The sequence below is a fragment of the Rousettus aegyptiacus genome, unplaced genomic scaffold (assembly GCF_014176215.1).
Source record: "Rousettus aegyptiacus isolate mRouAeg1 unplaced genomic scaffold, mRouAeg1.p scaffold_m13_p_13, whole genome shotgun sequence".
Taxonomy (NCBI): domain Eukaryota; kingdom Metazoa; phylum Chordata; class Mammalia; order Chiroptera; family Pteropodidae; genus Rousettus; species Rousettus aegyptiacus.
Window position 1 is genome coordinate 45,394,528 of NW_023416288.1, and position 141,329 is coordinate 45,535,856.

General features: G+C 52.9%; 3 protein-coding genes and 1 pseudogene across 5 annotated transcripts; 1 reads left to right on the top strand and 3 right to left on the bottom strand.

Annotated features, from left to right (window-relative positions):
* Nucleotides 1-624: 624 nt before the first annotated feature.
* Nucleotides 625-30,143, bottom strand: SPATA48 (spermatogenesis associated 48). The gene is made up of 9 exons (XM_016147825.2): nt 29,591-30,143; nt 26,015-26,112; nt 20,946-21,022; nt 19,617-19,737; nt 18,000-18,067; nt 13,918-13,959; nt 12,584-12,691; nt 4,515-4,622; nt 625-748 (listed from the first exon to the last, which is right to left on the bottom strand). Exons 1-9 carry the CDS (start codon nt 30,141-30,143, stop codon nt 625-627), a joined length of 1,299 nt encoding a protein of 432 aa, XP_016003311.2.
* On the bottom strand, nt 14,218-14,336 carry LOC118611035 (annotated as a pseudogene).
* A 1,549-nt stretch (nt 30,144-31,692) lies between the features above and the next one.
* LOC107512415 (zona pellucida binding protein) lies at nt 31,693-65,866 on the top strand. 3 transcript variants are annotated; one of them, XR_001597276.2, is made up of 8 exons: nt 31,693-32,448; nt 40,113-40,238; nt 45,091-45,240; nt 47,737-47,955; nt 48,410-48,486; nt 50,931-51,108; nt 58,543-58,657; nt 65,304-65,376. XR_001597276.2 is itself a non-coding variant. In XM_016147908.2 (7 exons), exons 1-7 carry the CDS (start codon nt 32,328-32,330, stop codon nt 65,396-65,398), a joined length of 966 nt encoding a protein of 321 aa, XP_016003394.1. In that variant the 5' UTR covers nt 31,693-32,327; the 3' UTR covers nt 65,399-65,866. The 3 variants fall into 3 exon arrangements, 2 of the variants coding, with proteins under 2 accessions (XP_016003394.1, XP_036086422.1); XM_016147908.2 differs by lacking the exon at nt 58,543-58,657 and having other exon boundaries at nt 65,304-65,866; XM_036230529.1 differs by lacking the exon at nt 65,304-65,376 and having other exon boundaries at nt 58,543-59,493.
* A 5,968-nt stretch (nt 65,867-71,834) lies between these two features.
* VWC2 (von Willebrand factor C domain containing 2) lies at nt 71,835-98,777 on the bottom strand. Its single transcript, XM_016147907.2, has 3 exons — nt 98,082-98,777; nt 81,643-81,772; nt 71,835-72,215 (listed from the first exon to the last, which is right to left on the bottom strand). Exons 1-3 carry the CDS (start codon nt 98,775-98,777, stop codon nt 72,064-72,066), a joined length of 978 nt encoding a protein of 325 aa, XP_016003393.2. The 3' UTR covers nt 71,835-72,063.
* Between the last annotated feature and the right edge of the window lie 42,552 nt (nt 98,778-141,329).

Here is a 141,329-nt window from a genome sequence, read left to right on the forward strand (position 1 = left end):
GCAAGCGGACGCTGAAACCCCACTGGCAGCCAGAAAGCCTCCCCGCCTCCCTGGAGCAGATTTTAAAAAATTAGTCCTGAAAATACTTGTTCAGAGAAACACGCCTGTCCCTTTTTGCAATTTCCTTTTTTACCCATCAGTTTCTACGTTTTCTCTCCTGCTCTATTGTCTCATGTGTCATGTTACTGTACTCATGTCATATTTTTAGGTGAGAGTGTGCCCCTTTTCTCTCTGTCACCGGGTTTCCCATTGGTGGCACGTGGGCTTTTGCCTGGGCGACCTGTGACACTCTACAGTTCTGATACCTGCATTACCTGGGTCAAGATGAGGCATTGCTAGGCAGCCCTGGCATCCAACTCTAAAGGACTCTTCTCAGATAAAGCCCTTGCTGCTGGTGGCTTCTGGAGAACCTTGGCTGCCGTCACGGATGGGCGGCCTGCCAGGGCCAGGGCCAGTGTGGGGCCGAAGCTGGGGCCCAGGAGGCTCTGCCTCAACCGGAGAGGAGCGTCAGACCTCAGGCGACTTCTGTGGGGACTCGGGGCGCACCCCGGCCTTTTATTTCCCCACTGCGCATGCGCAGCGCCTCCCCGAGGCTGAGCCTCAGAAGCCGCCCCGCGGCGCTCTTCAGTAGCCTACGGTTTCCTTTTCCTTCTTATTGAAGGGGTTGTAAGGTTTTACAGTCGTGACCATTTGGGACAGCGGCGCCTGGTGACGGAAGAGGTCAACTGCCATTTCTTCCCGTAAAACACTAAAATACAGAGAAGGAAAAAAAAAGAAAATGATACATAAAATAACATAAAAACACATGGCCTCATCTATTCTGCAACTAATGAAATGACACATGACTACCAGAGAAAATATAAAAGAGATTGTGAATGGTTAATCATTGTGTGCACTGTTTCATTTATTTTGTTTATTTGAATCCAGTTTCATTTATCACATTATATGCATTACATTGCAATCAGTTTCATTGACTAAGACCTACGCTGTGCCTGAAATCACAGCAGGTGCTAAGAAAACAGAAAATGCACCTCAGAGGAGATGAGGCTGCAGAGGGCCAGCTGAACCACCCAAGGGAACCACACAAAATCTCTGTGACGGTGGCCCAGGGGCACCAAGGGAGAGTCCCCTCTCTGGGCTGGGGAAGGACATCTATCTGCCTGGAGGCTACTCTGTCTCCGCGTGGACATGCAGCTCGAGCAATTTTGCTGTGAATTTACTGCTATTTGAATCACAGGCACAATGCGGTGCCCATATGTGGCAGAAGTCACAGTGCACACGCACCTGAATCCAACGTGGTTTTGTTTTTATGCTATGATTATCGTGAAGCAATATGTGTGTGTGTGTGCACGCGCACACGCATGTGTGTATATGTGTGTGTGTATTTTTTTAATTTCGTGTGCGCAGTGGCTGTTGACGCAGGAACTCAGGCCTGCGTGGAGGCTGCATGCTGATGTGATGTGATGAGAAGCCGTGGGGCGCGACGCGAGCCGGGTGGGGAGGAGCACTGCGCATGCGTCCCCTTGCTTTCGCGGTTGGAGACTCACAATACCGCTTCCGACCCGCCGCCTGCACCGCCGCCTCCTCCATCCAAATCCCTTCCAATAGTGTCTTTCTTGCTCTTCCGCCTCTCAGTGTCAATTCTCGGGCACTGCCCATGCCCCGTACACCTCGTTCAAAATGTGGTATGGGGACCGCATGGCCCTTACCCCCTGGCATTGACATTCAAGTACGCGGCCACTTAGCCCAAGCCACCACCGCAGCAGATCGGCCACAGAGGTCCCTGGCGAAGGCGCGCTGCCTGCCCTCCCCACGAGGGCTTTCAGCGGCCCCTCGTCTCCTGGTCATCTGTCTGCGCCCTGCAGGCAGGAGCCTGTCATTTGACGGGTGGCGTTAGCACGCAGAGAGACTGAGAAGCCAGCGGGCGGGGAGGACATGGAGGCCCCGAGGCCAGGGAGAGTGGCCATTTGCTTTCTAAAGACGTTCGGAAGTAAAGGGAAGGCGAGGACAGAAATGGGGTGGCAGCTCAGAAGCAGCGCAGGTGGCAGGTGGCAGGCAGGTGGCTTCTGCGGCAGGGGGGCCCGCGCTGTCTTCCTAAACAGGTGGGGAGGAGCAGGGCTGAAGAGCAAGGGGGCTCGGGAGGAAAGAGGAGCCTTTCAGGAAAGCAGAGCTCGTCCTTCTGGGGGAGAGGAAGTGGAAGGGCTGGGAGCAGAAGTTCTGGTGTGGGGGAGGGTCGGCTCGGCCCCGGCCAGGTGACGGAAGGTGAGCCCTCCGCTGAGATGGGCCGCAGGCACAGAGAGGTGAGTGGCCCCCGGAAGGAGTGGTGCTACCTTCACAGAGGGGCTGGGGGGCCCAGGGCATGTCCCACACAGACGGCTTCTTAGAAACAGCAGGAAAAAGCGCGTCAGATCAGGCAGACACCGGCAGGAGGAAGTTAGCTCACCGAGTTCCCACGGCACTCGGCGGAGAGACCCAGACACCCGCTTTACGGGAAATTTTTAGCAGAAAAACATTAAACAGAGTAAGACAAAGAACCAGAGGCCACACTTCACTGTGGAAGGGCCCAAAGGCGGGGTCCTCTGAGGACAGGGCCCGGGGGGACACGGACCACAGCCTCCCTGCTGCCGGGCGCTCCTGGGGGCCTTAGGAGAGTACCGGTGATATCTGCGGGCCCGGTGCGCTTCCCCCCGGGTGCATGGGAGCCACAGCTGGGACCACCCATGGGACTCTGTCGCCTGGCCGCAGGTGGCACTCGGGGTGCTGCCACTCTGCCTTTCCAGAGCCTGTGGGCATCCCAAGAATAAGAACCCCAGATCAGGTCCTCCCTGTGGCATAAAATACAGCAATCGTCTAACTCACTACTGGTCCTGCCTTGGGAAATAGATTTATGACATTTGAAAACGTGTTTTGAGAGACAACTGATCAAACGCAAAATGTTAGCCTAGAAAGCCAATGACCTCCTTTGAAGCATTTCTCATCAGATGGCCCAGAGAGTCCAGACGATTATCAATCCCCAGCGTAGATCAGTCGACAAAGCCCTCCGTTAGGAGGTGCCCTTCCTGTCCCTGTGTCACTGGCCTGAGAAGCAGGTCACGTGTGCGGGACCGCTGGAGTGACGTGGGTCCACCCAGGGCGCTGCCAGAGCCTGGCATGTCCAGACTCCCACCCCCGCCCCCCGCAGCCCACCCTCAACTGCCTGTGAGACCACGTCCCACTGCGCCAGGGTCCTGTGTGAACCACTTCCCCTGCAAAGTCTTTTTTGTGCCCTCAAAGGCCCGTGGCATCTCGCGCACAGCTCGGCGTCCTTCTCCGTGAAACGGGAAAGCGAGAGGCCCCCTCGCATGTCACCGAGGTGGGAAGTCGCGTTCGCACCCACAAGCTCTTGGCATGCCTGGTGCACAGCAAGCACTCGGCCAGGGTGAGTGACGGATACTCCGGCGACACCAGTCACCCTCTTCTGAAGCCACTTATTTCTTGCTCATTCTTGGACTGTGGGCTCCTCGCAAACAGGACCTGACTCCCGTGGCTTCCTGGAGCACAGTGAGTGCGTGCGGAGACCACGCAAGATCAGACGGGTCAACCAGCAAAGGCACCAGGTGCCCAGAGAAGGGGCAGGTGCAGGGACTGCCAATCGTCACCAGGGCTCTGCCTTTCGAAATGTCCCAAAGCCCAGTGGAGCAGGAGCTCGAACTCCGCCGAAAGGTCACCTCCTCAGAAAGCCCTCCTGGATTGCCCCGCCCCTGCCCGGGCACCTCTGCTGCACCAGTGTTTCCTCCCCCACGGCACACACTGGTCTCCAAAGTCCCTTTATTCCTTCAGTCCCTACGTGCGGCGAACCCAGAGCCCACGCCCAGTGCGCGCTTGGTGAAAGCACAGGTTCCCCACGGAAGGAGAAAAGCCACCTCGCAGACACGCCGGAGCTGCCGGGGACGGTGTCGCCGTTCGCACAGCGCCGGCCCCTGGACTTGGTGGAGCCTGTGTCTGCATTCTCAAAACCGCGCCATCTCGTTTGCGAGGCCATGCTGTCACAGCTGGGTTACGACGAACCTTCGCGGGCCGCCTGTCACCAGGGCCTCCGGGGAACCCCGGCTGCCAAGCCTTCCGCCTACCGTCTCCCGCGCTCGTTTGCAAAATGGTGTTGAAACACACATGTGACTCTCAACAAACGTCGTTTTCCATGAGGAACCAGGAGGTTCTTCACAAGAAGCAAACGCGCGTCTCGTGCGGCGCGGTGCCTGCCCCGTGCGTGCAGCGAGGGCGACGCCGAGGACGGCGCGTGTGCGAGGCCGCGGGTCCCGCACGCGAAGGCGCCGCGCACCTGCCGCGCCGGGAACGCCTCCGCGCTCCTCCCGGCGACCACGGAGGGAAACGAACTCGTCCATCTTTGTGGACCTGACACCCCATTTTTTAAACGATGTAAATTGGCTGTTAGTATCTAATCGTCCTTTAATGGAAGGACCGTAATTAGCAGCCCCTCCCGCGTGTAGCTGGGCACGGTGAGCGATGGGACTTACCGGTGCACCGCGGAGTCTGGCGCAGGGGTCGTCGCCGGAAGATCAGAATTTGCTGGGTGGGTGGCTGTGAAATGGACCTTAGCAGCGTATCCCGGAATGTTTGCAGAGCTAAAGAGTTAAAAGAGGGGGGAGACGGGAAATGAGAACAACGGCTTGGGAAATAGTCTCCGTCACCCATTTATGACAACAGAAAGGGGGGCGCGGTCCAAGGGTTCGTCCCGGGGCCGCGGCGGCTTCTCCGGGACCGGAGACCCAGCCGCAGGCCGCGCTCTCTTGCCGCGCGGGCCTCGCTCCGGGGCTCGCGGCCCCGGCCCCACGCACAGCCCACCCTGACCCCCACGCCGCGTCCGTGGGTGCAGCCGGGTCCTTAACAGCATGGCTTATTCCTCACCGTTAGTCACTGCGTTACTGATTTCACGTCACTTCCGGGCCCTGCGCAAATGAACAAGTCCCAGCCCACTCGCTCCTCTGCCTCGCGGTCCTTGTCCCAGCGGCCGGCGAGAGGAGAGAGAAACGCTCGCGGGGCGCATGGGAGGGGTCGCCGTGCAGAGCCCCTGCCCACCGAGGCCGATGGACCTTCGGGGGACCGTTCAGGAGGCGGTTCGGAGTGTCCGCCACATGCGCAGCCCGCGCCACGCTTTCCATGGGCGCGGGGACAGAAGGCGACGAGGCGGCCGGCAGAGGCTGGGGCCGGCGCCGCTGCGGGCCTCCTGGCTGCGTCTGCGCCCCCCCCCCCCACGCCCAGGCCGCGGGGAGAAGCCCCAGGACCCGCTGACTGAGGACTGATCCCTGCAGCAAGGCGCTTCAGGGAGGTCGCGCCTTCGCGTTGGTGACCGGGGGGCGGGGGGGGGGGGGCAGAGAGTGGACGCGGAGCGGCGCGCTCAGGCCGAGGGCTTGGCTCATACCTAGCCACCCGGCCTCCCGGCCGCCTGACCTGGACAGTCGGCTAGTCCTTCGGGTGTCACAATGCCTCCGCGACAAGGGGGGGCGGTGAGGATACGCACCCCAGGGACGGGGACTGGAGTGAAGCGTCCGGCGGGCACGGCCGCGGCGCGCGTGGCCCGCCTGGCGCCCTAGGGGCGGGGACCTCGCGCTGCCACCGGCGTTAGAGGCGGACTCGTGCGCCAGCGGGACGGGCACCCGCTACCCTCGCGCGCCTCTTCCGGGGGCCCGTTCTCGGACCCTGCAGGTGGCTCCCAAACTTCGCAGCACGCTGAAAACTCGCGGGGGGTTTCTAGGCCCCTAGGACCCCGCAGGGCTAACACGCCTCTAACGCCGCTGCCGCCCGCGAGAGCCGATGCGAGGTCAGAGGCGGCAGCGCGACACCTGCCGGTCGCGGGAGCGCTCGCTGCCGCACGCCCCGCGCGCAGAGCTGTGGCCGCCCCGTGGCGCGTGACGCCACGTATGGCAACGGCGACGGCGCTGCAGGATGCTCCGTCCTGGCCCGTGGTGACAAACCGCCAGCCAGAAGACTGAGCTGGAGGTGAGCCGCGGCGGCTGCGGACGTGCATTTGGCTGCACGACGAGCTGCCACATCTCTGAAAATGAGAGTCGCCACCCGCAGTGCTTCTAGATCTAACCGGTTAGCGCGTCTGCAGGACATCCACGGGCGCCTTCCTCCTATCCCGACAGCAGCGCGTTGGCCTTACAGCAACGAGAGGCTAGTGTCTGCGGGGCCTCGGCAGGCCCCGGGCTGACAGGCCACGCAATTTTTTCGATAAAGAAAACAAACGTATTAAAGTTACTGAAATACACAGGCTCTAAGATGGATTTGCAGATGAGCTGGTTGTTCGGAGCCTTCCCCCCCACCCCCCCACCCCCCATTGAGGAAAGCGGAGAGAAGCAGAAACCCGTTAGAAACTAGAGAACTTCATTTTTGTCTTTGCTGCACAACTTCTGGTTCTTTCAACATCCATTTTTTGTACTCCCGTTCCCAAAATCAGCCTGGATTTTGTTCTCTACTAGGAAAATTTGCATAAATTATTGCCTAAGTTTACGACTAATTGGTTTTGCTCAACAAAGCATTCAAATAGAAATTAAGTAACCAGAATATAAGGAAGTTTAGTAAATCAGTTGGAAAAGGGAGCCCAGAGGATGTGTAATTAAAAGCTAAACAGAAAGTAAAGAAAACAGAAAACCATGCTGTAGGTAGAATGCCGGCACTGCTCAGACGGGCCAGGACTTCGGTGTGCACACATCTCTGGCTACAGACACAGCCAGCGCTTGGGGGTGGCTTCTGTACCCCGGGCACTGTTTTAAGTGCTTCCATGAATTATGAATTAACTTATTTAATTCTCACGATAGCCTAGTCGTAAGTCCTAGCGTCATGCCCATGTAACAGACGCGGGCACTGAGGCTTTAGAGAAAGTCTGAGTGACACGCGCAGAGCTGACCACAGACCAGAAGGCCTGGATGGGAACCGCCCCCTGCCCTCTCACGGCCCCGACTTCCGGCCTAGCTGGGAGAGCTCTGCCAGGCCAGCGTGGGCGGCGTTGACCCGGGTGCGAGTGCACGTTCGAGTCAATTCCACCGTCCGTTACTGAGGCTCTTCTGTGTCAGGAACAGACCTGAGCAGAAGCCGAGCAGGCCGGGCCCCTGACGGCGTCCGTATTGACAGTCATTTTTAACTACACACCTGGATGTTTGAGGAACCCCATGAACCACTGAAGCGCAGGCAGAGCGGGGGCGTGAGAGACACACAGGAAGAGGCGCGGGGTCAGAGCCCAGAGGGCTGGCGTTTCCCCCCTGGGCTGTCCCTGCCGCCGGGCCACCTTAGACCAGAGCCGAAGCTTCCTGAGCCACGCGCTGCAGGGGGTCCAGCAATGTCTCCTGGGGACAGCCCTGGAATAGCGCAGGTTGGGGAGATGCGAAGGGGGGATGGGCAGGAGAAGGGAGAGGAGCGGGGCTCAGCCCAGCTAGGGAAGGTGGGGGAGGAGGGCCTGGCAAGCTGCGGGCTGCCCGCTCCTGCTGCGCTGTGAGCCGCGCACGCGAGGCCGGAGTCCTCGCGGCCCCTGGCTGCTGCTCCGGGTGTAACGGGACCGTCTGGCCGTGAGGCTCCTTCAGCAACTGCAGTTTTACTGCTATCATCACTGTCTGGTGGATGCATTTTTCTTCCTCTCTTCTCAGAGGCCTCGTCTCTCGCATCTGGAAGAGGCGTGGAAAGAGGCAGCGCTCCCCACCGGCGGAGGGGCCGAGGGCGAGTCTGCGGGCCCGGGGCACGAGTCCCCGGGCAGCTGGTGGCCGCTCGCGAGAGCAGCGGTCTGGGCCCCTTGCGTCCTGCACTCTGGCCTCGCCGCCTGTCTGTAGGATGGGGACGCAGCCTGTTCCTTCCCGCGCCGCCGGCCTCCACACACTGTTTTGCCAAACAAGCGCGACGGAGGCGGGCGTCCTCCGAGGGGCAGGCGAGTCCGGCCTCTGAAAGCAACTTCTGTTCGGAGCCTCATTCTCCAACGCGGGTTGTGGCAAGATTCTTTTTTAAAGGTGCAGCGCTCACATGACTGTCATGGAGTCCTCTTCTTCCCTCTCAGACCTCGGCCAGCATCTGTCCAGGGTCCATTTGGGCCAACTCCTCACTACGTGCAAATGCTCCATCACCGAGGTGACTGAGGTAGAGAGAGGAAACACGCAGCCGCGCGAGGCCCTGGAGTAACAGGTTCCGGGCTGCGGAGGGCGCACCTGGGCGCCCGGACCTGCCGAAGCGTGGTGTCGGCCGCGCAGGTGCGCGGTCGGCCTCACCTCCATCCGCTCTCTCACCTCTCTCTCCTGCGCGTGCGCCGGTTCCCTCCTTGGTAACAAGGCGCTGGACCAGGTGAGATGCACCTGCTCCCGTGCGCAGGTCCAGCTCCCGCCGGCCGCCCCCGCCTCTCCTTAGGGACGGGCAGAATGACAGGCTCCTGGGTGCGGGGTCTGCGCCGAGCTGCGTCACACGTCGATCCTGATAGGTGCTCTGTCCCCACGACTCACGAATGCTGAGCGTTTTGAAGCCACAGGGAGCTGCGGACCGATTACCGAAAGCAAACGCGCTCCCCGAGGCTGCGCGCGCCGAGCTAAGGAGGACAAAAAGTGTGACTGCTGCACTCGAGGGGGGGGGGGGAATCAGATTCGGAAAAATGGGGCGCGGGGGGGCGGGGAATCCGTATGTCGGTGTTAAGTTTTGCGCTTGACACGGATTGTGAGGATGACTCCATCGTTCCCTGCTCTGGGAAACAGTGCGCGCTTGTCCAAGGGAAGGAAAGAGCCGTTGACCCCGAGCGTCGGGATTTCCCGTTGAACGCGGGGTGTGCGGGCCCCTGAGCCAGTCGGAAGTTAGGTGCAGGCCGTTCACTGGAAAGTGCAGGAATAGTTTTGAGTTTCGTAATTTCAAATGTGTGTTTTGTTTGCTTTTTTGTTTTCTGATAATTGGGCACACCTCCTGCATTAGAAAACATTTTAATTTTACCGAGAAAACGCACGCGACGATCCCAGTTTTAGAGGTGTGCTCCTCTGACACGGTGCAGAGGTTGGCGTGGAGGTCGTTCAGCGCCGTGCTGTTTACAGCAGTGAGAGGGTGGAGTGGGGGGCGGTGGGGGGCAGAGGGGGGCAGTGAGCGCTTAGCTGAGATGATGGACAAACAGCCGTTTGTTCAGCAGAGGTCCAGATAGAGTTCCCATTGGGAAACAAAGGCCAGGGGGTTGGTAGGAAGGGGGATGGATTACACCCCAAGAAGGAAACCTTTACTATTGATGCAGATAACACAGCAGCGAGACGTTGACTCAAACAATGTTTTTAAGCTTTAGTCACGACATCTGCTTCCTTGTTACCTTTGCGAACAGTTCTCCGGACTCCATGCTGCTTTTGGCCCCGGGCAGAGGTTATTCTGCCATTTTAGCATCTGAGGGGTGGAGGCGGGAGGCGTGAAGGCAGCCCCTCCGGGCTGGCAGCCCCGTCTCCGTCCAGAGCGGCTCCATTCCTTATTTTTTTACATTGACTTTGTATCCCGCAGCTTTTCTGTATTTGTTTATTGTTTCCCATACTTTTTTAGTGGCGTCTTTAGGGTTTTCTCTGTAAAGGATCACGTTGTCTGCAGAAAGTGACAATTGGACTTCTTCATTCCCAGCCCGGATGCCTTTTATTTCTTTCTCTCGCCTGACCGCTCTAGCCAGGACTTTAATGCTGCATTGAATAAAGCGGTGAGAGCGAGCAGCTTCGTCTTGTTCTGATCTCAGAGGAAAAGGTTTCAGCGTTTTGCCGTTAAGTGTGATATTAGCTGAAGGTTTCTCGTATGCGGTCTTGATTACGTTGAGGTACTTTCCTTCTAGCCCCATTTTATGGAGTGTTTCGATCACAAGCGAATGCTGTGTCTTGTCAAATGCTTTTTCCGCATCTGTGGACATGATCACATGGCTTTTGTCATTTCATTTCTGTGGCGTATCACTTTGATGGATTTGTGCATGGCGAACCATCCTTGCGCCTCTGGAATGAACCCCACTTGGTCGTGATGTAGAATCTTTTCAAGGTATCGTCGTATTCGATTTGTTAATATTTTGTTGAGGATTTTTTGCATCTGCACCCATCAGATATTGGTCTGTAGTTTCCTTTGTGTGTGTTATTCTTACTAGGTTTTGTTATCAGGGTGTTTAGAGTAGGAAAAATGTTTAGTAAGTACTCGGCCCATGTCCTCTATGATATGGCCTTGTAGAGGAATATCATCCCAGCCATTAAAGATATTTCAATATCCCTGCAGGGAAATTTTCCATTACACACTTCAGCTCTACACCTCCCTCCCCACATATGCACACACGACGATATACATGCAGCTATACGTTACAGACATTCATGCATACTTGGGGAAAAGTCTAAAAAATATATCAAACTGTTAGGATTAAAACGTATCCAAAATATCAAACTGAAAATAAAAGAGATATTTTAGGTTTTACATTCTAAAAATATTTGAAGATATCTGGTGAGCTTCGCATGCTAGCTTTGAAGGGGACCATAAACACTGAACACAAACACTGGCTTTACGGTAAATTTATAATACTTCCAGAAAATGATTCAGCAGTATTCTTAAAACATTTAAATGTTTTGACTCCATAATCAATTTCAAGGAGTCTCCATTAAGTAAATAATTTCAAATTATAAAAAAGAGTCATATAAATTGTTTGACAGCATTATCATAACAAAAAATGGAAAGAATTTACGTATGTAACCTAAATGAACTAGTCAGTGACAGCACATCTAAACAAATAAAAATCATGATGAGTCCATAATGACATGTACACACGAAGATGTTGTAATGTTGAAATGGTAAACATACATGTAGCATGATCATAGCTGTATAAACATACAAGAGCCAGACTAAAAATGTATGTGATGGATGGGAGTATACCCAGATCTTAATAATGGTTATGTTTTTCTGTGAGAGTGTGGTTATAATTTTATTATTAATTTTTCTGTACTTTTTAAAATAATCAGATTCAGTTCTACAATATGTTTTTTTAAAAATTCTCTTGTAAACTATTAGTACAGTCACCACCAATTTAAAAAACACCGAGCATGTAGATGACTTGGTGACCAGAAAACAAAATCAGTTAATGAGGAGAATTTGAAAGACATTCGCCCGTTAGAGAAACTGGTGATTCCTTCGGTGGAAGCACCTGCATTTCAGAGTCGGTGGCCTTGACTGCCTGGACCGTGGCTTCTGATTAAGGTCGTGGATGGCATGGCACACCCATGGTGACTGAGTGTCATGAGTTATGAAAACAATGAAGATAATGCCGAAAAAGATATTTCTTTTTAAGAAAGATTAAGAGGAGAAAAGAAAGGAAGAGGCATATTTGCTTTTGAACAAGATGGCACCGCCCCCCCTCCGTTCTTGGCACAAGGCTGGTGAGTTTATGTGTTTCTGCGTTTTGGACTTTATGCAAATGACGGCGCACTGTGCTGCTTTCTAGCTCAGTCGGGGAGTGATAGAAACAACTAAGATTTTACGTAGAGAGTCATCTATGCGTAGGAAAACTGTAAAGGGAAGCAAGCCGGAGATGGACGCCATGTGTGACGGTGATGACTTCCGGTTTGGGGACCCAAGTGGTGAGGTCTGGAGGAGCACACAGGCAGCTTGAAGATGTTAGTGAAATATTATTTCTTTAGCTAGGTGGGGGACACGCGAGCATTTATTTGCTATTTTACTTTATGTGTTACATATGACACTACTTATTTTTGTACCTGTCTATATTTCATCATAAAATTGGAGGCATTTTGCTGCAGTAAAAGGTTAAGATTATGTTAAAAAGTGAAACCTAATCAAAAGAAATTTTGCAAACTTGGTCGCCCTCTAGTGCTAAAATTGGATAAGTGCAGTTAATGCCTTCAATTCATGATCCACTCGTATTTCACTTTCTTAAAAACAGAAATTAATAATAAATGAAGTAGAGTAGCATTTCCCCCAAATTTGTTAAAATTAAATAGAAAGTTTCATGTCAAATTTAAAAAGTGCTGCCAGACTGCCCTTCGCTCGTTGAACAACGACCCAAAAGAATGCGTCGTTTCTTAGCAAGCCCGTTGCATTGACTACGTGGAAGCACGCTGGCTGTTTCCGCGTCCCCGCCACCGCGAACAACGCCGCAGTGAACATCGGGGCGCATCTGTCTTTATAGAGCAATGTTTTCAAATTTGGGGGGTAGATACCCAGAAGGGGGACTGCTGGGTCATATGGTAATTCTGTTCTTAATGGAATATTACTCAGCCATAAGAACAAATGAAATACTGCCATTCGTGACAACGTGGATGGATCTCGAGATAATCATGCTAAGCAAAATCAGCCAGACAGAAAAAGTTGAGAACCACGTGATTTCACTCATATGTGGGATCTAAAACTGAAAGCAACAGATGAACAAGACAAACAAAAACTCATAGACGCAGACGACAGTTTAGTGGTGACCGGAGGGAAAAGGCGGCGGTGGGGGAGGAAGCTTAGGGTCAAGGGGTCAAATACACGGTGAGGGAAGGAGCTTTAACTTTGGGCAGTGAACACACAATGCGATATACATAGGGCGTCTTAGCGAATAACAATTCAATAATACTGAACTTACCGACTTGTGTTTGTGTAAAGAAGTTTAGAGCTCCGCGGTTTGGCCAGAGATGTGATGTCCCCAAAGGGGTTGTCAATGTCATCGGCGTTTGTGGACTGCACATAACCTCTGTCAGGGGGAAAAGAAAAGACAATGCGCGTTTCTTTATAAGAAATACAGAAGAAATAATAAACAGTGTCCTAACTGCCAGAACAAATCTTATTCGCTAAAATAGATCAAAAACTAAAAATGCAAGAAACAGAGAAATAAATAAATTATTAAAAGCATGATAATGGAACAATTAGGGGGGAAAAAAAAAAGGAAAAAAGAAAAAAGTTTTTTCCTTTTCCAGAATAGGAGTCACTGGGCTCACAGGCTATCAAGTTTGTGTTTCTGAGCAGAGGAACGGGCTCCTTCTGCAGCTCTGGGACCCCTCAGCTTGGCACCCTGGGCCAAGGCAGAGAGACTGGAGCCAGCCAGAGCCACGCGCCTTAGGGGCCTGAGAAAAGGCTGGATGCAGGGGAGAGTGACCCAGGCTACGGCTGAGGCAAGGCTGGGAGCCGGGTCAGCTCCGCTTGCGGGGTTGGGGAGCCGTGTGGGGGCGGGGCCGAGACCACAGGCCCAGCCCCTCGGCTTCCTCTTCCTCGATGTTGCTATCCTAACGTTTGTCCCCCAAATCCCCGCGTGGAAGTTCTAATGCCCAAGGTGACGGTGTCAGGAGGTGGGCGGTGCTGCGGGCGTGGGGGCGGAGCCCTCGGGAATGGGATCCCTGCCCCTGTGGAAGACACCCCGCAGGGCCCCCACGTGGGCCACAGAGCTGCGTGGCCCGGAAGAGGGGCCTTGCGGCCCTGCCGGTGTCCAGACTCCAGAAACGCGAGCGACCAGTGTCCGCTGGGGCAAGGCGCTCGGCCTGCGGCGTTTTGTTGTGACATCCCGCACAGATCAAGACAGAGACGCCGCGATGGCGCGCGTCACAGACGGCCAGAGTCCAGTGCAGACAGGACCGAGGCTGCCCCCCAGCGCCAGGGTGCCGCGGTGCGGCTTCCGCGCGAGGGTGAAAGTCCTTCTGGGCGACAGCACCTGCCTTAGCAGCGCCCAGCGGATTTTATTTCCTAAAACAACCAACTTGGGAAAACATGAAAACACCATCCCCCCTTTCTTTTCTTAAAATCTTTATCAAGTCTTCGATGAAAATCCTGACACGAAACAGACACCGTGCGAGGAAAACTTTAGAAATCCATTAGAAAGCACGCGTGTTCACAGGGCGTGTTGAACTGCGAAGTGAGTGGGTTGAGAGCGGCCGTGACCCAGAGGCCAATCTAGTCATTCCTGAAGCATTAACGAACGCGACTTACGTGTACAGAGGAGTGTATCTGCTTCTCGAGCTTGGGCTCACACTTGGAGAAAGAGAAAGTACAGGCAGTTACTGACGTCAACTTAATAACCATCACATTATCACAGTCTTTCTTAGTAAAATAAAAGCAAAGTCTTCGGAGACGTCTCATAGAAATTGGCCTCCAAAAGTTTGGAATTCTGAACAGGAATGATCTGAAGATGTAGCTTTTTATTTTAATTAATTACTTTTAGGTGAGGCAACCCTGGGTTGACCTTGTAGATTACAAGGCCCTTGTCAGCTCACAATCCCTTATTTCTCACGCCTACAGCACCAGGTTTTCCTAGGTAGTCTCCCACCCAGGTACTAACCAGGCCTGACCCTGCTTAGCTTCCGAGATCAGGCGGGATTGGGTGTGTTCAGGGTTGCGTGGCTAGAGACTAAAGACGGGGCCTTAAGCAAAGTCAGACCCAGACGCTGCATTCAGGTCGCCCGCATGGACCAGCTCACCGCCCGGCCACCGCCCAGCCGCTCCCCAGCCACCTGCCCCGTGTAGGGTCCCCCCTGGCGGCTCCCCCTCGCGGCAACCCCTCCGCGGTCAGCCTTGCACACTGTAGCTGGCTAAGCCGCACCGCCGGTTTACTCAGATGCATAGGCTTTTTCTGCTTGAGTGGGGTTTGCAGGCCATCAAGGCTTGTCCTCCGTGGTGCCAATGAACCGCCAGGCACGAAGTTCAGTGACTCACACGGGACGCCGGTGGCTCACGGCAGCGCAAGGAGCCCCACGCTGACTTTGCATTTTTCCGGCTCCAGCCCTAGAATCAGCCATTTCTCCAAGGACCTCAAAACTCCCGTATTGGAGAACAGTGTTTACAAACCAGCTGCTGGGAGCCAGATGTGCTTGTGGCTGCTGGGGCGTCCTACACCTGGGCTCTCAGGGGACAGGGGTAGGAATAGGTGGGAGCCTACAAGGCCACGGCACCCACACATCTGTACACGTTTTCCATCCTCTCATTCGCTGGCCGCGGGCTCGCAGGCTCCCTCTCATGTAACCAGCGCACGGGGCTTGGTTTGGCCTTTGTCCCTCACGCATTTGTAATGCCGTCGTTCTCTAACCCTATGACGCCCGCCTCCCATTACCTACCAAGTGCTTGCTTTTTCTTTTCTTTTTTGCTCAAACTAGTATACACGTAAGAACTTTCAGAATCGCCACCCCATCGCCCCGTGAGAAACACATTCACCACCTGCAGCGTAAAGGCTTCTACACACTCCTGTCTGTCTTTAGAGTTAGCGTTCAGTCTAAATACCGTTTGCAAATCCGTTTGGGTACACATTCACCTAGGACCGCTCCTTCGCTCCCATGCACTGAACGGTAGTGACGTCATTTACTGGTGTCACAGACTCGTTTGCCACCACCTGCACTCCACCCTGGATTCCCACGACTTCCTGCTAGTGAGTCATTCGTTAACATTTACTCTGCACGCAGCAACGTCTGTTACTCGTGGTGCCTAGTTCTGCGGGCTGACAATGCAGAGCCGCACGCAGCGGTTCCAGCTCCGCGAACGTCCCCCGCGTCACCTCTGCGGTCACCTCCTTCCCTGTCCGCCAGCCGCTGGCAGCCACCGAGCCGTTCCCATCCGTGCCGCTTCGCCTTTTCCAGAATGTCATGCGAATGAATCCTACAACGTGTGGCACTTTGGGTCTGGCTGATTTCACTGAGCAACATACACTTGAGGTTCATCCACGTCGCTGTGTCCCGTTTGTCCTTGGCACCGCGGGGCGGACTCCGCGGCATGGCGCACTCTCGTGTGTTTGTCCACCCGCCTGCGGAAAGCCATCTCGGTCGTTCGTGACTTTGGAGATTGTGAACAAAGCCGACAGCCGCACCTGCGTTCAGGTTTGCGCGTGGGCTCCTGGGAGCGACACCTGCACAGAAGGCCGCAGGGCGAGCGGTCCCCTCAGCGGCTCTGAGGTGTGGCCGTGCTCACGGAGACATACAGCTCTTAGTCCATCGGGTGATTTATCATTTAAAAAACGCAATATATCCATATCGACTGGACAACAATTTTATCATCGGGGCGAGCCATTTGCTACTTTAGATAAAAGGATGCTGAGAAAGGTCTCCATCGGCACTCACATAATCCGGTCAGCGATTGATATCTTCGTTCTTTGAAGAGACATTTGAATGGGATTATTAATAATTTCAGCTTGCTGTGTTCACAAGGATCTGACATTTTTGAATGTTTCAATATTTTATTTAAATGATTACAAATCAGTTTATACATTAGAATCTACTATTTATATTGGGATAGTTTACATATTTGGCAAAACCATCTTTTAAATAATTATTATTTAAAAATTGCACATTATTTTTAGAATGTCTCAATAAAATCTAAGTTTGCTGACAAGACCCAATATTTTTCCCAATATTGCCACCATTTGCAATTCCAGATTCGGCAGTTAAACTCAATTAGGATTTTGCATATTTCCACTCCATTATCCTTTTTTCTTCTGAAAACAAAAAAGTTATTTTTTTACAGGCGATTTATACTGGTTTTAACCAAGTGATATGATTTTTAAAGATTTGAAAAATGTTAGATTTGAAGGTTTTTTATAACTGAAATTTTACCCAAAACTCTCACTAATTTTGCTAAGGTTAAAAATCATTATTTTGTAATTACTTTGGATTAGGTAAATATAAAATTAAATATACAAAATTAACCATTACATTAAAGGGACGATCAAATTGACTACCATCAACTGGAAAACTGGATGGAACGCCAGAGACAAAAGATGGGGTGGTCTTATTCAGGAAAGCATGTATCTTTCTTACACATTTTCTGCCAGCTTCACACTATTCTCCGTAATTGACTATAATATTATTCGCAAAATATACAGATCTGTTTAAAGCCCCATGTGATTCATTCTTATATTTTCTATTTTATTTAATTTGCTGGTTGTGACTCCCCACTAACAAGTTGCAGCCAACAGGCTAAGAATAACTCATTAAAATCCTTAATAGGGTCCACTCTTTAAACTGGACTAAGATAAGCAAGAATCAATTTCAGCTCTTGGTGGAGCCACCGTGGACATGAGAATGTGTGTACGAAACCCACACGTGTTTTTTATGCCTGGGTGCATGGCGATGTGAGGTCGTTGCTTCCAACTGCAGTAAAAATCAGAAAAAACGTTAAACTGTGAGAGTGCATGAATAAATTGTGGTATGTCCAATCAATGAAAGACTACACAGCACGGAAAATGGACACCCGGAGACGCAGACGCCAGCCTGTATGGACCTCACACACACATGCTGGTCGCGTAAGCGTAGGTATGATTCCACTTATACCGAGTTTAAACCACATCTAGGCTAAGAATAACACACGTGGCGTGAAGGTCACAGGGACCCACGGAAACATGAGACAGTGAGTCCACGGCCGCGGCGCGCCCTGCGGAAGGGCCAAGTGCTCAGGGAGAAGCACACGGGACCTGCGCGGGGCTGCCACTGCCTCGCCTCTGAAGCTGGAAGAAGACACGCAAATCACATTCTCATTCACACGTTTCGTGTACATGAAATATTCAAGACCAAATTTAAACAATAAAAATAGAGACGATGACCTGGAATGGAGGTTGTAGTGAGAACACAAATAGTGACATTTTCAAATGCAGAGCTGCCAGTTTTTAGACTAAATGAACAAAATTGCTTATGTGGAAGGATCAGTAATTAAGCCATAGTTCTTAGCATTAGCGGAACTCGGAAGAACTACGTTCCTCAAAAGCCGAGGGAGAATGATTTGTAATTCCCTGAAGTCCATGGATTTCATGGCATGGTAATTCTTCATAAAGCATTCCTTGTCTTTAGACTGTGGTGGTATATTTAATGATCTAGATTTTTAAGGAGGTTAAGAGAAAACGAGAGGAAGCTGCACTAAACAATTGAACTGGGATGCGGGTCCTGTCACAGGGTGGCAGTCTGTGGGCGTTGGGCTGCTCTCCAGGGGGTGTGCCCCCCCACCCCCACCCCCACCGTGGCTGGATCAGCGGATCCTTAACCACAAATACGTGAGGGGGAAATCGGGTGATGAGAACGTGAGGAGATAAAACTTACAAAGTGACTGGTTTGACTGGTGCCAGGAAAGATCTTGTTTGAAATCTGTCCCAGAGTCCACCGACCATCTGAAATCATTGAAACGAAGGACAGGTGTTCAGTAAACAGTTACTGTAGCTCCCGGCATAGAAGCTCCAATCACTGTGCTTTCCAGTACGCTAGCCCCTGAGGGCCCAACAGTCCTGCCCGCGTCGGGGCGAGCCCCAGTCTCCCCGGGAGAAGCTCTCCCCAAACCCTTTAGCGACCGGGTTTGCTCCCAGGCGCCCCGTCCCCGCCCTGCGCTCAAACCCTGAACTTCGGTTTGCCTCCTCCCGCTGGGCTCGGCCTCGTTACCCGCATCTCTCCTTCGGAAAGAGGCCGGCATCGAAGGCCGGCGCTGGGTCCCCCGCAGAGGCCGGCGGCCGCCCTCTGCAGCCCCAGGCCAGCCCCGCTGCCAGCCCGACCTGTGTCCTGAGTTTTGGACCGTGGCCTGCCTGGAAGGACTTCAGAGCCAGTGTAACTCAGCGCCAAAGAATGTGCACTGAAAGGGTCCATTTTTTCAAGACGCGACACTTTCACGCACTCGAGAGAGCCTTAAACACAGCCATGAGTCCAGGCACCTTTCCGTTCTCTGGTTGATTTTAGTTTCGATGTGAAAATCCCATAGCGAAGCTTTGTATCAAAGCCGAGGACGTGCTCGGGACGACGCGGGCGGCGCGGGCCGTGGTCCCTGCCTCTCCGGGTCACCGCCCAGCCCCGCACCCAGTGCACCTGGCTCCCTTCCAGGTCCCTGGGTGCTGCGTGCGTGAACCGACGTCCTCAGAGTCGCAACGGCATGTCACGCTTCTGAGAAGGGAGCCGGGCAGCGGGCGTGGGGCGTCCGCGCTGGTGGCCGCAGGGTGCCGGGGCGTCTAGCCGGGTCTGAAGGGCCGCGGACGCGGTACGGGGACAGCGGGGAGGCGGCGCCACGCTGCTTGCGGGCGACAAGGCGCGGGGCTGCGCGGGGCGGCGGGCACGGGCGCCCAAGGGCAGCGCGGGGGTGCGGCGGCTGCGGAGGGCCGTGCCAGCCGCGCGGACCTGGGGCGCGCAGCCCCCTTTAGCGAGTGCTGGGTGCCCGCCAGCGGAGTGAGGCGGAGAGACCCACTCCCCAGGGACAACGCCCTGGCTGTCGCGGGATACAGTGATGCACGTGATGAATTCTTGACGGTCAGAGCGAAACGCATGGACAACGCTATGGACCAGCAGGAAGGCTTCGGTCACTGAGTCAGGCGGGCTGCGACTCACGGGCTCTCCCTGCCTCCAAAGGTACCTAGGAAAGTTCTAGATTCCCATTTAAAAGCCAGTCCCGCCTAGGGTCTCTGGCAGAATAGCAATCACTTATCTCTGTCTTCTTCATTTACTCCTTTTGTAATTTTTAAAGTAAACATAGTCAGTGCAAATGACTTTTAAGAAAGAGGTTTTAAATAAAAAAAAATTAATATAGCTAATATTAAGGTATCTGAGGTTAGGGGTGACTTTTGTGATCATGGCATGTTTGGCTCCATAAAGCACATGTTTGCTGTCCTTCCCGTAACTCCTAACAGTGAGCGGCGTAGAGCGGAGCTCCGGGCGACAGGCTGTGGCCAGGGGCGCGCTGACCTGCGTTAGTGCCGGGGCCAGTTCGTATCTTCTCGGCGTGAAGCGCCCCGGGTCCGCCCCGTCCGCCTCCGGCTCGCGTTTCGGAGGCAGCATCTTGTCCCAAGGAACGTGTTCATAAGCTCTACGAGATTATTAAGTGGCGACATTTCAGTTACTACGGTTCGCAGCGCCACGCACCGCGGCAGGCAGGGTTCTGAGCTGGGCCCCGGGAGCTCCCGCTCCCCCCGCCCCCCGGGGTGCGGAGCAGTCCGCCAGCCCGCGCTCCCCGAAACGCCCCCGGAACGCGCCCCGGGCGCGCGGTGCCCGCTCTGCCCTCCCCGTCCGCCGCGTCCCCGTCTCTTCCGCCGCCACTTCCTCCTCTCGGTTAGTTCGCGACAGTGAGATGCGCGGAGTCACGATCCGTCTCCACCTCCCCGAGTCACGCCTCCCTGGGCGCCCCCAACCGGGTGCGGTGGCTGTACCCAGCCACGACCCACGACCGCAGACTCATGTCTGCGGCCCGCACCCCCCTCCCACGCTCCGGATCGGTGCACCCCGTGGCCTCACTGACGGGGCCACCGGGCCGTCCGACGAACGCCTCTCCGCCCAGCATGTTCGCCCTGAGCTGACGTCTGGTCTTCCCCACCGGCGCCGCCCCATCTGCCTTGCTGTGTTACGTGATGGCATGTCCGGGGTGGCCAGCTGCGTAGCCCAAAGCCTGGGAATCACCCCCGGCTTCTCTTTCTTCAGACTCGTAATCTCTCGTCTGGAAGTCGCGCTGACTCTACTTTCAACACATACTCGGAAGCCGACCCAGCCCTCCCCCAGCCACCATTCTCTCTGACTCAGATGGCAGAATCTTTCATTTTTTCACAAACTCATCACCCTCTAAGATACGGTCTATTTACTTATTATATTTGTTGCTTACTGCCCATCTCCCTGTAGAATAAGAGCTCTTTGAGAGGAGAGATTTTGCCTGTTTTATTCACTGATGGATCCCACGGCCTAGGGCGTAGACACACAGTAGCTGCTCTATATATTTTTTGAGCAAATGAGTGAAATGTCCTTCTAGTTTCCCCTGCTCTTGTTTTATATGATGCTGCTTTCTTCTCTCCTCCTTTCTCTCTGACCGTTTCCTTCGTTTTAGTTTTATTCTTTTATTAAATAAAGGTTTTCTTTAAGACTCATTCTCGAGCTGTTTATTTTAGCAATCACCGCGAGTAACTAAATATCCGTATCTGATGTTCTCTGAGTTTCTAATAGGATGCAGGGTAATGTAGACACATAGGGGATGAATCATTAAAGATAAATATATTTTCACATCAAAATTCCATTGGGACAGATGCTTACTTTTGTGTAGAGGACTTATAAAATGAGTCCTTTGCACTGTATTTCTTGTCTCGTTGTAAAAGTGGTTCTCCATTATCCTAGAAGGCATGAACGACAAGTTAAAAGATCAGACGGAAATGGGAATTGCCACCGTTTTCTATTTACTATGCTTTCTTTTTTTTTCTCTTCACTTTACTTCTTTCATTAACAAGTAAATCAAGCGCAATGCTTCCCTACGTTCCTGTGTATTGTCCTGGAAATTGACATTCTGCTATATTCTAATGATTAAGTCAAATTTTACAAAATGTACATTAAAGTTCGTGGAAAGTCGGATTTCTATGAGAAAGCTCTTGAATTTTAAATGTTGGCAAATGGTTTTTAGTTCTCTGTAATTAAAACATTTAATAAGTCTTGTCTGTCTTGTTTTCTAATAATACAAGGACATCAGTCCTGAAATTTCCCTCTTCCTATCTTCCATCTTATTTTATTAAAGTCATTTAATTATCAGTATGACCATCGTTATTAGTGTCCTTCATGATTACTGTTTGTTTAGATTTCCCACCATATTTTACCATATTTTACCAGTCCTTTGCCTACCTTTGTTTCTCGCATCCTTGTTTTTTCCCCCTTGGTTCTTGGCTCTCTTCCCTTTTCACTGAGGTTCCGTTTTCAGTAATTCTCTCAAGAATTTGAACTTCTTGTCTGTTTTTGATTCACCTTTACTTTTGAATAATGTTCTAGATGGGTTTGTAACCCTGGTCAAACGGCTGTGATTATTTAATAGCGGGCGTATCTCACTGATTTGGGACTGTACTACTGTTTCGACTTTGGGACCGCACTTAGGTTAATAGCGGGCAGGTATTCTGCGCCCTCCACCCCGCCTTCTGGTTATGCTTAGGATGTTTGTCTTGGTTTTTCTACAGTTTCAATATATTTTGTTTAGGAGAGGGCATGTTTTTGTTCTTCAGGTTTAAGACTTGGGCTTCTTTAACCTGAGAATTCAAGACTTTCACCAATTGGGACAAATCTCCATTTTTATATTTTTATTTAAGGCAATGGATTCTCTTCATCCTCTTCTTATGAAGTTCCTATTAGACAAACACTGGACTTTCTCATCCTATCCTGCGAGTCTCTTAACTTTTGCCATCTCTTCATCCGTAACTTCCGCATCTACCTTCCATTCTGCCCCTACCGACTTCCCTGTTTGCCATTTTCTTCTTCACCTGTTTCATTAAATGAAACATCAAACATGTTCAGTAGATTTTTTGAAATTTTACTAAAGCTACATCTAGTGAAATAATGTAATATTTGTTAGTATGATACATTATATTAATTTTTCAATGTTAAGAATATATTTGCGTTCCTGAGATAATCCTCACTTCATCCTGTTATATTACCTTTTATAAATTACTATTTTTGATTTTCTAATACTTTTAAAAAAATTTTGTGTCTGTGTATGAGGAATATTAGTCTGTAATTTCCTCTTTTATTGTAATATCTTTGTTTTGGGGATGCTAGGTTAAGTTGGACTTCTAAAACTAGTTGGAAAATATTCTATTTTTTGAAATAACTTATACAAAGAATATTTGACAAAAGTCAGCAGTGAAACCATCTGATCCTGGAGTTTTCTGTGTGGAAAGCTTTTTGCTAATAAACAAATAAATTTCTTTAAGATAGAGGGAATTCATGTATTCTGCTTCACCTAACATCAATTTTGGTAAGTTGCACTTTTAAAGGAATTAATTTGTTCATTTAATGTAAGATGTCAAATCAACCGGCATATAGCAGTTTATAATACTCCCTTATTTTTCTTTTAGGATCTGTAGGAATAATTCCTCTTTAATGTCCTATATTGGTAATATGTTTTCTTTCTCTTTTTCTTTCTGAAGAAACAATTTTTGGCTTTTAAGTTTTTCTCGTGTATCTTTGGTTTTCATTGACTTCTACTCTTATCTTTGGTTAGCCATTTAATATATTCAGGTCCCAAAGATGTCCATGCACCTTATATGGGACAGGGGAATTTAGAGGACAGAGTACATGAAAGTTGCTAATCAGGAGACCTTAAAACAGGAAAATCATCCCGGACGTGCAGACGGGCACGGTTCAGTCCCAGGACAGGGCAGAAGGGGACAGGGGAGAAGCGCCCCGTCTGCCCTCCTCGTCTCGGGATAAGCCGGGGTGCAGGTGGTTCCAAGAAGCTACAAAAAGCAAGTCGATAGAGCCCACTCGTGAGCCTCTAGAGGAAACGCGGCCCTGTCAATGGATGCTGAGATTGCAGGCCTCTTAGACACTTTTTCCTTCTGACATTTAGCACTATAATGAGTTTGTATTGTTTAAGCTGTTCAATGTACGTTATCATGTTCTGGCAGTAATAGAAGACGAATGCAACCTTCGTCCGCGATGGATGGATATTCTAGATGTAGTATTCCTTCTTATGTCTAGATGCAGCGTGATGAGTTTTTTCGATCAGCATTTTATGTACATTATCCCACTGTGCCCTTGTCTTCTCATCTCAATAGTTTCCGACAAGAAGCCTTTGATAGTTTATTTGATAGTTCGATTGTTTCTCTGGTGGCTTTCAAAATTTTCTTTTTATCTTTAGTCTTCAGAAATTTGCCTAGGCTTTTTGAAAAAAAATTTTCAATGACCCTCTTGAAACTGTAAATTTATATCTTTCATCAAATTTGGGGGATTTTCAGTAACTATTAAATATTATTTTCTGCCGCATTTTCCTTCCGTATGTTTTATTGGACTCCGACTGGTGCATTGTCCCATGAGTCCCTGAGGCTCAGTCCACGATTTGAAGTTTTCTCGTTTATTCTGATGAACCCCGGCTGCGGCCTGTGCAGGCGTCTCCTGCTGTCAATCTGCCCAAACCCCCAAGGCGGGAGGCGCCCGGCATTCTGCCCAGAGACGCGGGTGCTTGTCAAACATTAATTGCGACTTTTGATGTTTACGCCCATGAGGGTGTGAAAAGGGTTCACTCACAGTTTAGCACCCCCTTCCAGAATAGAAAAGACAGTACGGCCACAGTGGCCCCAAGTTTCCATCCTCTCATCAGCCCAATAATTTCTACCTTATTAGCTCTTTGAGATATATATATACATATATATGTATATATGAAAAAACAACCAGATTAATATTTAAATATATATACATATATATAAGTATATATATACATATATAAGTATATATACACATATATATAAGTATATATGTGTGTATATATATACTTATAATACTTATATATATATAAGTATATATATATACATATATATAAGTATATATGTATAAGTATATATATACACATATATATGTGTATATATATACTTATATGTATATATACACACATATATAAGTATATATATACACATATACTTATATATACTTATATATATGTGTATATATATACTTATATACTTACATATATACTTATATATATGTATATATATATTTAAATATTAATCTGGCTGTTTTTTCATTGGAAGTATTGTCCCATGTTACTTAGTTAGCTTCTACTACTAGTAGTAAAATATACAGATTTATTTTGTCATTAAAAAGTCTAAACTTGTTTTCAATTTTAAAAAGCATGCTAATAAGCATTTGGATGACAAGCTCCTGCTTCATAATTCTAATTTAAGACAGAGACGGCTCCGCCAGCATGGAGCCAATGCCCGCGGTTTCCGACACCGCCCCCCTTTGATTCGCTCTGACGAGCCGCGGCAGCAGCCTGCGGGAGCAGCGCGTTCTTTGAAAAGAGACTGGGAATGGAATAAGTTAAACGAATAAATACAAAATTTCTTTACTCTTGCAACCAAATCCTACATTTTATCTGAATTTAGAGTAGCTCAAAACAAGCCGAATTACCCCCCATGTCTCCTGTCACGATTTGCTTATAAGAGAAAAATGCAGCAAGGCATGAAGTCGTTTCGTGGTGGGTGGCATCTTGGTAAAGGAGGCACTGGTGACGTGTGCTTTAAATGGCCTTCTTGTTCCACATTCATGCACCGCAGAACAATCGATGGCTTGTGGGAGGCGTGCCCCGGCCACCTGGGTGGTGATTAGAAAGGGCTCTTGTGAAGGCAGAAGTGGGAAAGGAAGAAATCAGCCTGAGCCCCGGCTGCAGGCAGAGTCCCAGGCCGATCGGTCTCAGGCAGGAGTTCGTATGGTGGTTACAGACACGGAAGCTTATTCTTTAAAAGCATTTGTATCGATGCTTTGAATGGTTATGGGTTTCTTTTTGGGTGATGAAAATGTTCTAAATTAGATTGTGGTGATGGTAGCATGATACTATAATTATCCTAAAAAACTATGAATCAAACACTTTAAATCAATGAATTTTATGGTGTGCAAAATCTACATCAATGAAGCTATTTAAAAAATACCCTTTCCATATCTGTGTTTCCCTTGGGAAGTCTTCAAATAATTTAAGCGTCTATGGTCCAGAGACTGTAAAATTCACAGAGGGAAATGATTGATAACATAAACCTTAACTTCAGAAGGGTATCTAAGTTTAAACCTTGATTTTACATTTCCTACCCTTGTGGTCAGAGGTCAGTTACTTGCCATAACTGGGCTTCGGCTTTCTCAGATAAAAGAGGGCAACACTGCCCCATCCAGAGCAGAGACAGAACTGAGACTTTTGCCCTGTAAGCCACAGTGGGGGTGCTCTGGGCGAGGGGTGGGCTAGGGTGGGAGCAGATACTCGTGAGAATGTGGTCTCAGCTGGCCACGGTGCTAGTTTGTTCCCTCGAGTCAGCCCGTCGTTGGCTGACGTCTGGGGAGACGCTGCGGGAGGGTGCAGTCCTCAGGCTGGGGGCTGTTCGCCATGCTGGCCACCACTCACTGCCACTGGAGGAGGGTGCACTTGGCAGTAATGGGGGCCCGGGTGGGGCTCTACCAGCTTCTACTGCTGTCGGGATGGCAGAGGACGGACAATTTACAATGACGGTGAAGACACAGCGCCTGGCACTGGAGACGTCATTTCATAAATGGCAGTTATTTCACGAGGCTCAAAACGTCAGATACACAGACGGTGAAACCAGCTCATCACGAACGTGGCGTTTCACTGTCCGGCGAGAAAACCTTACCGCGCACGTTGCTTCCTCATCGAATGTGAATGTGTCGTTTACCGAGCGACCTTCACGACGAGGTTTCGAAGGGGTAACTCTCTGTGGGCTCGTCCAACCTGGAAACAAAAACGTATGTGCTTTCGGTTAAAAACACAATAAATATTTTTTCATCTGCCAGAAATATTTTTTATTAGAAAGCTAAAATGTGTGCTGTTAATTGAATTTTCAATGCGTTACCTAACGATTTTTTTTACAGGTGAGTTCTCTCACACTTTCTGCTGTTGTTGTCGTTATTATTATTATTATTATTAAAAATGTTTAACAATTATCCTCATTGGTGAGAACAGAATAGCTTGGGGATTTACTTGTTAGGATTACTATAATAGTGTAGAATTATTTGTTGCTTATTACTCATTATTGGAAGAGACCCTCTGGTCTGTGACTCTGTGTGTTTGTGTGCAGATGTGTCGGGGATGCTGGTGACACACAGGAGTCTGGTTACTATGTCATGTGTTCATGGAAGACCTGAGAATCTGGCAAATACAAAAGCAGCATTCAACAAATGTGTTCTGTGCCATAAATGGAAGCGGAACAGCTAAAGATGAAAAATGGGGTTCCTGGTTTTGGGGTGCTCATGAACGACTAGGCGAGGCCGACGCATATGTAGGCAATGGCGACATCATGCGGCCACTGTGCTCACGGCAGAGGAGGGGGCAGCTGGCTCAGCCAGACCGTGCGGAGCTGGGAGCACCTTCCTGACTACGGCACCTGGTCCTGGCAATGAGCAGGACTTGGCCCGCATCGTGGAGGTGGAGGAAGGACAGTCATTCCGGGCAGGGAACAGCACGGGCAGCGGTGGGCCTGCCCTGTGAGAGCATCACAACTCCCATAGGAAATTATAAGAGGTCAGGTACAGCGACATCGTCAGACGGCAGCCAGGGAACGGTGAGAGGTGGACAGGGAGGGGAGCCAGTCAGGACATGAAGGCCGGGGCTCAGCCTCAGTCAGCTTTCCCCTGCAGATGGAGATGGACAGGGCACTCATGCAGGTGAAGACCACAGTCACACCACTGGTGGTTTCCATAAGAGGAAAACCACGGAGGTCACAGGAGGCGACCTCTGTGTTCTCTGCGATAAGGAAGACTGTGTCATCTGTTGCAATGAGAGGCAGAGAGACCAATCAATAAAAGGTTTGAACATAATCAGGATACGTTTGGAATAGTTTATTAGTATATGAGAAAGCAAGCTAATTCTGAACAGCTAAAACACTGCATCCAGTTAAATGTCTAGACAAGGTCAGAACTGGGCAAGAAGTCAGCGATCTAATCTTTGATGACCTGGCTTTGATATTTATGAAAGCCCCCTGAAAAGCATACTGGGCTCTGATATAATTAATTCTGAGAACATAGCCTTCTCTATTAGAATGTATTAGAAATCATGAGTATTTAGGTTTACTAAAAACTGAGAGTATTTATTATTCATGATTATTTCCAGGATCTACAAAGTCATTAAAAGCCTAGGGCAAACTATATTGAAACCCATCCTTGAACTACTGGTATTACTCTTTGAAAATGTGATAGCTAATAATAATACCTACTATTAATTGAATGCTTTGCCAGCTTCCAGGAATTCTGATAAGTATTTCACGTCTTAATTCACTGCTTTTTAAAAACTTTATGAGACATACTATGACTTCCAATTTAAGTATAGAGAAATTGAAAACTCTCAACTTTGCTTAACTTTATATCTACATTGGTTTACTCCTTCATGTCAGGTATTTTTACATGAATTATGCTAAATGGCCCTATTATCTCATGTGAATTTTACAAATGAGGACACTCAGGCCTACAGGGAGTAGCAGCTCGTCCTGGGTCATAGTGCAAGGAAGTTTCCCCTGGATCTGAGGCCGGAACTTCGCTGTCCAGTCTCTTTTGAATTGTGATGGGCTGATTCCGGCAGAGCAAGGCAGCGGCTGGACGAGCTCTGTCCTTGGTGCTGAACTGTGGGTGCAACGTCTGTTAACTCCGCTTTAGTCAGAAGTTAGCTTTAATAAACGATTTCTTCCACCTGTAATTTGTTGGAATAATGTTTTGAGATTCTACTCTTAGAAAAACTTACAAAAACAGCCCAACACGAGGCTGCAGTTTTGTGCTGACGAGTGCCATACTTACCTAAAATGGGACTACCGTGAAAAATGAATTCGGCTTCGTTAAGGAAGTTTTGACGATGAAGGCTATATTATGCACCGAAACGTTGGCTCCTTTGTTGACGGATTTGAAATGTAGTCATTAGTTCAGAATCAGTGACATGTGCTGTATGAGATGGACCTGAACTCAGCGACGGTCCCCTCAATGCAAATGCTTAAAACACTTTTTGCACCTTAGACAATATTGATTTTAGAGACAAGTGCATTGATTCTTAGTGATACGGAATTTTCCTAGGTAGTATTTCCAGTGGATTGTAATTATTTCCTAAAAATAGGATGTCGAACTTCATTTATTCTGTTTATACGAAAACTCCAAACCAAGGAATTTCCTCCCCTCAGCCCACCTGCTAAGTCCACGACTGGCGTGCCCATTAAAAGCATTTCTCTTATCCTACTCTTCTCTCTCTCAAAAGTGGGGGCCTGGAGGGAGGATGGGCTGGGAAGTGTTCTGTTTGGGGTGTTTCCTTTCTACCACCTTTTCCTTACCCCCTTCCCAGTCTCGAGGGCCTCTGGCCTCCCTCCGTGGAGCGGCAGGGAGCATGGCCCCCCGCTGCTGCACCGTACAGTGGGGCCGCTGTTGCTCCCCGTGTCTGCTCAGGCTTCTGCTCTCGGGCTGCGTGCTGCGCGGAGCTGTGGAAGCCGGGGCGGCCTCTGGCACCAGAGTAAGCGCAGCAGCTCTCGGGGCGACTGCAGCCTTGCCTCTGCGCGTGCTCAGAGTGGTGCTCTCCGCTCGCTCGCACCTGCCTGGCCCACCTCCTCACGGGAACAGGCCCCGCAGCTCTTTGGGAGCGTCGCTCGCGTCTGAGCGTCTGAGCCGGGCCCGAGGGGCTCTGGGAGCGCCTGCAGCGACATCATCCCGGGGCGTAGCCGTCTGTGCGCATCGCCACCTGAGCCTGCGGCGGGGGCGGAGCTATTTCTGCAGGGGTCGCTTCTCCTCCGCTCCTGTTCTTACCAGGCCCCAAATTTACTTTCGACTACTTTCCCATTTCATTTCAGCCCCTGTAACAAACTCTATCATAACCATCAATTTTATTTTTTTCAAGGGAGAATGATCAAGAGGCATGCTACGCAATGATCAAAGTGCAATTAATTTCCTTTTCAGGTAAAAGTAGGTTACTTATACGTCTAGGATAAATTGTCTGAAATATACTTTCTGTTGATCACTTCCGCTGAGTGCACTTTTAAAAAATCAAATATTATTTTACCAATAGGATTATAAAAGGCTTATCATTATTACTACTTTTCCTCACCATCTGTAAGTTAAATATAAGAATTCCTTATTCGGTTGTTTAAAACTTTGTTAAATTAACAGCTAAATACTAAACCTTATATCCATGCTCTTCTCCCTTGTTTGAATACTTAAATATTCTAAAGCTCATGTCACTTTACCTCCAAGTCTCGCTCTGATGGAAATGTCTGGTATTGCCCTGGAATTCCACTTCCTGTCTTGCTTTAGTTCTTCTGGTACATAGTTTTGCCTTTTTAGGATCCTTGGCAATCCTGCGTCTGGCCTAGGAACTCGATGTTGAGGTTTCACATCACTAAAATCCGCCAGGCTTGGTATGGTTCTGCCAACACCGGGTTTTAAATCAGCATCGCCACCGGGGCTCAAAAACCCTGAGCAGGGGTCACCCAAGGGCACATCATCACGAAGCGGGAATAACGGGTAAAGTGGCCCGTAAGGCGGGGGATAAGGGTAGTGTAAATGATAGTCTGGCGTAGACGAAGGTGGATAAGGGTGAAATTTAAGAAAAGTAGGGTTGCATTTCTTCTCAATTCTACCATAGTCATGTCTGTCCTCGATTCCTTTCACGAAAGGCATGTTGATTTTTCTTAAGAGATCGCAGTAGTGTGGGTATTCCATATTGCGGACGGCCTTTGTTCCTGAAAGAATAGACCGCTCCGAGATCCTTATCTTTCCCGGTGTGAGCTGTGAATCCATATCTGTGGCCTTCAGAACTTTCGACGACGGTAAATCAAGTGCTTCCGATGACTCCTTCAACTACGGAACGCCTATAAATCTGCAATAGTTGAGAATCGGTTAATTTAACATGTCAATTTGGCTTTCTTAAAGTCGACAGAGTAGTTTTTTCCTTGTTCTTTGTAAGATGTCTCTTTTCTCCACCAAAGGGAGCATACGGCCATAACAGACCGGGGCACAAAAGCACGAAACAGAACAGAGCTCGTTGCTTAGCAACAGCTGGACCCGTAACACATTGGATCGCTCATTCCTTCCTGCTGACGCTGTTGTTAGCCGTTGTCTTCAGTTGCTGAAAACTTCATTCTTCGATGTCTTTGCAGCACCTGGATAAGATGTATTTCTACTGTAGCTGCTCCCGCTCAGCAAAGCCTTCCGGCTGCAGAAAAGCAGACGCGATTCCCTTTAACATGCTTGGCTATATAAACGCTAGGTGGTTTTACGTAGTTTTCTAAGTTTAGGCGATAAAAGATGATCCTCCAGGACGAGTGTCTGCATGAAAATCAGTTTTATCGAGGGCTGTCTCTTCCTCTTCTCGGGCGTGCGCTGCACTGATCTCCCACGCAGGCTGCCCCGGGAGATGCTGGCGACGCTCTGCGGCCACGCGCGCGCCCCCCACGCCACCCCACTCCCCGCCGCCCAGGGCTGGCCCCCAGGCCGACAGCCAGTCTACGGCCCCTAACGAAAAGGTCTTCCCCGGCCCGGTAACCCGCGCACGCCAAGGAAAGGGTCGTCTGCTCCAGAATCTTCCGCGGTCTCTGATGGTCTCCACGAGGCCGTGGTCAGCGGCGGGCGGCGCGGCCCCAAAGGCGCAGGGGTTGCGCCCCGGGGCGGCCAGCCTGCCCCGCGGGCGGCCCACCCGGCAGATGCCCAGCCACACAACGCCGCGGCCCGCCGGCCCCGCCCCCGGAAGTGGCGGCCCGCCCTTGCTCCCGCCCCTTCCGGTCGGCTGCCCGCCAACTTCCGGCGGGCGGAGGGCGCGCGCCGCCTAACGACCTTCTGCGCCTACGGTCGGCCGGTGGCGGCGGCGTGTGGATGGAGGCCTCGGCCCCCGGCCGGGCGCGGCGGGGCGGGCAGCGGGCCCGGGCCGCGGGCTCCCCGCTCTCCCGGGCCGCCGTCGTCCTCCTGCTGTCCGCCTTCGCGGCGCGGGCGCCCCCGTCGGGTGAGGCGCCGCCGCCGGGGCTCCGCGGGGCCGCGGCTCCTAGGTGGGGTTTCTGGGTCACGTGTCCCCGGCGCCGCGGCTCCGCGACGGGTCTGGGTCACGTGTCCCCGGCGCGACGGGACCTGCGTCTGGTCACGTGGCCGCAGCGCCGGGGCTCGGTTTACCGGAGGCCGCGCGGGCACCTGCCTGTGGCAGGGGAGCAGGTGGCCGCGGAGGTGGACGATGCGCGGTCAGAGGAGCGGAAAAGCCCGCGGCTCGGTGTCCGAGCGCAGCGGGCTGTCGGGCCGTACGCGACGTGTGGCGCCCGGTACTGGGTGTGTTTCAGCGCGAGCGGGCCCCGCCCGTTTGTCATTGTCCGCGATCCTCGGGCTCCCGCGTGTTGGTTGTATCTGTAAATACCGGGAAGACAGGGATTTTGAAGTTTGACTTTTTGTGGCCATTTGTTTGCTCATTCGTATCCGGAGAATCAAAATACTTGTCTGTCTCTTTGTCAAAGTGTATTTAAAATGCTGATGAACAAGAAGAAAAGAAAATTCAATCGAACTGTTGACATTTAATGAGAAAGGTTTTGGCTGCATGTTTTTGTGTTCAGATTTTAAGCTCTAAAATAATAAAGTGCAAGAATTGAATAATAAGCACAAAGGATTTGTTTAGGATGCCAAGTATTGTTCAAAGAAAGGCGAGTGTGAAAAGGAGATCAGAAATGCTAAGAATGGACAGATTTTAAAGGCTTTAGATCTGGCTCTTGAAGGGTGGTGGGTTTTGGCCTTACAAATGAAGAGAGTATTCCAAGTGAATGAAGAAAAAGCCTGAGGCAAGATACACTAGGGAAAGCAGAGGATAGATTAATTTCATTGGCGCATATAAGGGGAGTGGAGTTGGAACAGGGATCCCGGGTGTCAGGGGAGATTGAATTATGGCTCGCCCCTTAAACCAAGATTAAATATATTATGATTCTGTACTTGTTAAATATCTCGTAATTTCTTATGAGACAAATTGTTACTCATTTCTTTTTCTTTTTGATAGTTGGATATTTGATTCGAGTACCAAGAGGTTTTTACTTGACCCAAGATGGGCTGAAAATAGTGGGGTCACCAAATTCTCCAGGTATTAATAGATAGATTTTCAATAATTTTAAGAAAATTATTAGTATTTGTTTAAATTTTAGCAATCGTGCCAAAAAACTAACATTTCCAAGTTATCCTAGTCTGCTAAAGTCATTCTTTTTATGACTATGGATTAAGTTGTTTCCATATAGATTCATTCAAGTCTGATTTTGTAACTGTTAAGTGTGCAAAAAATAGTTATTTCTGAAAATTACATAAAGTTGCCTAGAGTGTTTGCTTGCTATTATATAATAATATGTTGTTAAATGTATGCAGTTCAGATTTGCTAAAACTTTTCTCAACTGAGAGCTATATATCAAAGATTTTGAATTTCATAAGATTTTGCAGTAGTCTCAAGAGGCATTGCAAGTACAATTTTTGTGCATACTTTTTATCGAGGTGAATTCACATGCCTTAAATTTCCTCTCAATGCATACAATACAGTAGTTTATTAGTATATTTAGTATAGTAACAAGTTTGGGTGACCATCGACTCTATGTAATTTCATAACATTTCATCACTCTAAAAGGAAATGCCAGTACCCAATACGCAGTCACTGTCCAGCCCCTGGAAACCACTAATCACTTTCTGTCTCTGGATTTGCTTGTTCTAAACATTTCATATAAGTGCAGTTAGACACCATGTGGCATTTTGCGTCTGGCTTCTTTAACGTAGAATAATGTTTGAGAGGTCCATTCACATCATAGGATGTATCAGTGCATCATTCCTTTTTATGGCTGGGTAATATACCATTGCATGGACATACTGCATTTTGTGTATCAGTCAATTGATGGATATCTGGGTAGTTTCCATGTATTGGCTGTTATGAATAATGATGTTGCGAGCATTCATGGACAAGTTTCTGGGTCCCTTGCAGTTTCATACCAATTATAGAATTGGCTCGTTAACTTTCTCTGTGAACAAATGTTTTCAGTTCTCTTAGGTATAAGAGAGAGAGAGAGAGCGCGCGCGCGCGCGCGCGTGTGTGTGTGTGTGTGAAATTGCTAGGACATATAGTAACTATGTTTATTTTGAGGAACTGCCAAACTATTTTTCAAAGAATCTTCACTATTTTACTTTCACATCAACAGTGTATAAAAATTTAAATTTCTTGATATACTTGTCAACATCTGTCATTGTCCATTTATTTATTGTAGTCATTCTCGTGGGAAGTGGATTCTCACTGTAGTTTTGATTTGCATTTTCCTCGTGACGAGTGATGTCGAACCTGTTCTCATGTGTTTATTGGTCATTTGGAAACCTTCTTTGTGGAAATGCTTATTCAAGTCCTTTACCTGTTTTTTAATTGGGTTAGGATTTTTATTATTGAATTGGAAGTTTTTTAAAAATACATTCTGGACACTAGACTCTTATCAGATATTTGACCTGCAAATATTTTCTCTTATTCTATAGATTGAGTTTTTAGTTTTTAAAGTGTCATTTAAAGCACATTTTAAACTTTGATAAAATCTAATTTCTAATTTTAATTTGGCACTGGCGCTTCAAGTGTCACATCTTAGAAATGATTGCATAACCAACAGTTACAAAGTTTAAATAAGCATTTTATAGTTTTAGCTCTTACAATTACGTCTTTATGTATTTCGAATTAATTTATGCATATGGTGTGAGGTAGGGATCAGACTTTTTTTCGTTGTTATATTTTAAGATTGTTCTGTTATTTTTTGTTATAAGATTGTTTTGACTACTCTGGGTCCCGTACAATTTCATGTCAATTCTAGAATTAGCTTGTCAACTTATGCACACACTCAATAAAAGCCCTGGGATTTTAATAGAGATTGCATTGAATCTGTAGATCAATTCTGTGATTATTACCACCTTAATATTAAGTCTTTTAATTCATGAACATAGAGTGTCTTTCTATTTATTTAGGTTTTCTTTAATTTCTCTCAGTGATGTTCCGTAGTTGTCAGTGTACAAGTCTTGTACTTTTATTAATAGTTTATGTTTTCTGATGCCATTATAAATGAAATGGTTTTCTTAATTTAGTTTTGGAGTGCTCGTTTCTACTGTACGTAAATACAGTCGAGTTTTGCAAATTAACATGTATCCCGTCACCTCACCACCTTGTCGAATTATTTATTAGCTCTATTTTTTTAGTGCGTAGTGGGGAATTATTCCTTAGGATTTTTTATATACAGTGTCATGTCATTTGCAAATAGAGATAGATGTCTTTCTTCCTTCCCAACGCGGATGCTTTTTTCCCTTGCCATTTGCTCCGTCTAGTGTTGATGACAGCAGGCATCTTGATCTTGATCCTGATCGCGGGGGGCGGGAAAGGCTTGAATCCTTCTCTATCAAGTATAGTGTTAGCTGCCTTTTGTAGATGCCTTTTATCAGACTGGGGGAGTTTCCTTCTCTCCTAATTTGTTGACTGTTTTTATTGTGAAAGGGTGTGAAAGGATTTTGTCAAATACTTTTTTTACGTGTATCGAGACAATCATGTGGTTTTTGTCCTTTGTTGATATGATAGGCATTACATTGATTGGTTTTTGTGTTTCAAACTAGCCTTGCATTTCTGGGGTAAATAGCAGTAGATTGTGATGTTTAATTCTTTTCCATGCTGCTGGATTTGGTGCTAGTATTTTAAGGATTTTATGTCCATATTCATAAGGTAAATTTGTAGTTTTCTTGGGTTGTCTTTGTCTGATTTTAATCCTAGAATAATAGTGTCTTCATAAAATGAGTTGGAACGTGTTACCTCCTCTTGTCGTTTTTGCAAGAGTTTCTGAACTGTTAATTCTGCTTTACTTGTTTGGTAAAATTCACAGTGGATTTATCAGGGGCTGGACTTTGTGGGAAGTTTTTGATTCTAGTACAGTCTCATTACTTGCTTTATTTCTATTCAGACTTTCCTTTTCATTATGGTTTTAGGTAAGGAAGAAGCTACCAGTTTTGTTGAGGATCGCATGTATGTAACAAGTTGCTTATCTCTTGCTGTTCGCAAGATCTTGCCTTTGTTTTGAATTTTTACGATTAATTCTGATGTATCTTGGTGTGGATGTCTTTGAATTCATCCTAGTTTGAGTTTAAGTGACTTCGATGAATAGATTCGTGCTATTTATTTATTTATTTATTTATATCAGTTTTGGGAAGTTTTTGCCATTGTTTCTTCAAATACTCTTTTTGTCCCCTTCTCTCCAGTTTTTAATGGGATTTTCATAATCTAAGTATGGCATGCTTGATGGTTTCCCATAGGTCTGTGAGTACTGTTCATTTGTATTTATTTACTTTTTTTCCATTTGTTAGATTGGCTAACCCACAATCGCCCTGTCTTTACGTGCACTGATTCTTTTTTGCCTGCTCAGAATCGACGTTGACACCTTACAGTGAAGTTTCCAATTCGGTGGTACTTTTTAATCTATACTTTCTTTTTGATTTTTTTAAAATTTAATTTCTCTCTTTTCGTTGATAGTCTCCATTTGGAGAGACATTCTTTTCATACTTTTATTTAGTACTTTAGGCATGATGTTCTTTGATCATATTTAAAATAACTGATGTAAAACTGTGTACAGTAAATCCAAAATTTGGACTTCTCAGGGACAGTTTATATAGGTTGCTTTCTTGTTTTCCTGTCTATGACTACTTTCTTGTTTTTCCCATGTCTCGTATTTTCGGTTGAGAACTGGACTTTTTTAGTGATATAACGTAGCTGCTCTGGAAACCGGATTCTTCCCCTTCCCAGGTATTGGTGTTGCTGTTTGTTGTGATTGTTTCTGTGTTCAGTGACTTCACTCAGTCAACTTGCTCAGGCTAATGACTGGGCAGAGGTTTCATTAAACCCCTGCAGCCAGTTAGTCTAGTCTTTGCCGCGGGTCTGCGTGTGTTTCTTGGGGCCCACCTTGAACATTGAGCCAGTTCTGCCTTATCGTTCCCTTCCCGCCGCACAGAGCCTCAGTTTCAGCCAGAGGAAATCGCTTAAGGCCTCTCAGCCTTCAGTGAGCACCCCAGTTTGGGGCGTGCGCCCCGCCCTGTACAAGCCTGTGCCCTTCTATTTTCCCAGGGATAGGTCAGAACTTTTCAGAGCCCCTAAGGTTTTGGCTAGCGTTTGTTTACTGCAAGGGTTGGCCACCGCATCAGGCACTGCCGAAGTGGAATGATAGCTTCTGTCATTTTTGACGAATACTTTGGAGAAAGAGCTTTTCACAGTGGGTGCACTCCGGCTTGGGTCAAGGAAGGTGGCATCTTTTAGGAACCTGTCAGAAACGTCAAATAATGACAGTTCTCTGGGAAGGAGGCGTCGAAGACGGCCTGACCCATCTGTCCACTTTGTGGCTGCCGGGGTGCTGGTTGTCATGGTGATTGTGGAGTGTTGCTTTTCAAGGCTGCTGAAGAGCTGGAGGGAAATGAGCGTAGGGCAGCTTGGAATGCCACGAGCTCTCTGCCAGGGCCACTGTCACAGGGCCCCACAGGATGTATGGGTTAAACGACAGACATTGATTGTCTGGGTCCTGGAGGCTGGGCTGGAAGGGCATGTCCCTGGCTTGTACTTAGCCGCCTGCTCCCAGTGTCCCCTGCCATCCTCCCCCGACCCGTGTGTGTCTAAATGCCCCGCTTCAGTCAGGACGGCAGGACGCGGTCGGTTGTGTTGGCTTCGGGCCCGCCCTGTGTCGTTTGGGCTCGATGACTTCTGTGCGGACTCTGTCTCCAAGGAAGCTTGTAGTCTGAGGCCCTGGGGACTAGACGCAGCCACATGAGCTCGGGGGTGGGGGCGAGAGGCCTAACGAAACCCGTCACACGGAGATTCGGTTGTTTTCTCGAATATGTTTTTCCTGGGCTGCTGCACGTCTGACTAATTTCCGGAGTTCTGAAAATGTTGATTCTGACAATTCCCGCCACTTTTCTCATCACCTTTGAGAAGGAGACAATTTTTGGAGATCATTACTCTTCCGTTTTCACTGATATCACAACTTTTATTACAGCTTTTGTTTTAAAACTATAACTTTTAAACCTAAATTGTAAAATAGTTAACGTAAAGCTGATTTCCTTTTATTGCCACTTTGTTGTATTGAGTATGATTACATTTATTCATAAATTGGGTTCACATTTCAGTGTAGCGTGTACTTTCTGTATCCAAAACTGTGCTGTTACAGGATATTTTACTAGCTGTGCCTCCACGAAATCCCGACTGCCTTGTTTTTCTTGCCTAGAATTTCCTCCGTCTCTTCTGTCATGCAAGGCTCCAGCATCTGTTTGTGTTAGCCATTTTTCTATGGTTATCTTCTCTTTAACTAATTCACTTATTACTGATTCTTTGCTGTTCAGTCGTCTTTTATTTTTCTGCACTCATGTTTCCATCGATTCAGTAATCATTTATTTGCATCCTCGTTGCATTTTTAACTCGTCCCAGTTTGGGAGGCATGCATGGTGAGTACCGTTTTGGGAATGTCTTTTTGTGCGCGTTGGGTGGTGGTCGGGCTCTTTCGTACCCAGGACGAGACAGACGTTCATCACCCTAGGACCCGAGGGACCTCGATCCCAGCAGACCTGCCCCACATAGCGACTGCGCCATTGCCACTGCCACCAGCAGAGCGTGTCCCGTGTCCCCGCCAGCTCACGGTGGTGCCGAGTTTTTCAGATTTGCGAAACTGGGAGTCGGGTTACCTCTGCCCGTCGTTTTCATGATGTTCCAAAGGAGACACTTTCACGTTATTCGTAGTCCACTTACACGTCCGTTATTTGTTATTTTTGTCGGCAATATCTTCTTCGAGATGTCAAATCGGTCATGCTTTTTCTGTCCCAGATGTTAACTTTGTCTGCGTTTCATAGGATTGAATGGGAATTGGTGCTCCGGAGTTACTCGTGCTGGGTTTCTAAGCTGAGGGGCATTTGGACCCCGGCGGGGTGGTGAGTGCCAGGGGCATGTGTCTGGAGGCTTGAGTAGCTTAGTGCAGTCACACAGTCACGTGGCCAGGGTGAAGACTAGGAAGAGAGGAGCCGTGGGATGGGCACGGAGGACATCGTGGAGAGGGGGGCCCGCGTGTCATGCGCAGGGGGCACAGTTTTACACCTAGCTGTGAAAGGGGTCAGGACAGAAGACGGGCAGTTTTCCCTGAGGGTAACAGGGGAGAGATTCAGGGGGATGAGAGGGACCGAGGAGGAACGGGTCGGATGGAGCCCAAAGCCACCTTCGGAGCACTCAGTAGAGAAACTTTAGGTGAAAGTTCTGTGAGAGAATAATGCAAGCACGAAAGTATGTTTTGAATAAATGAAGATGGTAAAATTTAAATACAGTAACTTAATATTTTGGATAATTTTATACTAATAAACTTGAAATAAATAGTAAAATATAAATTTCTAAAACAGATTTTGCTATATTACTTCGTAAATGGTTGAGCAATTAAATTCCCCTGATTGGTAATTACAAATGTTGTTTTCCGACTTCCTTCCTCCTTGCCAAAATAAGTGCCAGGCTATAGAATTTTTCTAGGACAGAAACACTTGACACATTTTATTAGAGAAAATTTACAGAAGGAATCCGCCCAGCTCGTTTCACGTGCGCTCGCGGCCTCAGAGGCCTTGATGGTGCTGGATGCTGAGTGGCAGCTTCGCTTCTGGTGCTGGAAAAGACAGAGGCTAGAACAAGGCGGTCACACGCCATGTGTGTGTGCGTGCGTGTGGGGGGGGAGGGGGGAGAGAGAAACGTGACAGGTGCAGGTATCCTGGGAAAATAATTGCACACTGAATTCAACAGCATTTAAAAGAGCGTGGTCAATTAGAATGTTCAGAAAAGCGATCTAGTAATAGCAAACATTCCATTGGAGTGTTCGAGAAGAAAAAAACAAATGATCACCTCAATCAATGCAGAAAAAAATCATTTGTTAAAATTCAACAGCAATTTCTGCTAAAAACAGGTGACCTAGGACAGAGGGTGACCCCTTCACCAAGGAAGGAAATCTGTCGGAAGCCGCGCAGGCCCACGTCACGCCGTGTGGCAAAGCATCACGGTCCACGAGTGTTAAGAGGAATTTGATTCTCAGCAATTTTTATTTTAGGGGATCACGAAATTCCTTGTATGTGAAGCAGTGAAGAGTCGGAATGCAGTCGCTAAGGAGCTGTTGGGACCTTGTCTACAGCGTCCTTACAGAAAGCTCAAAACAGTCGACTCTGGGCGGGGTTCCTGTCATATCTCCTAAAGGACATGATTTTTGTTTGTTTAATGATGAGGTTCTGTTAAGCAAAGTGGGAAAAACAATAATTAAACTCAGTACATATTTGTTGATTTTTTAATCACATAATTTTTTAAATTCAGTGCATTGTGTTACATCATTGTGAATAATGTATACTTTCTTTAAACAAATTTATCAGTTCCTTTTAGGTGTGGTATCTTTGCAGAACAGATTAAGTACAGATCTAGAATTATCGTATTATTTTATAATTAAAATATTCTGAGAATAAACTAGTATATGTGAACTCTGAAAAAAGACTAATGTATTATGCTAAGGTTGAGATATACATGCACAAATAAAATATATGTGTATATTTTTGAATGTCATGTAGAATGTAATGAAATTTAGTTCTTATCAAGAAATAGCAATAATCCAAAGAAAACATGAAACCACGTAATCCAAAGTGCGATAATTTAAGGCATTGTGGACCTGAAAACACATAAAATGTTACTGGAACATTTTAACATTGTATTTTCAGTGAAAGTGTATGTTATGCTCCATCACAAGAGTCCGCACATACTGTGTGTCACCCAGCGACTGCGAAATTTAGAGCTGATAGACCCGTCATTCCAGTGGCATGGGCCAAAAGGAAAAATTATTTCAGGTAGGTTTTTGCTTCAATAATCATAATTAAGTGATGGATATATCTGAAATATACTAAGAACAGGAAGAACATTTGCATCCCACCTCCGTCCATCCGTTTCTTTTCGTCTGTCCCTCGCCATTTCCTTTCGGGGCTGCAGTCGGACAGTTTCCACCCATCTTAAGTGAGACGGAGACGGCCCCGGGGGACTGGACCGTGCGGGGCGTTCTTTCAGCATCTGAGTTCCAACGGGGGTTGCTTTTCTTCAAAGTTCATGAAATCATTTTGGTTACTTCGGTCAGGCTTTCGTTAGTAAAGTATATATGAAGAAGCAACTGCGATTCTGACTTTTGTTAAAAATGAGCACTTAGAGCCGTGGACTTTGTTTTCCGCAGCCCCGCACACGGACAATTTGCGACTTGATCAGTAGTTATAAATTTATATTTTTTAAACATCTTTTTCTGACCAAAATCCTAGCAATATGGCTTACATTTGAATTTAACTTAAATATTATTATCTGTTTTCGGGGAAAAATGACTAAATTTAACTTGGAGTGTTTTAGTATCAGAAAGCTGCTTTTAAAGCCACCGCGGGGGTTGACCGCGGCTGTCTTTTCCTGTTACTGATTCTGTGGCGAGGAAGTCGCAGCCTGGGGGCGGCGGTCCCCGGGGCGCTGGCCACACTGCGGAGCTGCGGCCCTGCCTTTTCACGCTCTTGACAGAACCAGAACTTCCTGTCACCAAGGTACTTTCCACACAGAGATTTCTGTCAGTGTGACGGATGGGATCAGCATTTCCTCCATTCAGATTCTTATTTTGTTATTTTGAAATGCAAATCTTGTTTTTACTCTTAATTTTTCATTTGCTAAAAGCCGATTTGTTTTTGCAGTGTTGTTTAAAAAATATAGGTTAGCTTAGCTGTTTGGTTTCCAGCCTCAGTAAAAAATTCAGATTAATGAATTTTCATTTTAAAGGTCTGTTCAGTGAAGCATTTAATCATTTTTCTTTACTGCTCTATTCACTATGCTTCCTTCCTTTCTATTTTAACCCTTGTTGGTATTTTGAGATAGTGCCCGTCGATGGAAATCTCCAGGTTTATTTTCTTTTCTTGAATAGAGGAAAGCGATATATTTGTACAAAGACTCGCTAAGGAAACATTTACGGGAAATATTCACCTTGTAATATGTTTTAGTTCATATTTTTATAGTTGAATCATCTCGGCTGTGCCTCACTGTATATCCTGTTTATGTTGATTCTAAAATAGTTTAGGGTTTAAAGTGGCTCCCCTGGTTGGTGACGTGGTGGCCCTATCGGGTTCGCTCAGCTCAGCGGGGCCTGCGCTGGGCGGTGCAGGGGCACGGGGGGCAGACGTGGCCTGTGCCCGGTGCAGGAGCGAGGTTGGGCTCATAGGCAGGTGCGGCAGGTGGCAGGGGGCCTGAGGACATGGGCGGGCGGAAGAGCCTCCGGCACCGGAAGTATAACCAGATTTTATTTTTTCTGCTCTCCGATGGTATAGCACGGAGTGTAATGCCAACGTGGTTTAATAATAGATTTAATAATCTAGTTTACATTTTATATTGAAACTGAGTTCTGCAGTAGAAGTGTCGAAGTATTGAATTGTTCTGCTGTAATTCTTTTCTCCACTGATGTACAGATTCTAATCTGAACCTTTTTTTCCTTCGAAGACGTCATGCCACGTCTTGCAGTTCAAATCGCAAAGTGTAGTTTAGAGTCGAATCTCGATGCCTCTCACTGGGAGCCTATTGTATTGTGTTCACTCTGAGAATAGAAAATAGGTTTAGAAATGGAGTTGTTTCCGGGCAAGGATAAGATCATAGTACTATATTTTATGTTTATAAAAACTATTCTCAGGAAATTTTGATATTCGGACATCATGATTTTATTTTAGTTTTGAGTGCAATTATTATTATTTCAGAAGTAACTGGAGAATGCCTGATTTTCTTAAAGCTTGAAAAATAGACAGCCTTTTTGGATTCTCAACTATGCGGTGGTCATCTTTATGAATGCTCCAAAGGTGGTTGCCCTAAAACGTGCACACTCCTTTGGAGAGCGGGCTGCAGAGCTGTTCAGATGGGGCCCAGCGGGAGGCGACGCCTCAGATTCGGTCTGGCTCCCTCCTTCCCTCTCCCTGCTCCCCCCCCCACCACTACTTTTTTATTCACGAAAGCAATGCATTTGTTTCAAGAAGGTCTGTACCTATTCCTCCAATCCCGATACCATTCAGGTGAGCTAACTCTTTGGTGTGGGCTTCCCCACTTTGCTGAGTGTTCACACCCATTTACACCCGCACACTTGCACACGCATGTGGTAAGGGCACCCTCACCACGTTTCTAAATGAAATCATGGATTCTATTTTACTCTGCCTTGATATTTTGATTATGAAGCATCTGATAGATACAAACGTGTATAGGATAGAAGCAAGCGATGAAGCACAGTAAGAAAATCCTTGAACCTACCGTGCGACCGAGGTATGCTGTTACCAAGACTCGACCCTCTTACCGAGCGGTTTAAAAACTCCATTCTTCCTCTCCCAACCCCTCGGGCAAGTAAACACTGCCCTGGACATTTACAATATTATGTCCTAGCTTTTTTTTATGCATTCCCCATGTATAAATGCATGCACACAACTACACACATATATATGTATAAATATATATGCATGTACTTGGCAAGATTATTTTTATTTTGAATTTTATAACACGTATGTCATATTTGTCAGATACAGCTCTAAGCAATTTAACATACTAATTTAATTTTTACAACAGCCATTTGCAGTAAGGGCAGCCATTTTCTCCATTACTGTCACCAAGGTACTTTCCACACAGAGATATCTATTGGTGTGACAGATGGGATCAGCATTTCCTCCATTCAGATTCTTATTTTGTTATTTTGAAATGCAAATCTTGTTTTTACTCTTAATTTTTCATTTGCTAAAAGCCGATTTGTTTATCATATGTGGGAAACAGGCATTGAGAGAATAAGACACTTTCCCGAAGTCGCGTGCCTTTGAAATCTGACTTCCGTGATCACAGATATAATCCAAATGAGGTAGGAATAGGAGTTTCCCTTCTCACCATTTTGGGAGTTTAGTAGTTTGTGCTTTTCAAGGCATTAGTCCAACTTAGAGTTTTTTCCCCCAACTTGTTGAATCTCCTGGTATTGGTTGTGTCTTTTCTTTTTCATTTTGGCTACTCCGACTACAGGTTTAACTATTTTATCCATCTTTTGAAAGGACCAGCTTTTGGTTTGGTTTCTGTTTCTCTGGTATTTTTCTGTTTTCGATTTCACTGGTTTCTGCTTTTATCTTTTTTTATTTTTTTCTTCTGTTTACTTTGGGATAAGGTTGCTTATCTTTTTCTTTTGCTGGTTGTAGAATTCTGGATTGGCAACTTTTCCCCAACATTCTAAATATGACACTGTATTCTTTTTGCATAAATAATGAGAATTTTGATACAATCTTATCCTTGTCCCTCTGTAGACAATGTGCCATTTTTTTTTCCCCTCTGATTGACTTCAAAATCTTCTCTTTGCCTTTCATTTCCAGTGATTTGAATATTATATGCATCTTTTTGTTTTCATTATGTATTTTTTTCTGGATGGTGTTCTCTAAGCCGCTTGGATTACAGTTTGGTGTTTATCATTCATTTTTGAAAATGCTCAGCCATTATGTCTTCAGATATTTCTTCTGCCCCATCCTGTTCCTCTTCTCCTTCTGAGGTTTCTGTCACACTATGTCACACTGTTTGGTATTGTTCCACAGCTATTGCATCCTTGTTGTTGCTGTTTGTTCTGTTTTGTTTTTTCTCTTTGTGATTCAGGTTGGGTAGTTTTTTTGACACACATTCAAGTTCATTGATACCTTTTTTAGCTGTGTGAAGGAATATTTAATTTGTGTTACTGTGTTTTTTTAAAAAAAAATTTTGTTCATTTTGCTTCGCTTTTCATCCTAGCATTTCCATTCGATCGTTAGTTTCAGTCTTCTCTGCCGAACTCACTTATCTGATCTTGTGTATTTACATTTGCCATAAATTCTTTAATACATTAATCATAGTTGTTTTTAATGAACTATCTGGCACTGCTGATATCTGTGTCATTTAAGAGTCTCGCCCTGAGCATTGTTTGGTGCTTTAGAAGTTTGTCATTTCTTGCCTTTCCGTGTGCCTATTTTTTTTTTTGTTGTTAAAAGTAGACATCTTGAATAAGACAGGCTACTGAGATAAACATTTTCATGTTTTGAGATAAACACTTAAAAATACTGCTAAGGCTTCAGTGTTAGGAGTTCGTTTGTGTTAATCTAGTCAGGAATTATCTGGGCTGGACACCGATTGTTGCCGTGGGTTTTAGAAGCTTTGGATGCCCTGGGAAAGGTCTGAGGTGTGGGCCGGTTCCTGAGTTCTGTTTCTTCAGTGTCTAACATTTCCTTGGGTGTGGTTTCCCGGGGAGAACCTCCTCCTTGCTGCTCCCCTGGCTTGATTCCGCCACAGTTCTACTAGACTCGCGTCCGTGATGGGCAGTTGCGAGGGAGGACTGCTTTCTGGTGGGCAGGTTAAGCTTTAGTCTCGCAGGTGTGGTGGCCCTGGATCTCGGGGCGTCGCCTGCATGAGTGCCCCCACCCCCTTCCAGCTTCGGAGCTGGCCTCGCACCCCTCGCTTACTCTTCCTGCCCCTGAGAAGGTCGGCCCGGCCCCCCTGCCAGCAGACGTCAGACACAGTGACCAGTCACGCCCCCAACTCCTTTGACTGATTCCGTAGGCAGATTTTGATGGTTTTACTATGTATAGAAAATATTTTGTTATTTTATCTCAACCTCACGTAGTTTAAGCCATGAATCACTGTATCTTGTCCCTTTATTAGAAAACAGCACTGCGCAGATAACATCCACGGGAAGCCTTGTGTTCCAGAACTTCGAGGAGCGTATGACTGGTGTTTACACGTGTTTCCTCGAGTATAAACCGACCGTGGAAGAAGTTGTTAAAAATCTCCAACTAAAATACGTCGTTTACGGTAAGAAGTGCATTGAGGTGTGTCTTAACATTTCTCAAGGTCTTCAAATATCTAAACATCTTAACATTTCTGTTAAAGACATTTTGTTAGTTTTACTCTTTTAATTAAAGGAAAACCCCGCCTGCCCGTATTTTACAAAGCCCTTCGTTGGCGGCTGGTGGTGAGGGGCGACCTTTTAGCTTTAGGGCACACGCGCACACAGGTGAACGGAAACGGGGTCTGGGGACACATTTTCAGACCATGACGGTGGCACCGTGCTCCGTACCTCTTTCACGTCCTGAGTGTCACAGTGACTGCACTACCGTCACGCCCGACAGAAGCAGGACAGGCCACTGTGGAGCCCTTTCCTGGACGCAGTTGGATGCGTGAGGTTTGGGACCGGGCGAGCCTAGCTGGCGGCGGGGTGGCCGGAGGGGTCTGGACAGAGGCTGCTCACGGCTTCTGTCTCCTTGGTGGGCCCAGGGGTGGCGTGTGGGGTGGCAGTCATCAGAGACGCCCGTGCCTCCCTGCGCTGGCCAGAGGCGCTTCGCCAGTATCGTTCAGTCGAGGATTCTGAGTTGGGGAGATTATCCTGAAGGATCCTGGCGGGCCCGGGATACTTAGGAGAGGGAGGCCGGAAGGTCGAAGACAGGAGGAGGGGATGTGGCGGCGAAAGGGAGGGCGGGAGAGATCTCTAAAGACGGGGCTAAGGAATCCCGGGGCCTTTAAAACCTGGGGGCGGCAGACGCTGGACCCCCCGAGCTTCGGAAGGATGCAGGTTGGTGCCCGCCTGTAACGTTTTGGGTGATCTCCAGAGCCGTTAAGATAATTAAGTCGTGTTATTTCATGTCTCTAAATTTGTGGTCATTTGCTATGTATGGTAACAAATAATTTGTTTAAACTTTTTAATCAGTCACACTTTACTTTTGTTACATAGTTTCTCCATTTTATTTCATATATATCTAGTTTGTAACAAATATACTTTGAAATCACTCAAGGGTGTGTTTACATAGGCTGAACAAATGTGACCACCTGAGTGAATACTGGTTTATAATGAAGAGAGAGGTAGCTGAGATTTAGTGAGCTTTCAATACGTTCCAGGCAGTTCTGTGTTTTACATGCAATTGTAATGACAAACCGCATTTAGTGCTCACTTACACAAGGCTCGGTTTGAAGTGCTTTATTTGTGTTCAGTTCAGTCCTCACCGTGAACCTGCGCGGTGGGCACCGCCGTGTCTGTCTCGCAGAGATCAGACCCCCAGGCAGAGGCTGGGGAAGTGACTTGCTGCCGGGCGCACAGGTGGGCTGTGGCGAGGTTCGGGGTCGAGGCTAGGAATTCTGGTTCTAGCGACTTCTCATCCTTCCTGACGTCCTGCCGCACACCGCTGCTTACCAGTGCTGGCAGCAGGAAGCTGCGTTTAATCGGCTGAGTTCTGGAAGCCTGCTGTTTTGATGCAGAGAGCGAATCCTGTGATGTATTCTGTTTCATTATAAAGGCACACTTTACTCTTTCTATTGGCTACCTAGTATTTCAGATTTTATTTGAGCTTTCCTCAGCTGCTCATTTAGTTTGTTTTCCCATACAATACTGCGCGGGGCATTTCAGTAAATCAGCATCTTAATGGGATCCTTTTTCTTCCCTCAAAGGGAGCAGATCTAGAATTAATTTTTTTTTGCCTTTTGACCGCTTTCACCCATTTCTCCCACTGTCCTCGCGCCTCTCCAACCACCAGTCAATTAGCTCCCTGTATGAGCTTTTTTTTCAGATTCCAAATATAAGAGATATAGTATTTTGTCTTTGACTTAATGCACTTAGCGTAATGTCTTCAAGGTCCATCCATGTTGTCGCAAATGGAAAAGTTGGATTTTTTATGTCTGAATAATATTTCATTATGGAATATTATATATGCCATGATATATGTACCATAAACATATATGCCACGATTTCTTTATCCATTCATCTGTGAAGGGATACTTCGTGTGTTTCTATATGTTGGCTATTGTAAATAGTGCCACAGTGGTCATGGGTGTGCATATAACTTTTCAGTGCAACTCAGTCACACTTGTAGGTTTGTTGGATACTTTTCTGCTTGGTGGTGGTGGTTGTGTGGCTCCCATTTCTTCGAAGATGAACATTGAAGCTAAGAGACGTTTCAGTGCCGAGGCCGAGGCGGCGTGACGCGGCGGGCAGCGCGCAGGCTCTGGGCTGGGCCCTGGCTTAGGATCGGGGGTGGCGGCGTGGGCGTGGGGCGCGGGGCGTGACCCCTGTGTTCCTCCAACTTCTCATGATGGATTTAAAAGTAGTAACCATCTGAAATGATGCTAGGAGATTTAAAGAAGTGCTGTATGTAAAATACCTATAATAGCATTTTTCACCTAGTAAATGTTAGGTGTTTGTTAAAAAATATATACATGTAATGAATTTATTTCGTATAGTGATTTCTCTTGAATAGCTGCAACTTATTCAGATTGCTCAGATAACCATTGTCGTGTTGTCCTGCGTCCCGTCTTTGACAGCTTATCGCGAGCCTCATTTTTACTACCAGTTCACAGCTCGGTACCACGCAGCGCCCTGCAACAGTATCTACAATATTTCTTTTGAGAAGAAACTTCTTCAGATCTTAAGCAAATTGGTTCTTGACCTTTCATGTGAAGTTTCCTTACTGAAGTCCGAATGCCATCATGTTAAAATGCAAAAAGCTGGTTTGCAAAATGAATTGTTTTTTACATTTTCAGGTAAGTGTATGCAGTTCTTTAAAGGAAACAGATTGTGGGCACAAAGCTAATTTTAAAGATGTGTAAGTTACCAGCAGCATTTTTGTTTTTGTTTGCTTGTTTGTTTGTTTTAAATTCATCAGGGTGACACTGGTTAAAATTATGTAGGTTTTGAGTGCACAATTCAGTGATACATCGCATGCGTATTGCATTGTGTGCTCACCGCCCGTAGTCAGAGCCCCTTTGCATGCTGGCGAGCACAGCCGCCCGCCAGCAGCGTGTGTCAAAAAACGTAGATGTTTTAAATCTGACTGTGTTTTACATTTCTCTACTTTGATTTAGTTCTAGCCCCTCAAATAAAGTTCTGCTGATTTCTTGCACTTACTGGAAAGTGTGTACTCTAAATAATGTAAACCTTGCTATGATAATTTACTGTAGAATGGAATTTAGTATAAAATATAATGTATTGTCTCAGTTTCGTCTCTAGACTTTGAAAAGGGACGTAAGCCGTGTGTAGGCCCCAGCTGTGACGCTACCAGAAGGCTGTCAAAGGTACGTCCTGCGAGGCTGGAGAAAAGGAGACGTGAGCGCGCTCCGTGCGTGAGGCGTGCAGAGGCGTCTGAACCGTGTATGAAACACGTCAACCTCCCACACGCATTTAGGAGCTTCAGTCATAAAAATAAAACTTCATAAAGTAATAAATGAGGTGAACTTAGCAGCTATTTTTATGAAATACTTAGGAATTAGCCTTTTGCAACTGACCGTATTAAGAAAGATGATTTTCCCTTTTGCCTAGGCGATGGGTCCGTTAGTGAACGTGCGGTATCGAAGTCGCATGCCGTCCCGATACCGTTGTCTGAGTCTCCCTTTACATCTGTAAATGTTTGCGTGATACACAGTGCTCCTACCTTAGGTCCATGCACGTTCACAATGCTACATCCTCCTGTTGCTTTGATTTCTTTATAATGCGATGGCCTCCTTTGTCCCGCATGACCCTTAAAGTCTGTTTTGTCTGTGCGAGTCCAGCTGCCCCCTGTTCTTCTGGCTCATTCCATCACTTTTCGTCTGAGTATTTTCTTAAACCTGAAGTGACTCTCATGTAGGTAGCATACATAGGTCTTTTTTAAAAAAATGTGTTTGGCCACTCCGTGTCTTTTGATTGGAAAATTTAGTCCATTTACATTTGAAGTAGTTAGGGATGGACTTACGTATTTATTGTTTTCTGACTGTTTTGTGATTCTTTTTTTTTTTTCTGTCTTGCTAGCTCCCTTTGTGATTTCGAGCATTTTGTATAGTGTGTGTATAAATCCCCTTGTCTTTATCTTGTGTTTATTTACTATAGATCATGTTGGCCACGAAGTAAAAAAATACAGAAAAACCCCTTGTACACTTTCCCCAGTCTGCCCCAGCGGGAACGCGTCGCAGAAATGCTGACGCACAGCGTGACAGGCATTGGCGTGGCCGCCGCTCTCCTCGGCGTGCTTGGTGTGCGTGTGTGTGGAGCTCTGTGCCGTGCCTCGTCTGTGCGGGTCACATGTCCACCACCACAGTCCAGGCGCGGGTGGCTCCAGTACCGCAGGGACCCCGCCCTTCCCTTTGGGACCAGACCCGCCTCCATCCCCCCTGCCCCTGATGCCCCTTCTCCCCGTCCTGCCCTCCATTTCTCAGGTTTCATCACCATCAGGGTGATCCGCGGAAGGGACCGCGGAGTGGCTTTTCCCCCCAGCACCGTGTCCTGAGACTCGGCCGGTCGCGTGGCAGCGCGCGTGCCCCTGGCGCCGGTGGCTTTGCCCCACGAGCCGGGGGCCCACGGGGCGCACGCTTCAGCTCGTCGGCCCTGGCCTGTTGCAGGAGTTGCATTTATCGGGGTGACAGCGGGTAGACAAGCTCATGTGAAGTATTGTGTACAGCTTCTGCGTGCAGATGGGTTCCCGTCCCGGGGGGCTGCGTCGTCAGCCTGTCGGCCTGGGGTCGTCCACTCTCCGGCGCGTTTGTCAGACACACGGCCCGCGCGCGGGCGGCTTTGGGGCCTCGGGCACACCGCGGCGGGCGTGTCCCGGCGGCCTGTCTCTGGGGTCTCGCTTTCCTTCCTGCTTTGCGTCTGCGCGTCTCCCCGTCCCCGCGTCTCCACTCCCGCAGCCTCGGTAACGGGCCGCGTTGCTGTCCCGCTGTGTCCTGTCCTGGCAGGACGGTCGCCATCACGGCGGGACCTGTCTCTCGTTTTAGAGTAAGCTCGCGCACGTCTGTCAGATCCTCTCTGAGATGTTGGTAGCGATTAGGTTGATCGATCCAGCACGTAAATCCGGGGAGACGTGCGCTGTCGCTGTGTTCTTCTGATCCACGAACGTGATGCTTTCCCACAGCTCCTTCGGTCTTCCGTGCTGTTTTCGTATCAGCATTTTGTCATTGCAGCGTAGTGACCCGTGCGTGTCGTAGTACGTTCACACGCACGTGCCCTCTGCGGCACGGCTGTGAAGTGCGTGGCCTTCTGACCCTGATCCCGGGGCCCACGGACCGTGCGCCGCGCGCGCCCCGCCCGCACTCCGCCCCCGCAGCGCTCGGCTTCGGGCCTCACTGGCGAGGCCCGCGCACTCCCTGGACCTGAAACGCCCTGCTCCGTGCCCGGGGAGGGGAGGAGCGGGTGCGCAGGACGTGCCCCTGCAGCGTGAGCGTGACTGCCCGCGGCTCCGTCATTGTCGCGCGCTGTCTGATTCCGGTGAGGTGCCCACCAGGTAAAATCCCGAGGACCAACAGCTCGGGTCTGTGTCCAAGAGGCTGCTCCGTGCCGTGCTTGGAAGTACGTTTGGAAACGTTTGACGCTGGTTGGTGACACCTTATAATTTTCATACGTGTTATTTATGTCCTGTGAATGCAAGAAAAAATAAGGATCTCAAGAATGTGTTTTTTCATGCTTCTAAATACATAAGCAACCTTATTTATGCTGAAATTATATTTGTTTGTGATAATAAGTTTTTCATATTGTATTTCTGTTTTAGGCTAAAAATCTTATAGAGAGATTTTTTATTCAGCAAGTGGAAGTTCTAGGCAGACGTGCAGAGCCATTGCCTGAAATATACTATATTGAAGGAACTCTCCAAATGGTGTGGATTAACCGCTGCTTCCCGGGGTATGGAATAAATACCCTGAAACATCCGAAATGTCCTGAGTGCTGTGGTATGTACTGAACTACAGTTCCGTGGTTTATACTTAGGAAAATTCACTGCTTTTCAGTGTGTCTAAGTGAACACCTGTCGGTCATTTTTCCCATCATTTAAATATTTCTTTAGTTTACTCAAAATAGTGTGTTTGAAAAGACCGCGTGAATCTGAAGACGTAAAAGGAAGAGAGCTGGCTTAATTTCAGTCTTGGTCAAGGGGGGTTAGGAGCGTTAGGCAGGTGTCTGGGGAGATACCCCGGTCATAGTGACAAGTCAAGAGTTACCCTAAAAAGTGCCAAATTGTCTTTGAGAATCAGTTATTGGTGAGTTTACGCTCGTGTCTGGATTAGGTATCTTAAGTGAGCATGTAGGATGTTTGGTTGCCGGTGGATTTTGAGCCCAGCGCGGGGGGACCTGGCCCTGTTGGCGCTGGCCCGGCCCTGTCCTGCGGAGGCGTGTTCGTGGCGTCGGGCGAGCCCGCAGGGTCGGGGGCTGCGACTCTGTCCCGGGGGTGGAGCGAGCCGAGTAATCGTCAGCGTTAAGACCTTCACCACTTCCGTTCGGTCTTCTCCGCTCGTCCCCCTCTCTGCTGCCTTAAATTAGATTAAAGGTCTTTTGGTAGAGCACGTCACTAAGTAGTCGTTTTGCTTTGCTTTAATTTGGTTAGATTTTACTTTAATTTTTTTCTCACTGTTTTTGTTTAAGGATGTGAAATTTGACAAAAAGGATGTAAATTTAGCAAAGCACTTACAGGCGCCTGGTCCCGACTGTCGTGGTGAGCTGTGATTCCGCCGTCAGTCCGGAGCATGGGCAAGGGCGAAGCCTGGAAATACCAGAGAACCCAGAGCCCAGTATTTAGCCGTCTGTTAAATGCATTTATTTTCACTCGGTGAAGACTTAAGATAAACTAAAGATTTTAAATACATGCATCTCATTGATTCCAAGAATTTTGAAATAGTTAAATATAGCTCTTTCAAGTAAAATGATAGATTTGAGTCTCTGAGGAGTACAAATAATGTTAACCTTTTTTTTTTTTTTGCATTTAGAAGAGTTTAGGTAATAACACACTTGTCAGGTTTTCTCATTTACCATGTAATTATAACATTCAAGTTATTATGCGCTGTACTGTTTTATCAACTTCAATAAGCAGTTATTTTATTCCTGATAATAGACCTCATAGGAAGTATATAATAAGACATATGGAAAGTTCAAATTTTCTGCCTTTAAAATACCATTTTACTTTCCCAAATACATAGTCCTGCCCACGGAGTTTAGCGACGCAGGAGACGTACCCATGAAACACGAGGGAACAAGAGTCCGCTAACCCCCAGGGACGAGGGTGTCAGGGGGTTGTGGGACGCAGACTGAGCTAGAGGCGGATCAGTCAGAAAAGACTTCTGTAGCCGGGCTGAGGCTCTCCGGGTGATCCGAGGCCCGAGGGAGGCCTCTGAGAACACGGGGCTGGCAGGTGCCATCAGACAGCCCCGTGGGTGCCTTTGCAGGGGGCAGGTGGCGGGGTTGCTTGGCCGTGGCTGGAGGCTTCGGGAGAGCCATGCGGCATGGCTGGCTTCGGAACCAAAGTCAGAGAGCTCAGCTTTAACAGGGGTAGGCGTTACCTCTGAGTAGAGGAGGGAAATAGAATTTACTTTTTGAATTTTGTGGGATTATCGTCACTGCTCAGTATATACACTAGTGATTTGCTAAATTTCGTTTTGTGTCGTCCTTCGGTAAATGAAAATTTTAATTTAGAGCTGCCTTTATGCTGTCATCGTCTCTGCTAGACTGACTAAGCAGGACCAAGCTCCTGGTTTTGAACAGAACAAGTGCAAAATAACCGACCTTCGGGACCCCACACCTACCGCGATTTCTGTCTGTGTCACAGGGGAGCATAGACAAAATTTTAGAGAGCACGTGCTACTGAAAAAGACATGTAAGTCATTCTCCGAATTGGAAGGCGGTGTACAATCCAGCCTAGTCATAAGACAAATGTAACGTACTAAATGAACTTAAGCTCCATTCGGGTGTGAAATGGAAGATGCGATGGGAGCTCGTAAGACGCATGAGGTGCTTTGTGAAATGCCTGGCTTCCAGCACGAGGGCCCGCCGGGCTCCCGTGCAGCGGAGAGGGGGCGCGTTGCCTTCTCAGAAGCCAGCTCGGTGGATAGTGGGCGTTTTCCTCTCTGGGTTGTCTTGCTTTACTCATTTATTTTTAACTTGTGTGTGACAGATAAAGATCATTTGCTGATAAACTAGTGGCAACAATATTTCTGCCTGTATTTTTCTCATTTCTAAATTGCTTAGCATTTTAAATTAATTTTCACTGTGAGATACCACACATCTTTCAATCGTTTTGACAGTGAAAACAGTTATAATAAAATTGGTAATTTATAGATATCTCTTTTTTATATATATATAAATTATATCATGAATATGCTACAGCCAAAGACAAGATATATCGTTTCGGATAGTATTTTCTTAAAACACAGATGCGGAAATGTTTTAGTATGTAATTTCTATAGGTTCTGTTGTTTCTGTAAAACTGTGTATCTTGTTTTCATCTATCTCTATTTTATTTCTATTTAATCACCTCAAAAAATAAAAACCCCTACTGTATGTTAAATAACAACACTTTTTGCTAGAATGGCTTACTCCGTCCCCTTTTTTTCCTTTTTAAATAATGGCAGTGGTTTTCAAACTCTGACGCATATTAAAATTACCTGAAGATTTTCTCAAAAATGTATTCAGGGCCAGGAACTGGGCGTCCGCGTTTGCAGTTCGCACCCTAGGTGCCTGACGCCCGGGAGGCCTGTGGCTCCTGGACATTGGCGTGACGTGGTGCCGCCCGCGCAGGCCGCCGGCCTTCCGCTGGCCACGGCTGTTTGTCGTGAGCTGTCGTGGGTTAAACGTGGAGCCCAGAGTAGTTCATGAGCGTTGTTGTTTTGTGTTGCTTTCTCTAAGTGCAGTCTGGCCTTTCACACTCAGCTCTGCAGTGTCCCAGGGAGTTGCAAGCCAGCGGCTCTTCCATGGTGACTTAGTGTCTTGTCGGTGGTCAGAAGTAATTAGGCTGCAGGTTGGAGTGTTTAAACACCCTGAGGTGATTTTTTAAATAAAGTATACTTTTTATTTTAAATAAATTATGCAGTTAAAGTGAACTGTTTACTAGATACAGTTGTGTTTAATAAGGCCTTTTAGACTCCAGAAACTCGTCCTGATCAGACAAGCCACCCTGAACCCTTGCTTTAATTTTACATCAAAGGACCAGGAAAACCTATGACCAATGAAAGCCGATGCTCAGAATAGCCTTCAAGGCAAGAAGCCTCACTGGGTACGCAGAGGGAGCACTGCGCGGTGGGGGGGGGGGTAGATACCTACAGTAACGCAGGTGTCCACACTCGCGAGCACCGAAGAACATGGCTTTAAAATACGTAAAACAGAAATCGTCTGAGGGGTAACACTAGTGTGCAAAGCCATGTAGGAAAAAACGAAATTGGACCCAGCCAAAAAGATCACCCCCAGATATATTTTAGAACGTAACATAGAAAAATATAATTATGACTTCAGTATTAGAAAATGATTTCCTAAAAAAGATACAAAAAGCACTAACTTTGATAAAAATCCTGATAATTTTGTCCACATAAAAATTAATTACTGCTGTTTATCAGAAAATACTGCAAAGAGAGAAAAGATAATCCGCAGAATGGGAAAATTATTTGCAATGGCAATAGCCAACAGAAGAACTATAAATAACCTATAGAAAACATTTTTGAAAAAGAAAGAGCAGTTTAAAAAATGGTAAAAGATTTGAACAAGTACTTCACAAAAGAGTAATTCCAAATGGTCAATAGATACATGAAAATACGTTCACACTTTTCGTAATCAAAGAAATGTGAATTAAAAGCAGAATGAGATCCTACTACACAGCTGGCAGGTTGGCAAAAAGTGAACAGTCTCAGCTCAGTGGTTCAGATACTGGTGGTGGCGGGGCCAGGGCGGGGACTCCGGAAGGGCCACCTGCCCATGTGGCTGTGCGTCCTGCCGCTTTGGAGATCAGCGAGCGTGCGGTTTGGCACCATGGTAGACGTGACGTGCTCTGTGACGTCACGTCTGACTCTTACGGAAGTTTGCTCGCAGCCCGTTTTCTGACAGTCCCAGTCCCAAACCAGAGACAACCCAAATGTCCATGCCCGGCGCAATGCGGGCGCCAGCAGTGGTGTGTCTGTGCGGTGGCACGCCGTCCAGACACGGCGGCGAACGGAGGGGAATTCTAACCGTGTGGGCACGTTTATGAACGAAACTTCTGGAAAAGAATCTAAACATAATTGAATCCACGTAATGTAGACGTAGCTGAACTCTGTTTTGTAGGTTTTGTTCATGAATGCTGAAACTAATGCAGTCCAAGAAAACTATTCCTGTAAAACCCTAAAGAATGGTGTCACCTTCGGGGGGAGTGGGGACGTGGCGCGGGGCAGCAGTCCTGAGGTGACGGTGGCTGCACCGTGGCCTGAATTCTGTGTTCACAGGTTTCCTGTGTGGACGTTCATTACGTTGTACATTTATGTCTCGTTTTTCCGTGTGTTACGTTTCATCATAAAAAGGTAAAAAAAATACATTTTTCCTTAAAGCAAGTGTCCTTTTCTCTAAAAATTCACACTTATTTTTATGCGGTGTTACCTGATCTTTGTCTTCATAAATTTATCATTTTAACAGAGCTATCGATGCTGTGTTTAACCGTTTTGTTTATGTTGGGCTCTAGATTTTCTATTTTTACTGTTATATTAAATGTGACTAATAATTGGAGTTCACCAGCTTTCATTTTTTGAGTTATTTCCTTAAGTTTACAGAAAGTGGAGTACTTATTTTAAAAATGCACACTTTTTTTTGACACTTTTGGTGAGTTATTTTATTACAGTTCAAAAATGTTCACATTCTCTCAGCCTCTCTCACAAAGTATGTATAACTAAAGACATTTTGAAATCTCTTCAGAGATGCTGAGCATCATTCTTCCAAAAAGTGAAAAGCAAACTTACAGCCGTGTAAAGGAAGGGCTGTGTCTCGCCCCGCGCTTTCTGCCTCGCCCCGTGGCGAAGCCTCGTCTGCAGGAACGGTCCGTGTCTGCCCCTCAAGGCTTGGTGCCTAGAAAACGTTCCTAGCATTTTCTCAGCTTTTCATTCCTGCCTTCCTCACTCCCAGCCTAGTTCGGTCCTTTTCTAGGTCTTTCTTACAGCTTTGTCGCGTCTCTCTTCCCACGATGATGCTTTCCGGCATTTTTGTGTCAGTTCGACCCACTACGGTCAGCCCCAGATTGTCCCTTTGCCCCCTCACGATCGCTCACAGCCGCTTATCAGTAAACCAGTCTTTATCCGTTATGTTGATAGGCATTTGGGTTGTTTCTAGTTTTGGGCTATTGTGAATAAAGCTCGTATGAGCATTTCCGTAAGCGTTTTTGTGTGGTCCCGTGATTTCATTTCTCTTGGGTAAATTCATAAGAGTTAAGTTGTAGGGCGAAGCTCCCAAACTTGTACAAAGCAGTTGTATGATTTTACACACTCATCAGCCACGTATGAGATTTCTAGCGGGTTCCCACTCCTGGCAAGTCCCCATATTGTCCACAAATGTTTTCTCATTTTCTTTGAGCACTCCTATATATTCTTTTGTGAACTGTTCAAATCTTTTCCTCTACCCTTTTATCAGGTTATTTTTCTTCTAAATATTAACTTATAAGATTTATTTATATATTGTGGAAACAAGTCCATTATTTTCTTAATGGTATATTTTAAACATCAGAAAATTTAATTTCGACGAAATTTTAATATATATTTCTAGTGATCCAAAGATGTGTCCATCCAAGAAATTTCTGCTTACCCTGAATTTTTGAAGAGAGTTTCCTGTTTTCTTCTAGAAATAAGGGCCTTCTATCATGTCCTTGTTACATTCAGTCATAGTTTTAAAAGTCTCAGGGTTTTTCTCACGCAGTCATTGTCACGTGGGAGTGAGGACGGATTCGCTTCTATTCGTAATGCGCTTGCCCTTTGTTTTTATTGCCCCATTAGCCCGGCTGGAGTGTTCGGCACAGTGCTCGACAGCCCGCTGCGGGGGTTGGTCGCACCTTGCCCTGCGCCCCGCCCAGGTCTTTCCCGGTCAGGGGTGAGGAGCGTTGGTTTTCGGAGATGCCACTAATTGGGTCAGTGAAGGAAATCGCCTCCCATTCCCTATTTTTGTTTTTCATCATGAATGAGGTTGAATTTTGCTGTGTGTCTTTTACACACCACTGAGATGGCCGCATTTTTTATCTTTAATGATGCACTGATTGATATGCAAATGTTAAACCAAATTTGCACAAACTTTCCTAATAAAAAACTACATGCATGGGATTATTATCTAAATTTCTATATGTCACTGAGTTTTATATGCTAACATTTAGTTACGGCCTTTTGTATCTCCGTTCATGGGAGACTTCGGCCTGTAGCTGTTTATGGTAAATATTCGTAAAATTTTGGCAATAGTGCATTAATGTTTAAAAAATGAATTTCAGTTGTTCCCTCTTCTTCTACATGGCTTATCTAAAATTTATATAATTTCTTCCTCAGATGTTTACTATCTCACTGAAGCTCTGCGCCTAGAGGTCGGTTTTGGTTTGGCAGATTTTAGTTTTCAGGAGACGGGGGTGTGTGTGTTGTGGCTCTTTGAAAACAAAGTCTTTCCTTACAGTGTTATGTTTAAACGCCTGGAAATAACGGAGATGATGGGAACAAGAGTACGTGTGTCACCTGTTCCAAACACATTTGATATTCTGCCATCTCCTCCGTGTCGTAAGATTTAAAGTGATTTACAGAGGACGCCCCCGAAGCCCACTGTCCACCTCCAGCAATCCAGTGTCTTCCCTTTCTGAACCGATACGTGATCATCAGAATGTGACATATTTTATTCCGATTCAGTATTTCACACTTTCAGCTTCGATCGAGGTAGTCATCAGTGACTAACAGTATCGGTTTGCATGACAATCACTAAATGAATGGTGTCTTACCTGATACCTTCTGCAGCTGGCTTTGCTGGGCTCAGTATGACCATATGGTTAACTGCGGATGTTGAGGTCATACCGTATGTACCCCTGAAACTCACCGCAGTCAAGGAAAAGACCTTCGCCATAACCCCGAATTGTGCTGATGCCCTTCTGTAATTGATCTGGCCTCGGCAGCCATCCCCAAGTGAAGAGTGATGTGCTGTGTCACTATATTTTTTCATGTGTTTTCATAAATTTCTGTAAATGGGGAGTCCCATGGTATATATATTTGTGTCTGAATTTGACACAGCATAATGATTTTGAGATTTGTCAGTGGTATTGCATGTATTAATAGTCTGTTTCTCTTTATTGCTGAGTAGTATTCCATTGTATGGATATACCACGTTTGTTTATCCATTCACCTGATGATGGACATTTGGGTTGTTTCCAGTTTTAGGCCATTACAAATAAAGCTGCTATGAACATTCGCGTTCAAGTCTTTGTGTGGACATATGTTTTCAGTTCTCCTGGGGAAATACCTATGACTGCGATTGCCGGGTCATACGGTAAGTGCCTGTTTAACTTTATTTTAAAAAGGGCCAGTGTATTCTCTCAATGGGCTGTGCAGCCAGGTTGGGGACGTCTAGTTGTTCTAAATCCTAGTCGTTCCAAAGCATAGCGTGGTCACTTTTTAACTTACAGCCATCCCAACGTGTGTGTAGTAGTGGTATCTCATTGTGGTTTTAATTTTCATTTTGGTGTTTAAAGATATTTTCGAATTCTTATTATTAGATACTGGTTTTCTTTTGCATAGGATCTGTACAGATATCTTTCCAATTTTAAGTTGCTGTTTGTCTTACCAACTTGTAAGAGTTCTTAATACGGTATGGACAAAATTTCTTTCTGATATGTTTCTTAATATAGTATTTTTTTTTTCTGAAGATACTCTCCCAAACCGTAGCTTGCATTTTTGTCTTCAAACAAAGAAGTCGAAGACGTCCAGTTCATTACTTCTGTGTTCTGTGTCCACGTTTCTGTGTGTCCTCAGAAGCCTTTTCCTGTGCTAAGGTCGCAAATGCTTTCTCCTGTGCTTTTTGCTGAGTACTTTTGGGTTGCACATGTGCGTCTGCGATCCATTTTGGGTTAATTTTTCTGTTCGATATGAGATAGGGTAGATGGTCACTTTTTACTACACAGATAAGCCTGTCTTGGCGATCCAGCACCATTTGTTGAAGAATTCTTTCCTTCTTGAAATTTCTGTGGTACCTTTGTCAGAAATTCTAATTGTATTCACGCAGGCTTAATTCTGCTCCATTCATCTACACACCTGTCATTTCACCAATACCAAAGTGTCTTTTAAAAATGTTTTTTGATTAGAGTCGACATTCAGTATTATTTTAGATTAGTTTCAGGTGTTCAGCATAATGATTAGACATTTATATAATTTATGAAGTGGCTTTTATAGTAATTTATATTTAAAAAATTGTTATGTTCTATGTTTTCTGAATTTCTATATACAGTTTAGAATTAGCGTATCAATTTCTACAAACAAACCTACCGTAATTTAAATAGATTTTATTGATTCCAGAAACAAAATTGATGATATTTGTTATCCGAGACATACTTTGTCTTCTAAGCAGTAAACATGGTAATTCTGCATTTATGTAAATACATTAAAATTTGTCTCAAGGATGTCTTACAGTTTTCATAGGGCAGTTCTAGCAAATCTTTACTTAGTTCATAAGAATGTTACTTTTTTTTTGTTCTACTATAAATGGAATTGTTTTAATGATTTAATTTCCCGTTAGCATATAAGAATACAACTGATTTTTAAATAATAACCTGGATCCTGTGACTCTGTTTAATCCATGTATTAGATTTCATAATTATTTTGTAGACTCTGTATTTTTTACATGAATAAACATATAATCTACAAATAATAGTTTTACTCTTTCACCTAATATTTGTTGTGCCTTTTATTTCTTTTTCTTGCTTCATTGCAATGGCTGGGTCCTCCACTACCATGTTAAATAGAAATAAAAGCAGGGTTTCTTGTCCTGTTCCCAATATGAGACATAAGTGACTTTTTCACTTGTAAGGATGAGACTAGCAGCATTGTTTTCTTGGATGCTCATCATCAGTTTGAAGCAGTCCCCTGCCATTCTTAGTTCGCTGAAGTCTTGATCATGAATAATTAGTGAATTTGGTCCCATACTTTTTCTCCATCTTTTGAAATAAGAGATAAAGAGAAAGGGAAAGAAGTGGGCTGTGTGCGTTTATTGGGCACACACAGATTTCAGTACTTATGTCTTCCTGATGAACCTTTCCTTTTATAATCACAGAATGTTCTTCTGCACCTCTGAATAGCTCTTTCGTTTGAATTTTATTTTATCTTACATTAGTATAGCAGTTCAGCATTCTCATAATTACTGTTTGCATGTTTGTTTTTTTGCCATTTGGTTTCATCTTATCTGTGTATCTGTTGTAGGCTGATGAGAGTTGAAGCATGTTTAATTTGTTTAAATCTAGTCTCTAAGTGTCCGCCTGACAATTAAAAGTGTTTACATCACTTTACTATTTTTCTCTGTGTCTCTTCCATTTTTTGATCCTTTCATGCTGCCTTGTAAATATTGTTTAAATATTTTAAGCATTATAGTTTAATATATTTAATTGCATTTTAGCTCTATTTAATTTATTTAATCTCCTGTGTGCTGTGCGTTTTCGTATGATTTTAGCAGTCTGAAGAGCACACGAGCGTGGGTGCATCGTCTGCTTAGAGGTCGTGTCGTGCCACTTCACAGGAAGTGCAGGAGCCCGACGACCTCTGCGATCCCTCTGTTTGGCCCCCCTCACTGCTCTTCATGTCATAGAACAGTCACGTGCACTGCGCGCACACGCGCACACACACGCGCACACACAAACGCGCACACGCGCACACACACGCGCGCACACGCGCGCACACTGAAAATTCCTCCAAACACTATTGTAATTTCAGCTTTTAAGAGCTTCACATGTTCTAAATAACTTACAAGGAAAAATAGTTCCTCATAGGTATCCAGATGTTTTGCATTGCTGATGCTCTTTCATTCCTGAAGATCCAGGGTTTCCTCTTTTATTTGATGTCATCTGAAATAGTTTCCTTTATCAGTTTTCATAGAGCAGATACACCAATGGCAAATTTTCTTACTTTTTCTGTATCCAAAGATGATGATTGTTTATCTATAGATGTCTGTTCTATGCTTACTGATGGATATTTTCTCTGAGTATGGAATTATGGGTTGGAAGCATTTTTAAGCCCTTAAACGTGTTCCTTGTTTTGTGACCTCCATGGATTCTGATTAGAAATCTGTGCTCATTTGAATTGTTCCTTCCGCACACATAATTTGTCACTTTTGTCTAGCTGCTTTCCAGAATTTTATCTTTCCCTGTCAACACTTTGATGATGATGTTTCTAGAGATGGTTTCATTTGAATTTGTCCTGTGTAGGGTTCTCTGGGGCTCGTGACTCTGTAAATCCGTGTCTGTCACCAGACGACCGAGCGCACCTGCGTACGCTGCCGGGCTCCCGTCGCCCTCTGCTGCGTTCGCACTCCCTCTGCACTCACACCGACGTCCTTCCCCGCCCGATGCTGCAATGCAGACGCCTGAGCCTTTGCTCCTTTTCTCCGTTTCTTCTTCTTTTCTCTCTGTTCTTCAGTGTGTTTAGTTTGATGATCTGTCTTACACTGTTGTCTGATCGTTTAAGCATATCATCTTGCAGTTAGCGTTGTTTGCATTTTCCTCGGGAGGTCTTTCCTGGATTTTTGCCTGTTGACTTAGTTTGTGCTGTACATCACAACTATGGGTGTTACATTGCGTATGCTCCGGATTCTGTTGTAATCATCTGGAGGTTAATGGTTTTTTGTTTGTTTGTTTGTTTGTTTTTTGCAGGAAATCCATTCAGTTAGATTCAAATACAGTTCAGTTTTCAAAGACTTGGCTATCCTGGTTTGGGTCTTTCCCATGTATGTATGCTGAGGAGTTCGGCTTCAACGTGCATGGTTCTGAATCTGTTTGGTTCTCTAAGCCTTTGTCCGTTAGCTTGGGTCCATCTGCTGTATATGTAATACAGGAGTTTTGCTGAGTCTTGTGCAGGCTCAGACATGGAATGAGGGGCACCCTCACTGTGCATCGGTCCCCTCTGAGACTTCCCGGTCACACTGTGGTCCCCCGGGCTTGATTCCGGGTTTCGTAGGTTAGAGGGATGGCAGGGTTTCTGTCAGAGTGCTGGCCCTCTGCACGGCGCTGCTCTGCAGGGCGGTCTGCGCTGCCGCCAAGGCAGAGGGAAGAGTAAAGCGAGCGGACAAGGCGGCGGGGTGCCCGTCCCCTGGGAGCTGCCGCTTGGACCTCGGGGTGCCCGTCCCCTGGGAGCTGCCGCTTTGACCTCGCTTCTGAGGTCACCTGATTCCTTTCGCTTTGCAGAGTCCTCAGGTAGCTATTTCAAATTAGTCCTAGCTTTCAGCCATAACCGGTGGGCCGAATGGGCATTGGAGGATGAGACCACTATAGCAGAACTGTGGTTCCCCATGGGAAGTATTTTAATTAATGTTAATTAAAAACATTTTAATTAAAATGTTTACTAGGAAGAGGATTTCTCAGGTTTATGAAGTACATTTTTATAATTTTTATGTTCAAGGCATTTGTCCATTTTCTCTAAATGGTCAAATATAGTCCACAAATTTATCACAGTTTTGTCTTATTTTACCTCTAATGTCACAGAACCTGTGGCGATGTGACCTCATTCATTCTTGATATTACTCATTTGTCTTCCTCTCTTTGTTAGTTTTATGAGCACTAGCTGAAAGTTTATCAATTTTATTAGCCTTTTCAAAGAGCCCGGTTTTAGTTTATTGATTTTCTTTCATTTGTCTGATTCCTATTTAATTAATTTCTGCTCTTACCTTTAACATCTTATGTTCTGTGCTTTCTTTCTAATCTGAAACCTAATGACCTCTTTTTTTAGTTTCTTAGGAGAACACCGTAGAGCATTGATTTCATAGTTTTCACTTTCCTATGTAACACTTCTTAACATCACTTTTCCTACATCACACTGATTTTAATTTTTAGTTTTTGATCAGTCTAAAACAGTTTCTAATTTTCTTTAGCTTTGGGTTTATTTAGTAGCATTTTTAGTAGCATTTTTAATTCCCGTGTATCTGATTGTTTCCAGTATATCTTTCTGTCGATTTCCAAGTAATTTTTTTTTGGTTAATTTATGAATTGCTGATTAAGTTCTTAATACTAAATGTGTCAAATTTTTTTTATCGTAGTCATTCTCTTTCTTAAGGAATTACAACCCATCCGAAACGTGGGGACATTTTCTTTTTCCTCGCTGGCCGCTTCCTCGCGCGTCCGCGCTGCTCGGGGAGGGCCGCCGCTCGCGGGACACGGGCGGGACAATGAGCTCGCGAGTTTTGTACTTGAGACAACCTTTTGGCATTTCCCCTCAAGTCTGCTTAAGAGACAGTGAACTATTTCAGGACTTGCGCTAGGCGAGGGGGCCGCGTTCGCAGCCGTAGCAGCTGTCACTGCGTGGTTTTGCGCTGGTATCGCTGTGGCATTCCGCGTGCTGTATCACGACGGTCTGTTCATTCTAAGGCCAGTTACCGAAGGTCACATTTATATAAACTTGTTGAGATGATTTGGTGCCGGTATCAGTTTCTGCGACAGTGGCAGTCTTTGTACAGACCGCGCGCAGATTTCTGCTCTCCGTGTGTAATGGTTCAGTGCTTTGCCCCGGTCCATATTTGTTCTTCGGGAAACATTAATCTGTGCTTTGAGAGAAAGTTGCGATGATCACACGGTTCAGCAAACGTCATGTTCCGTCATTGGAGTTTTGCCCTGTACACAGCCGCTGTCAAGGCTCTTGTTCTTACCGCAGCAAGTAAATCTTAGTTTAAACAGCATTTTTTCATTATTCCCCAAATATAATGTCTGTTAAGACTTGAGGAACTCTGTGGAACCTAGAATGGAAAATGCTTTCTCTGAGTAGCAGTTAAAATATTTTCCAATTTGAAAAAATATATTTAAAAAGGAATGCTATGAAATTAAATAGTATGATCTGACCCAGACCCAGAGAGTGACGAGTTATCGAATCGTGGTGCTAGAAAGAGAATCTTCTTTGCCGGCCCACAGTACCTGTGCCGCGCAGCGCCCTCAGCATCCTGTGGACCCTTGGCCACCTGTGTGAGCAAAGGCGGAGCGGGACCGCGAGACCCCAGCCCGGTGGGAGGGCTGGCGGCACCGGTGACCGCGGGCCCCGTGCCGAGGGCTGGCGTGCACGGAGCGCCCGTAACACTCTGGCTTCTTCGTTGCCGATGAGTCAGTTCACCCTCACAGTAGTGTGAGGACGTGGTCGTGACGATGCCCATCGCACAACCGGGGGGCCTGGGACTGCAGGGTCGACTCCTTTACCCGGTACCAGAGTTCAGCGTGGCCGCAAGTGTACTTGACCTTGGTTTCTGTCCTTTACCTTCTGTCATGTGGAGGGAGCCGTGGGCACAGGGTCACGGCACACAGAATCCTTACGTCAGGGATGAACGACCAAGTTGAGTTGAGTGAGTTTTCCAAAATCACAGATTCATGAAGTCAGAGGAACAGGCCCTAAAATTGGGGTATTATGAGAAATAAGCCGCGCCCCCCCCACGCCTGAGCTGCCCCTGCGCGCGTGAGGCGTGGTGGTCGTGCGCGGCGGCTCGGCCGCATGTGGCCCCCCGTGTGGTCTTGACCTCTGTGGCCCGTCCAGCTTTTAGACGCAACATCATGTGCTCAGTGAAACTTTTAGGCCTGAGCCAGGGGCAGAATGAACAGTCCATAGTGTTCACTCCCGGGGTATTAGAGTCGTTAAGTTTCTAGAAGCAGAGGGTAGAATGCGGCTGCGGGGGGCGGGGGGGGGGGGCGTCGGGGAGGGGAGTGGGGAGCATGCAGCGGGCACCGGGCTGCAGTGTCTCCCAGGCGACAAGAGCCCGACGACTGGCTGGGCTGCGCAGACACCGGACACCGCACTGAGCAGTGGTCACGGCGCGTAACCGTGTGTGACGTGTACTCCGCCATAACCGAAAGCAGGAAACGTCTTAGCTAGAACCCCCTTTGGAAATTTACCCCCGTGTAACGTGACAACGCAGCGCGGCATCTGCGGCGAGGGTCGCTGACCGGTGTGTCTTTTGTCCGCAGTGATCTGCAGCCCGGGCTCCTACAACCCCCGCGACGGGACGCACTGCCTGCCCTGCAACAGCAGCCTGGATTTCGGGGCGCGGGCATGCCTCTAGCCCCCGTGTGAGCTCCTGGGGCTTTGCCGACCGTGAAAGTATATTTTTGAAATATTAATATGTAGTAAATCACTATTATGCCGAAATTAAATGTGTCAGATTTTACAAAAAGCGGTGTCATCGTTTTACTCGAAACACTGCCCGGCGTGCTGCGGATGGGCCACCCCGCGCGCCTCTCGCGATCGCCGGACCGCCGTGCGACTTTACGAACAGCCCAAAGACTTCGCAGGATTTTCCACAGCAGCCCGTGCGGCCCGCGCCTCGTGCCGACTGGTCTCAGGCCCTCACGTTGTTCCACACTCGTTGTCACGCCTTCGATTTGGTTTCACGGGGTTTGTCTTTCTTTTTTGACCGTTCGTGGTTCAGAGTCACCTTTCCGAAGGCCCGCGAGGCCTGTGGCTGCAGTGCGGGCCGCGGCCGTGCGGCAGCCCAGCGGCACCACGGGCTCGAGCGTAGTTCCATGTGACACCTTGAGCTTCCACTTCAAAGCCCCGCAAATGATCCTTTGGGCCTTGGAGAGCGGAGGAATGTTCTGCGTGCCCGGATGACCGTTCCAACGTCCACAGCGTGGAGAGAGGGGGGAACTAAGCCATTTCTTCCGCAGGGAGCGTGCTGGGGGAGAGCGCCAGTCACCGCCACTTCAGCTCCTGCCCTGTGACGCGTCACGTGACGGATGCTGCTGCCCCCGCCTCGCACTCAGCCTCGCACGTTCTGCGGCTGTTCGTATCCGCCTCACGCCCCCGGGACGGCCCGCTTTTCCCTCTGGGTTTCCCGGAAACGTAAACGTGTGGAAAGGGCGGACGCGCTCGGGTCGGATGAGGCGCGGCTGTGCGCCACGCCGCCCGGGGACGAGCGTCTCCTGTCCCCAGCGCCCGTCGGGCCGTCCCAGGGGCTCTGCCTGGAAGGGAGTGGCGCGTCCTCCTGAGCGCGGCTGCGGTTCTCACCGAGCCCCTCTGGACCGTCGCCGCCGCGCGGCGGTTTCCATGGGGTTTTACGGGCTTCTCGGGAGCCTTGTGGCGCTGGACACGGCGGGTACCCCGCGTGGGGGGGCGGGGGCGGGGGCCCGGATCTGTTCCTGCGGCACGTGGCCTGTCGCTGGGAAGTGGCCTCCTACGTCTCCGTCTGCCCAGCGCCCCACGAAAGTTTCCCAGAGACGAAAAGCGTATGTTTTTCTTCGTCCTCCCCTAAGTTTGGGGACTCGCCTCCTGTTATTTTAAATGAGGGATTTGACTCCTGCTTCATTTCTGAGGCGTGAGCAGCATCGCTCGGCGTGCGGTCAGCGTGAGGAGGTGCTGGTCAAACAAACACGGGGCGTCGGGGTCGGCAGAGGCGCGGCGAGCTGGGGCGAGGGGACAGCACGGGACGTGGGCGCGAGCAAGGGGCGTGGCTTCAGCTTGTGCCCGGAACAGACCACGCTGGCTCGGAAGGGCGGGATGAGGGGAGATTTTCAAAGTCCAGGCAGAGACGGCAATTTGTAGAAATCAGGACAAAATAGACAAGATAGGAGAAGGAAGCGCCGGTTCCTGGTTTTCCTCGGTTCCCACAGCGAAACATTTCTGGTCGGTTTATCGCGCAGCGCCGTGTCTGAGAGGACTGTCCCCCGTGCCCCCGATTCGCACGGAACAGGCTGCTTCTAGTTCCCTCGTCTCCACAGCACCGGGCTAGGTGCCTCGGGTCTTCGGAAGTTAATCGGTAGGTCGCTGGGGTCTTGTGCGTGCGTGTACTTCAGCAACGAAGATAGAAGCTGCTTCTGTTAATTAAAATAGGACGTGTCGTGTCGGAAGCTGGCAGTGATGACGAATGAATGATAAACATTACGCATTGAGGGAGATTATCGTCACGAGGCCGTTTCTAGTGTTTATGATGTTTGTATCAAAATGATACCTTACATTTATATAATGCCTTAACTTTAACAAAACGTTTTTTTTAAGTGACATGCTGTGATGTTTACATGGACATATGATTTCCCTTTTGCAGTTTATAAATTAGATTTTTCGCTCATAAATGCAGAATATGTACTAATATGGCAGTATGTTGGAAGAGCCGTAGCAAGTTTGGTCCAGTAATTTCACTGGAAGGTAAAAGTCCTGAGAACGTAAATCAGAAATCAGCTGGACTACTACATCCAGTGGTGGGTGGGGGTGTGTGTCACAAAAACGGAAGGAACATGAATGTAAGAGCAGCAAATGGTCCACTAAATTACGCTGTTTCCATAGTGGTGTTTAGATCTTTAAAACGAGCCCAGCAGCGGTTGCCGTACGTGCTGCGGTCGCGTGCGAGGGTCCTGACGCCCTGTGTTCTCCACGTTGTCTGCAGGGAGATGAATCACTTTCAGAGTCTTGTGAGCGACAGGAAGCAGCAGGAGCTGGGAGGAGCGCCAGCCCCCGGCCCCCTCCGCCCGCCACGGGCAGTGCCGCTCGGCCGCGTGCGTGGCTTTTCCTGGCAGCTGCCCTGGTGAAAGCATGAGGCGCGCCAGCCCCAGGGCGAAGCCCACGCCGAGGACAGCGGGGAACCCCGGGGAGCCGGCCCCGGTGACGACGTGGGGTCGCTGCCCCCCGCCCCGCCCGGCCGGGCCGGCCCCACCTGCGGGCCGAGTCCTCCCGTGGCGTTGTCGGTGGCTTGCGGCGACAGGCGCCCTCGTTGGTTCCTTTCAGGAGATGTGTGAGGCGGGGCGTGGGGGGCGGGGCACACTCAGTCCCCTCGGTGTCGGCTCTGCGGACGGTCGGGCGGGCGTCGGCTTCCGCGCAGACTGTCCGTGCCGCGTGGGCCAGGCTGCGGCCGTTTTTCCTTGACAGCAGGCTGTGCGCACCTGCACAGCGTTCCCAGCCGTCAGGTGAGCAGGAAGGTGGCGGCCGGAGCCGCCTCTGTTTGCGCCCAGCAGGTGATGGACATCGTCTCACACACGTGCGCAGCCTGTGGCCACGCCGGCAGACGCGCCTGCAGGAGAGAACTCACAAAACACGTCACAGTCTCAGTCTAAAGGAAACCGCCTGTGATGGTAAATGAAGGAAACGCAATCTTTTCGTATGTTTTCCCTGCCACCGTCTGCTGAAAATGACAACAGAAGCTGTAATTTCACATTCATGCGGCACCTCGTACAGCACACACGTTTGTAAATCATGTCGTTTACAAGGATTTTATCAAATGCTGCGTCTATGGAATCAGCATTTAAAGTTCTTTTAAAAATCAGTGCAAGGACGTGTTAAGTGACTGCGCGCGCGCACACGCACGTGCTGAGAGCGGTGGCCGCGCACGGACCGCTGCGGGCGGACAGACGGCCGTCGCTGTGCCGCTCCTGGCCGCCCCCCGCCGCCTCCCGCGTCCGTCTGGCCGGCGGCGCTGCCTTTGTCGTCAGATCCTGCTCCCATTTGTGCTTCAGCTCCCGCGAGGCCAGAGGGGCCTGCCCGCCACCCGCGTGGATGCGGATGGCGCAGGCTCCTCGCGGGGACGTCTGGACCCTCCTGAGGAACGGCGGGAGAACCGTCCCCGCCAGACGCCCCTTTCATTTCATTGTTTTCTTTGTTTCCCTTTAGGAAAGGGGTTTGTTTTCTATTACAGTTTTGAGTCTTTAAGTCACATTTCTTGACGTTTTAAAGGGTTTCACCACCTTTTAAAATCTACATGGTCTAAATGTCAGCTGTCCGTCCCCCTGCGGCTCCATATCCAAATCGGTCGCCTCCTTCGTGCCGTGCCCCGCCTCCCGCATGACATCGCGCGTCCGTTCAGCGTAGGCATGCTGTCGGCTTGCCGCCTCTCATACCACAAACGTGCCCGCCGCGTTTCTTTTAAAAGCATTTAGTTTTGCGGCGTAGAGGATGCGTTTTGATTCGCACTTCCGCGTTGCTTTGTAAGCTCTGTGTCGTTGCTGCAGTGACTGGCCGTAATTCACCTTCCGCCCACGAGAAGACAGACAGGAAACGGTTCGTTGCGAGGATGAAATGGCTTCCTTGCACGAGGCCTCTTTTCAAGTGGGACAGTCTCTCCTGGAGACAGTGGCGAGGGCAGGTGGGGACGCTGGACCGGCCTGGCCACCGCTGCGCCCGCTGGTGACCGGGGAGGTCTGCCCACCCCTCTGGCCACCTCCCCGTGGCTGGGTTGTTTGCACTGCGGGCAGTTTTGTGGGCTTGGCCACTGGAGGGGGCAGCGTCCTGGCTTAGATCCCAAGTGTGCTAATGGCTTCCTGGCAGAAGGAGCCTGGCTGGAAACCCCGAAACTGCAGACCAGGTCGTTTCCAGAATCACTCTGCCACGTGAGTGGTTCAGATTTCCAGCTACCCATGAAGGCTGAATAATCTGAAATAAATTCATGCATTACATTTGAAAGCACGACTTCCTTTTTTCAAACTGGGTAAATCATTTAGCGACAATGACCAGGTACATTCGGAGCAGGCCACTCGAACTTGAGGAACGACAGCTTGCCAGCAGTCCCCGTGCCGGAGTTTCGGGGCTCCCTTTCCAGCACGTGGTCTAAAGGGTAACATTTGGAATGAGATAACTTGGACCCCCACTTTCTGCTTTTCCTAGTGACATTATTCAGGTGTTGCCTTGGAACAGAATGTCTTCACCATTAGCAAGTGTTCCATGGAGAAGCGAGGCGGAGAGGCAGACGCCCTGCATGCAGCCGGCCGGACGTGACCCCCAAACTAAGGGCGGAATGAGAGCCTGAGAACGAGTTTGTCTTGGACGAAGGTGCAAACGACCCCTTGGTGAGCAAGGCCGGGCGAGTGCTCCGTGGAGAGGCAGGCGGGCTGGGGCAGGGAGGGGGGCGTCCTTCCCTGTCATCGCCGCCACCGAGCTGCAGCCCCCAGGGTGCGTGGCGTGCGGCAGGCCACCCTCCTCGACACCATCTGGATGCAGCAGGGCACCAGGTGCCCCGCGGTCCTCGGCATGTCTGCAGCACCACTGTGGTCACCCCAGAGCTCGGCCACATCCTGGCAGGATCTCGTCACCAAGGGTGGCGGGAAGCCCAGGCCTCGTCCAGAGTCCTGCTAACCACAGCCCAGCGGGTGGGGAGAAGAGGCGGCCTGAACGCCCTAGAGATGCTACTGACCCACGTCCCCACGGGGGCCGCGGCCATGCTTTGCCAAAACCAAAACGTTATATAACCTCGTCTTAACAATGTGTACCCTTGGATAATGGGGAGGTGGCCGGTGCCGTTAACGCCAAAGTCAGTCACCGGCGAGCTGCCCACGCCGCACGCAGCTCGTACTTCCCGAGCGTCTCGTGAAAAGCCCCACGCCCGCGGCGCCTGCGGCCCGCGGTGCTGCCGGGAAGGACGGCACACGTTACATGCGGGCACCTGTGACCTTCCCGACGCCCACGGCGATTCCCCTGCCCGGCGGCAACCGCGTCAGGCCTTGGCCGGGACCAATGCTGATCGCTGTGTCACGCGCTGGGTGGTCTCTGTGGTCTCCGCTGTCCCCAGAGCCTCCCTAACCTCCCTGCCGCGTCTCGCTGAGCGCACCGCGAGGCCCCGGCATTCCTCACGTGCATCACGTCGGCGCCAGGAGCCCCGGCCCCTTCCGGGGGAACAGCGTGTACTTCACAGGTGCCAGCGCAAGGTTCAGGAATAAGTAAACGTATTTTTACTTCGAAGGCTTCGAACATCAACTCGCATCTGCTTCCTCACTCCACTCCTCCTAAGGCTCTGCCTTGGCCAGCGTGCCCCGTGCCACCGTGATGGGTGAGGACGGAGGTGTCCCCTAACGCGCACCGCTCAGACCGGCGGGGTCTGCGGTGGCTTCGCACACTCCCTGTCTGAGCACAGAGCAGTGGCTTGGCCGGGAGTTACCCCCAGGACAGGTGTGGCCTGCAGGTGGCCTTCGCCGTGGCTGCTCCAACATGCAGTGCAGAGCACAGCCTCGCTGCTCCTGAGGGCCAGCACGCAGCGCGGGACGGTGCCGGCGACCGAGGCCACAGAGGCGAGGGACGGTCCCTCCGACGAGGAGCACGCGTCCCTTGAGCGCAGAGCCACGCCCCGTCCGGCCTGCAGGCACAGGCTGGGCCGGGGTTCAGCTTTCTTCTCTCCTCCAGAGTCCGGCGGCCCCCCGCTTGACTGCGGCTTGTCCAGCCCACCTATTCCTCAGATCGGGGACCCTGCGAAGTCTTGTTGAGAAGAGTAAGTGACACAAGCGAGACGTGTACACGGCCACCCCGCGGGCGCGCTCCGGAGGGACAGGAAAGGCGCGTGGCGCTTGAGTGGGCCCCGCGTCCCCGGGGGCTGCACAGCGCGTGGCAGCTGCCGGCGGGAAGTGCGCCCCTGCGGACGGGGCGGGGCCCACTGAGGGCAGGGCTGGGGCGGCGTTTCAGGAGCCGGCGGCCCGTTCTCCCTGATCCACGCGCGGACCCACCGTTCTGAGCTGCCAGGGGGCTGAGCCCGCGGCGCCCTCCTGACGAGACCCGCCCTGAAACAGACGCAGGTCCACAGGCGGGACGGTTGAGCACACAGCGTTTTTAATCTGTAGCTATAGAAAACACGTATGTGCGCGCCTAACGGGGGTTATAGAAATACATTTAACATAGAACAGTGCACGTCCGTGTATTTACTGTGAAAATAGCACATTTATTTAGAGACTTTGATGCCCACAGTTCTTGATGCTTCGAAACACATCCCTTTCCTTCTCCTGCAGGAACCGCCAGCAGGGCAGGCGGGCGGGGCGGCCGCGCCTACGTCTGCCGGCACTCGTGCCGCGTGCACACCGCCTGCCGCTCGATGCGCCACGTGCCCTCCTCGTAGGTGCAGTGACACACGGTGCACTCGTCCGTCTTCACCTCCCGCCCGGCCGGGATGACCGCGGTCTCCGCGAAGCAGTTCGGACCTGGAATGCAGAAACGGGCTGCGTTAGGCGCGCGCGCGGGTGCGTGCCGCGTGCAGTCGGGCGACCTGGGCAGCCAGCGGGGCCGTGAGTGTCATCCGCTCCCTGCGGCGAGGGCCGGCGGAGGGCGAGCCTGCCCGAGGTCTGACACGCGCTCGCTTTAGCGTCTGAGCTGTCCTCGTCGTTTGGAAACTGAGTGACAGTACTGAGATTTTCATTAACAAGTCATCCCCCGGGGGGGCCTTACGCATAGGCCGACTCTGCGATCATTTGATTTAATTAATTCTAAGGGATCATAGGAAAAAAACATAATTAGCTGTGACTCTCAGAGAACTGGTCTTATTCTTCCTGGCACCTTTTTAGGAAAGAGACTTCAACAAGCATGCTATTTGGAAAACAGCCTACGCCCGGTTAGCCTGCCCTCCCGTTAGACCCACTTCTCACAGGTTGCCTGGCAGGCTCTGCAGACACGGTTGCTGGTCCCACCCTGGAGCGCCCGACTCGTGGGGATGAGGCTGGGGAGTCTGCCCTGGCATCGGGTTCCCAGGTGACGCTGATGCTGCCGGCAGGGGACCGCACCTGAGAAGCCCGGTCTCAGCTGGTCCCAGGGCTATGACCTGGACAGCTGTCTATGAGACCTGAGGACCCCTGTGGCTCTCCACCGACCAGCGACACCCACCGCAGGCCTCGGCCAGCACAGGTGCCGGGCCGCGTTTCATGGAGCGTCGGGCCACGGTCGGAGGCGGGGCTGCGGACAGGCGGGGTGCTTCCCGCAGCTGCGACTCCTCCAGCCCCCAGCACACGCCCTGGGGCCAGGCAGACGGCGCCCGGGTCGTCCCGGGTCATCGCACCTCGGTGCTCTGAAGTCGACAGAATTCACCACGTGCCACCCAGCGGCCATCACCATCGTCACCACCAGTCGTCAGAGAAAAGCAAAGCAAAACCTCAGTGAGACAACAGCTGCCCCTGCCCGACGACCTCTGCGGAAAGGCGGGAGCGCCAGTGCCGTCTGCAGCCCGGAGCTCGGCGGGACGAGAGCTCCGCAGAGCCAGGTCCCGAGGCGGTCCCCTCCCTGGGCACAGCACAGGGCCCGGGCACCCGGCCAGGGCCTCTGTGACCGGGAACGGTTCTGTCGGCACTCAGGGCGTACTTTGTTGGAGCGGTGCATTGCTTCCCGACCTTTCCCGCGACCTTGTCCGCCCCTGTGGCCTGGCGTCCCTCCCACGAGCATGCCCCCTCGTATGCCCTCTCGTATGCCCCCGTCTGGGCCAAGGACCAAATTCAGACACCGAATGAGTGATGAGAACGGCCCCGTCTCATTTCCTCATAATTCTCCCTTCCAGCAATCCTCAGGAGTGAAAAATCTTTAAAGATATATATTTAGTGATATTTTGGTCAATATCATCTCCCTGTGGAATTGTTAAAAGATGTAGACAAATTAAAGTCCAACTCTCTTCCCAGAAAGTTGGCTGGGAAGGGACTGTCCTCATGCACTGTGCTGTGCCAGGCTGTGCAGCGTCCCCCATCCGCGCCGGGGGCTGGGTCCCTGCCCTTGAGACAGGACTTGACCGTGAGACTGGCTTTGGCCAGGGCACCATTAGCACTTGCAAGGCCAGCGGAGATGCAATGGGCTGACCCGTGGGGACCTCTAGCTGCTCCCTGACCTGGGCCAGCGTGTGGCATTAGCCGTGGGAATGGGCAACAGGTAGAGGTCAGGGAAGTAAAAGGAAGGAAATGATAAAGATTAGAGCAAAGATAAACAAATAGAGACTAGGAAAACGAGAGAATAATCAAAACCTGAAGTCGGTTCTTTGTAAAGATTAACAATGTTAATTTTAGCCAGAGTGACAAAGAAATAGAAAAGACATGAATAACTAAACTCAGAAACGAAAGGAGGAACTTACAGAAATAAGAATTGTAAGGTTTTATTATGAATAAGTATACTCCACAGATTAGATAATCTGGATGCACTGGACAAATTCCTAAAAACACATTATCTAAGCTGACTCAAAAATAAGCAGAAAATCTCAAGAGACCTGTAACAAGTAAAGATGTTGGACCAGTAATCAAGAACCTCGCAAGGAAAGTTCAGGCCCAGATGGCTTCACAGGTGTGTCTAGCAAACTTTGAAAGCATAATTAGCACAATGCTTCACAAACTCTGCCATGAATGGAAAAGGGGGACCCCTTCCAAAGCCCTCAGAGGCCAGCAGCCCTCTGACGGCAAAGCCATAGAGTCACCACAAGAAAATAAAGTGCACGCAGACATCCCCAGTGAGCGCAGGTACGAACATCGCCGACAAGACACTGTCAAGCCACCAGTCGTCAGGGAAACGCAAGTCAAGACCACGGTGGGCCGGATGCTGTGGCTGGGAGTTTGAACGGAAAGGAGACGGTGACGCACGGCCCCTGAGACCCGGAGAGGCCCGTGGCGCGGGCACGGCGGCGAGTGGCAGGCGGAAGGGGGGGCGCACGTGGCGGCTCCTCGCACGGCTGCCCTCGGCCGGCTTCGCGGCGGGGCTGGTTCCCACGGCGCCTGCCTCCCCCGCCTTCTCAGACCATGGTGACGCCGGGGCCAGGTGCGGTGTGGGTGCGCGGTGCTGCCCAACGCCCTGCAGGGCCCGCGGCGCACAGCACACGGGCTGTGGGCTTCTGCCAAGGCCAAGGCCGGTTCGGCTTTCGAGCGTGTCCCCATGGGCCCCGGGGACAGCAAGGGCAGGTGCTGGTGACAAGCCACACGTCCTCGCAGTAGAGCCCGAGAAGCCTACAGGTACTCAGGGGAGCTGCTCTGCAGAGCCCGCGTCACCCCCTCTGTGCAGCCCTCCCGGCTTCAAATAGGAACGTCACCCAAGCAGGTCGGCGGCTGTAGTTCTGAAGCGGCACCAGCAGATGGCGCTGCCACCCAGGTCGGGACCGATTTGTCCCGGGTGGGAGTCAGCGGGCCAGGGAGCCGCCCCCATCCCAGAGGCCTGGGCTGGACAGCCAGGGAGGAAGCAATCCACAGGAGCATGGGCGATGGGGCCCCACCTGCAGGCGGGGACGGGACACCGCACCCTCGAGCCAGCCCCCTCGTCTCCCCAAATGGCAGCAACGAGCCATGGGAACTGCAACCACGACTCAGCGCCCCTGGCCCAGGTGCGCCCTCGGCTGGCCACGGCTCAGACGGCGGCCCTGCAGTGGGACGGGCCCCCCAGGTGCGGGTCGCCTGCGGCCGTCTCCACCAGCGGCCGACTCCCCGTCCGCAGGCCTCGCCCTTGGTAATGTCACACAGCCACACACTTCCCAGGAGGCGGCAGTGATGGCTCAAGCCTGACAGCCTCGGGCCGCGGCCGGCTCTGTGCCCAGGGCCGACGCGGACTCTCTGCGTGACCCTCACGGCGTCCCTGTGGCCCAGGGAGCCATGCGACGCCACGTTAACTACGAAAACCGAGGACTGCCGGCAACGTGGGACTTGTCACGGGGCTGAGCCAGCCGGCCTGGGCCTCGCGGCCCGATCAGTCATGACATCATCGGGGGCTGTCACTGCTCCCACTTCTGAACGTTACGGAAGGTTCCCACACCCGGCAAGGACCCTTCAACGCGCATCCTTCCTTTTTAATAACAAGCCCGTCTCTGCTGCTTGCTGTTCCTTTAAAGCACTTTGCAAATAACGAGCCAACGTCTTCAAAGGCAGCGGGTTCTGTGACAGGCCTCGTGCGCAGGGCGAGCCAGCTCCGCACACAGCCGCGCACCGAGTCGTGCACACATGCAGCCTGTCAAACCGCCAATTATTGCTTCGGGGAAACACAATCACACGTTTGTTTCATAACATTTTACCTCATCGAGACGAAACCGCCAGCGTGTTGGGGACAAGGAAACCCCGCTTCTGCCTGTCCCGCGATGCCAGGGTCCACGCGGGAATCGGTGGGGGGGTGGGGGGTATAGGCCTGCACTGCGGATCCGAGGTGCCCTCAGGAAGCGTGCAGTCGGGGCTCACGAGTCTAACGCTTCAGGCACCGAGGGGCGGCGAGACGGGCCGGCCGCAATCCCGGGTCTGCGCCGGGGAGAAGGCGCCGACGACACCGGGAAGGCAGCGTGGGGGGGGGGGGGCGCGCCGCGTCCGAGCCCCCCGAGAATGCACGTGCGCTGAGCGCAGCAAGGCTGTGGCCAGCTGGAGCCCGGGGGTCGGTGGGGGGGACCGTGGGCTCAGGGCAGGGCGGGTGCGGAGGAGTCAGGGACAATGCGTCCCACAGGCCCGGCGTGTGCCCTGGGGAGCAGCAAAGGCCGAGGTCAGCAGAGGCGGCCTCCCTGCAGTAGCCAGAGGCCACCGCCACTTCGGGTCCACTGCCGTGGCAAACAGGCCACCTCGTTAGGCTGTTCACTGAGCCAACATCCGCCACCTGAATGGCCCAGCGAGAGGGCCCGATGCAGGACAAGTCGAGTCCCTTCGCCATGAAACGTGCTCCCGTGTTACACTTCTCTCTCTCTCCTCCAGGGGAAACAATTATGCTCTAAAAACTCGACATTTGTCACAGCATGAAGTCCTGGTGCTCAGACAGCAGGGAATGGCCCTCCCTGTGACTTTTGCTGAAAATATTAAATATTCAAAATATCAACAATCTAAAACCAAAAGGCCCAGGGCGTCGAGTCGGTCGGTCAAACTCTCATCCAAAGCCTTTGCTGCGGCCCGGGCGGGATGTCCACGATGGGCCTCCCGTCCCTGACCCTCAGACAGCGGGCGGCGTCTAAGCTCTGTTCAAAGCGACTCAGACACGTGTTGTGCCTTGTAGGAGAAATGCCGCGGGAACAGGTTACAGGTTAGGGCTTCCCATTGGGCGAAGAGCGACGGGAGGTCCGCCAGCCTGTCGCGACTCCGGAGGCTCTGTAAACACGCGACACCCCTCGCGAAACGACATGGACACAGGTGTCGGAGCTACGACAGTGTTCCCAGCCTCCGACCTGCCGGGCGCCACCCACGGGGACGGGGACGCCGTCCGCACAGCCTCGGCCACAGCGCGAGGAGAGGGGCACGGCCCGTCTGCAGGCCACGGCCCCTCCAGTCCGAGCTCGGGCAGCGGGAGCCGCGAGCTCCGTTCCTCCGTGTATCCTCAGTGAAACAGCGAGCGCCTCAATGTACAGAAACGATACACGCATGCACGTGCACACGCATACACACATGCACGCACACAGACGCTCTCCAAAACTCCCAGCAAAAGAGCGTGTTTACCTACGGAGTCTCCACACCCCCCGGGGCGCCGCGCAGCGAGCCAGCTCACATGCCGTGTCGATTTTCTTAGCGATTGTGCCAAGAATTAAAATGCACATCTTACTTTATCACAGTCTGTTTCAGATTACTGCCACACTGATTTCACCAACACAGGAAATCCAGTTTTTTAATCTCATGTCTTTGCACCAAGAACAGACTCTGTCACGGTGACGGCCAGAGCCAAAGACTCAGAAGCAGTGGAACCGGGAGGACACCAAGGTCCACAGAGACTTGGGGACTCCGCTGCTCTCCGTTTCATCTCCCCCCTTCGTTGTGCTGTGCTGGAATTCCTTAGCCACTTGCCAGATCCATGGACTGTACATTTTTCCCACTATGCCGGCTGCTTCGCTCTGGCTAGTGTTGTTGGATGAGCAGAGGTTCTAAATTTTGGAAACATGATGGTGAAGCCACGTGCGAGTCAGTCTTTCCTTGTGAGAAGGACTTTGCTGGGAACCACACACGCGCGTAAGTGGACTCGCACACGTACAGCCCCCTGAGTTCTGTCCAGCTCACGGTGTGTGATTTAATCACGATCTCCTACGCTGTGAAACACACAGGAGGAAAAGGCAGCTACGTCTAATTCTCAGTCAGCGCGTCCCACGTATTTTCCATGAAATTGCTTCTCGTAATTTGAAGCCTCAGTGTGCAACTTAAAGATTTCATGCATTTTCATTTTCCTCCTGGAAGTAGAGCCATGAATCGCCGCTATCGAGCAGCGGCAAAGCCCGGGTGCGGCCTGCGGGCCTCGTCCCTGGGGCCTGTGCGCCTCTACAACCTCGCAGCCCTTGGGCGTGGCCGCCCCCTCGGGGGGGCCCTAGTGAACCCAGAAAGGCCCCTGGGTTTCGGCCGCAGCGTCTCAGTCCATCCGTCCTCTGCGTGCACGGGTACAAAGGCGGCCACGCGGGCTGAACGGAGGTCCCCTGATCGCTGGGGTTCACCAGGCGCCCTAAGATGGAGGGCCTGCCCTGGGACGGTGCGGTGGACCTCCCCTGACGTACACTCATTGCCAGAGAAAGCCTGAGATCGTGAACGTGACTCCGACACTCACTGTCCATATCACTGGGAAAAAAACAAAGACCTAAAACAGTGCCACACAAACGTCCATTTCATCCAAAGAAAATCCTCGGGGACCGAGCTACACCCATGGATAAAGCGAATATGTGAAGTTAAACTTCATTCGTGATCGTTCATTTACATTCCAGGCGTTCTGGGTTTCAGACTTTCGCTCGTTTGACGCAAGTGCCTTTGGCAGCTTGCAGTTGAAGGGCAATTTTTCTTCTGTCGAGAGAAAAAGCTTTTTAATGCTGCAGGTCAAGACATGAGTGTGTGAGGGCGGAGGCCGGTTTACGAGATCAACAGCCAAAGCCTCACGTCCCATTCTGCCTAAGTCTGTCCAGCCATTCAGTTTCATATAAGGCATCATTTTTGATGCCATGTAATCCGTGATCTATCAGAAATGTAATTGTTTTTTTATAAAACATCATTTCTTTTTCTGTGTGCGGCACAGATGGACTACTATAAATTACTAATCTCAGTCAATTATACAGAGCATTCATTTCTCATAGAAACTATTTTCATATTTTAAGCAAATATTTTACTAAGAATTCCAAGCACCATTTGCTCTTTCAAGGTCAGAAAACCACTTAACTAGAGACAGCTCGAATGCCAAATTCTACCTGTTGAATACATTGTAACAAAACTTAATAGTGCATTTGCGATTAGTCACGTTGATGTTTATTTTTGATACACTTGGATTGAAACTTTTAATACAAATCCCTGTGTAACCTGTAATCCTTCTTGAATCTATTTCAAAAAATCATATTCCTCTTCCTTATAAGAATTTCTAGTGGGCCCCAAATCCTGGTTTTCTTCACGCCCTGCTGCCTCTCAAAGTATAGAGACAATGGGAGAGGATCTAGAAGTTTGCTGTCAGGGCCTTGGCTGTCAACTCTCTCAGAAAAGCATCACTGTGATATTAAAACATCCTGTGAATTTCAGAGTGGACCTTATTTGTATGGATTTTACTCTCAAACACGTCTTGTTATTCAAAACAAAATTACGTCCTAATGACAAACATTGAGTATGAACAGAAATGACTTCAAATCCTTATAAAATTTTGACATACCCACACATGATGAAGAATTAATTCAAATAATTTCTAGACTTTGCTCTCCTACTCTGTACCCTAAGAGGTGTGTATCCAAGTGGCAGAAGTAAGTACAAAGGAACCTTGAGCTTTACTCAGTAGGTTTCGGGCTGGCGGCGGTATAAATAGCAGGTGTATCCTGTGTGCACCGTGGGGAAGAGCGAATATGTGAAAAGATGGTGTTGGGCCACACACAGAGAAGGGGAGCGATGGGGAGAGGACGGAGGCGGAAGGAGAGGGCGCGGACATGGCGGAACGTCGCGGTGGGGAGCGCAGCGAGGGCAGCGACCGCCGCTGTACAATTTTCCAGCCTCTCTGTAGGTTTGAGCCTCTCACAGTGTCAGGTGCTGAAACCATGATCTCGCGTCTTTCGTCAGCATCTGAACAAGGACTCCCCGAAAACTAACGCCAGGACCGCGTTTCTCGCCACAGCCGCCACGAGGCACACACACTGAGTCTCGGATCCCGAAACTGCCAAAGATTTGAACGCCCCGTGTTTACACTGGTCGCTAAGTTGCCCTTGACTCAAGGAGAGGCTACTTGTCCGCCCACCGTCACGTGCAGGGCACCGTGTCCTGGACATCTGCCCCCGCCCCCGGAGACCACGGGGACCACCGGCTCCTCGTCAGGCTCCACGGACCTCGCTCCGCAGGGAGACGCTGCCCCTGACCGGGTCTCTGTCCTGCCCCGCCCGGCTGACGCTAGCAAAGCACACCTCCCCCTCCCCCCCGCCCCCCAGGCCCCGTACCCCACCGCCAGAATGTGCGCGGTCTCTGGGATTAGACCCTGCGGTCTCCGATCGCCCCCGCAGCTCACATGGAAAGAGCAGAGCCCCGCCCTGACACCTCACACACTGACCTGCTCCCTCGGGGCGCCCCTTCCTCCTCGAAACTTCATTTCCTCTTCTGGGTATTTATGTAGAGGACTTTACAATCTGTAGGGTGACGTCTGGGCACCCATGTGTGCCTGGTGAAGGGTGTCAGGGACACCCATGTCCCGCTCGATTTTGGCAAGCTTGACTGCAGAACCTCAGAATCGTCCCAGACACGAACGATAGTGCCGTGTGACCACTAGCCGCTCCCGGAGCCCACAGCACACGCTCCAGAGCTTGGCCCGGCCGCCCTGCACCTGACGGGCTGATGACCGCACGGCTGGGGACCGCAAGGGCTGGCCCGCTCTGGCTCTGACATGATCCGCCCATGGAATCACTGCCACCCTTCTGGGCCGGTCTGTGGTTTCTGCCCCGAGTCCCGGCCCCTGGCCTTGGGCCGCACAGAACAGCCACCCTACACAGGGGGACACGCCTGCACTCGAGGACATGGTTATGTCCCCAAAGTTCTTTCCAAAGGTACACTCACCTGCTCCCTTGGACTGTCCCCTCAAGCTATCACCCTGAGGCCGTTCTCCCTAGGAATGTGCTCGTCACCTCGGACAGTGTGCCACCCAGCACGGCGCCCAGCAGTGAGCAGTGAGCCTTGTTATTCAGGGAGAGGAAACACTCTGCCTTTATAAATTAGGGTCAAGGACACCCTGCCATTTCTTTTTTATAAAGCACACAAAGCTTTGGATCTACTGGGGCTCTCGCTGGAAAAAACGTGAAGCTCTTTTCCTGCCCAATTTGCTTATAAAAAAAAATCTTGACTCAAGTGTCAAGTTCCAATCCACTTATGTAATGAAAGGCAATGTTTGCTTTATCTGGGAAAGAGGAACTGCTTTGCGAGAGCAAACAAAGCTAAATGGAAATAAGCGGGTCTCCTTGCTGGCGGCCACCAAATTTCTCCCCCAGAACCTCCAGTCGGCACAACACGGGCTGCACGCCAGCGCGGGGAGCACCTGCTCGACCACAGGACGGCTCCCGGCCGGCCCCTGAGGCCCGCGGTTAGAGACACACACACATGAGTCTGTGTGGACTCACGCACTCACGCTTATACACCCGCAGGCCCTTCCTCCACTGTGAAGCGGCAGCAAACTCGTGCGCGGGAGGTGGGGTGCAGGAAGGCGCGCGAAAGCGCACCCCACCTCCGCGGGCGTCTCACCTACCGTTTTTGCAGATGGGGCAGCACTGTTCGGGCTCGTACACGGGGTCCACACACTCCGTCTGGGGACACGCAGACACGGTGCACAGCACCTCCCCGTTGGCCTCGCAGCGGCACCTCTCGCACGGGGACACCTGGAACAGAAGCCCACGGTCAGGGTGCCTCCCCCGTCTCTATCATGCCCGTCGCGTCTCCCTTCCCCCGGGCGGGAAGCCGTCCGCCGTGCTGTAGGGTTGCGGCAAAAACGTTTCCGGCCCGGAGGTCTCTGGAGCGCGGACGCGGGGCTGCAGCCGGGCCTTGGCAGGGCCCGCAGGCGCGTCGATGCGCGGGGGGGCCACGGGTTCCTCTCCCCTCTCCCCTCCGAGCGCAGGGCTGCTTCGTAGTGGCCCTCCCGTTGAGCTGTTTGAGGAAAGGCTTTAGTTTCTTCCAATATTAAGTAAATAAAATGTCATATTGAATTCTTTTCCAACCACCCATCATGCAGGCGAATCCTTTCGCCGCAGCCCCGCAGAGTGCCACCCGACCTAGCCCGCAGCGCCCCACGTTTGAGTCAGGACCCTGTGTGCAGGAAAGGAGGGGGAGGGACGCAGGAGCTGACCGCTTCTCCGGCCGGGCTCCCGGCCAGGAGCTGTCTGTCACTGGCTCTCATGGCAACACTAAGCCATGCCCGCTGCCACCCAGGCTGTGCTGCTGCCGAGGAAACTGACCCAGAGGCGTCAGGCGCGGGCCACGGTCCTCCAAGGCTCCGCGTGGGCCCAGCCCATCGCCCCGCGGCCAGTGTTTCCCCGCACGGGCCCCCACGCTTCACCGTATCCTCCAGCCTCTGGCCCCAGGTCTACCTCCTGGGTCGTCCGATCAGGCCTGACAGCCGTTCCTGAGAAGTCTACACCGCCGAACCCCCACGGTGACCCCTGCGCGGCACGCGGTGGGCCCCCTTTTCGCGGAAACCACCCGAGGCATGCATTTCCATCAGGGCTTACCCGGGACAAAGCAGAAACAGCACATGGGGACCAGCAGCCAGAAGCAGAAACTGTGACACAGCAAGGTGCGTTTTAAAGGACAGTGGAGACGTGACGTGGCACTATGTGGGGCTGGGCTTCCGGCGGGCCGGGGCTGGGCTTCCGGTGGGCCGGGGTGAGTTTCCGGCGGGCCGGGGCTGGGCTTCCGGTGGGCCGGGGTGAGTTTCCGGCGGGCCGGGGCTGGGCTTCCCGTGGGCCGCCTCGGACTTGGGCGTGCTGCGTGAATGACACGAGCAGGCCCTGCACACCCGGGATCACACGCAGGGTGCGCGCGGCTCCTCCGTGTCCACAGCACAGCAAAGCCTGGAACCTCCACCGAATGGCCTGGTTATTTCACGTTTCAAAAGCTCCGTCTGCACTTGAAGGCACTGGAGCAGAGTCACCGCGGCTGGGAGTCCGGGCGCAGGCTGGCTGTTCCACGTCAGAGCCCCCCACCTGATCATGGGGTGCCCAGGACCCGAGTCCCGTAACAAAGCTCTCCAGTCTCCCGTCAGTGGCTCAGTTCCAGGGCGACCTCATGGGTGGCCCCAGTCCCAACCCGCATGCCCCCTCCCGGGCCCTTCAGCCGCCGACCCATGAGGCTTCTCCCAAGGAGCCGCCAGGTCTGCCCCGACCTGGAGGACAAAAGAAACGGCAGCTGCCCCCGCGGAGCTCGGCCTCCACGGCGGAGCCCAGCACGCTGCGCCCGCTGGGCCTGTTCACGCTGCCCTGGCCCCCCACCCCCTTGGTAGACTCCCACTTATCCAAGATCCAGCTCGACCGCCTCCTGCCCTGGGAAGCCAGCTTCAGCATTGACACAGGTGGAGCTGGTCATCCCCCGCCCCCCCCACAGAGCCACCACCTAGCTCCCACCTATACCCCACTCAGCAGTCACGTGGCGCAGCGAATGCTGCTAAATTAGAAACCTCCACCGCTAAAGCCATCTGCTCCTGTGAACTCAGCAGCTGGCCGTGGCGAGCGCAGCCACGCGGGCGCGGTGTCACGCGCTGTGGAGGAGAGCTGTGACGCGACCCATCTGCACGCAGCTGCGCCCACGCCGCCTCTGCTCGGGGGCCCCGGCGCCGGGGAAGCAGTGGGCATGTCGTGTGCTCCCGGCAGTGGCCTGTGCTCAGGCTCGTCTGTGACGGAGGTGCTGGGCCCCCCACTGCCCGAGACCGGGAGGCTGCGGCCCACACCCAGGCGTAGGCCAGGGCCCTGCAGAGGACCAGATCCCAGCCGTCAGGGCCCATCTGGGTCACAGTGACGCTCCTCCTGGCTCACGTCCGCCCCGCCTCCCGCAGGCATGGCTGCAGCCCCACCCACGTGGCGGCAGGCGCAGGCGCAGTGTCCAGCTCTGAAGACCGGCCTGAGCAGGTCGCAGGTGCTGCTCCCCCTGAGCAGGTTGCAGGTGCTGCTTCCCCTGCAGCCGGCAGGTCTGAGCGCCCCCAAGCGGGAGAGTCCTCACCTGCAGCTCAAGCTCTAGAAGGTCTCGTTGCTGTGACACCAAAGGTGAGCGTGCCCCGCGCACGCTGCAGGAGCCCCCGAGGACGCGGCGTCTGGGAAGTCAGACAGGACGACCCTTTCTCCTCTTCCAAACGTATCCCGCCCCGAAGAGCTTTAACTCGGGGCGGCCTGACTTAGCAAGCCGCGGCCACCATTTTGTGCAGCTTGCCTCATCACAGAAACGCCATTCTTTGCAACTTTCCGGCAACAAATCCAAGTGCTGTACCGCTAGAATTTAGACGCATAGCCTAGAGGGACATTGGGCATTTGAGGAAGAGCACCCAGTCTCGAGCACCCACACTGCCAGGAGTAGTCAGAGCCATGCTGGCTTCGAACGCGGTTTCTCAGACTCGCGAGTGAGGGCGAGCCGCGCTCTGTGCCACTGGCGGCCAGACCCGCGGCGCTCACTTCCCCCGGTTTTCAGGAAGGCGGGAACAGGGTAAACGCTGGGGGTGGTTGGGACACCAGGGGACCGGGCGAGCACGTGACCCAGCTCAGACTGAGGGTCCCTGAGCTCACGGAGCCGTTCTGTCTGCCACACTCGTCCCCCCTGCTTTTCTGGTCACCAGAGTGACTCCGTCTTATCGTGGACACTTTTCTTTTAAGTAGAAACGATGAACAGACGACTGAACAGGTTCTCAGTGAAGCGATGATGAATGTGTCATAAAGAAAGATATTGACTCGATAGTAATTAAAATGAGTGTATTCAAAAATAGTTAGACCCTTGAAACTCAGCAATTGTATGCACGTTATCGTGCAAGTACGTGTAAAGTAAATGTTAAATTTATTCTAAACAAGTCAGAATAGGCAATGCAACTCACATGTGAAACAATCCTCAGGTGTGACATGAGGGTATGGCTTAGATCGAGTGTCTCCTACATAAATTAAAGGTCTGTGTGGTAAGCAAACCCTCCTCCCATTTCTCTCTTTCACCAGCAGAAATGCTCCATTTTTTTAACCTCCAGACTGTCAGATTCTGCGGTGACGCGAACGAGGTCACGTGAGCACGAGGAGAAGCACTGTGAGGTGGCCGTTTCCTCCCCTCCCCGCCCCCCGCCCTGCTCCTCCCTCCAACCCTGCGCGTCCCGGGACCCCGCGATCCCTCCAGGCGCCCCGGCCTGGGGCACAGGGTCTTTGTCACTGGGAGGACTGCAGCGGGTGGCCGACCAGAGTCACCGCGACACAAGAGCCAGGCCGCGTCCGCATCGCACTGGGTGGTCCCAGCAGCTGAGCCAGTGCGAAATGCCGAACGGGCTCTCGATATCCAGCGCGTCAAGAGAGGAGTGGCCGGGAAGACACAAGGGCGAAAATGAACTCGGAGGGCGCGTTATGAAGAACAAGGAAAATAAATGGACCCCGGGCAGGGCCCCTGCCCAGCCCCGAGAGGCCGCTAGGGGGCGGCAGTGGACACCGCCGGAGGCGCGGGAAGGAGCTCGGTCCGGCCTCCCCGGCTGCCCCCGCAGGTGCCCCACCGGACCCTGTGTGCTCAAGGAGACACGGGGAGGCCCAGGCCTCCGTGCTCCGTGCTCCGTGCGGCTGTGGGGCCCAGATACGAATGTGCGGAGGACGCCGGGGCAGAGCGACGGGATGGTGCTCACGAGCTGGGAGGACTGAGGGGCTTTGAGGGCAGAGTGGTCGCTTTTGGTTGAATTGACAGGGAAAGGCTCAAACCACAATAAGGTGGGGAGGGTGGGGGCAGGTAAGGAAGGGACAGCCATCCCGACCGGCAGGGGCCTCACAGACAGGTCCCTCCTGGGGCGGAGAGCGGGTGGGGGTCCCTGGGCCTGTCAGGGCTGGGGAGCCAGTGGTCCTGGGGAGGGGGGGAACGGGCCAGCTGCGGAGAGCCGAGGCCCCAACACCGGACGCTGCAGAGAAGCACATGACTGCAGCCCTCGAAGGACACAGTGTCCCCATGGTTACCCGAGACCTGCCGCACCTCGGCGCAGGGGGCCCGCCCCCCACAGGGGACAGGGCGAGCCGCAGCGGATGGCATGGGGACACGGAGCCTTTCCCAGGGCCGTGAGGCCGCGTGGGCTCTTCTCAGCATCCTCATGGGAAGGATTGGAGAAGGGGGGACGCGGGGGCATGACACGTGGAGTAAACACGTGGGGGGGCCCGGGAGACACCGAGGCGTGCCAAAGCGACAGGAGCAAACGCGCCCCGCGTCAGAGCCGGGCTGCACCCCGCCGGCCGATCTCCAACCCGAGGTCCCGCCGGGCGCGCGCCCGCCGTCCTGTGCGCTCGCTTTACGCCCGCCGCGCTGTCGTTCCCGCCGCCTCGCGTCAGGAAACGGGTGGCCGGAGGCACCAACTACCAGCGCCCTGCGCCCTTCGGGGAAAGCGTCCCTGCTGGGCCCTGGGCGGCAAGCAGCCTCCCAAAGCCATTGTCACAGCTTGGCCACCAGATGGCGGAAGTGTGCCGTCCAGCCGCTGAGTCTGTCTTCGGAAAGGCCTGTGTCACCCTCAGCACACCACGAAGCCCCCTCCTACTCACACCAGGGGCCTGGGGGCCTCTGGTGCCCGGAGCTGTGCCCCCCCGGGGCAGGCGGGAGATGTAGGAGCTGCCCTCGGCTCCGCCTTCCGTGGCGTGAACCCCCATGGGCCTGGGGGTGCCTCAAGGTCCACATGGCAGTCTGGCCAGCAGCCTGCATGCGGGGTTCGGCCAGGCCACCTCCGGCGTGAGTGCGTCCCGGGCCCCCGACTTCCTGCAGCAGGCCGGGGGACGCCCACGGGTCCCGGCTTTCAACGGTCACCTCAAACCAACTCCACCGCAGGCCCACTTCAGCCTCCGACCTGCAGCCGCCTGTGAAGCCAGCGCACGGCACCCCGCGCTGTCTGCCCCCGGAAGGCAGCAGAGTCCCACTCGGACATGTCCTCGGGGCTCCGGGAGGGGTCAGCCCCATCCTCGCAGGGCCAGCACGGACGGCCCGGGCCCCTGCGTCCCCTCCGCCCTCGCCCTGGCTGCAGGCGACAGGCGCTCCGGCCGCCTCCGGCCGCCCCTGCCCCTCGCTCCAGCAGAAATGCCTCCTCTCGTCACCGCTGTGCCCGCTCTGTCCTTCCACGCTGTCACACAAAAGGACTTAATTAAGAACTGTCCCCAGAAGCCGTCAGCCTCCTCCCGGAAGACGAGCCCGCCCGGCGTGGCACAGATGAGCAGCACCGCAGCCTGACGGCCACGCGGCTTCCTCCGGGCACCGGGGGCAGCTCCCCCTGGTCCGCCTCGGGCGAGACCCCCAGTGGGATGGTGTCCTTCGGAACCGGGCGGTTCACGCAGACCGCGAGGACCTCACACAGGAGGGGCACTGGCCGGGTCTGCGGGCTGGTCTCGCGGGGACAAGCAGCTCAGCAGCTAGGGCGAGGAGGTGGAGGCCCCTCGGGGCCGGGGGACCAGGGGCTAGGGTACAGAGCCGGCTGACACCCTGCACCAGCCGACCGAGCCCGCGGCCAGCTGAATGCTGGCAACCCCCGCCCCCAGACTCCTGTGTGAAGCCCCACTCCCCGGTGATGATGTTGGAGGTGGGGCCCCCGGGAGGTGCCCAGAGTCGGGGGGCCGTGCAGGCAGGGCGCTCGTGGGACTGGTGGCCTCTTAAGGAGATGCAAGAGACTGGAGGTGACTGCCTTCTCCCTACCCTGCGAAGACACAGGAGAAAGGACCAGCGGGACCCTGCCAGGCCCCTGACCCTGGGCTGCCAGCCTCCCGGACTGGGAGCTGGCCTTCTGTCATGCAGGCTGCCTGCCCTCTGGCCTGAGCTGGCTGAGACGCCGCCTGCACCCAGAGGCAGGTGTGTGCCCCGGGGCCAGCCCCCCACCCCTGCAGCCTGGAGCACGCCAAACAGAACAGGGCAGAGAGCGGGGACGGGCCCCCCCTCCCCCCGGGCACAGCCCAAACAGGGCGGGGCGGCCTTCTCCCCTGGGGACACACGGCGGTGCGGGGATGTTGGCGGAATTACTTTCGTGGACGCTTTTCTCATCCACAGATTCCTGAACTAAGACCTTAACAGAGGCGTGGGGCAGCTCTGGGCACAGCTGCCGGGGCCGAGGGGGGCGGCCCCGCAGGAATCCCGTGCAAGCCGAACTCCTCCTCTCAGAGGAAATGGGAAGCCTGACCCGTCTGACTGAGAGTTAGACGGAAGGAGAGGCGAGCGGTACGGGGAGGAGGGAACAGCTCGGCTCTTACTAAGACATAAATGATGGAATTAAGTGTCTTCAGAAGAGCAGGCTTTTAAAAGGAGGGCGTGAGCGTGTGACATGGGGACCACGGGGCGTAGTGGGGTCCACGGAACACTGGGAGCACACAGCATGCGTGCAACCAACGTGCAGCCTTCTTACATGCACACACACAGCACACATACGCACACACACGGATCACACGTGTACACACACACACCACATGACATGCACACATAAACATGCCATACACATGCACACGTGCACACATACACACTGCACATATGTACACACACATACAAACACCACACATATTCACCACACATACGCGCACACACAGACACACAGACACACAGACACGCACGGCAGCCCGGAGCGCCGCCGCGCCCCGCCCGCTGCAGCCCCGGCGGAGGGGCGGGAGGCCCGAGGGGGCGGGAGGCCCGGGGGGGGGGGGGGGGCGGTGGGTAGCACGCTGGCTGAGAGCAGAGGCGCGGACCACGCCACGGGCCGCTTTTGCTCCCTTCGCCCATAGCCGCCAGCTCCGGGCCCGGGCCCCCTCTCCCCAGCTGCGATGGGGCCACCCCGGGGCCCATCTGGGACCCTGACGCCCGTGCAGGCCGGAGCCCAGCCGTGCCGTGGACGCTCGCGCCAGGGCGCGTCCGCTGCCATCACCCGGAAAGCGCCGGGCCGCGGCCGGGCCCCGGGCGGCGGACGCTGCGGGCTTCGCCTGGGCCGGCCCCCGCTGCCGACTCGGAGCCTCTGCCCGCGCCTTCTGAAGTGACCACGGACGCTGCAGCCGGCCTCCAGTCACCGCGTCCCTTCGGCGGTCGAGGCGCGGAGGGCTCGCTCGCGGAGGGGACGCAGCACCCTGCGCCGGCGCACGCGGCACGGTCGCTGAGCGCCGACCATCGAACGGTGCCAGCCGCCCCTCGCTGTCGCCGAGGAGCAAGAGCAGCTTGTTTCTTTGGCTTCTGGGGGGGCACAGAGAGCCAGAGGGGAACTTTGTCACCAGCGGGAGGCGAGCCGAGGCTGACATCAGGGCACAGTTGGTCCCTCGGGCCACCTGCGTCCCCGGCTACTCACAGGCCCAGGGAAAGTGGCCTTGTCAGAACCCTTTCTTTCCCGATCTACCTGTGCCCGACATTTCTGCCTGAGTGACAGCATGGCTGAACTCCCAGCGGGTTGGGGCAAGGTGCTCACAGCAGCCGCGCTCCATGTGGGCAGGGTCAGCCGGCGGCCGAGGGAACAGAGACCACCGTGACAGCCTGCCACCGGCCGAGGGCCCCGCGTCCCCGGACGACCATGCACGCGTGTGACCGGGAGCCGCGCCCTGGCTCCCGACCCCGTAACAGGAGTGAATGATATTCAGTCGTGGCTCGCTTGAAACTGACACTGCATGTTCCCTGTTCTCGATCTCCTAAAACAAAAATATCAAGTTACCTGTTCAAAAAGCACGTGAAATTTGAAAATAAAATACAAGCAAGCAATTATTTCTAAAGCCAGACAAGGGAAAATATGAATTAGTGTAGCACGCCGACCTCCGAGGAAAGCAACGACCCCATCCAGAAGGAACGCGCTGTCTCGCGGGGTTGACGTTGCTGCTTATTTCTGAGCTGCCCAGCAAGCAGAGGGCTCGGGGAGCCAAGCGAGAGGGCGCTGCACGGCCGAGCGGTCTGGCTTCTGCCACGGGAAGGGCAGGCGCGACCCTCTGCGGCCAGCTGGAGCTCGGTGGCATCTGCGGCCAGCAGCCCCGGACGATGGGAGGAGCCTTTGAAAACGTTTACCTGTTTTACGGTTTGGCCGGAAGCTGAGCTGGCCCCAGAAATTTTTTTTTTTTTTTCCAAACGCATGTAGGAGTTGCGTGGAGTGGCATTGCCTGTGCATTTGCAGATCAAATTCTCAACTCAAAGCCGGGCGACTGTCGTTTGCGGGGAAGCCCGCGTCTCTCCGGCCGCCCCCAACCCCTTCCTCCCGCCCTCGGTGTTCTGCGGTCTTGCCGTGGCGTGGCTGGGCGTGCGCATATTTTTTTTATCTTCCTCGACGGTCACTGGGGTTCCCGAACCGGAAAACAGCAGTCTGTCCACCGGGAAATCCTGGACGCTGTCTCTCCATTTCTCCCACATCCCCACGCTCTCTTTCGGGGCTCTAACTGCTGCGTGTCGGGTCTTCTCTCCTGCCCCCCACAAATGAAGACAGCTCCTCCCCGTGTCCCCTCCCCATGTCTGTGTTTCGTTCTGGGTCACATCTCCAAATCTGCCTGCCGGGTCACTAAATGGTGTGCGGTCCGTAGCCGATGAGCTGCTGGCCCCTCCCCCGAGCACTAATCCAATATGCCAGGCTTCGTTTACACGAGCTTCGTCTGCGTCTCTTTCGAAGCCAAGTAGGGTTTGCACACACTGGTGCTGTTTGCCGTGCGTTTTGTCGCAGGCTCGGCTTCTTCGTGCATACTAAACATTCTCGTCCACGTCCCAGCATCTGGGTCTGCTCTGACCGCTCGTCTCGGCTGACTGCTGTTCACGAAGCCCTTGCTTCTCGTGCGCGATTTTATTTAGACATCACGTTCCTTGGAACTGCGTTCGCGGGATTCTTTACGCCCGGGCGGTGGGTGCATCCCGGCTGAGGCCGTTTGCTTCTGGGACCCCTTTAAACAGAAGTGTCCCTCCCGGATCGTTTGGGCCGCTCAGGGGAGCCTGAGTTTGGGCTCCAGGCCCACAGGAGAGGACGTGTGTGCCAGACGCCGCTCTTCGCAGGGGACCTTCGGCTCTGCCCAGGCCAAGGGCCACCCAGGGCTGTCTGTCTGCGCTGGGGAAGGCATGTCTGATCTGATCTGCTCTGCTTGGGGCCCCGGGCTCGTTGCGTGCCCAGCCGGGCGGGGAGAGCCACGGTCCAGGCCGCAGGCCTCGGCACAGACGCCCGAAACTGCGCGGGCCGCTCCTCCCGGGCTCGGGCGGCCGCTTCGGCTGTGCTTGAAAAAGCCGCGTTCCATAAAAGTCCAGGATTTCATGAGCTTGGTATTCGGTGGGTTCTTAGGCTCTCAGCCTTCCACACTCCCAGGGAAGGGGCGGCCTCATCCCGGTTAAGGCAAAGCCATCTCTGCCTTCAGTGGGAAGAGCGGAGCCACACGGCTTCTGCTCTCCCGCCGGCCCGGGGCCTCGGAGCAGGAGCGCAGGGCCACCGGCAAATGCCCGAGACTGTCCCTCCCCGCAGAGCCGAAAGGCACTCTGTGTCCTGGCTGCACCCCAGTGCCTGACAGAAATAGCATTGCCAAGCGCAAGCCAGCTGGCAGGATGTCGGCCTTGGAACAGAGCAGCAGCAAGCAAGACTCCCGGCCCCGTGGCCGGCCCTGTGGCCAGCCCTGTGGCCGGCCCCGGGCCGTGAAGGAGGGCCACAGGCAGCGGCTACGGCGGCTGGTTGGGAAACTGTCCTGCCCTCTCCTCCAACCCAGAGTCCTTCCCTCTGAGACAAGCTTTGTCTTCTCCCTAGACATCAGCCCCAAGAGTCCTCTGTCATTTAAGAAGGAGCCGTGACAACCAGGGGATCTAGATGCGCGGCTCCCACCCGCGTCCTCACACAGCGTCTTTGATGCTGGGCGTGCCGCGGGGGGGGCCCGATGCTCCCCCACTGCACCCCGCTACCAGTCCAGGGCCTGGCGAACCTCTGTTCAGACATGTGTTTTGAAGAAATAAATGCAAACATTATGTTCTTATTTGGAACTTATCGGTTTTGGAGATATCATCTGAGAAGGAAATAGTTATAGGAAAAGACCACCCCTCAAGATGCAGCCTCCAAAGGCAGTGTGGGGACCCTGAAACCATGCGGCGGGGGCCGTCACCCCCGGTAAGGTGCGCCTCAGCGGGCCACACCCCAGGCCCACACCACCCTGGCAGCAGCTTTTCGTCTCCCACTTGCTCGGGGCTTTGCAGGCTCACGCCGCTCGCGGATCTCGTTCACCTCGTGTAAGAATGAGCAGCACGCTCTCTGCTTTCCGCCGCTAGAGTAGGAGGAAGCTCCAAGACCCGCCCGGGGCTCAAGGGAGACACAGAAGGAGGGTTAACGTCCCCTGTCTGCAGCCGTAAGTCCTTGGAGCTGTAGAGGCCGACTCGCCACCCAGGCTGACCGAGGGGCCGGACGGTTTGGGGGCCCTCAGCATCCTGTGCCACCGCTGGCTATAAGAGTCTAAATAAGGCATCAGTTGCCTGCGGTGAAATTTCTCTTCCTCAGAACAGAGGCTTGACAAAGCATCGTGGCTGAAGGACCACAGGTAAATCACACCAAGGAGGACGTGGTCAGCTGGAGAGCAAACGCCCTTCTGAAGGGACAGCCGCGCTCCGGCCCTGGCCGCTGACTGCCGGCCGGGCACCACCCCGTTTTCATGACAAGCTGGCAGCTGGGTGTTTATGTGAGTCTCCCCTTGGTCAAGTAGCTGTGTTTGTCTCAAATAGACCCTCTGTGCCAGGAGCCAAGCGGACATCTCCTTGGGCTGGAGCCAGCTCTCCAGCCACCAGTCCGCCCCCAGGGGCCTGCCGATCACGAGGTCTCGGCCACCTCTGGAGAGCCAGCATTCTGTCCCCTGCCCGTGGGAACCCCCACCCCCAAACGCTGCCTCAGGGAGCTCCTGAACCAAATGCTTCAGATCCTATCACGACTCGAGGCTGCAGACTGTGAAGGACACTGAGATTCACTTCGTCCTGGATGGCTTGAGCCTGGTGCAACCCAAATCCACATAAACGCTCAACAGAATCGATCCGGCACGTGCCGGACACAGACGCGGGTCAGGCGCTGAGCCCCCCTTCTCTGCACGCAGGGGTTCTGGCTGCCCCGGCAGGCCGCGCTGCCATCGCGGGACCCTGCCGACAGGGGGCGTCCGCGAGCGCTGGGTTTGCCGTCCGGGAGGCTCGCCCGGCTGGCGCGGCGACCTCCATGCGCGTCCCGCGCCATGCTGAGCCTTCGCTTTTCTCTCGCTTGAAATAAAGACAATGACTCTGCCTCGTCATTGTATAACTGACAAAAAAAAACCCACACATACATGTACAAAACACAGGCGCTGAATAAATATCGGTTTCCTTCTTCCCACTGTAAAGCAATCAAACAGGGTGCTCGTCCCGCCACGGTCACCAGTTACACGGCGCGTGGGGTGCGGCAGCTCAGGCTGTGTGTCCCCCCCCCCTGGCCCCGAGCTGGAGGCACGTCCGAAAGGTCCACAGGACCCACGTGGGTCCCCGTCCACTGTCTAACTGCTCCCGTGCAAACGGCTTCGGGCAGGAGGCAGAAGCCGAGGCGCCCGGAACCTGCCCAGCTGGGAGCTGACACCCACTCGGGGGCAGCCGCGGGGGGCGCGGGGGGTCCACAGACTCTCCGCAGCGCGGCTCGTTTCGCTGCGCAGAGGGAGGTGATAATGTCACTGCTTCATGCAGAGTCACGTCAGCCATCGGAATATAAACACCGTGAAATTGAAAAAAAGTGACGAATCGCGTCTTCCTCTTTACTGGCACTTTCTCGTAATTGCCACGGGGGTCTATTTAGGTGGAGCCTTTGCTTCCAAGTTTCATGTAAGTTTTTTTTTTTTTTTCATTAATAAACTTCTAGAAGTGAGGTCGTGCAGGGGAGTTGGCCACAGTTGGACACGGAGGCCGCGGCGGCCGCGGCTCCCAGTTATCCGCCGGTCACGGGTCCTGCCTCGGGGACAGGCGGGCACGCGGCAGGCACTAACAGGTCATTTCCTCTCCTCCTTGGGAGCCCAACGCAGCTGCCAGTCGGAGCCCCGGGGCAGCCCCGACACGGCGTGGACACCCGCGCCGGCCTCCTCCCCACCGCAAGCGAAGCCACGTGCGGGTTCCGGTCCCCTGCAGGCCCTCACCTCAGGGAGCCACACGGACTCCCTTAGTCTCTCTACAGCGTGGACCCCAGGGCGTCTGGACGCCCACGAGGGGGCAACTTCCTGTGTTGCTCCAAACGAAATCATTTCTTATGCATGACTTTCACATCCGACTTGCTGCTGGCTGCTTGGTCGTCATCGGAGGTGAACGCAGACAGCTCGGCAGAGCCCCAGAGCCGCCCGCCGGCAGCGCCCGCAAGGGGACCCAGTGACGTAAGCAGCGCCGCTCACGTGCTGTGCAGAACGGACAGACGGGACCGAGCGCGTCACGGAGCCACATGAGGGCTCGCCGGGCAGCCGGCCTGCTCCCGGTCACTCGAGCCCTCTGCGTGATGCAGTCACACCTGCTCACACGTCACCACCAGACCCCTCGCACCTCCGCGGGCCCGTGCCCACGAGGTCAGCTACGGCCGTGGACACCCCGCGTCACGGGCCGGACTGTGTCGACGCCTCCCAAACTCACGTTGACCCTGATCCCCCACGTCGCAATGCAGCCGCCATTACAGACAAGGCCTCCACGCGGCTACCAGTGTTAAAACGGGGTCGCGCGGGTGGGCCCCACCCCAACATGACCGGTGTCCCGCTAAGAGGAGCCGAGGACACAGGCTCAGAGGGGCCGACAAGACAGGACGCCGAGGGCGGGGCCCGGGGGGCCCCAGGGCGTGAGGGACCACGTTCCTGTCGCGCGAGGCTCCCGGCCACGGCGCTTCCTGACGGAGCCCAGTGAAGGCGCCCGCCCTCGGGAGCAGACGGCACACGAAATGCCATCCGTTCAGAAACCACAGCCCCGCAGACAAGCCCCCCCATCAGAGTGGGGCGCCTGCCAGCGGGAGTCGCAAAACGAGACCCCGGTCCCACTGAGAGGCGGTGGAGACGACCCCGCCCGGAAGGACAGTTTCATTTGGACACACGAATTAAGCCGCAGACGTCCTGGGGCACTGAGGACGTAGCTCTAGTTGCTGTTAGCAGGTCCTGGCGTTTTGTCGAAACAGCGACCCAGGTCCCTGGCTGACATCCGGCTGGGATCCGCCAGGCGGCAAGGAAGCGGGGTTCAGTGGGGTGCAGGGTGAGGAGAGAGGGGGGCGGACAGGGGTGAGGGGTGGGGACACTGGGAGCAGAGGGCAGCAGGCAACGTGTGCCCAAGGGCAGAGTGGCACAAGGCCACAGGGAGGAGCTGTGCCCCGTGCGCCGAGTGCCCAGGTGGGGTGCGGGGCAGGGCTGAGGTTCTGCCTGCTGTTCCCCATTCACGCTGTGTCCATCCAGCTCCTTGCTCGCTGGGGGGAGCAGGGGACAGACTGCGGACAGGCCCAGCCTCCCTTCTGCTCCCTTCTTGCTACGGACAGGTGTCCTGGCCGCCTGTTCAAGCCACAACCGCCGTCTGGGGTACACGTTCTCCAGAGGCGCGCACGGCGCGGTGCGGGGGCGGCGATGAGCTTCTTTCCCATTCTCCGTGCCCCCGGGGCCGCGCGGGCCGCCACTCTCCTCTCTGCGAGGCCTGGACGCCCAGAGCGGCCCTGTGAGCGTCACTGCAGCCCACGGCCTCTGTCCCCGCCTCCCGGCTGAGACCCTCCGCCACCGCCAGCCCCGCGGAAGGAAACACAGAGCAGACACTAAGTGACCCGCCCGAAGCCGCAGGAGGTTAGGGAATGTCCGGAGGCTCCCCCCAGACCACCAGGGATGACCGGCGTGGGATGTGTGCGGTGGGACGGCGCGCGGCCCAGAGAGCGCGCGGCAGGCGCGGAGTCGGAGACGCGGGGAGACCCCGTCGCTGGGGATGGGAGACGCACCTGATGCTCTGAGCGCAGGTGGATCCTACTTCATTCGTCCCGAGATCCCGCCCACCCCGCCGGCTGCCTGGCCTCCCATCCGCAGAGCTCGACACATGCTCGACACCCGTGCTACCCGCCGACAGGTGTCTGAGAGCTCGGATCACGCAGAGCCCCTCCCCACGCGCGGAGGCCGCCCGGGGCGCCTCGCAGTGAACAGCAGCTCATCCGTCTACCTGTCCTCTCAGAGAGCCCAACGGCCGCTTTGGGGCTTTTTAGATCAAAATGCTAATCACACCTCAGGCTACCTCCTGCGGTGCTTTTAAGAAATGACCACGGAAGCCGCGCACCGCAAGGACAGGCGGTAGCGATTAAACCGCCCGCGTCCAACACTGAGATTTTCTCACGAATCTAAACCTCCAGAGAACTGTGCCGTTGGGTCCGGGGCGGCAGCCCTGTTCTGGGCCACCATGCAAGTCCCTGCCCTGGGCTTCCCCAGCTCGTGGCCACCTTCGCCTCCCGCTTTCGCGTGGTACGCGCGATGTTTGCCCGGGGAGGCCTCGGCCGAGCCCGCAGGGGTCACGCAGCGCGCGCACGGCAGGACCCCCGACTTAGTCAGGCTGTGTGGCCGGGGCCTGGTGCAGGCAGGTCTCATCAGAGGTGTCTGCTTCCCCGAGGGCTGAACCCAGAACCGGGAGCTTAGACAGGTGGCACCGGGCTGTTCGGGCTTCCAGGTGGAGAGACCCACAGGGGGATGCGCCTTGTCCCTGTCACGCGGCTGTTGAGTGGCAAAGCCAGAAAGGAGACTCGCGTGTCCTGACCCCAAATCCCAGCGTCCTTTCCACACCCCGCCACGACGCGCACAACCGTTCTCCAGCTTTCTGTTTCTCCAGCACCGGCATGCACTCCTAAACTCGCGCTGAGCGGTCGCCGCACCCTGGGCACATGTGCATCCGCCGGTCTCAGAGGCTGCGCGTCGCGGGCACCCCCGCCGCGTCCTCCTCACACCCGCCTTTCCTGCTCGGCCCGGAGGCTGTACGTCCCAGCACGCCCTCTGCCTTCCGCGAAATCCCCGGCATGCCACGTCAACAGGCCACGCGCAGGCAGGCCGCAGGTTGAGCCTACCTTGCTGGGGATGGACCGTCTGAACAGCCCGTGGGGCTCTCCCTGGCTCCGCGCTGACAGGCGGAGTTTTCTGAGGTCCCGCCAGGCCAGCGCATGCGTGTTGGGCAGCATCTCCATCCTAACCGCTGTGCGGGCTGGGCTGAGCTTCTGGTTCAAGGGTGTGGGGGGGGAGAGGGGGACTGGCAGGGGAGCATGCGCCGTAGAGTAGACCGGCTGCGCTTGACACACGAATCGCTACTGAATAGTTGCCTTCACCCCGCTACTTAAACATCCTGTGTCTGTTTCCGCTTCTCCGAAAACTTGAGATAACAGACAATAATCTACTTTACAGCATGGCATGAGGTTTCACTTGGTTAGCATAAGTGGAAAACGCGGCCGCCAGCCTGGCACACAGTAGGCGTGCAGGAGACGGCCAGTTCTATTAAAGGCACCGCCACTAGTACTCAGCTAAAACAAGACGAGGTTTGCTCCTGACTGGGCCTCCTGTTTCTGCCAGACACTACGTTCTGGCAGCCAGCGAGCAAGCGTGCTTGTAACTTTTAGAACATTTGCATGATACACCACCACGTAATCTAGGGAAATGGCTTACTCATGTGAGCCGCCTTGCTAAACGGGCTATCGGCTGAAGCATCTACCCCAAGGGGCAGGTAAGTCGCCCTGTGTTTGTAAGCAGACCGAGTGTTTCAGCCACGTCACTCCCACGCGAGGGGTAGTAAACGCGTGTCCAGAGTGCCAGGCGAGTCAGTGCTTGGGCCTGTCCCGTCAGCGCCACCGGCTTCACTCCAAGGAAACCCTTCCATGGCCGAAGCCCAAGGGGTTGGATGGGGCCGCCTTGCTTTAAACGCTACATCCGCACTGAGCAAGACAGGTCCCAGAAGGGGACCAGGGCAGGGCGCTGTCCGCCTCTGGGCGGCAGGGAGCGCCTCTTCTGCAAAGTGGGACGCCCAGGGCCAGAGCCGCCCCTCCCCGACACCGCCACCGCGGGGGGCGCGCGGGCGCCGCGCTCTTACCGCGAACTCCTCCAGAGCCTGGTAGGTCCTGCCCCGGAACTCGCAGTAGTTCTTCCTCTCCTTGCACTGCGGGCAGCACTGGCTCGTGTCGACGCGGACGCAGCGCGGGTGCAGCCGCGGGCACTCGGGCTGCGCGCACAGCGGCCCCTCCTCGGTGCACAGGCACGGGCAGGCGGACGGGCCGGGCGCGAACTTCTCGCCGATGGCGTACACGAAGCCGCTCTCGTCCACGCAGCCCTTGCCGCGGTAGTCCGGGTACGCGTACTCCTCGGGCGGCTCGGTCGCGGGCGCGAGGTCCGGCCCGGACGAGTCCTGGGCGGCGGCGGCCGGGGGCTCCTCCTGCGGGGTGTCCCCGCGAGGCCGGACCTGCAGGTCCCCGGCCTTGGCGCCCGCGCCCTGGGCGGCCCAGGCCTGCCTCTGCTTGCTCCACGCCTCCCGGCCGGCGGGCCCGCGGCTGCCCTTGCTCTTCCAGTCCCGGCCGCTGCCGCCGTCGTCCCGCGCGGGGCGCCCGAGCTCGCTCACCCGCCCCGGGCCGTCCCGAGACGCGTGCTCGCGCTTCTCCTGGCCCGGCTGCTCCGGCGCCTGGGCCAGCGTCTCCAGCGGGATGCTCGGAGTGCACAGAGCCACCATCAGGCAGCAGGTGACCAGGAGGGAACTGGACAGCGCGCCCACTGCCATCGCAGTGGAGCTGGGCATCGCCCGGCACGTCCCGGCGGGCGAAGGGGCGAGTCGCAGTCACAGCCCCCGGGCGCGCCGCCGCCAGCCGCGAGCCGCCGTCCCTGTGGAGAAAACAGCAGCTCAGCTGAGCCCCGCGGCCCGCGCGCGCCGCGGCCCCCGCCCGGCTCCCGCGGCGCCCCGGAGCAGCGGGCGGGGGCCGCGGCGCGCAGACAGCACGAACGCCGGGGACACGCATGGAAGCGAAGTTCCCGGGAAACGCCGGCCCGCAGTGCTTCTCACGCAGCCGTGATTAGTGTGGAGACGGCCCGGGGCGGGGAGGGGCGGAGCCGCGCGCCAGCCGCGAGCGGACCGGGCCCCGCTCCCCGGCAGATCTCACAGAATTCGGGCACCCGCGCGCCCCTCCCTCGGTCCTGGCCACACTCTCCCAAAGGTAGCGAAATGGAGAATTCCGCAGTGGAGCCGGAGACCGACGAACGTGCCGGAAGCCGAGCGGGAACCCCACCCGCCGCCGCTCGCTGTGAGGCTTTTGGGGAAAACGCACAGGAGGGGGTTCAACGAAGCCCCAGGGCCCCAGGATTCATTTCCAACAACTTTTTTTTTAATGTTTCCAGGGCGGGGAGCAGAGGCGGCTTGCCAGCTGTCCTCCCCAGACCCCTCGGCCCCGAAGGCTGTCGCTGACCACCCCGGGCGGCGGGGCGGGGACTCCGGGGACCCGGCTCCTCCACCCGCTACGGCGCCCAGCCCGCCGCTCGGTGACCGGCGGCGATGCGAGCCCCCCGCGCGGGCCGCCGCGCTCAGTCTCCTAATTGCTTTTACCCGGGATGGGGTCGTGGGGGTGGAGAGCCCCGGGTCGCTCGAAAGTCTGCGCTGGGAGAGGCGCAGGGCGGGGGGCGTAGGGCGGGGCCGAGCCCCTGTCACTCTCCCTGTCTCCGAAATCTTTCTAAATCCCAAAGTTTCTGTCGCCCAAAGGGGCCGAGAAACCCCTAGACGCTGCAGGATGCGGGCAACCGAGCCTCTCCGCACCGCCCCTTCCGCGCCCGCGCCCCCCAATTCCGCGTGCTCCTGGCGTCGCCCTCCCCCGCACCCCGTCTCCGGTAGGGCTCGGGTCCTGCGCGCCCGCTGCTCACTCCCAGCCCCGGCCCAGCTGACCTCAGCCCCGGGCCCGTGTTTACAGGCTTGGGAGCGGCGCGCTCCCCCGGAGCCCCTAGCGCGGACACCCAGCCCGCACCCTCAGCCCTGGGAGCGGGCGCCGGGTCTACGTACATGAGCGCAGGGCGCGGGCCGGACTCCAGGCTCGCGGCGGACGCGGGGGCCGCAGCGGCGGGCGCGGCTCCGGGGCGCCGGCACCCATCCTCCGGGCGGCCTGGGACCCGCGCGGGGCGCGGGGCGGAGAGCGCAGCCCCACCTGCGCGCTCCGCGCGGCGCGTGCACCGGGCCGGGGCGTCTCGGCCCGCCGGCTCCTCGCGCGGCCGGCGGCGGCTCGCGGCGGCCCCCACTCGAGTCCGTGCCGGCGCCGCCCTCCGCCGCTCACCCCCGGGTCTCGGCCCCGCGTCTCGGCGAGGAAGCGCGCCCTGGGGGCCGCCGCGGCTCGGCCGCTCCCCGCTCCTCCCGCAGGCGCGCCAGGCTCTCCAGCCCAGGCGGCCGGCGGCCGCGCCGCGTCACGGCGACAGGAGACGCCCGAGCGCGGCGGGCGGGCGAGTGGCCCCGAGGCCGCCGCGGGATCCCGCGCGCCCGCCTCCCCGCAGCGGCGCCGCCCGCCCCGCGCGCTCCCCGCGTTCCGCTCCGCGGCGGCAGCGCTGCCCGCGGGTTGGAGCACCCCACCCCCCGCCCACTCGCTCCCCTCTCTGGCGGCACGACGTACCTGTCACTCCCCCGCGAGGCCGCGCCCCTGCCCCCGCGGCCAGCAGCCGGCCTGCCCGGGGCTGCCATCGCCTTCCCGGTCACTCGCTCCCAGTCGACCTTTCAAGTGGGCATTTTCCTTTATTTTCTCTCATTTCTTCCTTCCCAACCGCCCCCCATCTCCCCCCCCCCGCGCGCGCCTTTGCGCCCTGTGGGCAGCTTGGTTTTGCTGACGACCCTGGACTGAGCTGCGTTCCCTTCGGAACTCGAGGGCGAGTCGGCGTCGCTCGCTGCTGGGAGCCTTTTTTCTTGACACTCAGAAACCCCGGGGGAGGGGGGCGGGAATGACAGAGTCAGAAGCTCGTGAAAACCCGCTCGGCATTCCTTCTGATTCTCTGCGAATCTTTCTGCGGCGGCCCTCCGCCTCCCCTTCCTACAGAATGGACCGGGTTTGCGTTTGCCAGGAATGTGGGGACTTCTCCATACATGCGTGGGGGGCGGGGCAACTCGATGGACAGGGCCTCAGCCCTGGACCAAGGAGAGTAAGGAGCGGGTCGCCTGGTACGCGGTGCCGGGGATGGATGGCCCGGGAGGGGAAGGCCGGGCGCGAAGCAGAGGGGGCCTCGGACGCCGCCACCTGCTTCCGGAAGGACCAGGAAGGTCCTTGGCTGGAAAGCGGGGTGGCATCTGCGGCTCCAGAGCAGAAAAGAGAGTGTGTGGCCTAAACTAGGACCCGTGGTGAGGCCGACTCCGCGAGGCCCGAAGGCAGGGGTCGGGCTGGGGCCTGGAGAGCAGCGCTCGGAGGGACAAGCACCCGTGCATTTTCTCCGCAAGTGCTGCTGGGGATGCGGAGGGGAGCAGGGCCAGGCCTCCGGGAGGCCGCGGAGAGAGCAGGTGTGCGGCAGCGAGCGCCCACGGGGCTGCACAGGGGCTTCCGGAAGGAGAGCCTCCTGGGGTCCCACGCTCCGGGGAAGTCCGCGGCAGCATCTGCAGAGAAAGCAGAGCCCCTCACCCTCCCTGCGGACCTGCCGCCGCCCAACGACCGGGCCCAGCGTGGTCGCGCTGCTCGTGTGGAGTTCACACCTCTGGGAAAAAGCCACAAGTGACTTGAGTTCTGAGCTCCAGCCAGTGACAAGGAGCAGCTGTGAAACCTCCATCTTCTGTGATGAGAGGGGGTAGAAGCCACTTCCGTCTGAAATCAAGGGGCAGCGGGATTTTTGTGCTTCGGGCAGAAGGTTGATCATTAGCCAGCGTTACTGAGCGGGGAAGCCACCTTGGTGCTCAGGTGGCTTTTACAGATGCACACAGAGCAGGCCTGGCTGTCACGGCAGCCCATAATGACAGCGTGCTCTGGCCGGGGCTGCCAGGCAGCAGGGCAGCCGCTCGCGCCTGCTGCCCCCACACATGGCCGGGGTTGACAGCCACTGCTCCCGGCCACTGGCTGTGCTGGCTGCCTGACCGCACAGTGCCTCGGAGGCTCGGCCCTCCGCGTTGTGCCAACAGGCAGCAGAATCTGTTCAGATAATCGAATGGATGACTCAGATACTCTTCTCCAATCAAGGGTAAAGGCAGGTGCTTTCAGAGGAGGCTTCCAGGGATCCACTTTAATACCCTAAAAAGTCACTGTGTGACATCACAGACCACACACACACACTGACCGACAGGAAAGTTTCAGAAATGAACGTGAAACGCGGGCCCAGCAGGGCGCGCTGGTCTAAGAGGACGGCGAGCAGCCGGGCCGTGGGCGAGGACCCCCGGGCACGTGACTGCACCTCCTTGGGTCACGTCGTTTAAGGCTTTTCTCCTTCTTTTGGACAGCACAGACGAGGAGGTCTCTGGCGGGCACTGGATGCCCCATAGACTCGGCCAGCTTCTCCTTGGCGTGGGTACCGGGGTCTGGAGCCCTTCCGGCACGAGCTGTATCTCATGACAGCTCCTCCGGCCCACGGTCTTCCCAGGGGTCAGGCACCAGACCGGCTGGGGCCCAGCCCGAGCTCTCGCGTTATTGCACTCTGTTCCCAGGCTCCCCCAAAGCGGGCTGAGCACAGCACAAGACAGGGGGATGGAGGCAAGGGCAATGGCAGGGAGGCCCACAACACGAGTGTGGGCACACACGTCCTCCGCGGAGAGTCGGGCAGCTGTCCTCCTGGGGCGACTTCAGAACCGAGCATGGGGACATCCAGACATCTGGGACTTAGGGGCACAAGGGCTGCAACCGAGAGAGAAATTTGAGCTACAAGCAGAAGGTACAGGCCATCCGGACGCGGGCCATGATCGGCACTGAGACCCGGAGAGCCGGAGGCCAGCAAAGTGTGGAGTCAGGGGAGGCCAGGGCCACAGCCACTGTGCCTCCAGGTTGCGTTTTCCATATTTAGCAATGGAACAACCACTAAGTTGTATAAGTCCGTGCTTTCATTTTCTAATAAAGTCTCTCGAAGAACAGTCATTTTTAATTTTCACAAATCCCAGATCGTCGAATTCGCATTTCATTCGTGAAAGCTCTTCTCTCGTGGGCATGCTGAGTGTTGCCCACTCCGAGGCCCACGGCAGGGTTTTCCACGTCTTCTTCCTGGTGCTTTCTAGTGTCGGTGTGCGTGTTTAGGTTTACGAGCTGGTTCAAGGTGATTCTGTGCGTTATCCACAGTGAGAGGTCAAGGTTCCTCTCCTCCCACATAGACACCCGGCTTTTCCAGCATCGTTGTTAAGATGACTTTCCTCCCAGAATTTCTATCGACCATCGAGTGTATTTTTCTGAACTCTGTTCTGTTCTGTCATAGCCAGAAGGGAACTTCTGGGCGCTGACACATTGGCGTCTCCACGCGCCCGCCGACCGCGCCCGCGTGGACATGCGCTTCTGCAGCCCGGGGGCCCGAGATGCCCGGGCTCCATCTCAGCAGCTGTCCCGCTGGACCATTTCCTTCTCGGGACAGAGCTTGCAGCCTCCACTCCTCGGACCCCCGGCTCCCCGTGCAGGACGCCCAGCTGGCCGCCCGCTTTTCTGCAGCTCCTGGTCCCACCGTTGTGGCCGTTTCCTCCACAAGCCAGAGTGGGCGGGGCCATCCTGAGTGGCAGCCGTCCACCGCTGAAGAAACTGCAAAGTGGGACCCCACCAGGTAGATACTGGATTGTCAGAGGCGGGGCCGGGCCCCTCAGCGGCCTAGCGACAGCCTTCAACGCCTTTTTTTGGAAGATGATCTCGTCCACAGCAAGTCCACTGCAGTGACAGACAGGAGCTACCAGGGGTAGTGACAAACCGGCCTTCTTCATAGTTAGTACCTGTGGCCTTGTCGTTGGCTCGGACGTAGAGCGTTTTTGTTGTAAGTTGCTGCTTGATCGATACCCGTATGTGACAGGTGCTTGGGGACATTCATTTGCTCTGGAGAGACCTGTCACGAAGAATTAAGCCTGTCCCCAGACCGCACAGCTTGGAGAACCACGAGGCGGAAGCTAAAGGAGGCCCCAGCTTTGCAAGATGTGCCTGCGACGGCCGAGTGTAGAGCTTACCACGGGCGTCTTCCCTGTGGGGAGCCCCGCCTCCCCTTCCCCAGTTACCTACCCGAGTCTCTCAGACCCACGCGCATGGGGTGCTGGACGAAGCCACTTCCACACTCGGTCCCAAATTTACTGAACAAATACCCCTCCCCCTCCGGGCATCTGCAACTGCCGCAGACCTCAGCCAGACTCTGGAAGGGACGGTCCCCTGCGGGCCCACATCTGGGGGACCAGGGGCTCCAGCCGAGCTTGTTGGCCAGCGGGAGGTTGGGCTGGGGGTCAGGGGTGGGGGCAGGGGTGGGCCTGTGGGCTCCCTGCTGGGTGCCGGCTCTGCCACAGGCTCCCCGCCCGGCTGCCTCAGATCGGCCTGTGCCCACCTGAGCTGTGCACGGGCACTGCTCCTCCTGGGGACTCTGGGACCCCTTGGTCTGGGGTCGCGACTCTGTGCTGATGGAAACGTGGCCGCTTACTGAGAACAGAGCTTCTGCAGACATAAAGGGACCCCTCAAAGGGACCCCCTCTGTAGGCGGCATGGCGGAGGCAGGGGCGGGGCGCCTCAGCCAGCCCCCCAGGCTCCAGCCCTCGGGGCCTTCCTCTTCTTTTTCTTCTCACCTCTCCTCCCCCGCTCCCCACTCTTGGGCTCCTCCGCACACTTGAGCCTTTAGAAGTTCATCTCCGGCTTCTGCGAGCATTTCATCACTTCCGGGGGGACCGTGAGGGGACGGTCTTTGAACACTAATTGACGTGAATTTGCATTGATTTCCAGCTCTTATTATCTAAACTGTCGGAGGACGAGTTGGATGCTCTGAGCCCTAGTTTTCCAGTCAGTAACGCCCACTTCTAACAGGCGCTTGTGAGGCCATGTGATTTAACACTCCTGGTTAACGCCTGAAAGTTTGACCTTCTGCTCCCCTTTCATTTTGTCCAGTAACTCAGTCTTAGGCAGTTGGGAATTTTGTTTCTGGAATTTCTGACTAATTTAACTGCTGGCTTCTTCGTTTCTACTTTTCCTAGAATTTGGTGGAACAAGGACACACCTTAACAAATACAGACCTTAACACAGGGAGACCTGCCCCTGTGGTCCCCCTCTCCCCACAGAGGCCGCAGCTAATGCTGTCCTGGACCCCAGGTTCAAATCCATCTCCTGCAGGGCACTGTGGGAAACTCCAGGTGCCTGTCTATCTGTCCTGCAGGGTACTGTGGGAAACTCCAGGTACCTGTCCATCTCTCCTGCAGGGCACTGTGGGAAACTCCAGGTGCCTGTCTATCTCTCCTGCAGGGCACTGTGGGAAATTCCAGGTGCCTGTCTATCTATCTCTCCTACAGAGCATTGTGGGAGCCCCAGGCTCAGGTCTCTCTTGCAGTGTGTTCTGCAGGGCTGTTCTTTCCTTACTGGGAACCTTCTAGTCAGTTTTGACAGGAGATGCATCAGTCTGAAGCATCAATCAAATGTCAGTTTTCCCACAAAGCCTTCTTCCAATCAACCAGTGGGAGATCGCGACATCTCAGCATAAACGTGACACCTTTTCAGCAGCCGTTGTAGGCACCTATACATTTCTGCTCCAGGGATAATGAGCTTGTTGAATAAATGTTTGTTTGAGGAGCTTGTCTCTGTCTCCAGGACATAGTTACCCTGTGAGATCGGAATTCTTACCTGCTCCAACTTTATCTCACAAGCCGGAGAAGATCGTCGTATATGCAGGAGACTTGCCGCAGACGGTTTTCAGAAAAGGGATGCAATTATTAGCATATCGGTACTTGCCCACAAGGTCTCCCGAGATCTCTTGCCATTTTACATCCTTTAAAGTCCATTATTATTGATAAAGCTTCTCCTCTACTCTCTGGCTAAAAACATGTTAATAAGTTATGGCATACTCAGAGCAGCAGTTACTTAAAATGATCATGCTGCTTTATTTATTACGTGGGCAGTCTTACACTCCCAGAGTGAAAGTAGACTATTAAATGCATAGACTTGCTACATATGTATATGCTATGAGCCTGGAAGGATGCCAACAGATACACTAATAACTGTTCTTTCTAGAAAACAGAATTCTACGTGACGTTTTTCATGTTTGTTTACTTGTGTTTCCTATATTTCTACCATTATTATATTACTTAAGTTTATCTTTTTTTAAAGGGAAAAAAAAAGAAAATGCCACAGCTAAAAAAAGATAAAAAGGCATGACTGCCATAATCTCGGGGCACCCGTCTGGCTTTCAGGGTGTAAGGAGCTGCCGCCGTGAGGTGCGCAGGGACCCGTAGGGTGGTGGCAGCTGGGGCGCAGAGCCGCACCACCTCAACGACGGTGTCAAGCCTGCAAGACTTTTCTAAATCGAGACAAATTCTGCAGAGAAGGGCTGAAGGCTGCTGAAACGCTGCACCACGATGTAAAGAAAAACAGCGAGGCCTGTCCTTACCGCAGAGAACACCGGAAGCGAGGAACACTGACCTTTGAAAAGCTGTAGAAGCAGACGATTTATGAGCCGGGCATGTTTTTCAAAAAAAAAAAAAAAAAAAAAGTTGGCATCAGGCATAAGGTGGCATCGCAGTTCCCAACGGAAAATGTCCAGGTAGCTCCCGGAAGTGTTGCTTACCTGACGCCACTCTCGAGAGTCCGCCCCGTCGGGCCCGTCCGGCCGTCCCCCGCGATGTCCCCCACGGGGCTTTGCGCTCAGTGGAACAACCTCTGCTGTTCGCGCTCCACACGACAGAAACGGGACACACGTCTGCACGGTTGGTACCCTCTGCAATTGGTTTCACCACGGGAAATACCTGTTTAGCAGCCGCTTGCAAATCCTTGGTTTTATGTAAAATATGGGCTCTGGTCTGTCCCAGTCCTTATTTCCCAAGTAAAAGGCGATGCTTGGAACCCTAATTATCAGGGCCAGCTGGGGGAGGTGGGGTCTGTGCTCCATGCACGGATTTTTCTGGAAAAGACCCATCTTAGAGTACTCGAATACGGAAGGAACGTGGCTCGCTGTTTCCTAGGCTCTTTCAAATTCGAAGATAGAGGCTCACCCCTCCCTCTCGCCCTTTTGATTCTTGTAATTATTCTTATTTAGCCCGCGATGTGAGACAGTGTAGCAGCGCCGCCTGTTTCGCGGACGAGGAGACCAGATCAGGAGACAGCTGGGTGGCCCGTTGCTGGTGCCACACGTGCTCCCACCACGCAGCACGTCATCAAGAGAGGTGAAGGGGGGACATTCACCCCCCACTGGGCTTCTGCCGTTTAACTCCCGGGTCACCAGCAGGAGCTCTGCCTAATTACCAGTGACACAAAAGTCCAGATGACTTACTATTCTTAATCAGATTTTTAAAAATTATTTTATTTTATTTTATATAATTATGTATTTATATATTCATTTATTTTATTTTATTTATTTTATATTTTATTTTAGTTTATTCATTTTCATTTTATTTATTTATTTTATTATTTTATTTATCTATATATTTATTTATTTCATTATTTATTTTATTATATTTTATTTATTCATGTACTTATTCATTTATTCATTCATTTATTTATTTTATCTTATTTATTTCATTTCAGTTATTTATTTATTTATTTTATTATTTTATTTTATGGTGTTAAAAACCCCTGGCGCGAGACCCACGCGACGTGACGGATCCCGGTGAGCCAGCTCGCATTGCCAGGTGCAGCGCACTTGGCCGGCCACACGCGCCGCGGGACTGTATTTGGGAGCCGGGACCGAGGGCGCCTACTGAGGACGTGCGCACCCCCGTCGGCACGTGGCAGTCTGCTGGGTTCTTCATTTGTACTGCCCTTCTGGTTTGGGGGTGGCAGTGAGGCTTCTCCCCCGAGCGTCGTTGGCACGGGACGGCGACACGGGTCCTGCGGTTCTCCGAGCGCCGCGGGCCCCGGGCCCCGGGTCGCCCTGGTGGGCCGCGCGCGGGCGGCCGTCGTGCCCGGCGCGCATTCGTGTCCTCGCGGGTCAGGCCAGGGCCTCGTTTGCAGCCGTCGGCACCCGCGGAGCCGCGTGCCCCACGCTGCCCGGTCGTTCCTGGGCCCGCCCTTCCCGGTGCGGCCTGTGGCACCTGGGCCGTACGAGGTCCCCCCCCCCGCACCCGCGGGAGTGACCTACGAGCTGGGAGACGGGCCGCGGAGGCCTGCCCGACCCGGCAGTGCCGACTGGCACGCGAACCCCGCGAGCCCGCCAGGCCGTCTGGCCGAGGAGGGACCAAACTCCCGCAAATGCCCCCGCCGCGGGTCCCGGGCGCCGCGGCAGTGCGGTCGCCCCTGAGCGCTTGGGGACAACGACCCCGCCTGGCCTTGGGATGGCGAAGCCACCGGAGTCCGTGAATCTGTCCAGTCGATGGCCCCCCGCTTTTATCGTCCGCTGTGGTTCGTGTTGCACCGAGGCCTTCGGACCAGCGCGAGTCGCTGCGCGTCGCGGGCGCGGCCGTCTCCGTGGCGCCCCGCGTGGTCGCCGGGCGTCTCCCCCTGATCCGCCGCGGGGCCCTCGCCCCGCCCACCGCGCCGCCCGCGCTCCGCTCCTTCGGCAGAGAGCGTCGACCGCACGTCCGTGGCTCCGTCCGGTGCCATCGATCTGTCCCTTCCGCCAGCTCAGCACGCGGCCCGGGTCGCGGTGGCCTCGGCGGAGGCAGGCGGCGTCGGCTCCGCGGCTTTGCTCCCCTCAAATGCTTCGCTGGGGCTTCTGGGTCTTTCGTCTGCAAAGAACGTTTAGAATCATTTTTTCGAGATCCACAAAATAACTTGCGGGAGTTTCGATTGGAATTACACAGAATCTATAGGTCAAGTTGAGATATCTCGATGATATCCATGAATATGGAAACGCTTATATTTTTTATATAAATTAATCATATATTTGAAGTAAGTGAACAATTAACTGATGTTTTGATAAGGAAATGACTTTTCAGATTAAAAGCTATAGACAAATTTATCAAAAATATATAATTATGTACATAAACATTTTACACCTGTATTTCTAATTCTCATTATAGGTGACTTATTAATTTTCCTTACACTTTTCTGTAATTTCAAAATATTCTACAGAGCATAAATTATATAGTAATAAAATTTAGCTCAATAATTTAAATATATATCTTTAATTTTTCAAGTACAGTTGATCTACAATATTATATTAGTTTCAGGTGTACAACACAATGATTAGACATTTTTATAACTTATGAAGTGACCACCCGACCCCGTACATAGTTAATACAAGATTTTTGACTACATTCCTTGACTCAATGATATAGATAACAACTTGGAGAATTCAATCGCCTGAACTTTTAAGACACATCGTGAATGCAAGCCAGCATTTTGCGTTTTGAAACCTAGAGTTTCTCACTAAGTAGTCTATACCATGCTTTTCTCGTTCTATATGACTGTCCTGTTTTCCAGAAAATGGGATCTGACAAGCACCATTTTCTAGATGGACTAACATGAACTGTAAATTGTTTTTCTTCCAAAGCTAAGATGAGAAATGTCTACACAATTGTCACTTTAACAGCACTATAAACTGTCCCTACTCTCTTAATTGCTTTCCTGTCAAGGAGGAGATAAAAGAAAGATACCCAAGCACAGATCATCCTTAAACACCTTCAGCGCTTGTGGGGACTAAAAGCCTCGTTCCCGTTTTTAACCATGAGATTCCAGAGCTTGTTGGTAGTTCCATTTATTCTAGGCACTGTAATTGGTACTTGGAATAAAGAGAAAAATACGAGACATGTCCTGGGTTGGCTTAGGAGTGGACAGAGGCCACAGTCGGTGAAAGCGGCCACAATATTCTAAGCGGCGCTCCCAGCGGCGAGTGCTCCTCTGGAGGGAGGCGGGGAAAGGGGCGGGCGCGCTTGCTCAAGGCTTGGGACCCCGCATAATTCCATATGAATCTGAGGATTGGTTTTTTCATTTCTGCGAAAGGAAGGAAGGAAGGAAGGAAGGAAGGAAGGAAGGAAGGAAGGAAGGAAGGAAGGAAGGAAGACAGGAATAAGAGCAAAAAGAAGAAAACGCAAAGAAAGACAGAAGAAAGTTAGAAACATAGGCCCGACACCAAAGAAGCAAGAAGAAGAAATACAGAAGACAGAAAGAAAGAAAGAAAGAAAGAAAGAAAGAAAGAAAAAAGGCCCTTAGAATTTTGAAGGGGGTCGCAGTGAATCCGCAGGTGTCATGCCGAGGGAGTCGGACTCGCGCCGCGTGAGCCGCTCCTGTGCTCAGCCCGCCGGGGCGCCCTCTGCTGCCGGGCGGCGTCAGGCGCCGTCCCGCCTCCTTCCTGCGGTGCGGCCGCGGGGACGCCGCTGCCCCACCCGCCTCCCCCAGGTGCCGCTTCACTCCAAACCCAGCCGCATCTCGGTGGAGCCCTGGCCTTTTGTTCGGACTCGGTCTCATTGTGCGAATGTGCATCCTACTCCCCCGATCGCCCACGTTTCAGGTACGGAAACTCTCAAAGGTCAATCATAGCAATACCCGAGGTCATAGGATGGCGTGGACAAGTGGAGGATTCATCGCCGCCACAAGTTAGAAAGCTTTTTCCATAAAAAGAGAAGAGAAAAACGCAAGCTGGGCCCCTCATCACCCCGACTCGAGCACAACTTCAAGTGTCTCCCATCTTCGCCGGGATTTCACGTTTCTCTCCATATTGTCCCTCATTTTTTAGTTTCCAAGTTCATCCCATTCGAATCTTCTCTATTATATTTTAATTCATCTGGCGACCCCTTAGGTACCTAAAGTCCAAAATTATTTCTCCTTCCTCCCTGATATCAATCTCCACCAGTGAAACTGTTCATTCCTTGGAGTATTAGGAAACAAAGTCAATTTGGCTGTGATGAAGCGGGGTTGGTTCAGCATACAGATGGCAAATCAGCGTACGAAGAGATGCTCGGTGTCATTTGTCACCAGAGAAAGCACATTAAAGTAACAATGCGATGCCACTACCACTTATTAAAATGGCTAAAATCCAAATGCTGACGCCGCCGCGTGCTCTTCAGGACGTGAAGCAACGGAAACCGCTCTTGCTTTGCTCCGGCGGAAACGCCGACGGCGCAGCCGCTTGTGAGGCAGCTCGCCAGCTTCCGGCAAACCAAACGGCCTTTGAGTCACCTAAACCTGGAAGCAACCAAGATGCCCTTCAACGGGTGAGCGAATAAAAATCTGGTGAATCCATGCCATGGAGTAGTAGTTAGCAAAACAAAAATAAAAAAAGAGAGAGAGAGAGGAGAGAAATGAACTATCGGGTAACGGAAGGACATGGATGAATCCTAAATGCATACCGCCCAGTAAAGAGAGACGGTCTGAAGCGCGTCAGGCGACACCATGCTAATTACATGACATTAAGGAAACAAAACCAGAGAGACAGTAAACAGGCCGATGGCGACAGGAAGTGGGGAACGGGGTGCGGAACACGGACGTGGCGGCTTCGGGATGGGGAGCCGTTCTGCTCCATGCTGTCACCGGTAGATAATTGATACTATGCGCTTGTGAACGTACAGCTATTTCTAGCACAATGAGTGGACCTTAACGTCTGAAAATTTTAAAAATTATTTAGGAGGCCAGAGGCACTCCCGGTGGAATGCAGAACGGGACAGCACCGGCCGGCCATGTAACACACTAACGATGGCGTCTCGCCGGAGGCGGTGGGGGCGGGTGCTGGCCGCCCCAGACGTGCGTGGAGTCTGGGCGTCTAAGGGCCGCGGCACTTTCGTGTGACAATCCCGGTCCCGTTACACACCCACGACGGAACCGAATAACTGAGCAGACGGGTGCTCGGTGCCCGGAGCCGGGGTTCTTATTATTGGAGCTAGAGTTACTGATCGGCTGGGAGCTGGGGGGCTGGAACACCCCCCGCAGGGATGGACTAGAGTGGATTAGAGATGAGCTCATTTTTAGATTATAGATTCAATAGTTACACATAGAAATATTTAGTTAGGTGCATGTAGATGGGCGCACACCTGCGTTTGCAGGGCACGCCAATTTCCTCTCTCTGCTCCCTGAGCGGGCAGGGAAGCAGCAGCACCCAGCACCCAGCATGCCTGGCACCCAGCACGCCCAGCACCCAGGTTTTGGTTTCAAGTCCCATTCTCCATTGCAAGGCTCCTGGGAGAAGGAGCTGATTCTAGGACTGGGGAAGAGAATGCACAAGATGAGCCTGAAGCAACTTGCTGGACCAAAGGACGTTAGAAAGTACTCAGAGCAAAATAAAACAAAAGAAACAATACAAACAAACAAAACAAAACAAAGCAAAAACAAATCCCTCTGTCATGGAGGTGTTTCAAAGGAACACAGAAGACAGCTGAGACTCTTCCCACCGCTAACGCTGGGAAGTCTGGCAAATAAAGAATAAAACAGCGTTGGATTACAAGCTCAAGTGTAAGGTCAGTACCCACAAGTCCACGCTGAAGCAAAGGATCCACTCGATCAACAGATAAACGGGGCAGCAGTCAAAGCGCCTGTGATCGTTTCCGTGGCGGCTTTGGCCCCGGGGCAGGCGGGCGCAGCTCCCGGCTGAGAGGAGGGTTATGTGGCGAGCCCCGCCCAGGGGGCCGGGAAAGGGCTAGACAGGTGGATCCACGGTGGAGAAGCCTGGCGGATGGAATGAGATCTTCGTGCCGTGGTGATGGCTCTGTTGGGATGCCACCCTCGATGTGATGGGATTCGAATGGCGCTTCACCCCTGTGGCGGCCCCTCCCCAAGCCCAGAGGGACAGTCTACGGAATCCCTGATGAATGCGCCTTAAAACGGCCAAGGTCACCAAAGACCAGGGAACTCTGGGAACCGCCACAGCCAACAGGAGCCTGACAATGGACACACGACACTAAACGTCGGGTCCCAGCTGGCGTCTCGGAGCAGAAAGGAGGGGATCAGGCATAAAGGAAGGGAACCCGATCAGCGCCGAGCCGCCACACCCATGCAGATGCGGACGACGGGGAAGACAAGGTGCGCGCTATCTGCACCACTCTGCGGATTTTCCGTAAATCTAAAGTTGTTCTAGACTAGGAGATTTATTCTAAAAGGCAACTAAGAGAGCTGTTTCGCTAAGGTTTTGGCTGAACCGTAGCCTTTTTAATAAATGGGGAGGTGGGAGGCGGGGAGGAAGGGCGAGAAGCCTTGGGCAGCAGCGGAGGACGGTGTCGGAGGTCCAGCCCGGGGCGGAGCGGCCCACCCCGGTTCCGGTCTGTGCGGCAGACCCGTAGCTGCTGGGCTTCGGGACTCTCTCTAAGAATCGGTGGTGACGGCCTCCCGATGCGGCCCCTTTCCGCCATCTCTCACGTGACCCGAGCAGCCAGCCCCTAACCCAGCTCTCTGCTCCAACGCGACTCCTGGCGGCTTCGAGCCCCCTGGCTCGGACCCCGAGGAGTGACGCTGGCTTCTGGACGCGCGCTGTGGGCAGGTGCAGGGCGCCCAGCTGGAAGGTCCTGCGCCCGGCTTGGTGCTCCGCCGCCACCGCGTTGAGCGTGAGGCCCTGCCGCGTCATTTCGTTCTGCACCGTGCTCTGCAGGTTACGTAGCCCGTCCCGCACACCAAGGCACCAGGACGAGGGGCCCCTGGCCGCGGCCGCCTTCTCTGACTCAGAGAATCATGTGATTACTCACTAATGAAAAAGGCCAAACCAAATCACATTTACGTTCTGATCGTGCGCAGTCGTTGCTCACGCACCGAGGTCAGAAGCTAGGACAGTGAGGCGCAGCAAGGAAACCCTCGCACGGGTCAAAAGGACGCCAGGGCGGCACCTCCGACGCACGCGCACTCCCACAGGGCCGTTCCCGGCAGAGGCGGCTGCACCTGGGGCCGCTGAGCCCCTCCCGTCTCTCAGCTCACCTGTTATGGCCTTCCCTGTGGCAGTTTCTCCTTGGTGAAGTCCTACTCGCTACCCAGGACCCTTTACGAAGCCCTCGAGGCTGAGACTAACTCGGGAGCCCCCTGCCGCCGCACCCCTACCTGTCGCCCACAGACAGTGCGGCTCTCATACACTTTCCATTCAGGCTCTTGAATCCCATAATTCATCAGGACCGCAGGCAGCCTGGGGGACTGTCCAGCCACCTTCGTTTTCCCAGGGCCAGCTGTTTGGACGTCCAGTGGCCCTCCCCACGGGGCTGACCCTGTCCCAGGTCTCTCCCCAGATTACCTATCACCAGATCTATTTTAGTCTCTGCAAGCAACAGATGAACTTGGCCATTCGGGGACGATTTCCCACTTCGCAGCCTACTAATGCCTCCTTTCCTCTTCCATGTAAACATTTGCACTTGCTGACACGACTTCCACTTAGTGTTTATTTCTCTTTTTACCAAATTAGTCTAGTTATTGCCTCATCTGCATACAAGACACCCTACTTGAGAAGCGTTTACAAATCACAATAATTAATACTTACTCTCACTCGATATCACCGCCCTACAAAGCAATTTAAATTGATTAACTAAGTCAGTTAATTGGTAAACAAGTATAAACCGCGGCCACCGTCGGGGAGGGCGGGAAAGCGCGCGCGCGCCGAGCGGCTCGCACGGCGCTCTGCGCGCGGACCGCGGGCTGTTCGCATCCGCCCTCACCGGCTCCCAGCCGGGCCTCCGGGCTGCGGGCATCGTCCCCTCGGCACAGCGCGGAGGGCAATTAGCTATGCAAATCAGGTAATTACAGACAGCAGCACTCACCGCCACATGCCAGGCGCATTGGCCACGGGCGGCCTGGCGACAGGGAGCACCTCGGCAGGACGCGCGCGCAGCGTCTCGGGAGGAGGCACTGCCGACGTCTGCCCCTGCTGTGGACGCCGCGTCTGTGGACCGCAGAGGGGGCGCTGGGGGCGTGGCCGAGAGCGGGGTGGGGCGTGTGTGGCAGGGAGCCTCTGGGCACCCCCGCAGACGCTGGTCTCGGCGAGCCCCAGGGCGCCCCTGATGGGTGCCACGGTAATCACGGCAGCAACCCCGAGCGCAGAAAGCGATCCCGGCGGGACGGGGCCGCGCGGCCCAGGAGCAGGTGCGGGGAGGCGGGCGCGCGCCCCTCGAGAACCGCCCAGCTCTTCGTCTCTCTCGCCGATCCTTCCTCCACTGATCAATCCTCTGTTCCTAAGACGACAAATAGTACGCAGGCAACGCTTGAACCTGGGGGACGCGGAAAGCAGCCGATTCATTCGAAACAAGCGGACCGCGGTGAAACGAACGCCACCTGCAGGGAGACGGTCATGCTGAGGAGAGAGACTCAGGTCGAAACGCGCCAGCGTCGCGATCAAACGACACCGCCAGGCGGAGCGGCTGGCGGCTCGCGTCCTGCCACAGGAAAAGCCGGGAACACAGGGCGTCCGCAGCAGGTGCCCGCGCAGCCGGGGCCCTGTGGGTTGATGAGAGCAACGCTTCCTGACGGTGGAGAAAGATTCGCACTGATGGGTGAAGCTCTAAAATGCGTTATCGTGTACACGCGTGTAGCGTGTTTGCTAATTTTTCTGCCAGACCGTTTACGTGACGGAGGATTAGCAGAGCTGAAGACATTCTGAAGGTGCGAGACATGATAAATAACGGCACATTAACAAGCCGGGGACAGGGCCGTACTGCAGGCGCCACTCCGACGGTGAGGTACTAGGTATCGGTGTCTTTTTTCTTTTTAATGAAACGTCACAGATGTTACTCACGGACAGCGGTGCCTTCGCGAGGCTGCGCGTGTTCATCATAACGTGACGGACCATGCGACCTGCTGGTGATTTAAAGCTCAGGTGCGTCCTCTTTTCCACTGTCAGGCACGAGAGTGCGGAGCCGGCGCCGGCTCCTCCCGGCAGGTCACGTTCCCGCCGCCTTCGCGGCCCCCACCGCCGCTTTTATTTATTTGCTTCACGCAGGTGAAGCCGCACTGTAGACAGACTTCTGCACCAAACGCGCCCATTCAACGTGAGCTATCTGTAAATTTGGAGCTTTGCCTTTTGAACACCCGTGTAGCTGTCGCAGTAACAGGTGACTAAATCACAGCTTAATGAACAGTCTCTCTGCCGTCGGACTTCTCTCTCGCAGGATGCAGAGTCTCCTCACGGGCAGGCGAGGCTGTGTCTGTAGATACATTTTACGCCGGGACCAACCAGAAGACTTTCACACTTGTGAGAGGTTTATGAAGAGGTTTGGCAATTGTAGAAAACGCTTTAGCGATTCCTGGGCGGCCCAGCGGCCACTCCGGGGAGCTCCTCTGGTCAGCCTGCGGTGCTGTCGGGGTGGGACGACCTCGCACGGCTGCAAAGGCCGTCGGGGTGCCGGCCATCGGGTGCCGGCCGCCGGGGTGCCGGCCATCGGGGTGCCGGCCAGCTAGCCGCCGGCGATCTGGGTGCTGGCCATCGGGTGCCGGCCACCGGGGTGCCGGCGATCTGGGTGCCGGCCATCGGGGTGCCGGCCGTCGGGGAGCTAGCCGCCGGGGTGCCGGCCGTCGGGCTCAGCCGGGCTGGTTCAGAGAGCATCAACACGTCAGCATGTCAGCCGGAGCTGAGGGACGTTGCCGGCGTGAGCGGCTCAGACCAGCGGGAACTGACACAGGGTAATACGATGTCGTCGGGGACACACAGAAGGACCATCAGGAGGATAACCCCGAAGGGATTCAGGCCTGGCAACAACCGAACCTAGTTTAATAACCACGTAAACTCGATAGTAGTGGTAATTTCCGACACAGAGAATTTGGCTGGCTCGTTCGCGCTCCCTGCTCCGGGGCCCGTGCTGGTTTGACAGGGGGTAGCTGGCTGTGATGAGCCCTCCCATCTTCGCAGGCAGCTGGCTTTGCACGTGGGGGTGGCCTTGCCACGCAGGCCTCGCTGTGTCCAGTTCGGCCCTCCACACTGGAACTTAGCATTTTAATCGTCACCGAACCCTACACTTCCGTTGACGGAAGAGCGACCGAGGCACAGACCCGCCTTGTTTCATAATTGCTGCGTTTCTAGCCCATCCGCGTGACTCTCGCCCTGGCCCGCGTCTACACTGGCTCCTGTTGGCTTGTTGTTTTCACAACGAAGGCGGCCCCTGGACAGTCACGGTCCTGCACGCCGGAGAGGGACCCTCGCTGGCGGAGAGGGGGCCATCTGCGTCCCATGCCTGCATCTGCAGTGGTCTCAGGACCCGAGTGACACTCTCGATGCAGAAGCAGGTTCGGGAGCTTCATGGTTTTCATAGCTGGGTTGAAAATGCAAGAGGTTGTGATATCTTATTCTAATTTTATTCCACATAATATGCTCCATTGAGAATTCCTCAAAGCCTAACGATCCAGCACAAATAAGTTATTTCACAGAGATTAATTCTGCAAAAAAAAAAAGGGAGTATTTTCCTTTTTCCCTAAACTTTAATTTAAATCTGTTGTAATTTCATTAATTCAAATATTTCTGTTCTTTTATCACTGCTCTTTCAACAAACGCCTTTGTGTTGCCTTATTTTAACAAACACATATATGTATAATTAGGGAATCAATCTACAGGAACGTGTTTAGGGAAGCCAGGTTAGCAAAAATGAAAGGCTTAATTCGCAAACCTCAGCATCCAAAAGTAGATTATTGAAGGAAGAGATGGATTCGCGCAGCGTGCGCCCACAGTCCACGCCGGTTCCATCGCCCACGTCCCCGCCCCGGGAGCCGATCCTGTAAGCGGGACGTGAGCAGACAGAGATGCGGGCGACAGTTTGTGCCCAGAGCGGAGGACCTCGCCCAGGCCAGCCCCTGAGGCGGTCTAGGCAGTCTATACTCAAGATTTTTACAATATTCACTTATAACAGTAGAACAGGAAAGATGCGGAAAGATGGAAAGAGGAGACTTGAAATGTGAAGCTTTGGATAGAAAGGTAAAAATTATTGAGGAAGAAAAAAGAAACAAGATGGTAATAACGGAAAAGACCAACATCCCCTGTGACGTCAGAGCTACGTTGCCAAGTAGATAAAGTGTTATATGCATACGGGGCGGATATCTGTCTGTCTGCTATCTGCCTGCCTGTCTGTCTATCTATCTATCTACCTACCTACCTATCTACTATCTATCTATCTACCTATCATCTATCCATCATCTATCTATCACCTGTCAATCATCTAGCAGGAGAGAAGGACGACTCTCCATCATTGGCCATCTCAGAACTGACTGACACAGAAAACAAGACAGGAAAGGGAGTTGGGCAGCTTCTTTCATGAGTCTTGAACTTACTGTTACATTTTAGTTACTATAATTCTAGCGTTAGAGAGTTGTATCTGTGGGGTACGATGTTCCAAGTGACTTTTTATAATGCCCACTCCTGGGTTTAGAACAGTAATTAACAAAAAAGTTCTAACTATCCTTTACCTGGTATGCAAAATTGAGATTACACAAATCCCGAACTTCGTTCAGTCTTCACGCCTTGTGTGAGATCTCTTCCCCTCCGTACACGCTTTGTGTCGGAAACGATATTGCTTTTTATAGCACATATTTTAGCTTCAAGTTCATAACTAATGACTCACAGAGCAGAAAGAACTGAACTGAGAAATAAATCTAAAGGTGATCGGTGACAAAGACAACACAGAAGTAAACTGTTAGCTGATGCGATCAAGAAAAATGCTCAGAATACGAAATAAGGACAAAATAACCACAGAAAATGAGGAGGCAAAAATAATTGTGTATTTGCTGTTCTCAGTTCCGCGCAATTATAGCAGAAACCACGGTTGAGCTGAGTGTGATCTCCGCAGGTTCTGAAATAATGTTCAAATTTCTTGACACAACCAAATAATTAAGTACAAATAGTACATACTTGTATAATCTGCTAAATTTATCTGTTTCAGCCCAAATCCAGAATTCCAGCTTCAGCCTCCAAGAGCAGGGAACCACGTCGCGACAGCCGGCGTAACTCCTGGTATCCGTGCCGTGCGGGAGACCCCGGCGGAACCACTTGGCGAAGCGAAAACAAGCAGACTTACAAAAATTGAAAGGAAATTAAGACAACTACTATTTGAAAATCGTTCGAATGTATTCCGAGGAAACTGACGAGAATGAACTAGAAAACCGAGATAATCAGAAGTCAGCAACATGGCAGGGCTCAAATTCATTATGAAGAAATCAGTGGCTTTCAAATGTATAAATCACAGTCAATTAGAACTTATTAATCGAAAAAGCATGTCATTTACCACAATAACAAATAGATTTACTGAGGAATTACCTCCACACAAATGTACAAGACCAATTAAAAATAACAATCAAAACACTTTGAAACAAATACTAGAAAAATAGAAATATTTACTCTATTTTGGATGAGAAGATTCAAATGAATAAATATATCATTTCTGCCTATGTTAATGTATAAATTTACCACAGTGTAAATAAAAACATCACTAAGTTCTGTCTCTTTCGTTGTGCAGTATGCAAGGTAACAAGTTATATAGAAAAGTTGTACAGATACTAAGTCGTATAGAAAAAGAAACATAACAAGTCTACGGGGATGATCAATATGGGAAGATTAGTCCTCACAGATACGAAACCCTTCGACAGACCCTTCGTAAGGAAAAGTGACATGTCACCGATCTGCTAACCGTGTGGACTGATGGGCGGTTCAAAAATACACGTGCTCACATGTAGACATTCAGGATGAATTAAAGCTGGTGTTTCACATCGGTTGGGGGAAGCGCGCCCTTTTCGATAACGATTACTGGCGAAACGAGGCTAGCCATCTGGAAAGAAATGAATTTAGATCCCCACTTCACAAGAGCTGAAAAAACGGGGTCAAAAATATAAACGCAATTAATGAGAATTAGTATTTATTTATAACCTTTCAGAGGAGAAAGACTTTCCAACCGTAATTTAAAATCCCCGAGCCATGAAAAGACAGTCTGAAAAGTTGATTGCTTTAAAAGCAGCAACGACAACCTCAAAACCCAGAGTCGGTCAAAACAAACAAAGCGAGCGCAGTCAGAAGCCGCGTGACTGCAGATTCGATAGCGTAAAGAGCTGATTCCCTGATGCACAACGAGGTACATCGCGGCACGAGGTTACGCCCCTTCAGGCCGCAGGTCAGACCGGCAAATTAAAGGGGGGTTAATATTTTCTGTCGGGAAGGACGTGGGGAACAGGGGACGTCATATGTGGGAAATACTAAAACGTAAGTCCGGAAGACCAGTTTATCACGGTTATGAATGCATCTACCCTTTGGCCCATTAATTCTACTTTTAGGAATTTATCCTATGGATATACATTTAGAAAATAGCATATGCACTATATTATTCATTACAACGTGGTTTTTAACAGGAGAAAAACAAAATCCTAAATTTCCGTTGGTATGGAATAGTCACGTGAATTCCGTTTTTTTTTTGTTTGTTTGTTTTTTCTTTTCTTTTTTTTTTTATAAACTACTCTGAAACAGAAAAGGAAGGAACGTTTGTGTGCAGTAAAATGGGAATGCCTCCAGGGCATATGATTCGGTGGACAAGGCAGGATGCAGCACGCGGGGGCTCACATACTGCCTTTTGTTAAAAGGCTGGAAAATGAGACGACGTCTCACCTTTCGCTTGCTTGCTCATGAAATATTTCTAGAAGGGTATACAAGGAAGGGGTAATGGTGGTTACCTGTGTGGAGGTGTGGCGGGTGGCTGGGAACACAGGGCCAGGGAGATCTCTCATTCTCTTTTTATAATTCGATTTGAACCATATGAATATAAATTCAGTAACAACTATGAATACAGAAGTTACTATACTTTTTTGACATCTGGGTTCAGGAGCGATTCTGAATGGATCTGAGTGAGATTCAATGCCACCTCTGAAACATACCCTAGATCTTTTTATTCGTAGTTTTTTTGTTGTGTTTTGTTTTTGCTATGGAACTTTTAAGTTGATTCACTCTAAAACATTCATGTAATGAAAATGATTACTTTTCCCACAAACATTTCGGCAATTTCCACCCGAAGTGTTAATTACTCCTAGGTTCTGAGTGACCCAGTGTAAGACACAGCAGCTGGAAGTCCAGTGAAAACGACTTTCTGAGACTTTCTGTGCTAGAGAAGGGGGTAGTGCTCATTAGTCCATGAAAAGCATCCCAAGGAAAAACTATGCAGCAGCGTCTAGAAGGACGGGTCCAGCACAGCTTCCCGGATGAGGCCGCTGCATTCAGCCCCTCATGGAGCCGGAGCCTCTTCCCCGGCGTGGCTAGCCCACAATTTTGAAGCTGTCTAATTTCTCTGTGTTCGTGCGATCCTATGAAGCCGGGTTTGGTAAGATCCAATAATATCACCTTCACTCCGGGAGGGACTACACTAAAACTTGGAGCTTAATTAGTCTGTCTGTTGGCACAGGCATCGCTAGTTAGATTTTAAGGGCAACTCTTAGGAACGTAGGGGTTGTTATAATGATTTTTTAAATCAGATGTAATAATTATGTAGAGTCGATCATATGAAACAATTAAGCGAATAATGTTTCAGGATGTGAGGAAAAGCACCCACTTGAAAATAGTTTATAAAATAAAGTTATAAAGGGGTTGTTATGTGTTCTCAATTTAACTAGAGAGTATTTTATATTATCAGATAGGCAGAGGCAGAAAGAGACTATATTGGCAGGAAGACCTTAATTAACTCAGTTGGATTTGGAAGCAATTAAAGAGTAGAATGGAGCTTAGAGAAAAGTTCGTCAGTGATACTTAAGACAAAATTAAGAACAGTGGATCAAAAGAAGAGAGACAATGTAAAGAAATAGAAACTAGTACAATGCAACTTAACCTAAGAAAAGGACTCCTGGTTAAAACAGAGACAAGAAATGAGAATATATTACGAAAGGTAAACTAGATTATCCAGAAATAAACAAATAAGCAAACCTCTAGAACTGCCTAATAAGTAAAACGATCGGCTTTTTCGACAAGTGCAAAATTCATGTATAATTGAGGAGCATGCCATATTCAACAATAAAACGGATAAAGGAACTGTAATATGTCCACACAATGAAAAATCATACAGTGACAAACGATGAATGAATTATACTCCAAGCGTAAGTGAGGGAAAGAGGCCAGGCATAAAGAAATAGGTATTTTCTCATTTTATTTACATTAAGACATTAGATCTAGGGCCAGAGAATGTATTTTTCCATTTTATATGTGAATACATTATACCATTTCCGGTACGAATGCCCCCGAAGCATCATTATTCGCTCGATCTTTTCTTCTCCTTATGGAGGTCGCGCAATGGATGCAGCCCAAGGAAAACGCGGGACCCGCGCCCGGAGGTCGCAGCTCGGGACCGCGCTCCCCCGGGGTCCCAGCGCAGCGGCGGGGGGCGCGCGGGCACCGCCATCTGCGTAATGAAACGTGGACGGCGACAGCACGACTTTCTCTCTAACTAGAAAGGCGGAGCCCGGCCCTCGCTGCCCCCGCGCGGCTTCTCGCATGTGCGGGGAAGTTCCAACGGCAGCGCGGGTCTCGGTGTCCGGAGCAGGTGGCTCGGCCGACGCACGTGGCCAGCGCTGTCCGCGGAGGTCGCGCCCTTCCCCAGCGGGTGGGACGCTCCCTTCCCCTCCGCAGGATCTCGACAGTGTCATTCTGAAAGGTCAGACGCAAACGGACAAGAGCCATGCGATTTCACTCATACCTGGGATATACATCGGAGAGCGCCAAACGGGACAAACTCGCAGACAAGACCACGGGGTGGCGGTCACCGAGGGGGAGGGGCGCGGGCCAGACGCAGGGGGTGGAGGGGTCGAACGCGGGGTGACAGACCAGACTGGACTCTGGGCGGCCAGCACACGAGGAGGGTGCAGATGCTGTGTCCTTGAAGTGCGCGCACGAATCTTACGTAACCTCATTAACCAACACCACCCCAATAAATTTAATAAAAAGAACAGAGCTAACTTTATGCCAGGGTCTTTTCCATCAAAAAAAGTCCCGATTTCTAAAGCAAATGGGAGCCGGAGCAGCTGCGAAGCGAACGCTTGCCAAGTGGGCATTTGTCTGGAGACTGCAAATTATCAGCACTTGTGCTCCGCTTGGAAACCGTTTTTGCAAAAAAACAGGAAGCAATTTTACCCTGCCGCAGATTGGAAAGCGAGCACGTCGGCTCAGAGGGCACAGCGGGCAGAGATTCACGTCAAACCGACACTTCGGATAAAGAGCAGTGTGGGGAACCTGGTGGCACTCGCCTCTTGGGGACCGACCAGGCCTTGACCTTGAGAAGCAAAAGGACGTTTTCTCTCCCAACGAAATGCAGTATGTAAGCGTGTGGCTCGGATAAGCAAAACCCAAAAAAGAGAGAGAATTTTCCTAGCGATGGATGAAATACGTGCTCCTTGCGTATAACTTTACGACTGCAGAAGTTATGAGGAAAACGGATCCATGAAATTCCCATTCCCCAGAGATAAACAGCTGCGACTTGTTTCCATGAGGTCGAAGCCGTTCAGCACAGTGATGTTCTAGCCCGCTTTGTCCGCTTAGCATTCCGCTACAGCTTGTCCTACGTCATCCTTTGCTTTGAAGAGTAAAGTTAATTACCCCTCGTGACTGCACTCTGCGGTCCGGCTCCACTTTGTTTAAGCATTCTCCTGTAGTGCAGACTCTACTTTTTGCTCTTAGTTACAAAAGTGTGGTGAGTATAAGAATCTGTGTTTGTATTTCTGGTAATTTACTTCATATGTTTTGCTAGAAACAAATGAAGTTATTGGGCCACAGGGTGTCTTAATGTTAAGGTTCTTGAGACATATTTTGAAATTGCTTTCCAGGAAATGTTTTACCGATTTTATGCTCACGGTGGATGCTATGAACGTTTAATTTTACTCATGATTAATTTTGTGTGCACTCACGCCGTTGGTTGATTGTAAGGTTCTCTGGCACCTTGGGCTTCACACAGGCCAGAGGGAGTTCCTTCGTGTATTCGGACTTCCCCTGACCAGCCCAGGGAGGTGAGCAATCCCTAGGAGCATCAGGCACTCGTGGGTGGCTTGAGAATGAAGAGTTAACGGGTCAGAGCAGCTTTGAGAATAAGAATTTGCTGGAAGCGATGGGGACTTCCTGCTTCTGAGAGCAGATAATTAGAATCTCTTTTTCTACTGGGTAAAATACTTATTTCTCCAGAGATATTTCTAAGGAAGCCAAGGCTCCCTTCTCCTGGTAAGTTTATCATTCGTGCTTCTCACGGCGGAGGGGTGCGCCCTGTGATGCTTAAAGCAGTCAATAATATAATTATAATGATACGAAATAAATCAAGTCATTCCTGGCATCTTTTTGCAAAACCTTCTGCAGATGTCTCGTGGGACCTGGTTTCTACTTTGTATGCCGGTCGCTCCCGGTATGGATTTTTGTCTGCTCTAATTGATCGTCTCCCCCTGTAAATCGAGCAGCAGGAACCCTGCCCGCCGACCGGAAGGACCAATGCTCGGAGAACACATCAGCTGGAGGGCGGTGAGAGTCTTCCCCGTGAGAAACTAGTTGCCAGGTTTAGTTCTGGGATCGTTAACCGCTTTATTGGGTCGTCCCAGGCTCCCCCCTCCCAAGCCTCTTAAAGAGTTCGGCATTATCTAATTCATATTCTATTTATTTATTTTTAGCCATTTTGGGTGTTGAATGAATGAAGATGTTGACCTATAAATTGATAAAGTAGTTTTTCTAATGTAATTAAAACAAACAAATCGGGGACACAATCACAAATTAAACTTTGTCAAAATGTAAATATAGTAGGTTAACATACGCTATGGCTTTCACTTCATAGGACAGGAGTCATCTCAGCATCTCAGATAGGAAAGACTTATCTCTCCCTCCCCCACACATGCCCTTTCTGTCTAAGAGTCATCGGCTTGAACTTTCCATTCCAAATTCTTCTGGGAGCCGATTGTATATCTGACAAGTATTCATTTGTTTATTGCTTGCATTTTTAAAGTTTTTTTTAATGTTTATTTTTTCAAAGAAAAATGGCAATATCCGATTGAAAACCTATTTATCCTTTAATTATAATTTTTTTTTAAATTTAGAAGTAACTTACTGATTTCCCATTTTACCTTTCCTTGTTGACTAAGAAACATCCAAACCCACAGAGAATTTGTATGAGTTTCTTTGAGCCAAGCTGACAACATGTGCCAGGGAGCAAGATTTCAAATCCCCCAGAGAATGACAGTTTTGCAGTTTCGTAAGTGCATTTTAAACTAAGGAGGGGTCATAAGGAAGGTGCCAGGAGGCAGAGAGAGCGAGGGGGGATGGGATTCGGGATGGTTAACAGGATCACGCGCCCTCTTGAGGGAGCCCGCTCCGTCCAGGGCTGGGCCCGCTGGCGCCGCAAGGGTCTGCCCGCCTGGACACGCAGGCCCGGGCAGGCCTCTCGCTGAGAAGCTGCAGGCCTGGGCTGGCGGCCCGCACCACGACCGCCCCGCGAGGCTTGCGATCAGACACCCCCGTGAGCTTCCTTCCTCCACGGCCCCTCTCGTCCACCCCCGGTAAATGTTTGTGGCAGCCCGTGGGCCACGAGGCACAGGTCACTGCGGAACGCCCGGTGCGAGGCGGGCCTCCCGGGAGGCTGGCCTCTCAGTGCCGTGATCTGTTTCTGCGCAAGGAACAGGCAGCGAGCAAGAGCCAAAGCAGCTCTCGCTGCGGTGAAGATTAAATCGGTAACACCGGATGGACTCGTGGGGCACAGTGCCGGCGCCCATAGTCAGGTCCCCGAGTCAGAACCTCATTTCCGAGAGTTTAACGTCGACGAGTCTCCTACACCTCGCTGGCCATCCTGGGGCATCGGCAAACACAGCCTTGGGGTGGCGGGGGGGGGGGGGCCTTCAGTCTCTGAGTCTTGTTTTTCTTTCTTTGTAAAATGAATGCACAATGACTACTTCCGAGTCGCTTTTGATGAGAAATTGAAAAAAGGCCAAGGGCCACGTGAGGAGGAATGACCGTCACCTCAACAATGACACTGGAACAAGCGGACACCACAGACCTCACAGCCTCCGCGAACGCTGACTCAACACGCGCCACACGCCTAAATTTTAAAAAGCCATGAAACTCCCGGAAGATAACCGGGAGCAAACTGAAGACGTGAGACTTGGTGACGAGTCCTTTGGTACAACGCCAGAGGCGTGACCCACGAAAGAAGAAACTGATAAACGACTCCACGAACATTGAAAGCTCCGCTCCGTGAAGGACGCTGTGAAGAGAAGAAAAAGGCAAGTCGCAGGCTGGGAAAAAAACGCTTGGGAAACACGTATCTAGTCAAGGACTCGTGTCCAAAATGTTTTTAAAAAAACTCTTCGAACGCAACAAGAAGCAAACAACAACAAAAACAGTTGAAAAAGGGAAAAAGATCTAAACAGACACCTCGCCCAAGAAGATGCGCAGTTAGCGGATAAGCGAACGAAAAGGCACTCAGCGCGCTGTCAGCAGGGAAAGGCGCGTTCATGGCGCAGCCGACGAGACACCGCCCCGTCCTGCGGGAACCGCCGACACCCGGGGCGCCGACCCCCGGGGCCGAGGCCGGCGGGGACACGGGAGCAGGAGCCGTCGCGCACCGCCGCGGGGAGCGGACGGGTGCCCGCGCAGTGGGAGACGGCCTGGCGGGCGCTCCCAGAACTAGAACACTCTCGGCACGCGACCCGGCCTCCACGCTCCTCGCCACTGACCCAGAGACGAACACGCGTCCACACGGACGCCGCACGCGGAGGCGGATGGCGCAGCCCTTTGCAGCTGCCAGGACGCGGGAGCAGCCGGGCGCGGGCCGCGGAACAGCACCCGGTGGGAAGGCGGGTGCGCCGGCGGCCCGGAGGGCGCGGCGTCGGGGCTGGCTCCGCGCACACGGCCAGGGAACGGTGTCCGGCTGCAAAGGCTGCGTCCCGTATTTTTTCAATTATGTGACATCTGAAGAAGGCAGAACTACGGAGAAAGTGAAAAGATCACGGCTGCCGGGGGCTGGGGGTGGGGGGAGATGAACGGGCAGGACACGGAGGAGTTTTAGGGCCGGGAACCCTCAGCACGTACTATGTAAAGATCGCAAGGTAAGCACGTGTGTTATCCGTCTGTCAAAACGCACAGAATCACAGCACCAGGAGTGAACTTCTATGTAAACCATGGACTTGAAGTAATATCAATGTATCCGCCTTGTAACGAACGCAGCGGGACTGCAGGATGTGAGCAGCAGGGGCGGCCGCGTGCTGGGGCATGAGAGGTCTGTGGGGTTCTTTGTACTCTCTGCTAAATTGCTCAGCAAACCTAACCCTATTTGAAAACAGTAAAGTTCGTTATTTAAAATGCCCAACAAAACGTGTGCACAGCGCCTGGTGTGTTGGAAGAGACCCCCACGCGGCTCCTGTAGGTGAAGAGAGGGAGTCGCCACCCGGCCCCGGACGCCCTCACCTGCCGCAGGTGAGGTCCCGGTGTGCGCCCTCCCTATCCGCCCCACGGCCTCTCAGAAGAACGAGACGGAAGGGGAGTGAGAAAAAGGCGTGAGTGAGTTGGAGGGGCCCCGAGGGTGGAGGACGCGGGCCCGGGGACCACGCCGCTGCGCGAGCCACCCTGCAGACACTCGCTGGTCTGTCACTTCTGACTTTGGGTGCTCACCACATCCACGCCGGGGCTCGCGGCTAAGCCCTCCGCTGTGAAAGCCTCCCCGAGCCGCAGGAATGGCAGGCTTATCATTTTTACTCGGATCACTGGTTTCTGCTGGTGAAAATGGTGCTGATAAAAGTGACAAATGCCGCTTTCATTTCAGCCGCGCTGGGCCGTCACCCAGCAGAGGGAGAGATCCGGGCGCTGTGCGAGGCCAGCGAGAGGCCCGCGCTTCAGCGTGGGAGCCCGCTTGGCCCACAGTTCAGCTGCTCGTCCCCCCAGGGGATGGCCACAGGCATGTCGGGGTGACGACCACGCCCCTCGTGTGGCGGAGCAGGGAGGGCGCCTTCCACGGGCCACGCGCGGCGTGAGTTTCTGCTGGTTTTCACTCTGTCGGGGGCTGACGTGAAACCCTCAAGTCACGTTCCCACCGGTCAGCTCCCCGGGGGCAGGGCCGGGAGTGACTGCAGGGACAGAGACAACCGGGCGCTCCGGCAGAGCCAAGAGCGGTCCGGGGCTTCGAGACTGGCTGTGCATGTCCCCGCCGGGCGAGGTGCCAGGGTGAAGGTTGTGGGGACAGCCCCACAGCGGGAGGGGGTGTCATTCCCGGCGTTGCGTGCCTGGGGGCCAGGCCTCGAGACGCGGGGCACACTTCCTCTGCGCCACCCTTAGCTGGGCACCGGACATGCCCGACTGTGGGCACGACGTGGACAGGTGCCTGGGCCCCTAGTGACAAGCCACCCAGAGACGTAGTTTCCAGGGGGGCTCGACTAGATAACCTGCTCCCCCCTGTTCCTTGCCCAGGGGACCCCCGTCCCCAAGGGTCTAACAGGTCACAGGCCAGCTGCTCGACCACCTCCCTCTGCAGCCTCCACCGACCGCGTCTGAAATTATTACTCAGGCAAGTATTTCAGGAAAGGAATGAGGAGTCGGAGCACAGTGTCCTCGCACGGTGGGGCGAGTCGCGCACACAGGACACTCGCGGTTAATGAAGGAGGAGCCCTGCGCACATCCGTGCAGCTGTGACGTCTGCGTGGGGGCAGAGTGGACACGGGGACGGCAGTGGGTGTGGCTCCCGGCGGGCGAGGCGCGTCTTTAGTGGCTGTGGCGATTACTCACTCGATCGTCCAGACGTGATTTGCCGCGGGCACGGCGTCGGGGTAAGGGGCGCGCCTCCGGTAGGTCTGTGTGTGGCGACCCCGCGGCGGCAGAGCCTCCGCCCGCACCTGTCTCTGCCTCAGCCGCCGCTGCGCAGAGAAGCCCCGCAGGTAAAGCTAACTCGTGGTGAGACGGCTGTGGCCCGGGAAACGGCGCAGGCCCCTCGGGGGGCGGGGCCCCCTGTACCCAGCTGCGCCCGTCTGCTCACGCCATCGCGGCGAGGCCTCAGACCATCTCCGCGACGTAAATGTCACCACTGGCATCTTGTCTGTCACTCAGACCACGAAGCCACGACATTCTCCTCCCAACGCCCACGACTTCACCAAGGCCACGGATCCTCAAACGCCAGAGGGAGGAGTTCGATGCTGGGGATGTCGTGTGCTTCGGGGCGTGGCTTCCACTGGGGGCGCCCAGCAGGCAGCCGAGGTGGGCGTCCAGCAGCCGGCGGGTGCGGAGGAGGGGAGGGCGTGCACGTGGCCTGGGGGAGACGCGGTGCTGGGCGGCAGGGCCTCGGCGTGGAAGGGACGTTGTTGCTGGAGGGAGGCCACGGAACGCCATCAGCCCGGTGGCTCGGTGCAGGCCTGCGGCCCGCCCTGGCGCGAGAGGGGAGGGTCGAGCCTGAGCCCCCCGCCCCGCCCCCGACTCGTGCGTTTTCTGAGCCTCGGCTCTGCCCCACGACGTGGGGATAAAGTCGCACGCCCAGGACCGCGTGAGGATTTAATAGGACGGTGCAGCGAGGCCCCCCGCCGAGGCTCGAGAGCGTGGCGAACACCCCGGGCAGCCATAAGGCGCCGCGCTCGCCCGCCTGGGCCAGGCCCTTCCGACCCCGTCCCTTCCTCCTCGCCGGGGACCTACGGAGCCCGCAAAGGTCAGCGGAGACCCCGGAAGGGGGGAAGCGGGCTGCGGGCCACCCGCCGGCCTCCCCCGCGCTCGGCTGCGGTGCGGCGCAGAGGGCGACGCAGGCGTGTCTGAGAGCGGCTGCGCGGCGTGAAATACTGCGGTGGAAAAGGCAAACGAAGAACAGAACGAAAACAAACGAACAGACGGACAAAGGAACGCACACACTGGCTTCCTTCACGAGGCGGCTTCCCACGACGGGGCGTCTCCTGGGGGCTTTTCGGTTCGCGCCTCACTCTCCGGGCGCGGGCCCTCGTCACGTGTCCGCTGTGTCCCGCCACCGCCTTTTCCGCGAGCGCGGAGCTGGAAGCGGACGTGCCTGTCAGTGACTGAACTCCTCTGCTCTGGCGCAGTCCCACTCTCTGCCTCGTGAGATCCGACTAGATGGTTCTCTCGGAAGGAAAACAATTAGTTGGTCTGATTTTCTTTAATTACGAGAGATTCAGTTCTGAAAAGAGACCACGTGGTGAAGAACATCTTGTTTGAGGAGAGAGAGTGAACGTTCACCTTCTTAATTTTTATTCCTGAGGAAGGAACGAATTTTGTCGACTATTGGCCCGTCCTGCCACGGAGTGTGCAGGTGATCTCACGCAGGGGACCCGGACATGGGCCACGGCCTTGGGTGACGCGTGACGTCACGTCCTTTCTCCAGAGGAGGAAGCGAGGGCTGGAAGCCACCCCTTTCCCACGAGGAGAAACCAGGATTTGAAGTCAGGTCTGTTTGATGTGTGAAACGTGCCCATTCCATAGCTGTCGGAAACAAATTACCACGAGACCCCGTGACGGTGTGAAAATGTTAACTCAGACGCGTTTGTATGAAACGCGGGCGACGCGGGGCTCCACGGGGTTCGCACAAAGTCAAACTTCGCTCCGCGCCCCCAGGCGCTGCGTCCCGTTGACTGCGCTGTGTTCACGTGTTCAGCGGAATAGGAGGCTCCATTACAGGTTTCATGAAACCCCGTAATCATTTTAGAGATCTGAAGTGCTTCGGCAACCACCTTCTTGGATGCTGGGGTGAGGGGGTGCCGGCTCCGGGCCAAGCGGAGCGGAGGAGGGGCGCCCGCGTGGGAGTTCGCGCGTGGTGCGTGGGGCGGTCCGCGGACCCGCACCTGTGCGTGAGGAGCTCCGCGGACCTGCACCTGTATACAGGGCGGTCTCAATATGTATACATCTTTTAAAAAAGGGAAGTCCCCTGTGGGTGAGACGACCCGAGCCTCTCGAAGCAAAGCGGACCCCCCTGACATTTCCTTGGGAAGGAGGGCGGAAAGTCAGCTTTGGGGACCGCTGAGAAAGTCCTTCTCCTCGCGCATTGGGAGGCGGGGCCCGGGCCCCCCTTTCCTGTCGGCTCCGGGTGCACGAGGCTCGGCCTGGGACACTCCGAACTGGCCTCGCTCCCCACCCCCCACTCCCGGGGCCCCAGAAAGAGCGGCAGGCTGGCTGGGACAGCGGAGGCCTGTCCCCCAGCGTATGTCTGCGGGGCGGGGGGCCGTGCCGGGCCACCGCTCACACAGAGAAGCCCGAACCAGGGGTGCTGCTCCGGAGGGCGACGAGCGGCTCCTCCCGGGGTGTCGGGGTGCCACCCGCGGGGCCGCAGAGGACAGGCGCCGAGGGCAAGGACGCCCGGAGGTGCATGGCGCCCCCTCGCTGGGCAGGCGGCGCGCACTCACCTCGGTCCCTGGAAGCAGGACGCATGCGACAGTCCACTTCCAGCTCCGCCCCCCGCACAGCGCCCCTTGAGGGCTGAGGCGGCCTCGCCCCGCGGGGCTGACGCCCAGCCAACCCGTCTTAGGAAGATTTTGGAAAGTGCCGTTGGAAACCTGGAAGACATGCGTCACCCCTGTCCACGCGACCCGCCCTCACCCCCTGGGGGGCGCGGCGACCGCGGGGGCGCGTCTCTGCGCCCCGGGCCTGCGTCCGTGGCGCCCGCCCTGCGTCGTCTCGCTCTGCGCTCCGCCCGGGCCCCTCGCGCCACTCGGCTCTGGCTCTCGTCCACCTGCCCCCGCCCGCGGCCAGGGGCTCTGTGCGCCCGCGGCCAGGCCCGCCACGCGGCGCGGAAGCGGCTTCGCTCTCTCTCTTTTAATTCTGTTGAGGGAACAAAAACACCCATGTGCGCAAATGAATTATCTTTCCACAAACCCGTGCAATTAGAGAGCAGCTGCGAGGCTGGCTGATCCCGGGGTCCGAGCTAATCACAGGCGCTCGGAGGGAGATAGAGACGTCGGCCCGCGAGCGCCGGGAGCCAGCGCGGGTGTCAGGCGCCACTTGCGGGCCCGCGGCCAGGCTGGCGCCGCGCCGCGTCTCTGTGAGCCGGGGTGCCGCCGCGCCGCTCTCCCCAAACCCTCTGGACTCTGCGCTCGGGTCTCCGGACAGGGGGGCGGTCAGGGCAGGAGCCCCTGGGCCCTCGGGTCGCCGGACGGGGGGCGGTCAGGGCAGGAGCCCCTGGGCCCTCGGGTCGCCGCACAGGGGGGCGGTCAGGGCAGGAGCCCCTGGGCCGGGCCCCTCCGGCGTGTTCCGTGCCTGTGTCGGAGGCGCCGACCCGCACCGCTGAGCCCGAACCGGCGCGGCATCCGCACGGGCGAGGCGCCAGCCCCGCGGCCCAGGGACGGGGCTCTGCAGACGCTGCGGTGCACGTCCCCAGGGAAAGGGGCCCCGGGCGCCCCCTGCGGGCGCTACAGCGCGTCGCGGACAAACACGGGGCGTCCGGGGCGCCCGGCTGGGCGTGAGGCCGCCGTGCGCACTGGCTCCGGGGTCAGAGGCTGCCGCTTGCCCACGTCCTGCCGCTGGACGCGCAGCAGCCCCGGGACACGCTGCAGCTCGGGGCCCCTCGCGGCTCCGGGGCGGCTCCGAAGCCGCCTGCGCCGCGCCCCGGAGCGCGCATGCGCACGCGCTGCGGCCCCCTGACGCCCGCTGGAAACAGCGTGAAAACCCACCTGCGACCGAGCTTAACAGTATACGACGCATCCAAGTCACGTCCCCGGCTGCCTGCCGGTTGCTTCCGCGGGGTTTAACGGGGCGATTCCACCATCGCTAACGGGATTATCAGGTTAATTTTGCTGTAATGAACAAAGATGAGCCATCAAAATAGGCTCGAAGAATTCACGTAGGAAAGCAGTTTCCGTAATTATACACATCAGATGTACAGATTAAAATAGAATTACCATGGAAGCGAGATCTGGTTATTTGAGACCATATTTGTAAGATTTAAAATCATGCTGGGCCAGCACTGGTCACCTGAGCCCTGTAATTGTGAAAATCTGCGCCCGTATCCTCTGCTGGCCGCTGGGGAGGTGGGGGGGGGAGGGGACTCTTGTGGTCCCAGGGGCAGCTCACAAACAATGACATCCGTTCCTCACACGTTACCAAAACGGAGCCTTTGTTTCCAGAAGTAGGAACTCGAAGCAGAACGATAGTACAATAGGTAGAATTTATCTGCAAGCTAAATTATTTCCGGGCAAATCAGCCACTGACGAAAATTATCTTGGCAATGTATCAGTAAGGATTATCTGTGCAGTTAGGAGCAAAGTCCAAAAATAACTTCTAAAAATGTGCTCTTCCCGAGTGTCTACCTCATATTATTTTTCAAAAAATAATTGCGACTGCAAAATTAGAGTCTGCGGGAATGGAAACATCGCTCTCCTCTCGGATGCTGAATCGTTTGCTTGAAAATGTAAAACTATAGGAGATAAGCCACAGAAGTTTTAACATTAATTTTATTATTTTAACTAGTTCTCATGCAGAAGTTGTAATTCGTCGTAGGTGTATGTGGCCGTCACTTTTACTCATTTCTCAGTGACTGCATGGAAATAGGAGTTGAACAAGAATAGATACGCACGTTCCGTTCAACTCAGACATTTTTAATTATTTTTGCTTGATCTTTCCCTGGACTACTTACAAAATTTCGAGTCAAGGTTTTTGTTCAAATTAAAAAGAGGCTGGAAACTAACCCTGCCGAGCGAACGCCCCGGCTCCCTACGGGTCACGGTGCCGCGGAGGCGGAACTTGTGTCCTTTCCACCAGCGAAGGGCGTGAGGGACGGCGGCTCCCGTCCTCAGGCCAGTGGGACCTCAGACGAGGCTCCCGGACCGAGGAGGGTAGCGTCACTTCACGGATCCATTCGGCAGGGCCGGTCAGACCCAAACTGCCTTCCTCGCAAACCCACGGCACTGACGCTCACGTGAGGCTGACGTGGACCGCGGGCGGCATGGCCCGCCCCGCACCCCGGCTGATGGGGGCCTCTCGTCGCCGTTCCAATGACAGGAGGTCGTGTGGCACCCCATAACTCACGTCCCCTGCTCGTTCTATTTATCTGCTCTTGTTCCAAATGAGTAGAGTGGATGTCTGCGCGATGAGGCACTGGAGTGACACACCACACACACGCGTGCACGCACACACACACGCTCACTCACACACACACGCCACACATACGGATGTTCATATGCATGCACACATGTGCACACATGCTCTCACATGCACACACATGCTCACATACATGCGCACATACGGCCTCTCACGCATGCACACATTCATTCACACATGCTCGTGTGTACATGCACGTGTGCACACATATGCTCGTGCACACATGCACACACACGTTGACAGAGCCGCCTGCAGTGGAGGCTGCTGGCCTCCTTGCTCCTCGTCTTCCTTCTTGCCTGGCGCACCTTGCAATCGCTCGGCTTAAATATCTTTCTCCGAAAAACTCTAGTGACTGTTAAAATGACTCCGACGGCTTCTCCTTTAAAATCCACAGCCCCTCATCACCGCTGTCTTAATTTCTCCTCTCCGCGTTAGACCGATTTTCTCTCAGGTGCGGACGGGGGCTTCCGCCAACGCCTCCGCTCAACGAGCACACCTCGCAGGCCACGGCGAAAGCCGAGGAACGGCGCCGAGTCCACGGACACGTTCCAGGGCCTTTAACGGGCAGCTAAAGTACGCTCCCGCCCAAGAGAGAGCGTGCCGCCCGCCTCATGTCGGGGCGTTGACGGCAAGTCACTCTCTCGACCGCGTGTCGAAAACCGGTTTGGGACATGAGTAAAATCAGCTGATCCGGTCTTTTTTTCCTTACAGCTGAACAATATAATTATTTGGCCTTTTTCCTAATTAACCCTTTCAAAACTCTTAACAACCTGACTGAGCATTTAGGAAGCAGAGGTTATTTTTATGTTTTAACCCACACTGAATGAGTCAGCTGAAAATCGCCTAATTCAATCACTGTCGCTTAAATGAATATGGGCTCTGATTTGGGGATGATGTTATCACAAACGCCGACCAAATACAGAGTGAGTCATAGTATTTCTAAGGCATTTAAGAGCAATCAAGTCCCAGAGCCGGCAGGAAGGGAAGTTAAATGACATAACCCATCGAGGACATGGGGAGTGTGACGGCTGCTTCGGCCGCTCGTCTGGGCGGGAGCTGGGAGAATTCCGGCGCCAGTGCGGGAAAATAATCCTGTCCTCTCAAGTTCAGTATTGAGAGGGCAGATTTTTTTCAATTAATATACTGTAAAGAGTCATTCCATATCCTTCGACGCGGGAAAACACCGTGCCCCTTTGTACACGCGGAAGGCGCGAGGAGCGGCCGCGCTGCGCGTCCGCACTCGGACCCGGGCTGCGGGGAGCGGGGGTGGACGTGGAAAGCCCGCGGACACGCGGAGAGACCGCGCGGCCCCTTCGCAGTCCCAAGACGGGGCGCGTTTCCGAGGGTGTCCACAGCCTTGAAGTGCAGGGCTGAGGCTGCCGGAGACGACCTCGCCGTGCCTGAGTCACGCTCGGTTAGTCTTATGTCCCATTTAAAGTCAGACGACCTAAGAGAGAAGTGTGCCCCTGGCAGCAACGTCGCCCGTTTGGGAAACGAGCTTCGCCGCTGGTTTGATGGTAACATGCACGTTTTCTAACTTTGGTTTCCTTTACCTCGCAGACCTAGGAGAGGCGCGGCGACGCGGAACCCCCGGAGAATCGGGAGAAACACGTGCACACACATATGCTCGTTCACACACACGCGCACACATGCTGAACCCGGACCGAGGGACGGGCTCAGAAGCCGACCGGGGATGCGAGGGCGGGAGACGCCCCTTTGCCCCCGGGGACAGCGACTCTCTGCCTCCCAAGCAGGCTGGGCCTCCGCTAGCTGGAAAGCCGAGCCGGCGGCCGCACCACTGGGCGCTCACAGCCGCTCAGCAGCCGAGGCCTGCGGCGCGGCCGCCTCGTGCGGGCCGAGCCCCCGCGCTGCCGACGTCAGCTCGTGTTTAAAACTCACGCGCCCTGTAGGGAAGTTCTACGACTCTCTGGTTTCCCGGGAAAACCTGAGCTTTTCTCAGCCGGCCGTGGCATGGCTGGCGGGGTCGAGCGCGGGCCTAGCGCCCGGCCTCACGTGCCGCGACGTGGGAACCGGCACGGACACCGCGTGCTGTGTGACGTGCCACCCGTGTCAGCTCCCTCAGACCAGGGTGGGGGCCGCGCCCTCGCCAGGGCGTGTTTCAGAATCGTCTCTGGCCCGATGATATGGAAATAACACGTGTGCCATCTCAAAAATTAGAAGGAAGGAAGGGAGGGAGGGAGGAAGGAAAAAAGAGAAAGAAAGAAGAAAGAAGAAAGAAAGAAAGAAAGAAAGAAAGAAAGAAAGAAAGAAAGAAAGAAAGAAAGAAAGAAAGAAAGACAGAGAGACAGAGAGACAGAGAGAAAGAAAGAGAAAGAAAGTTCATTACGACGCGCCCTGCTGTGGCATTCCTCGACACGTGCTCTGTGTTTAACGCCTGATACGCATCATTTCCTCACATCCTCACGATAGCCCGATAGTCCTCTCTCGACACATGAAGAATTTAGGCTCGGACGTCTTAGGTAATTTTCTCCGAGTGTCACAAGTCGTGTTGCAAAATGTCTCAGAGGAACCTTTGGGAAACAGAAGAATCTGGTCCCAATCGAGTTGCTGCCATTCGCTGCCTCCTGGATGCCGGGTGATTTAAGCCTTGGAGATGACGTCCCAACCACACAAAGGCGTCATCAAGGCACGGGCGAGTCTTCACCCGAAAGGGCTTTTTAAACACCTGCGGCCGTTCTCAGAAAAATGGCTGAATAAGAATGTTTGCTGCCACCTTGGCCTCCTGATCGTCATTCAAACGAGAAGAATGAGGATGAGGAATTAAAAATCCATTTTCGACGATACCGGCCTCGGCACCTGTCATGCCGAAGCAGCGTCGGAGGGGAGGCCGGCAGGGGACCGGATTCCACGGCCTCCGCCTGCAGACGCGGGCGCGGGGCCGGCCGCGGGGCCGCGTGCTGCCCGTGCTGGGTGCTGCGGGCTGCGGCGGACAGGATGACACACGCTTCTGAGACGTAACTGCGCCGAGCTGTGAGCCGGGCAGGAGTTTCGTAAACGCAAGAGCAGCGCGTCCTCCTGCGGCTGCCTCTCTCGGAGGAGGAATAAAGCCCTTCGGGAGGAAACGGCGAACGGCGCCCCGTTCCCTTAAACGTCCCCCCGCGAAGTCCCAAGCCCGTTTCCTCTCGGTCATTGTCACTTCCGCGCGCCGGCCGGGGACCCGCCGCCCTGCAGCTGTGACCTGCACCGTCTTCTCTGGCCGGGGAGCGCTCGCTTTGGGGAATCACGGTCACGACTCCCACGCCGAGGCACTTCGGGCTCAGAACCACCAAGGAGATCTTTCCCCTGGGCCGTTCCTCGCCCTCCTCCACAGCCCCCCGCCCCCGAGTTACCGGGACTCTGACAGGACAGGCGGGACCCGCAGGGGACAGGGGACCACCTGCGTCTTTCGTGTGACCTAGACGAGGGCATTGTGAGGGGACTGGGGGGACCCGGAAAGTCGAAGCGGTTTTTGTTGTTGGTTGGTTGTTTTTATGTGTATTTTTTGTTTCTGCCTGGTTGAGACCAGGCGCTGAGGACCCGACTTCTACTGGGGAGACAATGTCAGCTGGTCAGGACCAAGGAGCGGGAATGAACCGAGGTCTAACGAGATATTTCCGATAGCCGTTACGTCACAGTCATTCGTTATGTCACGTAACAAATGACATTTTGTGGAGCCTCGTCACAACAATAATTTCAAATGGATATTATCCCGATCCTATTTTTGAAAAATTCCTGAAGGAGCTTATTAACCTGTCCAGGTAAACTGCGGCCGGGGAGTCAGCCCAGGGTCACTGATACTGGCCTGCAGTGAGTGGAAAGAAAGAAAAGCTCTAGAATGTAGACCCAGCGTTTGCCAAATCCTCTGACAGATGGGCCTGTAGATTATCTCTGGAAATCATCCTTATTCAGAAAACAAGAAATGAAAATATAGAAAACACATCAAATGAGCACAGCAACAAAAACATCCACCGAACAGGATGTAATTTAGCTGGAATTCACGCAGGGCTGTCTGCGCAGTAGAAAATAGCTTTTTCGAAGCGGAAGTCTTTGCCCTGAGCTACTGGGAGGCACTTCTAAGTCCTCGTGCTCTGTGATACATACAGGCTTGGGACGCACCCGGTCAGTCTGGCTTCAAGAGGAATCTGAGACCAAAGCTGTTCGAGTGACCTCAGGACGGGCCTGGACGCTGCAGGTCAGCCGCGGGAGGGTGTGGCCGAGCCCCACAGACTGGGCATCGAGGGTGGGCTCCCCCGGCTGGCGGTGCCCTGTGTGGACTCTGGCTCATTCCTGGAGGAGCTGCCGCTGTCTCTGGGAGGGACAAATGGAAGCCTGGGGTTCAGACCCCTCCCGGACTCACTGCGGGGGTCTCGTCCTTTGGTCTGTCCTAATTTATTTTCTTCGGCTGTAACAAGACTTTAATTGTAAGTAAGCCCTTTCCCGAGTTCCGTGAATAACTCTAGCAAACAGCATCTTTGAAGATGATCATGGGACGCCCCCAAACATTTAGCCAGCTGGTCTGAAGTGAGAGCAGCCCGTGGGACCCCAAACTTGCAGCTGGCATCTCAAGCGAAGGCAGTCGTATGCAGATGCCCCCTCCGATGGAGCAGCTGTCCCGAATCTTCGTTTTGCTGCTGCTGAGGGTCGCCGTGGCCTTCTGAGTTTCTGTAGCTCGAGGGGTGTTACTCCAGGGGCTCTGGGGCTCAATGCCGCCCCTCACACGGGGACGGGCCTCTGCCTTGTCTTTCTGCAGCACCCCCCCCATTCTCCAAATCACAGAAGCTCAAAGGAAAATACTCTCGACCAATTAACATGCAAAAATAAATTCACCCATCCTCTCGTTGGACATGAACAAGTGGCATCTGGTGCCGCTGACCCTTTCGGGTCCGGCAAGGTGGCAGCTGACTTGATAAGTAAACAATTATTTGCTGTTTATACTGTTGTGTGTAGGTTAGAATTTAGCAAAGGCTTCACAGATGAAAATTTTGCAGTGTATTTCAATAATAAAAAAATTTCATAAATTTCGCCCTTTAATTTCCTTAATAGGGCTTCTTTCCTAAAGGATCAACAAGTGTGCGGACCCAGATTTACTCACGAAAGGCCATCGCGGCGTTATCATTTACGATATATACTACGTAACCCATGTCGCATAAAGAATTAAATAAAAACTACTCACCGTGGATTAAATAATACAGATCCAACGAAAATAACGTTTAAAAAGAGAAGTAAATGACACAGAAGAATAAGTTGTAGTGTCAGTTGAAAACATGCCCGAAGCGTACACACACACACACACACACACACCTTTGAAGTTGCACGTGGAAACTAGCGTGTAATTGAAAGGCAGCGGGAAACACAATAAAGTCTCGTCTGTAATTTAGCCTCAGGCGGGGGATTATTTTTTCTTCCCTATAGTGAGCATTCATTAATTTTATATAATAAATTTACTTTATGGATACAGATCTAATCAATATATTAAAGTCCTTTATCCATCTGGCCGTCACGACCCTGTGACTGGTTACATGCAGATACAAAGCACCCCATGACATGTCATTAGGTTTGGGCACAAAGGTTCAGGAGGGACCGGAGTTTCTGAGAGTCAGCGTGGGTCTTACCTTACCGGCCCGAGCCACACGGCCCATCGGGTGAGTCCCGGTACGCCAGAATCTCTCGGACACGTGTCCTGGGGCTAGTGTTTTAAAAAGCGTTTCAGGAGACTTTATTATGAGGCGGGGTTGAAACTTATGGGGCAAGAACAAAGGGAAAATCTCCAGTTTAAAGGAATCGCATACATTAAGATATAAAACTGAGACAAAGCTAAAAATTTTGAAAGAACATGTACCTTTCTAACGGCCTAAAAAAAGGCGTCTGAAAGGTATTGTGAAGTTATATCATTACATGCCTTTCGGGGCAGTGGAAATCCAAGAATTTAGCAAGAAATGATTGCATGGATCTTTCTAGATGCTCTGTGAATAAAGGGTTTTAAAGACAGTTAAATCACATGGCCTCCACCTTAATTCATGAGCGATAATATCCCCCAGCATATTAAATGTTCTCGGAACCCTGTTTAGTTTAGTTTAAGCTAGGATTTCCTGTTCTTCGTGACACGAAATAACTTTTCTTCATGTTGCCCATTATAAGGATGTCTCGACCTAAAACAGACCGTGAACCTTTCCTCATTTGCTACAGCACAGAGCTGCTCACGTGGCAGGTCCCAGACCTACATGGACTCCTGCTTCTGGAAGAGCGGGGTGGGGGCTCACTTGGGGCACACAGGCAGGACCCCCCGAGTGACCGTAGGACCTCCTGAGCATGAAGAAAGCAAGCCTGCCGTCGCCCGGGGACAAGGTGAGAGGAAGGTGGGCATTCGCTGAGGCGACGGGAGGGTCTGGGTTCTGAAACCGACTCAGTGCGCTTCCAGCAGACGCTGCTTCAATGAGCTGCAGCTGCATCATGTGGCAGGGACAGCCCCCTCCTCCTGGGGACGCTGGAAGGCGTGCCGGCCCCTCGCCACACAGGGAGGGCCACAGCTCCCGCCGGTTCAAAGGCTGCAAGTGAAAGTGACGTAAGCCACTTATGCCGAAAGGCAGACGGGAGCGAAGGCGATCTGTTGGGCCCCCGCCCCTCCCGTCCTCGCTCTGCGGCAGGCAGTGCAGCGCCGCCCGTCGAGGTGGCCACAGCCCCAGACCGCTGGGTGAGTGTGCGGCTCCCCGACGCCGTTGAGTAGGTTCTGGAGATTTGCCGCGCAGCACCCAGAGCCATCAGGGCGGCGCTGTGCGCGCCAACGTGAGTTAAGAGGGTAGGTCTCCTGTGACGTGCTCTAACTACACACACACGAAATAAACCAAAACGGACAAGAAGCAAAACAAATAACCCTCCAAAAACAGACACGGGAGACGTTGGAAGGCGGGGGGTGTGCTGCCTTGGTTGCGGTGATGGCGTGTGGGTGTTCATGGGCGTCTAGGCTCATCGAGTTGGGCACACTGAACATGCGCAGTTTTTATACACCAGTGACCCCTCGACAGAGCCGTTAGTAAAAGAAAACACGAAGGCTGTCTGTCAGCCCTGGTGTCCGAGTGACCACATGGAGGGGCATCTCCGTGGACCCGCACAGGACACACAGCATGAGCGGGAAGATGCTTAGGTTCATTCGTAACTAATGTCATATCCCCTGAAAGAAAAGCTGATATTCCTCGCTGAGACGTGTCTTGGTGGAGTCAGAATTCTCAGTGTTATATCTCTTATTGATAGTTTTCTTCATTAAACAAACTGAGAACAATACATACAAGAAAGTATCCATTAGCAATTCTAGTTATAAGTAACTACCCACCCACTACTACTGATCGAATGTGATTTAGGGGATGCAGTGCAACCCAAATAATGAAAGAATATTGACTTTGAGACACCATCA

Bases quoted from the DNA above. Each gene is read 5' to 3' on its own strand.
- SPATA48 (XM_016147825.2), bottom strand. From the start codon at position 30,143: ATGGATTCACAGCTCACACCGGGAAAGATAAGGATCTCGGAGCGGTCT. The intron at 19,738-20,945 runs GTAAGCATCTGT...ATAATCTCGTAG, and splicing joins TATAAGTCCTCTACACAAAA to AGCTTATGAACACGTTCCTT. The intron at 12,692-13,917 runs GTAAGTCGCGTT...TCCCCCTGACAG, and splicing joins AGATACACTCCTCTGTACAC to AGGTTATGTGCAGTCCACAA.
- LOC107512415 (XM_016147908.2), top strand. From the start codon at position 32,328: ATGAGACAAATTGTTACTCATTTCTTTTTCTTTTTGATAGTTGGATAT. The intron at 32,449-40,112 runs GTATTAATAGAT...TTGTATTTTCAG, and splicing joins GGGGTCACCAAATTCTCCAG to TGAAAGTGTATGTTATGCTC. The intron at 47,956-48,409 runs GTAAGTGTATGC...GTATTGTCTCAG, and splicing joins ATTGTTTTTTACATTTTCAG to TTTCGTCTCTAGACTTTGAA.
- VWC2 (XM_016147907.2), bottom strand. From the start codon at position 98,777: ATGCCCAGCTCCACTGCGATGGCAGTGGGCGCGCTGTCCAGTTCCCTC. The intron at 81,773-98,081 runs GTAAGAGCGCGG...CTTCTGTTCCAG, and splicing joins AGGCTCTGGAGGAGTTCGCG to GTGTCCCCGTGCGAGAGGTG. The intron at 72,216-81,642 runs GTAGGTGAGACG...TCTGCATTCCAG, and splicing joins CTGCCCCATCTGCAAAAACG to GTCCGAACTGCTTCGCGGAG.